This window comes from Malania oleifera, chromosome 13 (assembly GCF_029873635.1).
Source record: "Malania oleifera isolate guangnan ecotype guangnan chromosome 13, ASM2987363v1, whole genome shotgun sequence".
Taxonomy (NCBI): Eukaryota; Viridiplantae; Streptophyta; class Magnoliopsida; order Santalales; family Ximeniaceae; genus Malania; species Malania oleifera.
In genome coordinates this window covers 63386440-63530618 of record NC_080429.1, presented here as the reverse complement: position 1 = coordinate 63530618, position 144179 = coordinate 63386440, and the positions used below count along the sequence as shown (strand labels likewise).

General features: G+C 35.7%; 1 protein-coding gene across 1 annotated transcript; it reads left to right on the top strand.

The window, feature by feature from the left end:
* The first annotated feature begins 39896 nt into the window (after positions 1–39896).
* Positions 39897–89698, top strand: LOC131146567 (uncharacterized). The gene is made up of 4 exons (XM_058096235.1): positions 39897–40547; positions 49897–50121; positions 79064–79447; positions 88933–89698. Exons 1-4 carry the CDS (start codon positions 40020–40022, stop codon positions 89401–89403), a joined length of 1608 nt encoding a protein of 535 aa, XP_057952218.1. The 5' UTR covers positions 39897–40019; the 3' UTR covers positions 89404–89698.
* The last annotated feature ends 54481 nt before the right edge of the window (positions 89699–144179 follow it).

Here is a 144179-nt window from a genome sequence, read left to right as displayed (position 1 = left end):
CTATTTGCTACATATAAACTGATTGGAAAGGCCGAAAGATGGTGGATGACAGTGAAACTCCTGAAGCAACAGAGGACGGTGCCTATAGAGATGTCATGGGAGCGATTTAAGGAAATATTCTTTGAGAGGCATTTTTCAGCCTCTTCCAGGGAAGCTAAGATAGAGGAGTTTCTAAATCTAAAGTATGGACAACAAACAGTATAGCAGTACACGGTGAGATTCATTGAATTATCTCGCTTCGCCTTGTATATTATCCCAGATGAGACGAAGAAGGTAAGACAGTTTGAAAGAGGTCTGAGGAGAGAGAGATATATAAGCAAGTATCGATACTGAAATTACAAGATTTCGCTGAGCTAGTAGACAAAGCAACTATAGCAGAAGTTGGAGAGTGATTAGAGGCTGAGGAGCAGAGACAGAAAAAAAGATTCATGCCTTCTGGTTCCTAGGTTCGGTCATGGTTCGTGGAAGAGAGGTGGCTACTACAGAGACTGGAGGTAGGAGAAAGGGAATCGTAGTTTTCAAGGTATGCAGCCACTTCCAACTTTCCCGACTTACAGGAAAAGACACCTAGGTGAGTTTCATGCTGGTCATGGTATCTGCTACCGATGTGGGGAGCCAGGGCATCTGATAAGAGATTGTCAGGCTCATATTGGTGTTGCTCCCACTCCTAGACCTGCTCAGGGAGGTTATCAAGCGTCACGTGGAGGCCAAAAGAGGAATATGGCTCCAACCAGGGTTTTTGCGTTGATGCCGGGTGATGCTGAGACAGCCGGTGATGTGGTGACAGGTATGGTTAGTATGCTTTCGTTTAAAGTTATTGCATTATTTGACTCAGGGGCCACACACTCATTTGTATTTATGGGGTGTATTAAATTATGTAGGGCAAAAACGCAGTTATTAAACACTGAATTATTAGTGACTACACCGATCGGATCAGTAGTGAGGTGTAGTAGGGTGCTCCATGGCTGTCCAGTTGATATTCAGGGAAGAATTTTATCTGCTGATTCGATAGTGCTGGACATGCACGGGTTTGATGTCATATTCGGCATGGATTGGCTAGTAGCTAACTTTGCCAACATAGATTGTCGTTCGAGAGAAGAGATATTCAAATTCCCAAGAAAACCAAAATCCATATTTATAGGGTTGCGAGTGCAATCTTTACCTCAGTTAGTTTCAGCTATTCAGGCGAGGAAACTGCTCCTGAGTGGTTGTCAGGGGTTCATGGCCTTTGTGAAGGAAATGTCAAGGAATGAATTGAAACTTACTAATACCCCGGTAGTAAAAGAATTTATAGATGTGTTTCCAAATGAATTACCAAGCTTGCCACCTGATCGTGAGGTAGATTTTTCCATTGATCTATTTCCAGGTACATCACCGGTTTCTAGAGCACCATACCGAATGGCACCAGTAGAGTTGGTAGAATTAAAGAATCAGTTGCAAGATTTGCTTGATAAGGGATTTATACAGCCTAGTGTATCCCCATGGGGATCTGCGATATTATTCGTAAAGAAGAAGGACGGGTCTATGAGGATGTGCATAGATTATAAAGAAATTAATAAGATGACAATTAAGAATAAGTATCCTTTACGCCGTATAAATGATTTATTTGACCAGCTTCAGGGTACACGGGTGTATTCTAAAATTGATCTCAGGTCAGGATATCATCAAGTAAAGGTAAGGGCATAAGATGTATCGAAGGGGGCCTTTAGGACGAGATATAGGCATTATGAGTTTTTTGTTATGCCTTTTCGTCTGGCAAATGCTCCTACAATATTTATGAATTTGATGAATGGGATTTTCTACCAATATTTAGACCAGTTTGTTGTTATTTTTATTGATGATGTACTAGTCTATTCGAGGAGCTATGAAGAGCATGAGACGCATTTGAGGCAGGTTTTACAAACGCTCGGGGAAAAGAAATTGTACACCAAGTTCAGAAAATGTGAGTTCTGGCTTGAGAAGGTTGTTTTTTTGTTGCATGTCATCTCAGGAGATGGAATTTCTATGGATCCTAGTAAGATTGATACGGTAGTGAATTGGGCTAGACCGAGGAACGTCCAAGAGATCAATAGTTTCTTAGGGTTAGCTAGGTATTACAGTTGTCTTGTTGAGGGATTCTCAGCGTTATCAGGGCCTCTGACATAACTAACTAGAAAGAACACCAAATTTGAATAGTACGATAGTTGTGAGCAAAATTTTCAACAATTGAAGCAGAGGCTTGTCACGGCACCAGTGCTAATCATTCCATCAGGAGATGAGGGTTATGTTATCTATAGTGATGCGTCCTTGAAGGGACTTGGCTATGTATTGATGTAGTATGGCAGGGTGGTAGCGTATGATTTTAGGCAGTTGAAAGAATATGAAAAGAACTACCCTACACATGATCTTGAATTGGCTGCGGTAGTACGTGCATTGAAAATTTGGAGGCATTACCTGTATGGTGAGCGATGTGAAATCTTTTCCGACCATAAGAGTCTAAAGTACTTCTTCACTCATAAGGAATTGAATATAAGACTGAGAAGGTGGTTAAAGCTTATTAAAGATTTTGATTGTACTATCAGTTACCACCCAGGAAAAGCAAACGTGGTAATTGATGCATTGAGCAGGAAATCTGTGGGACCAATGCTGACAACTATGGAGATTCAGTGTCCGATTTTAATGGATCTGGAAAGACTTGGTATAGAATTAGTCGAAAGTGATCCCTAGGCACGTAATGCCAGTTTAGTGATGCAGCGTACTCTACAGAAAAGGATTAAGGTTGCTCAGAAAAACGATCTAGAATTAGCGAAGGTAATGATTAGAGTAGAGAATGGTCAGGGAGAGGAATTATGTATTACAGATGACGAAGCTTTGCGATTCCGTTCTAGATTGTGTGTTCCTACTAATGTTGATATCAGGAAGACCATTCTAGAAGAGGCTCACAGATCTTTGTACATAATTTATCATGGTAGCACGAAAATGTATAGGGATCTGCAAGAGTCTTATTGGTGGAGTGGTATGAAGAAGGAGATTATCGAGTATGTAGCGCAGCGTTTGACGTGTCAACAAGTAAAAGCTAAAGACTAGAGGTCTGCAGGTCAATTGCAACCACTTGTTATCTCAGAGTGGAAATGGGATCATATATCTATGGATTTTGTTTTAGAGATGTCGTCAGCATTGCATAGCTAGAATGCCATTTGGGTGGTTGTAGACCATTTGACTAAGCCCACCCATTTCCTTCCTATCAAGATCAACCATTCCATTAACCGACTAGCAAAGATTTATATTCAGAAGATAGTCCGTTCTCACGGAGTTCCAGTGTCTATAGTGTCAGATCGAGACCTGCGTTTAACGTCACGATTTTGGAGGAGCTTGTAGGAAGCTCTAGGGTCTCAATTATCTTTTAGTATGGCATTCCATCCTCAGTCAGATGGGCAGACTGAAAGGGCAATTCAGATACTAAAAGATATGCTTCGAGCATGCGTGCTGGATTTTGGGGGTAGTTGGACTCAGTTCATGCCACTAGTAGAATTTGCATACAATAATAGTCATCAAACCAGCATTAGCATGGCACTGTTTGAGGCGCTCTATGGTAGGAGATGTCGTTCTCCTTCATATTGGGATGAGATAGGTGAGCAGTGAATTGTGGGGCCAAAGTTAGTACAGCAAGCGTATGATAAGGTTCGACTCATCAGGGATAAAATCAGTGCAGCCCAGAGCCAACAAAAGAGTTATGTTGATAACCGCCACAGGGAATTGGAGTTTGATGTTGGTAACCATGTGCTTTTGAAAATAGCTCTGTTAAAAGGGGTTATGAGATTTGGGAAGAAAGGTAAACTTAGCCCTAGGTTTATTGGCCCGTTTGAGATTCTAGAGAAAGTGGGGCCGGTTGCCTATAGGTTAGCTTTATCACCTGTAATGTCCAGGATACATGACATATTCCATGTTTCAATGTTGAAGAAATATGTCTTAGATCCTTCTCATATAATCAGTTATGGTGAATTAGACTTTAGTGAATCACTAGTTTATAAGGAGATACCAATACAGATCTTGGACAAAAAGTAGCAGGAATTATGTAACAAGAAGATTCCTTTAGTGAAAATCCTATGGAGAAATCATGCAATAGAAGAAGTTTCTTGGGAATTCAAGGAACAAATAAGGCAAAAATATGCACAATTGTTCCAAGAAATTCAGTCATAACTAGGTAAGTGTAAGTAATTGTGCCGTATTTCTTTTGCAAGTACATGTAATAGTTTAGTTAGTGAGTAGCCTTTTAGTTTTGGGGGAATTTTATTTTATGTAATCTCTCAAAACTTGCAATGTTACCACGGTATTCCTCCGCCATAAGTGAGGGTAAGTAATAAAATAAGTAGACCGTTTTGCCTTTAAGGGATGATGAATTATATGAACAGCAAATTTCAAGGGCAAAATTTTATAAGGAGGGGAGAATGTAGTGACCCGAAGATTTATGGTATTTAAATAATAAAAGAAGGGGAGAAAGGAAATTGTATTTGGAATATTGAAATAGGGCCTCATCGACAAACATAGGGAATTCGTCGACGAGCACACATAAGGGGCTCGTCGACGGGGACATGTCTCGTCGACGAGAAGATACAGAGATGATATATTGCAGTTCTGAATTTCATTGACGAGGAGTAAGCAATTGTCAACGAATTTCCTTCTTGACCTCGTTAATGAAGTAACGTGGCTTGTCGACAAAGGTTAGTGTATCAATAAGCCTAAAATTAATTTTTGGCCGAAATTCACACACAAATTCCTCTCTCTCTCTCTCTCTCTCTCTCTCTCTCTCTCTCTCTCTCTCTCTCTCTCTCTCTCTCTCTCTCTCCTGTTTGACCCATTCTTCTTCTCTCTAAGTTTTCAAGCCGGATTCTCGTTGGTTCGATGATTCGAGGCCACCACAACACTCCTGGGAACGTTCTCTTCAAATCTACTAAAGTGGATTGTTGGTGGGGCTGCCTTGGATTTCATCTTTAGTTCAGGGTAAGGCTTTTAAATGTAGAAATTGTAGTAGTCAAGAAAATATTGAAGTTTTGTTTTGAGAGATGTTGATTTCAGGGTGTTGAACGGGGAACCCTATAGGTGTAAGAGTAAACTTTATAGGGGCTTTTCAATTGTCAGGTAAGGGAGTAAACTAAAGCAGTTATTTTCCATGAAAACTATTATTACTTATTAGAAAATTAATTTTCAGAAAGCATGTATTAAATGTATGAGTATATTGGTAGAAAATGCATATTTGGGAAATACTGTTGTTATACAAGAAATATGATTTTAGAATGGAAGTTATGGTTTTATTGAACATTATGTGGCATGAATACTATTTTACTCAAATTGTATTATGATAATCAATTTTACAGGAAAAGCATATTTGCAGTTATTTTAGTATAATATAGTACATTATGATTTCAGAATACATGATAAATAATACATTTATTCATATCAATATGTATGTTATCTTTGGCGCAAGGCCATAATTGATAGCAGTTGCAAGGCCATGGATTATGTATGTTTTTGGCACAAGGCCGTAATTATGAATGTTTCGACACAAGGTCGCAAATATAAATGTAATCGGCGCAAGGCCGCATTTATTTATGTTATTATAGAAATCAGAACATGCTATCAATCTATTTACGTTAAACACGATATTATCATGTATTATATGTTATCAAAACCCATATGATAGTTCAGATTAGTTATAGGAGCACGATACCGTAACTATATATGAAAGTTCAGCTCAGTTCAAACTTATGCTAACTCTCCCTGCTAGTAGAGGGAGTGGGAGATGGACAGTCGATGTGACTTTTAGTGTAGAGTTGTAAACGTCCACCTGGAAGTCCAGACCAAGGTGTGGCGGGCCCATCGTACTTACAGACATTTTTGACTCGGCAGTGGTCGGCCAGCCATTGTCGGGTCCCACTTTCGAGCTGCACAACCCGTCATAGGGAGTAATAGATGACATCAGCTAGCTATTCATCTTGGGTAAATTTTAGAACTACCAATTATATCAAATGATTTATGAACAGTCTGATCCAATAGACTTATGAAATTATATGTTTACTCAATTATATTTTTACATTGTTTTCAAGTATGTGACATGCACTGCATATCTATTAAAGCACTAAATATTCATGTTGTCACACATCTGTATTTAGTTTATTTCTCTAACTGAGAAGCGTCTCACCCCCTTCTTAAACTATTTCAAGGAACCCAGAAAGATAGGCGGATCGAGGCCACCGTTGAGACCATTGTACTACCCCACTAGGAGGGTAAGTTTTGAGCTAGGATCAGTAGGTTTTGTTGGAAGATCCTTGATGTATCTTTTGATGTTAGAGGATGGACATATACGGTATTATGGTCCATTGTAGATAACTCTGGTATTACGTACTCTATGGTTTGGAGATTTTTATGTAATTTATTTTACTGCTGCTTAGGTTTCCGCTATGTATGACAAGTGTATCCCCGCTACCCATGGGTTCGGGTTAATTTTTTATTTATTATATAACTAATTAGTGGTATCAGGATGGTTAATGTGATTAACTATATAACTAATTAAGCAGGTCGTTACTATTTGGTATCAAAGCCTAGGATACTAGGCTCTGTAGACTCTAAAATGAAGCAGTAATGATACCAGAGTATAGGATAAGAGAATTTAAGGTCTGGTTTTGTAGTCTAGATACAGGACTTTCATGATGGTTTGTGTGTCTTTCCTGTGGTGACAATTTTAGGAAAGCCACGGTAAACTATTGTCGGGTTGGGTATCTAGGTTGCAGGATTGAGCCTTGAATTAAGCTCAGGGGGGGATGAATTAGTTAAAGATATAATATACCAATTAGATGATATGTTACAATGATAGTGTCCTAAGTCAACTTTAATTGTCTTTTTAGGATGGACCTTGGAAGTAGTAGCACTCATGCCAGTGGTAATGAGGGTTTTGGGCTCTCAAGCACTACGAGTGGTGATTCAGATGCAGTACTGCACAATGTGGCACAGCAAGTCATGGTTGAAATTGCTAGGCATTCTAAAGAGCTGGATGGTTCATCTGCAGGCCACGGCAGCTCGATTGAGAAGTTCATTAAGATGAATCCTCGGACTTTCTCAGGAGGAACTAATCCTGCTATAGCTGAAAAATGGGTGCAGGAGATTGAGAAGGGTTTTGCAGTGCTACAATGTACTAATGAGCAAAGGGTGTTGTTCGCTACATATAAACTGACTGGAGGGGCCGAAAGATGGTGGACGGCAGTGAAACTCCTGGAGCAACAGAGGACAATACCTAAAGAGATGTCAGTTGCAAGATTTGTTTGATAGGATTTTTATACAGCCCAACGTATCTCCGTGAGGAGCTCTAGTGTTATTTGTGAAGAAGAAAGAAGGGGCCATGAGGATGTGTATAAACTATAGGGAATTAATAAGGTGACAATCAAGATCAAGTATCCTCCACCCCGTATAGAAGATTTATTTGATCAGCTCCAGGGTACATAGGTATATTCTAAGATTGACCTCAGATCAGGCTACCATCAGGTAAAAGTAAAAGCAGAAGATGTCTCGAAGACAGCTTTTAGGACCAGATATAGGCATTATGAATTCTTCGTTATGCCTTTTGGTTTGAAAAATGCTTCTGCGATATTCATCGATTTGATGAATAGGATCTTCCACCAATATTTAGACCAGTTTATTGTTATTTTTATTGATGATGTACTGGTCTATTCGATGAGTTATGAGGAGCATGATATGCATTTGAGGCAGGTTTTGCAGATGCTCAGAGAAAAGAAGTTATACACCAAGTTCAATAAATGTGAATTCTGGCTCAAGAAGATTATGTTTTTGGGGCATGACATCTCAGGGGATGGAATTTATGTGGATCCTAGTAAAATTGATATGGTATTGAATTGGGCTAGACCATGGAACGTCCAAGAGATTAGGAGTTTCTTGGGGTTAGTTGTGTATTACCGTCGTTTTGTTGAGGGATTCTCTGCGTTATCAGGGCCTTTGACACGACTAACAAGGAAGAATACCAGATTTTAATGGGATGACAATTGTGAGCATAGTTTTTAGGAATTGAAGCGAAGGCTTGTCACGGCACCAATGTTGATCATCTCATCATGGAGTGAGGGTTATGTTATCTACTGTGATGCGTCCTTGAAGGGATTTGGCTGTGTATTGATGCAGCATGGCAGAGTTGTAGCATATGCTTCTAGGCAATTGAAATAATATGAAAAGAACTACCCTACCCATGATCCTGAATTGGCTACAATAGTACATGCATTAAAATTTTGGAGGCATTATTTGTATGGCAAACGGTGCGAAATCTTCTCCGACCATTAGATTCTGAAGTACTTTTTCACTCATAAGGAATTGAATATGAGGCATAGAAGGTGGTTGGAGCTTATTAAATATTTTGATTATATTATCAGTTATCACCTAAGAAAAGCAAACGTAGTAGCTGATGCACTAAGCAGGAAGTCTGTAGGACCAACGCTGATAGCTATGGAAATTTAGTATCCGATTATAATGGATCTAGAGAGACTCGGTATAGAGTTGGTTGAGAGTAGTCCTCGGGCATGTATTGCCAGTTTTGTGGTGCAGCCTACTATGTAAGGAAGGATTAAAGTTGCTCAGAAAGATGATTAAGAATTAACAGAGGTAATGGTCAAAGTACAGAGTGGTTAGGGAGAGGAGTTTAGTATCACAGTGACGGGGCTTTGCGGTTCCATTCTCGATTATGTGTTCCTACTGATGCTGATATCAGGAAGACTATCTTAAAGAAGGCTCACAAATCTTTGTACACTGTTCATCCCGGCAGCACAAAAATGTATCAGGGATCTGCGAGACTCTTATTGGTGGAGTGGTATGAAGAAGGAGAATGCCAAGTATGTAGCACAGTGTTTGACGTGCTAGCAGGTAAAAGCTGAGCACCAAAGGCCGGCAAGTTAGTTGCAACCACTTTTTATCCCAGAGTGGAAATGGGATCACATATCTATGGATTTTGTTTCAAGGCTGCCATTGGCATTGCATGGCTAGAATGTGAATTGGGTTATTGTTAATCATTTAACTAAGACTGCCCATTTTCTTCCCATCAAGATCAATTACTCCCTTAATCGACAGGTAGAGATTTATATTTTGGAGATAGTCCGTTCTCATGGAGTGCCAGTGTCTATAATGTCAGATCGAGACCCGCGTTTCACATCACGATTTTAGAAGAGCTTGCAAGAAGCTCTAAGGTCTCAGTTATCTTTTAGTACGACATTCCATCCTCAGTCAGATGGGCATATTGAGAGGACGATTCAGATATTAGAAGATAAGCTTCAAGCATGCGTGCTAGACCGTGGGGGTAGTTGGACCCAATTTATGCCGTTGGGGGAGTTCGCGTACAATAACAGCTATTAGGCCAGCATTGGCATGGCACCGTTTGAGACGCTCTATGGTAGAAGATGTCGTTCTCCTTTATATTGGGATGAAATGGGTGAGCAGCGTTTTGTGGGGCCAAAGTTAGTATAGCAAGCGTATGATAAGGTTCGACTCATCAGAGATAGAATCAGTGCAACTCAGAGCCGATAGAAGAGTTATGCCGATAACCGCCATAGGAAGTTGGAATTTGATATGGGTGATCATGTGTTTTTGAAAATAGCTCTGTTAAAAGGGGTTATGAGATTTGGAAGGAAAGGTAAGCTTAGCTCTAGGTTCATTGGCCTATTTGAGATTCTTGAAAAAGTGGGGCCAGTTGCCTACAGGTTAGCTTTATCACCTATGTTGTCAAAGATACATGATGTATTCCACATTTCCATGTTGAGGAAATACATCTCAGGCCCTTCTCGCGTAATCAGTTGTGGTGAATTAGAGCTCGGTGATTCATTAGTTTATGAGGAGGTACTAGTACAAATTCTGAACAAGAAAGAACAAGAATTACATAATAATAAGATTCCTTTAGTGAAAGTCTTGTGGAGAAATCATGTAATAGAATAAGCTTTTTGGGAACTCGAGGAACAGATAAGACAAAAACACCCACAATTGTTTCGTGGGGTTAAGTCATAACCAGGGAAAGTGTAAACGATTGTGTAATATTTCTTTTGCAGGTATATTTAGTTATTTAGTTAGTAAGTAGTCTTTTGGCTTTAGGAGAATTTTTATTTTATACATGTTTCTCCCAAAATTCTGAATGTAACCACGGTATTCCTCTACCATAAGTGAGGGTCAGTAATAAAATAAGTAGACTATTTTCTTTAAGGGATGATGAATCGTAGGGATAGCAAATTTCGAGCATGAAATTTTTATAAGAAAGGGAAAATGTAGTAACCCGAAGAATTATAATATTTAAATAATAATAGAAAGAGAGAAAGGAAGGTGAATATGGAATTTTAAACAAGGATCTTGTCGACGAACACAGGATGTTCGTCAACGAACATGCTTGAGGGGATCTTCGACGGGGACGTGTCTCGTTGACGAGAAGATACCAAGAGGATATGTATTTAGTTTTGAATTTCGTTGACGAGAAACAGGTGTTCGTCGATGAACTTCCTTCGTGGCCTTGTCGACGAAGTAACGTGTCTTGTCGACAAAGACCAACGTATAAATAGCCTAAACTCGATTTTTCTATAGAATTTTCATGCAAAATCCCTTCTTTCTCTCTCCTATTTGATCCTTCCTCCTTCTCTCTAGGATTTTGGGCTGAATTCTCACCAGTTCAACGATCCGAGGCCACCACGACACTCCTGGGAAAGTTCTTTGTAAGTCTGTCGGAGTGCATTGTTGGTGGGGCTATCTTGAACTTCATCCCAAATTCAAGGTACGACTTTTTATTCAATATTTGGCTTTACTACAATTGTAAGAAATGTAGTACTCGAAGAAATATTGAAGTTTTGTTCAGGGGGATATTGTTTTCAGGGTGCTGAATGGGGAACCCTGCGGGTGCAGGATTGGTTAGTTTAGGGGCTTTTCAAAAGTCAAGTAAGGGATAAACTAAGTCAGGATTTTTATGAAAATGTAATTATTATTATTCAGCATTTAATTTCAGATAAATACGTATGTTATAGAATTATGTTGGAAATACTGTTGTTGATTAGAAATATGTTTAATATCTAAATTTGTGTGGCATAAGTAAATTTACTATGAAAATGTTATAATGATATGAAATTTTTATATGATATTTCGTCGTATGGGTCGAGATTTTTTATTTGATATATCAGCGTATGGGCCGAAGTTTTTATATGATACTTCAGCATACGAGCCGAGAGTTTTTATTTTATATATATCAGCGTATGGGCCGAGAGTTTAATATGAAATACCGGCATGCGGGCTGAAGGATTTATGTTATGCAGTACCGGCGTATGGGCTGCGATCTATAAAATATGAAATGTCGGAGTAAGGGTCGTAGATTTTACGATATGTTATGCAAAATTATATGATGATATTAACTTGACAGTTATTATTACGAATAGTCATGTATCACTATTTGGAAAATATGTTATATGTTATCAGAACCTGGTTGGTTTGGTTTAGGCTTTCACGATGCATGGTATTGTTGCTATATGATCAAGATCATGATATGTTAGTGCTACCGCTAGCCGTACGGGGCAGTGGGAGATTGGCAGTTGATGTGGTTTATGGTGGTGTTGACGCCCCTGGTGTACAGACCAGTAGAGGTAGACCCATCGTACTTACAGACTTTTGCTTTTGATTCGGCAGTGGTCAGCTAGCCATTGTCGGGTCTCACCTTCGGGCCGCACAACCCAGTTATGTGGGGGTAAGACATGACACCAGTTAGCTAACCATCTAGGAGATTTTCTATGTATTATTATATAAGATGAATTATGTTTATGAGAATCCAGCGTGTTATATCATGTGATGATTATATATGTTTTTCTCAAATATGATATAGACAGTCTTTATCAAGTATGTTATGTATTGTTATATGTATAAACACGAAAGTACTCATGTTGCCATACATTGATATTAGCTTATTTCCCTTACTGAGAGGTGTCTCACCCCAAATTATATAAACATTTCAGGAGCCCTAGATAGAAGAGTGGATAAAGCTCCGCAGCGCTAGAGTTTGATAGTCCTACCTTACTTGAAGGGTAAGTCAATTTGCTAGGGTCAGGCAGATTTTTGGGTGGCGACCCTAGAATTCTTTTTGGTTATTTTGGGTTGTGTGTAGTCATATGATGGATGTAGTAAACTCTGGTATTGTGTTGGTTGGACAATTTGATGTGTATATGATTTTACGTTTCTGGTTGCCTAGGAATCTGTGTTGTGGTTCAGATATTTCCCTGGTACTAATGGTTACTCAAGCAGGTCGTTACAATTTAACTGACATTTTAAAAAACTATACTGAACTGTATATATGAAAATACATGCTGTTGGCTCAATACAACCATTTCTTTAGTAAATATGTCCATATATGCCTAGAAGATACAACATGTGCTACTGAATTAGCGTTGTCATGCTAAACATAACATACGACATGCTTCCCCCCATAACGCGTTGTGCGGCCTGGAGGCTAGACCTAGCATATAGCCGGCCGACTATAGCTAAGTCAAACATAAAGTAGTACGATGGTGCCTACCCTATGCCCGAAGGCAGAGTCACCCAGAATTACTGCATCAGATGGAGCCCCGGAATTTCTGCATCAGGGAGTACTTTACCCAGGCCACTAGTCGCCTTTCCCATATCCACACTCTATTGAAGACGTGTGGTTGCACCCCTACAACGTATAGCTGTGGTACCATGCTCATAACATAACATCATATCAACAGGGCTCTACAGCCATATATGACAATTTACATCATATAAAACTGAAATCATAACTCATTTTCATGAAACTACATAAAAACATAAACTATTCATAGTTCGGTAAAAATATATGTGGTATACTGTCTCAGTAAAAATCGGCATATCATAAACTCGGCATCTAGTCGTCATATCATATATCAGCATATAGTTGCCGTATCATATCTCGGCATAAACCGTCGTATCATATCAGTATTACACAAAACCTGCTCACTTATGCCAATTATAATTGTACTCTTGCCACACAACTTTTCATCAGGTAATTCGTAAATACATACTGCTTGAGAAAATAAATACTGTACTAAAAATAGGGGTATGAGTAACTCCAAGTTGTTATTTTACTAAAAATATAGATATATAACTAAATACAAGAAAAACAGAGATAATCAACCCTATCGTCTTTGGTTCGTTGTAAAATACCCCTATAATTTCAAATCCCAAATTCCCAACCGGTGAAAACATTCAGAAAGTCGAGTACTTTAATCTAAAAAATATCATATTTGAATTTAATTGGTTGGTTTTGAAAATAAAGTCCGTTAATCAAACCCTAGGCTTGAAAACCCTAGAAAACCTGTCATTTTACACATATAAACATTTTCAACATTTTAAATCGGTAAAATCCATAAGATTAGCTGACATAATATAATCCCCTTACCTGTTTTCCTGAAAAATGCCCCAAAAGACTGAAACCCTAACTTTTTGGAGTGGGGCCCGGAATGCCTAGATAAAAAATTCACTCTACTAGACTTATAGAAAAATACTCCTAGATCTTAGTGATAGCTTTCAATCGTTGAATTTGGAGAGGATCGGTGAGAAAATCAAGGAGAGAGAGAATATGGTTCAAGTTAGAGAGGGACAGAGAGGGAGAAGAAAAAAATTGATTTCTTAATCACTAAGCAACCAAAAATCCTATTTATAAGTCGTTAACCTGGTCACATTCGTCGACGAACTACTGTAGAACTTTTGTTGATGAAATAAGACCTTTGTCGATGAACTCTAAACCTGAAATTTCAGTCGTTTGGGATTTCTTCGTCGACGACACCCTAAACTTCATCGACGAATAACAAAAGGGCCTTCATCGATGAAAACAGAGGATTCATCGACGAAGCCAACTAAAATTTTATTTTTAACTTTCATTTTCTTCATTTCTTATTTATTTCTTTATTTTCCAGGTTCGGGTTTCTACATGATCAAATCTAGCTTTTAGAAAAAAGAAAATATATTTTCTTGGGCAGTCTATTATATTACAAATTAGCATTCAAATCGTGTGGCATAAGATTTATTTATCTTACTGCATAATTGAATCTGAGTATTGTTATGGTATCATATAGTGAAAATATGATTTATATTGATTGATGAAAATATTGGAAATATGAAATGATGGTTTTATACTGGGATGACAAATGACGGTTGTATGACGGGTTATGAGAAATGACGATTTTATGCCGAGATACGATATAACAGATTTTATATGGAAATGTGAACCTGACATGTGTTATACTAATTTATGAAAATGGGATTATAAACTGTTTGTAATATTTAAATTGCATTATATGGTTTAAGAACCTTGAGGACCAGATGTATTGAGAGCATGCTACCATAACTAGTGAGTGAGTTAGTGCAGCCACGCTGTGTAACAACCCCAATTTCTTACTATATTATTATTTTTTTTTAGAACTCTGATGATACTCTGATACCATTGTTGACTTTGGTGTGATCCTAAGAGGGGGGTGAATTGAGTTTTAAAACATTTTTCTTTAATTTAAAAAATTACGCCGATTCACCGTAGTTCATATCCCATTCAATATTGAACACATGTACATACAACGATTAAGTTATCAGTGTGTGCATACATACATGTGTGCTGCATATCTCATTTAAATTAGTTATGTGTGCATGCAATATGGTTATAACAAAATATGTACAAGCACACACATACAGAAATTTAAGTGCAGGAATTTAAATAAGATAGAGAAAGAATGACACACGGATTTGTTAACGAGGTTCGGCCAATACTGCCTACGTCCCCGCCTTGGGCATACCCCCCAAGGATTCCACTAAACTTGCTCACTTAATCGGGCAGAGTAAAAGCCGTTTACATCCTCTTCTTACGAAGCAAGGAAAATCCCAGCTCAATTACTAGGTTTAGCCAAACTAGTCTCACTTACGGGGTTGAGACTCCCCAGTTTAATTTTCGGGCTAAACCGAACCGGTCTCACTTACGCGGCTGAGACTCCCCAGTTCAATTCCCGGTTGAACCCAACCGTTACAATAAAAATATTTTTGTACATATTAAAAAGCTTCTAAATACAAGCATGGATGTACACATTAAACTCATAAAAATACACACTCCAATAATATAAAATAATGCTCACGGAGTAAGGATGCCTATCTAAATAATTTGCACAAATAAAATACGTGGATATAAAAATGATTATTATGTTCTCCAACAAAGGTTTTTTCAAATAAAAGTATTTGGAGAATCTGGAGTTTATGTTCAAGGAAATATCTGTGCAATAAATAATTTTCTCCCAAAAAATATTTATCAAAGAAATGATCTAGGAGAAAACTAAACTATATTCTCAAAAATGATTTTCAAAAATAAATAGCATGTGAATACAAAAATAATTTGCCCAAAATAAATATATTCTCTTACAAAATGATTTTGAAATGAATAGATGGAAAAAGAGTTGGAGAGTTTAAAACAAGATAAGTATTCTCTTTCAAAAATTAATTTTCAAACATAGAAAGCGAAAGAGAGTCTAAGAGATTAAAAATATTTTACCCCAAAGAAAGATTTTTTCAATGAAAAAATAGTTTGGGGGAACTTTGATAAAAATTAGCCCAAAAGATTAGAGAGAGAAATTTAGCTAATCAAAGTTGCTAATCAAAACAAATAAAGGGGTATTTATAGACTTTCTAAAAATTATGATCATTGGGGACACGCTCGGTATTTTGGAAAAGTTTAATTAAAAGCTAATTATGTTTTAGCTCTTTAAAAAAATTTCCAACCCAAGAGCACTGGTCAACCGAACATGAGGTTTGGTTGACCAAGTGACAAAGTTCGATCAACCGGGAGAAATTTGAATTGAGAGGTCGGTCGACCAGACTAAGGGTCCCAAGGGCGATTTTTCCATTTTTGTGTAATTCGGTCAACCAGGTGATTTTGAACTGTGAAGTTCGGTCAATCAAGAACTTGAATTTTCCCACGTGGGGGTTTGGTCGACCAGGGCATTGCCCATATAAATTTGGTCGGTCAAACGAGGAGTCAAAGGTTAACCTGGTGGGAGTTCGGTTGACCAAGTTGTGTGAACTTGGCAAGGTATGGTTGACCGAGCTATGGTCAAAATGTTGACTACTAATCGGTTCGGTCGACCGAGTGATTTACACTGTGAAAGTTCGGTCAACCGAACATGCATTTTTAATGCATTTTGGTTCTAATATGTTTGTATATAAACCCTATTCATATGATGATTAAATTTAAGAAGATATGACATATTTTTATGAAGTATAGGGAATTCTAAGGATAGTCTAGGTCTTCTTTAGGACACCGAAAAAATTCGGCATTGGTCGACCGAACCAAGGGGACCCCTAAGGTCATTCGGTTCCCTATGGTCAAACTACGGTCATCTGAGCATATAATCCATATCATGCAGATGCATGCATTATTAAAAACCAGAGATATGAAAATAAATGCAATTCAAATAAAACACAAATGACTTCTTCTTTCTTCTTTGCTCTTTAACTCTATGGAATACGCCGGATATGAGCTTTGAGTCGTGTCATGGCCTCCATGTCCTCTTGATCTTATGTGTGACTTGAAATATACATGTTCACGCATTTAAAAGCACACATAAGAACCGTTTGTATTTGTCAGCATCAAAACAAAGATCGGATTCAAAAAGCCAACAACCATAATCTATAGTCAAAGTCAATGTCAAAGTCAACCCCGACCCTTAGGTACCAGAGATTTACCTTTTTATACATACATATCACCTAAGCAGTGGAACAATAACATACTTAACATGTATACAATATCAGAGTTTCACTGTTTTTACATACAAACATATATACCCCAAAAATCCATCATGTCCTCGACTCAAATACTTACCCTACAACTGGGTAAAACCAATGAATTCCTCAATCACGGAGCTCACTACACTCGTCTGTCGAGATTTCCTGAAATATTTGTAATAATAGGGTAAGACACCTCTCAGTAAGGGAAATAGACTAATATCAGTGTGTGGCAACGTGAGTTTGTCATATTATAAACATATATTGCAAATAATATAATTGTAGTATAACTTAAGCTGTAACTGATAATGCATGAAAATCTGTACTTATAAACATAATCTTACTATATCATAATGAATTTTCAAAACATTTAAATCATCTGTTAAAATCTGTATATTACTAAAATTATACCCTGGATGTAAATCTGTATAGCATGACTCCACCCCTCATGATCTGGGTTATGCGGTCCGAAGGCTAGACTTAACGTTGGCTGGCCTACTAGGCTAAGTCAAACATAACATAACTATGCACAATTGCCCACCCAATCTGGCCTGCCTAGCCTACTACACCGGAAACCTCTAGGGTTCAGTAACACAGTGGGTATCCTACTACACCGCCTACACTTTCGGGCTAATCGGTCACCGACCCACACTTCCTGAATAGTGTAGTTGCACTGCTGGCTATACCCAATATGGTCCATCCAGCCTACTCACTAACAACCTCTAAGGGTCGGCACTCAGTGGGTATCCTACTACACCAATCTGATTAGTTAGCTACAGTACAGTGCTCTTAACATTCATAACCATCCGGGTTCTTTTACTAGATAATATATTTCACATACTATATTTCTGTTTGTAAATAACATTTCCATATGTTTGTAATAAAATCTGGTTTTTACATATTTTTAAATAAAAACTGTCATTTCATATTTTATGAATAAATAATCATAATAAAACTGATCTCAACATTTGCGCCGGCTGTCATATCTTGGCATCTGTGCCTGTTGTCATATCTCAACATCTGCGCTGGCTAACATACCTCGGCATCTGCGCCGGCTATCATATCATAATATACTAGAAATATCTTTAACATTTGTGCTACTTATGATCTTCTATAAATTTATGTAACATCATATATATTCTATGAAATACTAACATTTCTAAGTTATTACATTTAATTTATACTCATGCCACATGAGGGAGTTCTATTCTATATGATACTATAACATGCTATAAAATCTATTTTCTCTATTAAACATCAGTATTCCCAAAAATACATTAATTCATAAATAAATTCATGGAACATATACTATATAATAAATGTTAAATTTTCTGAAAAATACCTGACTTAATCTATTCCCTCACTTGATTCCTAAGAAGCCCGCTGAAACTCTAAATCTACACCCCATGGCATTTGAAGTTTAAAACCCTGAATTCAACAACCCTAATTTAATCAAATCAACCCTAAATAAAATACTATTTTAACATTTCATACACCCATAAATTCCAAATAAATAATTAAACTCCGAAACTAATCAATTTTCTTAATTCCCTAAATCTCACTCTCGCTTTGGAGTGGTACCTAGGACCCCCAAATTGAAATTTTGCTCTGACCAAAATAACGACGATCAAAACTAGGACCCCGTGGTGGTATCCGATCGTCGATTTAGTTGAAGATTTAAGGAGAAATTAAGGAAATAAATGAAGTATACCTTTCCCCAGGAGTGGTGCCTACGTCGCTCCTACGATAAATCTACTTCTGTAGGAATGTAGGTGGAGAAGAATGGAATCCAGTGGTATTTTCTGTTTTTCGATCGGCCGAATATTTGTTGAGAAATTGAGAAGAGAGGGAAAGAGGTGGTGGAGGAGGGACGTGAGGAGAGAGAGCACGCAGAGAAGCTCTCTCTCTGCAAATCCAATTTGAAGTTTCGTGAATCATCAGGAAACTTTTCTTTACTTATGTTATTATATAACTTTATTTATTTACATTTAATATATTATATTAATATTATACACACACACACACACACACACACACACACACACACATATATATATATCATAATAATGTATTGTATTATATTAATATATTCATATATTATATTATAATTTAATTAATTATTATTATTTAATTATTTAATTTAATTTTTTTAAATTAAATTTTTTTTTTAAATCACTACATCCTCATGTAATAATTATTTTTGGGGCATTACACACTGTACTGAGAAGTGTTGGTTATGGAAAGTCGATTTGGCCGCAAACAGTTGTTATACCCCCCTAAAGTTCGGATCAGGCTGGGTAGGCAAATCGGACTAACAGACGAGATTTCATTGACTTAGCTTGGTGGTAGGCCAGCCAGAACTAAGTCTAGTTTTCGGACCGCACAACCCGATCATGTGGGGTTATTACATGATGATGTTGTTTGTCCAAAATGGGGTTTCTTCTACACATATATGTGAATTTATGTAAATGGTGTTATTTACTAAGTCGAATTATATTATGAAAGAAAATGTGCATTTTCAACTGTATATGTGTGACTATAAAAATGTCATATTTGTTAGATAAAGTAATTGAAAACAAAGGTGTAGTCCCAAAAGGGGGTGAATTGGGTTTTAAAAATTTCCTTTTACTTCCTTAAATGAATTCTTAACCTCTTTTAATTTTTTAAAGACTTCAATCCACAACCACACAATTCAAGTAAACAATCAAACAAAACTCAATCAAACAAAATATATTCAATCAATCAAGATGCAACACTTTTGATAGATTTAGCTTTGTTGTATGTAGCCTTGAGTGTATGATTTATATTCAAGCCCTATAGTGAATATAAATTTGAACCAAGCCCTTTATATATGAAATCGTTCCTTCAATGCAAACCACAACTCAATTCCAAAACAACTCAAGATTTAAATAAACTCTTAGTTAATTTATCTTTGGGATGTTAACCAATTAACGTACTCCCTTATGGTTTCTGCAAAATATAGTTTAACCAACGTACTCCCTTTTGGTTTCCACAGCCCAAATCAAAATTAGACTTTAAGTTTACTTAATTTCCAAATTTATGTAGTTTGTATAATTAAGAAAATTAAATCATCCACGCAATTTATATGTGCTGAAAATAAAGAGTAAGGGAAAGAGAGAGTGAGACCATGACTTTTACGAGGTTCGGCTTATACCCAGCCTACGTCGTCGCCTTTGGCAAACCACCAAAGGATTCACTAAAACCAGTTCCTTTGCCGGGTGAAACAACATCATTTACATACTCCTTCAGTAGGCTAGAGCCCGCCTCTCCAAGTGATATCCCCTCACTCGGTCACTCCTTCAATTAGGCTAGAGCCCGCCTTTCTAAGCGATATACCCACTCTTAGCCAATGATCCAAACACCTTGGAACATCAAAGAACTACAAGAAACACAAGATACAATCTGCGTACAAGTATACTCTCACAAAGAGCAAGCTAGTACAATTTCAGCACTATATGCTTCAATGTAAAAATATCAATATGAAATAAAATGAAGCTCAAGTGTAGAATTCACCAAATTCCTTTCTTAAATGAATATCAGCAGTAGGAATAGATTAGGAAGATCAACTCTTTCAGAATTTCAGCAATATCATTTTGCAAGAGATGTGAGCAAAAGAGAACAACCGGTTTTCAAAATAGCTTACAACAGATTTTTCAATTCTTTGGCTCTTGGTTGTGATTTGATTTGCAAAACCATGTATTTATAAGCTTTAAAAAGTGTTTTTGTGTTGCCCAAGTTTACTTGGAGTATTTCCCAAATTTTTAGAAATTTTGGGGCACTAGCAACTGATATTTAAATTTTAAAACATTTAAAAAATTTGCCCGTTAACAGTGTTCAAACTTTGAAATATAGGGGTCAGACGACTAAAGTTCCTTAATGCTTTGAAAATATTGAACTGGACACAGGGTCAGACGTTTGATCTTGGGGTTCAGACTTCTAAAGTCCTAGGTTTAGACGTTTGAAGTCAGGGTTCAATCTTTTGATGTGCTTCTGCCTGTTTTTGTGTTTTACTAATAAATCTTCAGATGACTGAGCTAAAACTTCAGTCTTCTGAAGTTGACTCTTATGTCTTTTGGGCAGTGACTTTGGTCTTCTAAACAATTCATTTTTTGATTTTTTATTCTTAGTTTCCAAAATCTATTTTTCTCTCTTTCTTTGTTTTTTTATAAAACATTTCCGGGGTTTTAAAATAGGTCTCTAAGTCCATGTATTACCCCTAAAAAGCTTCAAAATATTTCAAATGATATTTAAACATTAAAGTACTTACATAAAGACTTCTAAAACTTTTCACACTCTAGGTACTTGAGTCCTCATGCTTTGTCTTTCTTTGAGCTCTCTTGTTTTACTTTTCTTTGGCTCTTTTGCTTTGCTTTTCTTTGGCTCTCTTTTGCTTTGCTTTTTCTTTGGCTCTTTTGACTTCTAACTTCTCTTTGGCTTTCAACAAATCATCAATGTCCTCATTTTCTTCAAGCTTTAAAATATCATCATTAAAACCATGCTTTTGATTCTTTAAGTTTCATTTGATCCTTGTGATTACTTTGACCTTGCTTTCATATATGTGAGTTCTGAAATAACATTACTTAACCAAGTATATTAAGTTCCACTTGTTTGGTAGCATCAAAACAAGATTTTAAGCCTTGTAAGGCCAATAGTAATTAAAACTGTGTTTGATTTCACTGAAACTCATGTTAGTTACACACTAATAATAATTTATTCCGTCTTACTAAGAAGTGTCTCACCCCAATAAATATATCAACCTTTTAAGGCCTACAAGAAATTGAGTCTTGGAGCTCCATAGCAAGACCTAGACAAGCTAACTGAGAGTGAGTATTGGTGGGACACTATTTTGTTCTTATCTAGTTGTTTTTAGTCATTCTTGGTTGTAATATGTTTTGGGAGTTATTGATACAAAGGTTGAGAGTTAGTACTCTAGTATGTATGGTGGTAAAATAATATTTTGCCTACTTTTCTTGTTCGTTTAAATTAATTATGGGATGGTATTACCTTGGAAGCCACTAGGTCCATGGATGTTGCATTTGTGGTATCAGAGGTATCATACGTTGGTCTCATTTTTGTGTTTATTATGGAATATTTTTGGGGGCATTACACACGTGACATTAGCTCCCGGATCTAAGTAGACATTTTCATCCAAATATGTGAGCTACTTATGTGGTGCAAGGCATGGTTTCCAAACTCGTGATAATAATCTTTTCCATCAATTAGGATACTTCATACCTTAGTAAGTCTGTGAGTTTACCTACGATTCCATACATCTTTGTAAATCCATATATTTTATTTTATAGGGTTTTTTTTTTTGTTATATAAGACTAAGTTCAAAATTAGCGTCATTTGTTTTTATAGACTTGTTACAAAAAAACAATAAGAGACATGTCTTTTATCATTTTAGTAACAAAACTTATAAAGAGGGGCAGTTGTAAACACCCAAATTTGTTTGGGGGTCTTACATTACAAAAATAAAATAAAAATTCATTATTTCTTAATACAAAAAAAAATACAAATACAAAAAAAATATAATTAAAATGCAATAAAAAAAAAAAAGACAAATGAAGTTCTTCATGGTGGCACTTGCACACACACACACACACACAAATTCAAATTCAAATTAGAAAAATTAGAATTTAAAACTAATTTAGCTACTTAACTTTGATTGAATAAATTTAAATTTGGTTAATCAAATTTAGGTTAGCAAATTAGGTTTAATTTTGATTTGTTGATTTGAATTAAATTAGCTAATTAGATTACTCCTAGAGTCCTATAAATAGGAGCCTAGGACATGGGAAAAAGGGGAGAGAAAAAAGAAGAAGAAGAAGAAGAAGAAGAAGAAGAAGAAGAAGGAGAGGAAAAATAATTCAAGGAAAGAGGGAAAAGAATAGGGGAAGAGAGGAGAAAAAAATAATTTCATGTTAAGAAAGAGAGAGGGAGAAAAAAAATGTGCTTTTCCTGAAAATTAAGGATTTGGGGGTGCCAGCGCAATCAGTTTTCTTTAGACTATTAGAGGGTGATTTCTCGTCCGATTGAGATGATATTTTACTAGGTGGTGTCTGAATCATCCTTCTTCACTTTGAACGATCCGATTGGAATTTGGATCTTGGAAAACTTCGGTTTTGTGACTTCAACATCAGCTTTATTGCAGCAACCATGTGTCTGCGCAGTCAGCTTGATCTAGACAATCGGGTGGTAAATTCTAATATGATTGAGCTGAATTATTTACAAGTTGTATATGACTTACCCTTATTAATTTTTATCATTAGATTATTATTTAGATTTTTAAATTGTGATTTTGCGCCTTGGATATCAGCCTCATGGCAACAGTAGTTTTAGGATTAGAGATGCCTGCGCAATCAGCTTGATGCAGACATTCGAATGGTTATTTCTCCTTTGATTAAGCTGCAATTTTTACATATTGTGCATGACTAATCCCTCTTAATTTAACTGGTTAGATTGTTATTTAGAGTTTTGAAACTTTTATTTCGTGACTCGGACAACAGTCTCATTGCAGCAGCAGTTTAAAGATTGGATGCTTGCGCAGTCAGCTTGATCTGAACGATCAGATGGTGATTCCTCATCCGATTGAGTTAATTTTTTTATAGTTTGTTCATGATTCATCCTTCCTAATTTTTATTATCATCTTGTTATTTGAAGTTCAATAATTTTGATTTTATGACTCGGACAGTAAGCCCAACGTCCTTTCTCTAGGATGTTGTGACAATAAATTTCATGATAATTTCTATGAAAATAATATTTTGAAAATTAATATATTGGTTAGAATTTAAATAATTTTAGAATAATTAGAATAATAAAATTAATGGTTTTACTAAAATAAATTTATTTTTTAATTAATTCTACTATATCAAATAGATTCAAATCATGCAATAAACCTAAATAATATATTAATATTTTTTAATATTTAATATACAAGTTAACATCATACTCTCTTTTAACTTAAAAAAAATTAAATCAAATTTTAGATATAAATTTATTTATTTATTTATTTTAAATGTTAATGATTAGGTGGGAGTTGCAACAGTTATTGATACAGTTATTGATAATTTTTTTATAGTTATTGCTCAAGCTTAAGCAAACTTGCTTTACACACAAGGTTCACATTTGGTGTACTTTGTTTAAGTGCAGAAGTGGACCACTTCCTACAATAATTATTTAAAAATCCTCTCTATTCATATCTATAATATGCTAAGCTTAACAGATTGTAAAATGCTAAAATATTGGAATTGCTATTTCACTAAATGGCAGTTCAAGCTATGAGCACCTTGATTATGAATAGTATTTAAAATTATACCTATATGTTATTTTGTTCAAATAATTAGGAGACTACTTTATTTTACCTGAATAAAAATTGTCAAGGAAATAACAAGATTTCCATATGAAGATCATACGTACAAGGCAACCCAAGGCAATAAAGATCGTATTCCTCTATTGAGATTGGTCAAACCACCAGACACAGATACTTAATTGGTGTAATCAACATGATATACTTTAATTGTCTGGTAAAGAAATTGTATAAATAGGAGCACTGTACAATGTAAGTACACACCGAAAAATATAAAAAATCTTTCTCTCAATTCTATTCTTCCTCTCCAAGTTCTAGACTCTGAATTTCTTCATGGTATCAGAGCCAAGTCAGGATTTCAACGTTAATCACTGATCGCTGATTGTCAATCGCAAAGCCGCCTACGCCTCTCTCTCTCTCTCTCTCTCTCTCTCCCCTCTCTCTCTCTCTCTCTCTTTTCTCCCTCTCTCCACCATCACCGATTCCTTTTTGCTTGCTACCGTTGCTTTTGTTCCATTGCTGGTCGTCGCTGTTGATTCCATTCCACGCTTCATTGCCGATCTCTCTGACACCAACTTCTTTAGGCTCTAACCAACGACTCTCTACCTCCTTCGACGCAATGCAGATCAGATCATCATCGTCGGACTACGTGCAGATCTTCTTTTCAATTTGTATGACTCCTGATGGCTACTACGACCCTCGGCTCTCCGTCGTCATTTGTTCTCACCACCACCGACAATATCCCTGCTGATTAATCTCAGATTTACACCCTACCTTTCTCAAATCTCCTTATATGCTGCTTTATATTCTTAATTTGTAATTGTACAAATACTATGGTCACTTGTGGGTGCACCAATTTCCACGCAACATTGAAGCCCGGATAGCCATATACCCATATTGTTTTTTATTTTTTATTAGAAAAAACCCTCTTTTATTTGTCTCCATGGCTACTAATACTGCAAGCACCAACAATTTTGATGATCCAACTCAAGTTTTTTATCTCAGTAATTCCGACAATCCTAACATTGTCTTGGTTTCCAATCTCTTGACTGAAACCAACTACAACACATGGAGTCAATCCATGGTCATTGCCCTCAACACCAAGAACAAGGTCGGCTTCATTGATGGTACCATATCCCAGCCCTCCAAGACCTCTTTTGTTGAGTATTGACAATGGAATCGTTGCAATAATATGGTAAAATCATGGCTTCTCAACTCTCTTTCAAAAGAAATTTCAGCTAGTGTTCTCTATTGTGATCTTGCTCGAGATATTTGGATAGATTTGAAGGAGCATTTTTCTCAAGTTAATGGTCCTAGGATGTATCATCTTGAACAAGAAATCGATAATCTTGTTTAAGGTAATACGTCTGTGGCCACCTATTTTACAAGGCTGAAATTGCTATGGGATAAGTTGTCGTCTCTTCAGTCTAATCTCTTTAAGGGAGATGTTGCTCCATACCAATAGTACCAGCGCACCATGAAGTTCCTTATAGGACTTAATGACTCCTATGGTGCGATTCACAGTCAGATTCTCTTGATGGATCCCTTGCCCACGATCAATCGCATTTACAATTTAGTTCTTCAAGAAGATTGTCAACGAAACATCCAAGCTCTCTCACCTGTTGATGGGGTTGCATTAGCCGCAAAACGAATTCTCCCCACCCCAAAAGATGGCAAGTCGTTCCGCAAGCCCAAACCAAAGTATACTCACTGTCACAAAGAAGGTTATACTATGGATCGCTGCTACTTCATCCATGGGTTCCCATCTGGACCCCATAAAACTAGCTCGGGTTCCAAACCAAGTGCACACCAGGTCTCTTCTATTGACAACAATCTTTCCACTAGCAATCTTCCTTTTACTCTGGATCAATGCCAACAGCTTTTAGCCTTGCTCCACTCCCAGTCATCGCCTATGGCAAACCATATAGGTACTACTAAGTCTTTATCAGGTATATTCTCCCATCTTTCTTTCGAAAGTCTTTGGATTCTTGACAGTGGAGCCACCGATCACATGGTGCGCTCTCCCACTGACTTAACCTATTCTATTCCTGTTTTTGGTCGCACAGTATGACTACCTGTAATGCCCCGAACCCATAAACCTGGGTCCGGTGTGTTATACCTGATAATATCCTAATAAATCATAATCCTTACATACATACGCAGCGGAAAACATAATCATAATCTCCATAAACATAGTTCTACAATACCAACATTCCATAATACCAAAGTTTGCTATATCCTAACTAGAATCCATAAAATTTATCCATCACCTGCATTTCCATAGATACATAATTCCCAAAGCATTTCAGTATTTTCACAATCATTCATCCCTCAACATCTTTAAAACAAAATGACATAAAACATAAATCATAAATATTTACATCCAAATGTCATCAACATATACCCTGTTTCTTTATATTCCTCAAAAAGACTAAATACCCTCGAGCTCCCTAAGCCTGACCTCGAGGATGTCCTGAAAAAGAAATAATCATATTCGAGTGAAACACATCTCAGTAAGGGAAGAAAATATACATATTAAAACAGCGTGTGGCCAACATAAGGTAAATAGATATCATTTTAATTACATTTGCAAATCATTTATGTAACACTGAAATCATTTTATGAATCTAAACAATCACATGTAAATATTTAACCCACGAGATTACCCAAGGATAGGGGTGATTACCCGCCCATACAAGTAGCACCCCTCTGCTCTGATACTTAGGTAACCCTAAGGTCACAACTAAAGCATACTAAAGCACTCACCTTACTCAGTAAGCTCTCAAGTGATAAATTGATCTCGTACTCACGTTCAACAATATTTTACCAGCAAAGGCCCTAAGGATAGGGAAATCTACCTGCCCATACAAATAAGTTCCCTCTACCCTAGTACGTTATGCAGATACTGCCACATCTGAAACTACTAGTGCACTTGCCTTTCTTTTCAAGCCCTTAGGCGAAGAGTTCGGCTCGCCCAATCATAACATGTTCTACATACATAAATACTTCTAATATCATAATACTTTATTCCTTTCTGTCATTATTCATTCATACACATTTGTTTATGTTCACAGCTTTAAACATCATATTTCATTTCACTTTAAGTGACTATTTCTCATTTATATCGTTCACATTTATCATTTCATTGCATAACATTTTCATTTCATTCTTTTGTACTACAGCTGGTCTTTAGCCATCATTTGTTAGTCCACATAGAAATGCGCTAGAATCTACTACAGTTAGTCCACATAGAAATGTGCTAGAATATGCTAATATGGTTGTCTTTCAGCTGTCTTACATTTACATGGTTGCATTTAACATACACAAGTAACATTGTCCATATCATATTTTATTCTCAATACTTTACTTACTTAACTTGCATCTTACACATTTAATATATATTTGCACAGAATCTCATGCCACACAATTTAATGGTAAAATTCATATACATTCCTTACAAAATAAGTCAACCCTCATTTAATATTTATATGCTGAAAATACATTTCATTCCTTACTTACTTCCTTAGAAGATACCTTTCACTTTCATTCGTTTACTTTCACATATACATAGCTATATAAACAACCTTAGGCTCAGAAATCCATATATATATATATATAAACAACACATAATCCATTTTAATTCATGAAAACCTGATTTAATATATAAATTTCCCCCTTACCTGATTTTCAAACTACGCTGGCAGGATCCCCGAACCGATACTCGCAGCGTTCACTTGGACCCTGAATCAAAAATCCTAACTTAATTAAAATAAATTCTAACTAACTCTAATCTTAAGAAAAACACTTATTTACTACTTCTTAGGCTCCAAATAACAACATTCATTAAGGAATTCCAAAAATAACCCACTGACCCTGATTTTGGGATGTTTCCCAAACCTCACAACCCAACGATCAGCTCCTATAGCTTTGCAGAGAACGATCCCACGAACCTCGTGGCGATTTCGAATCATCAAACTGGGTCAAAACTGACCTGAAATCGAAGAGAGAAGGTGGGAAAACCGTTTTAGAGATAGAGAGAGAGAGAGAGAGAGAGAGAGAGAGAGAGAGAGAGAGAGAGAGAGAGAGAGAGATAGAGAGAAGAGGATTCACGATTTTTATCTTGAAAATTAAGAAAACCTCTATTTATAGGCATGACTTCGTCGACGAGACACATTGATTCGTCGATGAGGCACTATAGAGACTTCGTCGACGAGAAGTTACCTTCATCGACGAAATTCAGAGTTCCAAAATATACTCTCTCGGGATTCCTTCATCAACGAGAAACTGGAGTTCGTCGACGAGCTTTAGAAGGACACTCGTCGACGAGGACAGGACATTCGTCAACGAGGCCTACTTTTTCTTCTTAAATCCTTCTTTTCCCTTATTACCCATTAATCCATTTTATTCGTTATATTTCCTAATTATTTAATTTTCCAGGTCATTACACTACCTAATGGTTCTCATGCTATGGTAACACATATCGGATCCATCATTTTCTTTCATTCCCTTATTTTGAAAAATATTCTTTGTGTCCCTTCCTTTCATTTTAACCTTATTTATGTTTGCTTGTTATATCAAAATCTCAACTGCTTAATCATTTTTTTTACACACCTGTGTTTTATTTAGGACTCACACTCGATGAGGATGATGAGACAGGGCACTAAGAAGGATTGGTTGTACTACTTCCACAAGGCATCTCCTGCACGTCGTCAGGTGGCTACATCAAATTCCCAACTATGGCATCGCCGACTCAGTCATTTATCCAATAAAGTCTCGTCTTTTCTTTCATAATATATTGATGGCATTTGTTCCAATTTGGATCCATGTTCCATTTGCTCATTGGCTAAACAAACACGTGTTGAATTTCCTTCAAGTTGTATTTTTTTTATTGTACCTTTTCAATTAATACATATTGTCATTTGGGGGGGTGGGGTTACAGTGTTCCATCACTCACCGTGGCACAATTTTTCTTAACCATTGTTGCTGATTACACTCGCTGTACTTGGGTCTATTTAATGCATCATAAGTCGAAGACTCGTTCTCTTCTCCAAACATTTATTCGACTCATCGAAAATCAATTTAACCGTACAATCAAAATTGTGCGTAATGATAATGGTTCTGAATTCAATATTCCCTCATTCTACTCTGAAAAGGGCATTGTGCATCAAACTAGTTGCATTTCCACTCCTTAACAAAATGGGGTTGCGGAACGTAAACATCGCCATCTTTTAAATGTTGCCTGAGCTTTTTTATTTTAGGCCAACATGCCCAAAGAATTTTGGGGTCATGCTCTTCTTACTGCCACTTATTTGATCAACAGAACTGCTACTCCTCTTTTGGGCGGGAAAACTCCCTATAAAAAACTCTACAACACCCCGCCCAAATATCAACACCTTCGAGCATTTGGGTGTCTCTGTTATGCCTCCACTCACTTCCGCCACCCTTCTAAATTTGACCCTCGTGCCATTCGTTGTGCCTTCATTGGATATCCCTATGGACCAAAGGGTTATGCGTTATATGATCTTGTCACTCACAAAATCTTTGTCTCCTGTGATGTGGTCTTTCATGAGGATCAATTTCCTTTTAGCCACACCCCTTTTGAACCATCCTCTTCTATCTTACCGCATCCTCTTAACTCTCCAGATCTTCTCTCTGCCAACCCTACCCAGACACCTCCTATCTCACCTCCTATTCATTCCCCTTCTTCTGCTCCAATGGTCCCTATCCAGCGATCCACATGTGTAGTTCAGCCACCTGCCTACCTACGAGATTTCCATGTTGAACAAGCACTCCGTTCTCGTCCTATCCCATCATCTGACTCGGCAGTGATCCGTTCTTCAGGTACTTCTTATGTAATGCCCCGACCTGCCACGTGGGACGCAGGGTGCTACTTTAGTGACGCTTGTGTTCCTGATACCATATTCATTATATAAAAGCAGTGGAAATAAATAATGCATTCTCCAAAATGCATTACTAGAGTTCTAAACTATCTTTATACACAAAGGTCTCCAAATATCCATATTACAGACCATAATACAATGCCAAAAACCAACTCAGTCCATACAACCATATTACATATCCAGGGACTTCAAACATAATTTAAATACATTAGAGTTCTTACAGACATTCACAAAAACTAAACTAGCTATCACCTTGCCTCAGAGTTCACTAAGCATGATCTTGAGATGGTCCTGAAAAATGATTTGTATATTGGGGTGAGACACTTCTCAGTAAGGTAGATTAAGTTAATATCAGTGTGTGGCCAACATGAGTTTTTAATGTATATAAAGTATCATCAGTTGTTAATAAACCACGGTTATAAAATCATTCTAAGACCATACTCACACACACACACACACAATTATTTATAAGCGAAAGTTCCTGAGGATAGGGGAGATTAGATTGCACGCCTATACGTGTAGCTTCCCTCTGCTCTAATACGTTATGCAACTTGGTATGCCTACAACTGATACATATCAGGGTATTTGCCTTTCTCAGCAAGCCCTCGGGCAGAGAGTTTACTTTACCATAAACATTTATGCATTTAAAATTGCATACATGTACTCACACCTTTACAGTTGAAAAATATGCATTTGTTTCCTTAATATAAACCAGTTCAATAAATAATAACACCATTTACATAAATCAATAGATATGTGTAAAAGATACTCCCTGAGACTAACACACCATTTACTTCCCCATGGTACGAGTTGTGCGGCCTAAAGGCTGGACTTATGCCCTAGGGGATCAACCCAGACACAATCAAAGTAACTATTTGCAAGTGCATCTACAGGCATCCACAACCCAGTTGCAGGTCTGATAGCCTTACCACTTCCTGGTCTGGTCCCCAAGAAAGGTACTTCATCCTTACGCAGGCTAATCGACTGAAACCACCCTACACCTCTCAGTATAGTGTGGGCATGCATGGTCTCGTAATAATTCCCTATTAACTGTACCATGTTCACAATACAACTAGTCCTCAGGGTTCTTAAACCATATCATACAATTTCGGTAATAAAAACTGTAGCATAAATCTAATTTCATATAGAACCTACCATTTAATAAAACTTGGCCCCTGGCCGTTAAATAAAACTCGACTCACAGTCGTTAAATAAAACCTGGCCCCTGGCTGTCATATCAAATCCTAGTATTTAGCAAAGGCTGTTCCAGTATGTTTCACAAATAGTTTAGTATTTTCACAACCATACCCAAATTCGGTTATACAATAAACCCTACCAATTATTCACTTGCTACACAATTTCAGTATTTGAATATAATCCATTAAACAACTGAGGAGAAACATAATATATTTAGTTCGTATGATAAAACCAAGCTTTCCACCGTTCATTTCATTCAAAATACCATAAGATATAATCGTAGTTTATAAACCCCCTTTTTGAACGGTCGGTTTTCAAAATAACTTTAAAACTATAAGTAAACGTACATATAACACCTTTAAATCAGTTCAAATTCGATAAAAACTTGGATTAACTTAATCCCCTTACCTATTCCTGAAAATTGACCGCTAACTTCTGAAACAAAAAACCCTAGCTTTTTGATCCGCCGTCGAAAACAAACCAGCAAGCCGAGAAAGAAGAGGAGAGTGATAGGAGACCGAGCATGGGCTCCAGGTGAGCCTATTGGAAAGAGAGAGTCACTAAAGAGTGAGAGTAGAGAGAGAGTCCAAAAAGTCACTTTAGAGAGAGAGAAAGAGAGATGAAATTTTGAGTTTATGAAAAATATACCTTACTTACTACTTAAGTAAACTTACCCATAGGAAAACCGTCAATGGTTTTCCCTGCCCTCACAAAACCGTCGACGATTTGGCAGTTGACTCACCCCTGCTGACTGAAACTGGCAATGGTTTTCTCAAACTCTATAAAACCGTCGATGGTTTGGGTCCTGCCAAACCAGTTTCCTTATTTTTCTTTTGTTTTCATTTATTTCTCTCGTTTATATTTATTTTCTTTTATTTTTTGGGTTCAGATTTCTATACCTTATCCTCTTTCTGTTTTTCTTTCTTATGATTCCTTTTTTTCTACACACCGTGCTTTCACCACTACTATCTCCATTGCACAAGAACCCCAGTCTTTTTTGCAAGCCAGGCAGGATCCTCAGTGGCGTTCTGCCATGCGTGCTAAGATTGATGCCCTGGAAGCCAATCAAACTTGGGCTTTGATTCCTTTTCCACCCCACAAGCGACCCATTGGCTACAAATGGGTGTACAAAATCAAACACAATCTTGATGGATATGTAGAACGTTACAATGCTCGCCTTGTTGACAAAGGCTACAACCAAAAGGAAAGGATTGATTACACTGAAATTTTTGCCCCTGTTGCCAAGATGGTCACTGTTCGCATTGTTCTCGCTCTTGCTGCTATCCACAATTGGCACCTTTTTCAGCTTGATGATAATAATGCCTTTCTACATGGTGATCTCCATGAAGACATCTACATGCATCTTCCTCCTAGTTTCAGATGAAAGGGTAGACTAGGATTTGCAAGCTTAACAAGTCTCTATACGGCCTCAAACAAGCATCCAAGCAGTGGTATGATAAATTTTCTTTCACATTTATCAATGTCGATTATAAGCAATCTAAAACAGATTACTCTATGTTCATCTGATCCCATGAAACAAGTTTCACCTTCATCTTGGTCTATGTAGACGATATTATTTTGGTAGGAAATAACTTGGAATAGATCATTGGGCTTAAGAAATACTTGAAAGAATGCTTCAAACTAAAGGATCTTGGTCTTTTGAAATACTTTCTAGGGATAGAGGTGGCTTGCTCCAAAATTGGAATTTTCCTATCATAGAGGAAATATGCATTTGAGATACTTGAGGAGACTGGTTTCCTTGGGGCAAAACTGTGTAATCTACCAATGGAACCTAACTTGGCATTTAGTGAGACGGAAGGAGAACTTATCTCAGATCCATTTCATATCGAAGACTGGTTGGGAAATTGATATATTTGACTATCATTAGACCAGATTTGGCATATGCGGTGCACACATTGAGCCAATTCATGGATAAGCCTAAAACTTCCCACTTGGATGCAGCACATCGAGTTTTGCGCTATCTCAAACAGTCATCTGGGCAAGGAATTCTTTTGTCTACTTCCAATGGTATTCAGTTACATGCATTTTGTGATGCCGATTGGGCTCGATGTAGAGACACTTGGCGATCTATTACTGGGTATTGTATTTTACTTGGAAAACCACCAATCTCTTGGAAAACCAAGAAACAAACAACAATCTCATGATCCTCAGTTGAAATAAAATACTGCTTTATGGCATCAACCTATTGTGAAATTACCTAATTAAAGCAACTTTTGACAGATCTCCAGATAGCTGACCCACAACCAATCAAGCTGTATTGTGATAATAAAGTAGCTATTCACATCGCATCTAATCCATCTTTCCACGAGCGAACAAAATATATAGAAATCGATTGCTATCTTGTACGGGAGAAGATCCAAAATCAAGTTTTTCAAGCTATTCACATACCTACAAGTCAGAAGCCTGCGGATTTATTCACAAAAGCACTCGGACCCACACAATTCAACCATTTACTGAGCAAGTTGAGTATGATCAATATCTACTCCAACTTGAGGGGGAGTGTTAAGGAAATAACAAGATTTCCATATGAAGATCATACACACAAGGCAACCCAAGATTCACCGTGTGACAATAAAGACTGAAATCCTCTTTTGAGATTTGTAATGACCTAAAAATTACACCATTTTTTTTTTCATATAAAATATAAATTATGCTGATACCCCTATAATGCCTACTATAACATCTCAGGCCCCAGATGGGCACTGAGGTATCCCTGTACACAAATTGACACACCTATGCAGTGGTAAACATAAAGTCATACACCCACATTTACAATACTAGAATTCAGTGCTTCCAAACCATATATATACATATTCACACATCACCCTAGTATCATCTGCTCAAAAATATAATCCTCTGAACACACTTACCATATAATTAGGGCAAAACACAAGATCTCCCTATATGCGAGCCTTATCTGCTCACTTAATTGGGTCAACTGAAAAGTGTTAAACCACTAGGATGAGACAGCGCTCAGTAAGAGGAAATATGCTATTACTAGTGTGTGACGACTGAGTTTCATAAATATTATATTGATAATATCTGAAACTATAAAAGCTGGTGAATCAATATGCAGTGTAACTCGCATTTATCATGGTTTAAAGTATAACTATAATATCTAAGTTTTCTACTTTTCATACTTCTAGTATCATACTATATTACTGATATTCTGTAAATCTATATACATATACATAATTGAGATTTTACCCTGGAAAACTATACGTCATGATTTAACCCCTTATGGTAGGGTTGTGCGGCTCGTAGGCGGGACTTAATCCTGGTTGGCCCACCAAGTAAGTCAATTGTAACTCTACCAATCCTCAGCCTGGCCAAACTGCATCCTCTTTTAGGCTCGAAACTGGTAACTATCTCGTCAAACCAACCTCCTCAATGCAGAGTACTGGGGGGATTGTAATCTCTTCATAGGCACGGCTGACAGAATCCATATATTATCTGAGATATGTGGTTGCACTCTGATATGAAAATAGCAACGGTATCGTGCTCTGCTAACTGAACATAACTTGATTCATCAGGGTCTGATACTGTATATACTATTTTTATAGATATCCTACTGTTTTCATCATGATTGAAAAATAACCATAACACTATAAATCTTATATGAAAAATACTATAATATCTTACTGTAATATCTAACTGTTATATCTGACTGAATAATCTGTAATGTCTGAGTGTTATGGTTTTGGAAAGCATGACATTCTGTATTTATTGTAAAATACTGGTTTGTATAATATTTGTAAAATATCTGTCTGGTAAATATATTTGTCTATAGATATACACTGTAAATCATTATATTCTGAAAAACTATACAAATTATGTACTAATCAAATATCTACTCAGGTCACATAATTATTAAAACTCATGTTCTGAAATTTGTAAAACTGTATAATTTGTACCCCATATATTAATAAACAAGTACTTTAATTTACTAATAATATTTCTGAATTTCATAGCATAGCATATTTCCTTTACCTAACTAGCTGGGAGGCTCGCCTCCCACTTAATCCTCACGCTCACGGCATATTATCCCCAAAATCCTGAAATAATACACATGCATATTTCCAATAAATCAACTATATTTCCCCAAACCTACATTCTTATAAATTTTCTAAATTATAATTTACATGGGCTCCTAAAAATATTCACTAAGGTCTGCAACCCATGTCTGCAGGGTCCCAAACACCCTATTCCTGAAAATATAATACTCAAATTTTACTTCACAAAACTCCAGTATATTAGCATATAATACTAAATCTGACCTCAAATGAATTGGGTAATACTGAAAATGCTCAAATAATACACTCACCCTGATTTTGTGATGGTTCCCAAACATCTTAAATTGACATTTCACTCTTGCTATGTTGTAGAGAATCTCCCTGATCACCATGGTAGCTTCTGATCGTCAAACTGGGGAGAGACGGAGCCGAAAACTTAGAGAGAAGTGAGAGAATCCTATCTTTAGAGAGAGAAAATGAGAGAGAGAGAGAGAGAATTTCCTTCACTAAAAACCCGTTTCCTGCATATTTATAAATGTCTTGACACATGGCCTTGTCGACGAACCACGTCACCTCGTCGACGAGTCCAAGAGGAGTTTTTTCGATGAACCCTTATTCCTTGTCGATGAAATTCAGGTCTTGAAAATCGCCCTCTCGGTATCTTCTTATCGACGAGACACATATCCCCGTCGACGATCCCAAGAGACCCTGCTGACCTTCTTAAAATTTTCCTTTACTTCCTCTTTTCTTTTATTATTTAATTACCATAATTCTATGGGTCTTTACAAGATTGGTCAAACCATGATTTACTTTAATTGTCTACAGAAGAAATTGTATAAATAGGAGCACTGTACAATGTAAATACACACCGAAAAATGTTGACTCTATGAGTCTGATCCCGTTTTGATTATGACAAAACCAATGTTTCTCACCTATGCACTGAACTTCTTGAACAAGTTCATCCTAAGCATGCACTGTTGGTAGGAACTCAAGTAAGTCATACGGACTATGAAGATCAAGCTTTATTTATGGCGTCTAAAGAATCTAAAAAATGAAGACCTTTTTGCTATTGTATTTGCATTCATTTTTAATTGGTCTATAATAATATGGTTTGTAATAATGCATCTGCATGCATGATAGGTTTTAATGCTCAAACAAGACCATAGATTGACCATAAGGATCCGAATGGTCTTAGGGCACCCTTTAAGGTCGACCGACACCAGATTTTTTCGGTAGACCTCAATAGACCTTAGTGAGACCTTAGGTCCCAACACATATGCACAAATAAGTCCCCATTATCACTTGCACAATCAAGGGATCAACATGAAATAAATTGGACAAAATAAGCATGTTCGGTCGACCGACCCAACCAAGCTTATTAGCTTGGTTGACCGAACTGGCTAGTGGTCAACTGTTTGACCATAGTATGAACGGCCAAACCTAGCCAAGTTTATTTATCTTGGTCGACCAAACCTCCCTAGGTCAACATATTAACCGCTCGGTCGACCGACCAAAATTATATGGGCAACGCCTTGGTCGACGGAACCCCCACGTGAGAATTTTCAACCGCTCGATTGACCGAACCTTGTAGTTCAAATTGACTCGGTTGACCGAACCGCATGGATTTAGAAAATTGCCTTTGAACCACTCATGTACGGTCAACCATCCTTCTAGTTTAAAATGATCCTGGTCGACTGAACCCAGCCACTTGGTCAACTGAACCTTAAGTACGGTCAACCAGTGCTCATGGGTTGGCAAAAATTACCGAGGTTAAAATGCTGTTATTTTTTATTAACCCCATTTAAACTTTTCCAAAAATGACAAATAGGTCCTCAACGGTCAAAATTAAAAGGGTCCCTATATATATATATATATCACTTCATTTGACTTAATTAGCAACAAATTAGCAAAAGTTATTATGAAATTTTCCTCTCAAAATTTTCGTACTCTTTTGCTACATTCTTTTGATTCCAAGCCCATATCTTTGAAAACTCTCACTCATACTTTCTTGCAAACATTCTTTTTGATTGAGTGTTGGTTTCACTAGTTCCCATCTCTTGCAAATCAATTGCAAGGTTGAAAAGAAGTTATTGTGGTTATTGAATACACTTTTACAAATCATTCCTTTGGCAAATACTCTCACATACACATACATTTTGAAAAATTCATTTTGAGAGTTCTTGCTCATTTGATCTATCCCATAGTATTTTATTTCATAAATATTTGATTGGGAAGATCTTGATTTTAGCTTGCTAGTCTTGGCATTTATATTGCAAAACTTGAAAGCTTGCATACTTCATTTGATAAATCTTTTGCAAGCTTAAACCCTAAGTATCTACTGTGATTGTATTTGATCAAATATTTGCTTGATACTTGATTAGGGTTTTGAAGTATCCTTGACTATTCACTGATTGAATATACTATCTTGAATTAAGTTTCAAGATCTCACTCAAGCATTAAATCCATATTATCTGTGAGTGCATATTTATCTGGATCGTAGTTAGTACATATATGCTTGTTTAGAAATGCTTAAATTATACGCAAAATGTCATATTCATTGATTGTATTTCAGGCGTGGCCTGAGGGGGCGATAATTCAGCCAGAAAGGATTGTTTGTAAAGGTTGAGGTCAGCTCTGTGCTAATTAACCTGGTTGTATTAGGTGCCGCTCCACCCGTTAAGTGAGCCTTAGTATAATCCTTGTGTTTGTAAGCCAAGACGGGGATATAGGTAGGATTGACTGAACTCGATATCATATTCGGTGTCACTTTTACATTTCCTGCATTATATTCTGCTTTGTATTTGATTTAAAATTTGCCTACTGAATATACCGCATATCTGATTGACACGTCATTGTATTTGGTTGAGAAATACTGAAATTGTGGTGCATGTATTGAAAATTATTTAATATATCATATATGCATTTTCATATATGCTTAGACTACTCTTAGGTTGCATTATATTGTTGCTAGATTAGTTCAACATAGGAGGACATATTTAAATCTCCAATTTACCCACCTCTTGGGATTGCACTAAAGTTAACAAAAAATATAGAAAATCTTTCTCTCAATTCTATTATTCCTCTCCAAATTTTAGACTTTGAATTTCTTCAAAAATACCATATAAATTTGTCTCATATTGAAAAAAATAAAAATAAAATTGAGGGCATACCTTACCTTGAGATCTTTTATAAAAGTGAGCTGAGAGTCCCACCACATGCGCCATAGGGGACGAAGGTGGGGATCTATGAATATATATATATATATATATATATATATATATATATATGTATGTATGTATATGGCATGCACCTAAATTTTTTGTATCGTAATTTAAAAATTGGTAAATGTATTTATTTCTATTATTGTATGTAATTTTTTTATATGAAAAAATAGATTATAACAATAAATTATCAATAATATCAAGTTAAAAGTAAATACACAATTTGATAATTCTTAAAAGAAAAAATTTGGAGAATAAAGAGTGAGAAAAATATTTATCATAAATATATATTAATTTTATTTCAAGGAAAAGAGAAGCTTTGAGATATTAATTACAATTAATAGCTTAATATTTGTTAGTGTCTTGAGTTTTTAAAAAGTGTCAATTATTTTAAATTATATCGAGAATTGGTGAAAACAATAGAATTAGTAATATTTAATCTCCTTACTAGATTGACTCAATTTATTTTAATTATTCTTATTTCTAAAATTGTAATTGGGCATACTTATTTTTTTTTTAAGTTATGAATTTTATTAAAAGCAAACTCATAATAAGATAAAAGATGACTATCTTGTGAATTACTTTATTAGATATAGTAAAAAAGAAACTGTACAAAAGTTCCATATTGGTTCAATGTTGATGACTTTTATATTACGAAAGAAGCGGTAAGTACAATTATAGGATCATTACTTAAGTTAAATTATTTGTTTATATTTGATCTTTTGAATTTTTTTTTTGTATATATCATGCACATAGTGACATATATACTTTTTATTTATTTATCTTTTTATAGTTATTGAGGTGTATTTACTCACAATTCTAATTAATAATTTTTAAATTCTTATATCTGTAGATAATTTGGTTTAAAATTAATAAAGTCATTATAATTACAAGCATATTAAAATAAATTCTTTAACTATATATATATATATATATATATATATATATATATATTGCCCTCTCCCCTTAAATATATTTTCTGGATCCTGCACAGCATGGTGGGTAGCTAATAAGTGTAAATGAATTCATATTCGAAACAGAATATGAATTTTTGAGTTTAAATTTGAATTTGTATAGACTTGAAAAAAGTCGATGCAATTTTATATTGTATTATATACATAACCGAGATTGTTATCCTATATTTCTAAATGAAAAATAAACATATTTTATGTATTTCATTTAATTTTTAATATATTTGAGAGCTACTATAAAATAAAATGGAGACACCATTCATACTTTATATATATATATATATATATAAAATAAGGTTTAATAATATATTTTTTCATAGTACTAATAATACCTATGAGCAACGTTACTCTCTCATCCCATCCATTTTTTTTTTTTCAAATAACTTTCAAACATAAAATAATTTTTGGATTTTTAAAAATATGGTTACCCCACGAATATTTATGCAAGGGCCCTGCCCCGGTTAAGGGGAGAATCTAAAGCGCGGTACTTTCTTTTCAATTCTTTGCTTGAGCGCTGCCTTGGTGGTCGGCGCCTCACTCTCCCGTCTAGACTGTTTTTCTTCTTTGCTAAGATGTCGTCGACGGCAGACATCGTGAAGAACCGATTTCTAGGGTTGTTGATATGGCAATCAATTCACTCAACTGTCATCTTCGTCCTCGTCCGAACCTTGTTGCTGGCGCCGTTCGTCTCCAGAAGCTCTTTCTTTCCCTCTCTCGAAGCCTGTCTCTCTTTCATCGTTTTTCACCTATCCCTCCTCCTGTTCTCAGTCTCCGTCTTCCTCTCCGCGTCTCCGCAGGCCTGTCGCCCTGCCTCGCTCTTTGACCTTGCTCTCGCCCTACTTCGATTCCTCTTTGTACCTTCTGCCGCTGCCCCTGCGGCCGATTTTTGCCGCCGCGCCAAAATTTCTCTCAGCTTGTTGCTTTTGGTAGCCGTGTCAGCTATGTCAGGATTCCTATCACTGGTTTCGTTGTGTGGCTGGCTCAACTCGGACTATGTTTTTGGTGGAGCGGTAGGGTTGAGAGGACTTGCTCATGGAATCATGTACGGATTATATTACGTTTTTAAGCACCGATGGGTTTTAAATTATCCCATAATTCAGGTGAATGAATCAACGGCCTTCTTTTTTCTTTTTTCATTGTCACATTATATATCCTTTGGATTATAAACGCTTCGTTGTTGTCTCACTAGCATTTTGTAGCCTTTTTTTTTTTCTCGGTTGTAGTGAGCATCATCTAGAACTAAATAAGGTTTTAGATTGATAGAAATTATTTTTTCCCTTCATGCTTCACAGTTGGATTAGAGTGAATCTTTATAATGTGTGCATTTTCAAATACCTAGTGTATGGAAAAGTTCGGACAAGGTGGCTCTTTTATCGCTTGGTTAAGGGACGAGGATAAACTGGTCCCTCTATTTCTCTCGTGTATTCAGGCTTTTTAATGCTAAATTTGGTCTTATTCTTGACTAGTAGCGTCTATTTTCAATGGTGTAAAGCAAGGGAATTAGATTTTGGTAAAAAAGAAGGGAGATGTACATTGAAGAGGGAAGTAGGGCTATTGATTGAGGGGTTGGATTGGTGCCCAATTCCTGTGGAGAAGCTATGTAGAGATGGAGAGGCCCTTTGAGGAGGATGAAATTAGAAGCTTTGGGGCCAGATGGATTTCATGGCTTTCTACCTAGTGCCTAAAAGGATTTCGCTACTAGACTCAAGGATTTTAGGCTAGTTAATCTCATCAACTGTGTATATTAAGATCCTCATTAAAGTGCTATGTAAAAGATTGTCTAGTATCTAGATGGATGCTATTTTCCAAATGTAGTGTCTATTAATTGGTGGTAGATAGATTTTAGATGCAACTCTAGTAGTTAATTAGGTTGTTGAAGATGTTGTTAGAAGAAATACAGGGGCCTGGTTTTGACATAGGATTTTGAAAATGCTTATGATCATGTTAGTTGGGATTTCTTGGATAGATGAAATATGCATTTAGGAGAGAAGTTCCGGCAGGCCTTTTGTAGTGGATGAAGATTCGGGGAAAATTGTTATTTTGGGGGAAAATCTAGTGGTTAAGGAAGCTATATTTGATAAGTTTTGGCCTAAAAGGTCTATGCTTGTCAGAAGGTAGTGTAGATGGGTTTTGAAATGAGGAAAAAGTTTGAAGGAGAGATACTGGAGGGAATTTATGTATAGTGGAAGAGCAAATTGTTTAGAAGGATGATACAAGTGAGTGGATAAGTTTGTGATGTCCTTAGTGATTGTGATTGTGATGGTGGTTTGCTTTTGGATGAGATTCGAGGGCTATATGGATATGTTTCTGAATCTGATGTACTTGAGGATTTATTGTATGTGCTGCCACCTCAAATGGAAGGATTGGAGCTAGGAAACATTGACACTTTTGGAAGCTTGATGTGTTTGAAACTGTCAGATACTGACATATCACTCCTCACACGCATAAGAAACTAATTAATTAATTAATTTTTAGATTGAGACACTACTTGACACGTCAAGAACATATTTGGGACATTTTTTGCAGCAAAATGCTGTTTTTTTTGCCCCTTTTAACAATGTTATAGAAATCCACAAAAAAGGTGAGAAGCGAAAAGGTTCTTTTTGACATTGAAGTGATTGGACTTTGGAGCCCTACTACACTGCGCCAGCCTTGCAAAGCACTGTCGATCCTCCTAACTCTTAGAATTTAGGGTAAAAGACATTGACTTCCCATGAAGTTTAGCAAAAAGACAATGACTTCCCTAAGGTTTCAAAAATCCTATAGACCTGCCATGAGACTTCAAAAATCCCATAAACGTCCCTTGACATTTGTTTTTTGAGACACTTATACCTTTCAAAAAGTTGTCTTTTTGCTAAATATAAAGAGGGGTTGTGGAATTTTTGAAATCTAAGTGGAGGTTCTTGAACTTTTTGGAACCTTAGTGGATGTTCAAGTCTTTTTGTTAAACCTCAGGGGAGTTCAGTCTCTTTTACCTAGAATTTATCCTCTCTCTAAAACCATCACTCTCTCGCCAAAATTGAACTTTAATTCTCTGTCACCTCTCACTGCCATAGTAGGCCACTATCCTACCATCAAAAGTTGATAGGGGCAATACTTTTACTGATGCATTGCCGCATCAGGGTCGTGTGATCCATCGAGTCATCATGAATCATTAGAGCAACATGCAAAGCTTGTGTTGACCTTTTATATATTAAATGCATCCCTTCCAAGCTTTGTTGCATGTGTGAGTTCTAGAATTACTGCAATTATTTGAGTAGCAAATACCATCAAACAAAATATCATTGACTTATGTGTCGTTTGTAGTTTCAGAGTCTAAATTAGTTCATACTTACACATGCATGGCTTAATATTTGAGGATCATATGAGTGCTAATAGGAACTAGGTAGCATTCCTTATTGAAGTTGACATTGCATGAGCTCAAAAGGAAATCGACACAAATGTCGTTGTTGTCTGCATTGAGTGATAAACACTTGGTTAAGGTTTTGCATCCAAGTGTAATTCTCACATAACGTTTTGCATCCGAGAGCACAAGTAGCAAACCCCACAAACCATGATCATAAGTCACACAAGTGAGGCATGCACATGGATTACAAGGATTGCTTCAATGTTCACCCCACACCCCTCAAAGTAGTCACCGCTCTAGATTTATCATTTTTTTTTTCATTTCTTTTCTTTTTAAATTTCTTGATGAGCTATGCCCATTGTGCACCATCAACCATGCCCTTGAGTTGTTTCTTTGTATTTGGGCCAATATGTTATAATATGAATGTAGTTGATGATTGTATAACCGTAGTTTGTAAAATGTGCAACTGATAGTTGCGTATGAATGATGCTTATACTGTGCTTTAAATTAAAATTACCTAAATGTTTGTCATCTAAAAGGAAAAACATGCCTAAGCATGCATGTTTTAAATTAATAAATTAATATACCCCAGCCATGTTGTGTCCTCATTTTTTAAAAATTATTGTATCGTTGTGCCAATATCAGTATCTGTGTCTCTTGTCAATATCCGTGCTTCATAGGTCTGGAGGGGATTAGTATTGTTGAAAATGATGGCATGGATGAGAAGCAAATGTGTAAGGTTGGAATATTTATCCATGTGGAGGAGATTTTGGGAAGGATCTAGAAGCTCAACATTTGATGGATAGATGTCTGATTGTGGAGGAAACAATATTTGGCTTGATGGCGGTGAGAGTAAGGTGAACAAGGTTAGAGCAAACTAGTAAATCTTTGAAGTGTTCAGTCAATTATGTAGGAAAGGGTTTAAAGAGGGGTTTTCTTGGTTAATTATTGTTAGTTTTGTTTTCGATTTATATTTTGTATTCTTTCATTATTATTTCTTATATTTCATTTTTACTTTTGTTTGAGGATATCCTATCATTGCCTACGATGTGCTTTCTATTTCCTCTCTTATCTTTTTTTACTAAAAAAATATATAATAATGCAGGAAAATAGCTAAACATGGTTAATAAGATACATCATTGTTAGGTATGTTGTGTATAAGGTGCCATAGTTGTAGTACAACAATAATAATCGTATTGACTATATTTAGTTAATAGAAATGATATTCAAAAATTAATTGAACATTAGTTACACACCTAATTTAGACATTAATAGTTGAAGAAAATGTTGTAGCTAATATGTAATATCCAAGTTCAGTTTTGCATAAAATTTCAAAGCTTGAAAGTTCACATTCTTATCCTTCTCGTTATTATGAGTTTTGATGTTGAATCTCAAAATTTAATTTCAAGGAAATTTTGTTCCATGGCCAAAATTTTGAAAAATTTTCTAAAATTTCAAGATTTCGATATTTGTTTGGATAATTTATGAAAAATTTGATGGAAATTTCACAAGGTAGACGTGGTTGCAAGCAGAAATTTGGTGGGAAATTTTAAAAATTTATTTTTCCCTATGTTTGGAGAAACCTTGGATTTGGAGTTGTATTGGATTTGAATAAGATGTAACACAAAATTGTATTGAAATTTGTCCAAATCCACTCAAATGCAAATCCAAGGTCCGAAATCCATGCTCCCAAACACAACCTTTGTGGAAACCTAAGTCCAAGCCCTCATCAATTAGGATGAGAAAGTTTATTGATTTATTTTTTGTTTTGAGTGAAATCGTAAGTTAGTCCATGTACTTTTAAGGGAGTTTTATTTTTTGTCTATATGCTTATTATTAGTATGATTAAAGACCTATACTCACTAATTTCGAATATTATAATGGAGGAAAAACTCTTTAATACCTATATACAAAATAAAGGAGATATTCAAAATTGTGATAACTATCGTGGAATTAAACTTATGAGTCATACGATGAAACTATGGGAAAGGGTAGTTGAACAAAGATTAAGGTTAGAAACGAAGATCTCAGAAAATCAATTTGGTTTTATGCTTGGGAGATCTACCACCGAAGCTATTTATGTTTTAAGAAGAAAAATGGAAAAGTTTAGGGAAAAGAAGAGGGACTTGCATATGATATTTATTGACCTTGAGAAAGCATATGATAGGATACCTAGGGAAATTTTATGGTGGGTTTTAGAAAAAAAAAGGTGTATGTTGTAGGTATACCGATGTCATTAAGGATATGTACGATGGAGTAATGACTAGTGTAAAGACTATAGATGGAGAAACTAGAGAATTTCCAATTATCATAGATGTACATCAATGATCTGCTTTGAGTTATCTTTTTGCTTTAGTGATGGACCAATTGACTAAAAGTATTCAAAAGGAGGTTCCATGGTGTATGTTGTTTGCAGATGATATTGTATTAATTGACGAAACTAGGGACGAAGTAGAGGTAGAGTTAGAATTATGGGGGGAAGCCTTGGAATCATGGTTTTAAATCGCGGTAGCGGGTAGCGTAACGTAACGGTAATGGGTGTAACAGGAAGCAGGAGTAGCGGATGTTACATAACGGGAAGCGGGTGTAACGGCCATGAATTTTTTTGAAGCACGCACAACCTTGTGCATATTAGCGTACTTACATGTTTTAAACTTTTTGCCATTCTTAGAAAGGGTTTTAGTGTATTTTGGACCCTTTAGTTCGAGTAACTAAGTTATTTGGTAAGGGCAACAAGTTTACATTTGTTTTAAACCATCATTGATAGAAAATTACATGTGTGCACGTATTTATACTTCTCATTGTTCTTATCTGTGATAAATTCTTATGTGTGCTAAATGAATTAATAAAATAAAATACATTATACACTCCATTAATCTATTAGACACATAAGACATACGAATAATGTAAATATAAAATAGCTAGAAAAGAAAGAAGGTTGAAGTTGAAAAATAAAGAACATAAATATCACATTACTAATATTATTAAAAAAAAAAAAATTTCCTAACAAGTTAGTGTTTTGAAATTGTTAATTAATGCATCTATTGTGAGTATTTAAAGAAATAGTAAATTTTGCATCATTGTCATCCTCATTATAATCTTTGCCCCCTCTTGCGACTTGATTTATTGAGAATGATATATGAAAAAGAGAGAAAAAGTGAGAAAAAAAAGTAAAAAATAAAATATTTTTTTGGTGTAACAGTCCTGTAGCAGTTACGTAATGGCCGTAGCGGTCTTTACGTAACGGTCACGGTCCGTAACGGCCACTACGGCCGCGATTTTTCTTCCCACCGATTTCGCGGTGTGTAACGGTATCGGTAGCCCAAAAATCCTTTACGTAACAGCGTTACGGAACGGTTGCGGCCTTTATTTAAAACCATGCTTGGAATCTAGAGGCTTTAGGATAAGTAGAAATAAAACAGAATATATGAAATGTAATTTTAGTAATGATAGGAGGAATATTGGAGACAAAGTTAAACTTGATGATGATGAAATAAATAACACTTGTAGATTTCGATACCTTGGATCTATTATGCAAGCTGAAGGAGAAATTGACGATGATGTAATGCATAGAGTTAAAGCAGGTTGGGTAAAATGGAGAAGTGCTTCAAGTGTGCTTTGTGATTGTAAAATACCCTTAAAATTGAAAGGGAAGTTTTATAGGACAGCTATAAGACCAACTATGCTATATGGATCGGAATGTTGGGCGAAGAAAAAACATAATATCCAAAAAGTAAAAGTTGCCTAGATGAGAATGCTTAGATGGATGAGTGGTATAACATTGAAAGATAAATTAAGAAATGAACATATTCGTAGTAAGTTAGGTGTAGCTCCTATAGAAGATAAGATAAGGGAGGGACGACTCAGATGGTATGGACACTTGCAACGTAGGCCTTGTAGTGCACCTGTGAAGAAGAGTGACTTAGTTACTGTGGGGGACAGTAGAAGGGGTAGGGGTGGACCTAAAATAATTTAGGACGAGATAGTGAGTAAGGATTTAATATCTTTGAATCTATTAAAAGAAATGATCCATGATCGCATAAATTAGCGGAAAAGGATTCATATAACCGGCCCCACTTAGTGAGATTAAGGCTTGGTTTTGTTGTTGTTGTTGTTTTAGGTGCAGTCCGACGGTGTTAGTGAAACTTGCTAAGATGTAACACCAAATGCAGCCCTAGCATTACATTTTGTTGTTTTGCTGTTAGGTGCTATGTGCCTAGCCTTTGGAAAAAAGAAAAGAACAGAAGTAGTGATTTGGCAACTTTAATTGCATCAATTTAATGTGTTTAATTTTACCCAATTAAAATGATAGTGAAGTGGCTAACTTATGAGTTCACTCTTTTTATTTTCGGTGCTGGGGTTGGGTTGGAGGGGATTAAGGTTTGCTTTTAAAATCAACACCACCTCCCCCAAAATAAACAAGGGAAAAAAAAAGGCAAAAACCCTGTGTTGGGTCCTCCTTACTCTGAATTCATGCCCAATGCTTGGTTGTCCAATGCAAGTTGGTAAAGCCTATTTTTGGTGGCCCAAAGAGGAGTTCTGCAATGAACTCTTCTGATTAGTTCATTTTTCCTACTATATTAGTTACATATATTTTATTTTCAAAAATTATAAAATAAATATGTGTGGCTCAACCTTCTTAATGCTTTTGCCAAAGCCCAAACCCTACCAGTTGGGCCAAGTTGGGCTAGGTCTGAACATATTTGAGGATTATTCTTGGTGTCCAAGCCCATCCAATCATGGTCTGCAGTCTTTAATAGGATTAACACTGTGGATTTGCTACAGGTAAGAAGATCAAATAAAGCTTTGTTTCTAATGTGTTATCTTTCCTAAGTTGTGAGATTAATGCCTATTTATTTTGCATTGTTCTTTCTTGTGGCACATTCAGAACATGTTTTTTTGGAGTTTTTGGAGAGCATTGTGTGTGTCCTTAGGAGAGCTGGTGGTTGTGGCAAGGAGGGTAAGATTATTTGGACATGCTACTTTTGCTTTAGTTTAGTGTATTTGGTTGGGGAGTAGCTCTAGAATTTTCAATTGGTAAATAATGTCTTATGATGTGATCTTTAGCAGATTTTCCTTTTTAGCTCGACTCTGCTTCTCTGCCTTTGGCATATTTAGAGGAGTGTGGTTGGTTGATGTGCAAAGAGATTGGAGGGCTTTGTTACATTAGTATTTGTTTTAGTTGTCTTTTTGTTTTGTTTGTTGTTGGATATCTTGTCTTGTTAACAAATTTTATTTGTTAGGCTGGTGGATTCTGAGGGTTTGTCTTGGTAACTGCTGTCAAAATTTCATTTTTCTTCACCCTTATCATTTCTTGCAGTTCCGCATTGTATGAAATTCATAATGGCCCATTTGAAGTTTTGAACTGCATACCATACAGACACCTAAGGCATTGCAAAAATCGGTTGAAGCCAGTTAAAACAGCCGAACTGAATTAATTTCAAAATTTCAAACCGAATCAATTTAGTGAAACAGTTCGGTTAATAAAATGGTTCGGTTCGATGCTAAAAATTATGACCAAATTTTATTCAGTTCAGACTCAGTTTTATTACTACTGAAGAAATTGAACTTTCCCCATTCTTCAGAATAGTCTCAGTTTGCCAGTTCCTATTTGATCTTGCCTCACTGCAGCACTGTTTGTCTGCATCAGCAGTATTGCCACACCCATTCTGTGACAGAGCAGCCTCTAATATCCCACTGTGAACTGCCACCACTGCCTTCATTCAGATTGGCTATCGCTCACTCATCCTAGCCTCATAGGGGATGCTGGCTGGCTGATCTGAATTCTGACACCATCAAGCATCAACCCCATCTCTGCCACTGTTCATCCTCAATCCATCACGATGAGCAGATCAATTTGACGAAGTGATGAAGAAGACGAGATAGAAATAAATTATAAAGCGGGGAAAAAAACCAAAATGGCAAGGGAAATGGTTGAGGAGAGCTGATTGGCTCATCTTTGTACCTCCTTCATCACCATCAGGTAAGATGTGAGAGAGGCGTTCATAGAAATGCGGAGAGAACATCAGATTTTTTCACCCGAGAAACCTTTGGTTTATAACTTAGGTTGGTTCGGTTTCTTAAAAGTTTTGGACCGGCTATTTCTATTGGTTTGGTTTGGTTATGTATGAAAAGTTCGGTTGGTTCAGTTCATGTTTTGAACAAAAAAAATTTGGTTCTGTTAGTTGTTTTGGCTGAGCCATCCGAACCGAATGATTCTACACCACTACAGACAACCACCCCAGACGCTAATATTGCTTCCCTTATGTCTCAGCTATACTAATGCTTTGAGCGTTTTGTTGGTCATGGGGGAAGAGGTAGTGGTAAACTATTTTTCTTAGTGCTACCTCTGTTATTGATTGGTGATGGTGGAGCTGTGGCAGTAGTCGGTGTTTTACTTTTGCTGTTGACAGTATAGGCATGTTTTGTTTTGTTTTCCTTTTTTCCTATCACATTCTTTTAGTTCATGAGCCTTTTTTTTTTTTGGTGGCAAAAGGCGAGATATCACTAACATAAATTGAGTCTTAACTCTGCTTATTTGCTCGTCTACCACAAAGGCTGTCTTTCATTAGCATGGAGTTAAGTTAGCTTACATGCATGAACATCTCTATAGGCACATTGTTTTGTTTTGGCATATCCGAATAAAACAACTTCTTGTTGCTCGTCCACTAAAAAAGGAAAAACATGATTTATGTGCTTAGCAGTTTCATTGAGCAATGTAATGAAATGAAAATTTTTACACATTGATAAATAATAGGATAGTGAGTCTAACTGCAACACAATCTGCTATATATAATGAGAACCAGAGTCTTTGCATGTTCCTTGATTTCTAGCCTCATTTAGTGGTCACATTTGCACTGTCCCTTGAATCACATTCTTTTGTGAACAGAAAAGTGAAATTAATAAATACTACTTCGTGGGTTACACAATGTTTTGTTTGGTTATATTTTGCATAGCTTGAGCTTATCCCTTTATTTATACTTCACAAAGAACATATAGTTCTTACATTGTCATTCAGTTCTATTATTCTATAGATTTTTGGCATGCATTTGGTGCCTTATCTTTCTTGGCATGATCACCAATTTTAATGCTCATATCAACAGCGTCCCATTTTCTTCAGCTTCAAGGTGGGCTTCCCTGGAGCTGTTCGACAAGCATTAAAGCTATCGAGTGCATCTTACCTGATTTCTGCATTTCTGGTGGTATTCCTCACTGATCGACATAAGGGTTATTCCACAATTGGAAAATTTATTGGGGAGCAGATCATCTTCTACATTGGAAGTTTTGTAGTATTCCTTTGTTTCGAACTGAGTCACCATCTACATCAGGTTAGTTCAATGAACTTATCATGTAAATAGTGTAGAAAAGCAAAAGATAGTGCAGTATACAGCTCTCTGTAGTTCTCATCAGAACTAATGTGATTAATCCTTGTTCCAATTCTGTTTATATATTCTGCTTATACCCTGTAACAAGGGCACATTTCCTGCTTTGTTATTTGGATTTGTAATGAATGTGGACAGCACCATGTCTGACATATTGAATTTGATCTTCTTATGTAGTTTGGGTGATATCCATTTACATAAGTGATTGGTGAACTCTGTCCAACAATCCACAATTTCTCAAGTGGCATATTGGTGCAAGATAAACATCCAACACAATAAAATTTAATTTCAATTCTACTATTTGTCACCTTCCTCATAGATTGATCATTCGACTGCAATGTGGCCGATTCTCAGTTCCAGCTTTTTGATCAGGTGTCGTTGGTTGAGCCCCCTGGCTCAGGGGGGACCAGAAAACAAAAGGTGTTTTCCCCACTTCGTTGGCCCGTGCCGTTCTTGGTTTGGGGGCTTTCGGGTCCCTCACGCAATTTTGGGGTTAAGCAAATGGGTTAGCCGACATTGCGCAGGAGTTGCAAGTGTCAACCACCCTATTGGTCACATGGCTTAGATTTCCTATGAATTTTCCCCCACTGTGATGTCACCAAGTCTTACTGGTTTCAGCCAATTTCTCACAATCAAGTTCGTTGATTTATTATCGAGCAAGTGATGAAACGGAACAAAGCATGCACTCAGACACAATTTACAAGAACACTTCCTCCCAACCTTTCAATATTTTATTAAGGCAAAGGAAACACTCTCTGCATATGTGCAGAAACACAGACACACACAAATTCTATGGTATTTCAGGGCATTCATTAACTCTATTTACACAGTTGACACTCCCAGTTGTCAAAAGGTTTGCCGTTGACGAACCCAACTGCCTATTTTGTGTTGGATGCAACCATCATGCATCAACAAGGCACTAACCAACTCTAATTGTTGTTGCGTGACTGGAATGCTGCTGGGTGTTGGAAACCTACGAAAACTCCTCAAACCAACCCATGTCTGTGGGTGGTCAGAGCACATGGCCAACGAGTTAAATCAATGTGTCATTGTGCATAGACTTCCTTCAGTCATGTCCCTCTCCATGCATGCGCATGTCACCACATAACATATGCATTTGACATGCAACCAGGTTAGGTTAACCACCCATACATCCTGCGAGCATAACCAAAAGTAGCCACAAGACTGAGTGTGTTAGAAACCATGTCCCCAACCATGTCCATCTTTGACCATGCCAAGTGTCCACAAAAAAGACCCTAAAAACCATAGAATGAGAATGCATATGACTTGGTTATACACATGCCTCGGCCATGGCATATGACCTGATTATCCCCATGCCTTGGCAGGGTCAAGTGATCAAGGGGTTGACATAATTTTATGGGTTGATAATGCTTATAGAGAGAAAATAATAATTGAGTCCCAGTTAAAAAAATCACTATTTTCTTGAATAATAATATTGCAGAATTAAAATTTACAACCACAATAAGCTACCGCAAATCAAGAACAAAAAATATAATTAATTCCCTAGGGTGCTAGTTTCCAAATTAAAAGATACCCTAAATCAGGGGGATGCACTTTTCAGATGTTCAGCATGATTGGCTTTTCTTGCTGAAATGATAGGGCCCCATTGATTTTTTCGGGTTATTTCTAGTGTCTTTTTGAAAGGTGATGTTCATTTTTCATTTTTCTAGGGTAACCCAAAGTTTTGTGTTGGAACTGGTGTATTCCCAAGAGGGGGAGGGGGTGAATTGGATATTAAAAAATTTCTTCCTAGGTATAACTAATTCAACAGTAGTATACCGCAACCTAGGGTCTTTCTAAATATATGCCAATTACCCAACACAATAAATTGAGGAGATAAATAAAACAATTATATTAGACTCAGTATTTCTCAATCATTCAAAGCATGTATGTAAAATAATCAAGACAATAAATAATAACACACGTGTACGAAAATTTAAAGTGCGGAAAATAAAGGAACACACGATATGATATTGGGGTTCGACCAATACTGCCTATATCTCCGCCTCATGCTCACAAACAAGAGGATTCTACTAGTTGCTCACTTCACAGGTGGAGTGACACTGTTTACAACACCTTACAGGTTGGTACACCTAGTTCTCCTAATCGGGTCTAAACCAATCTAGTGCTCTCCTAATTGGGTCTGAGCTAATCTGGGACTATTCACAGGGTTAGTCTCCCTCTTCCGACAATCCTTTGGGAATACAACAGATAATCAAATAATTTTGTGTACAAGGAAATGCTTCTACTACAAGCAGGTGTGTACAACAATAAGCACAATACCCTCACGTATGATGGGAAATTAAGCTCAATGTGAGAATGTGATTTTGTTAAAATGATTTTATAAACTTTGAAAACTGATATGCAAGATAATGCACTTCCAAGATTAAACCCCAATAAAATCTTTCTCCAAATATATTTTTCAAATAAAGTATAGAAGAACTTAGGGTTGTGCTTTCACAAAGAGAATAATATGATCTTTGATTTTAAAAAAAATATGCAATGAGTGTTTTTCAAAGATCTTGAAGACCCAAAAGCTTTCTTCTAAAAATAATATTCCGAACTATTGTTAATGAAAGCTAGGGTTAAAAGCTCAAAAATATTTTGCAATCAAGAATGTGAGCTATTGAAGTCTTGCAATAAATGTGCAAGATTCACAAGCTATAATCTGTTCACCCCAAAAATATTTATCAAGTAAAATATATGGGGGAGCCTCTAGCTAACACTCTCAAAAAGATTTTCAACAAATTAATATGAGTGAGAGTATTAAACCTAACAAAGAAAGAATGCCCCAAAGATATATGCTCTCCAAAAGAAATTTTCCAAATAAAAAGTGTAGGAGAGTATTAAAATGAACAAGAATAAAAAATATATTAGGAGGATTTTCTCTATAATTCTCTTGTTTAAAAATTGTAATGGAGGGGTATATATAGAGTCTGAGGGAATTTTGACCGTTAGGGACATATTAGGGATTTTAGAATTTGTTTAATGAAAAATTAACCCTAATTACCGCGGTAAAAATATGTGAACCCGAGAGGTTTGGTCGCCTGGTTCATAGGGCCAGTCGCCCGAACAGACTTAGAGACAAAATTGGTTTGGTTGGCTGAGCAAGGCACTGGTCAGCCGAGCCAAGGTGATTTTCCAAACCTTCGTAGGTTCGATCGCTCGGCCTAGGATTCGGTTTGCTGGCTCTTGACCTTCGGTTGCCCGATGTGATTTTGAACTATAGGTTCGGGCGGCCGAGGAAGATAAGGAAGCTCACCTTTAAGGTTCGGTCGATCGTGGGCGCTTTAGTTCAAACAATGTCGATCGCCCGAGTCTAAGTCAACTTGTTGACTTTTGGCCCATAGAGTGTTCGGTCGACTGAGCTGAGTATAACTAGAATGGTTCTATCGAACGAGGCTTTCTAATCAAGCCTAAAAACCCGACGTCGATCGACCCTTTGCTTTTGCCCTGATTTTGACCCTAACCAATTTAACCCTTTTGTATGAATTTAATTGTTAAGAAAAAGGTTTTCTGTGAAGTGTGTTGGTCTCTAGGGTCTGTCTACGGTCATTCTGAGCTATCTATTCACATCATGCATGCCATGCATTATTACAGAACAAATTATAAAATAGAATGCAATACAATTTAAAATATATGTCTTCTACTGTCTTGCTTTTCAAACTTCATGGAATACGCCAGGATGTATGATCTTGAGGTCCTTCTGGTTGCCATTTTCCCTTTACCTCATGTGTATGTTAAGATATAGACCTGTTCACACTCTAAATGCACACATGAGATACAGACGCTTTGTTAGCATCAAAATAGGGATCAGACTCAAAAAGTCAACATTTTGAAAGGAGATGTCTTAGTCTCCTCCTTGTACACTCCTATTCTATCAGTGAAATTCTTTTGTTATAAAAAAAAACTAATTCTCTTAATTAATGTTGAAACTCCCAATTAAATGCAGGAAAAAGTTCATGAAAAATAAAATTTAGGGTCTCTTTAGCTGTGGAAGTCAATTTCCCTTTTCCATTCCAGCTTTCTAAAAAATTACATAGTGTCACCTTCTTTCCCAGTTTTCCAAAATTTATTTGGAGAACTTGGAAAACAATAAAAATATGTTTTCAACTTTCCTATGTTAAAGTTGGAAAACAAGAAAATAAGATGTCAGTCTCATGATTATTTGGAAACTTAAAAATGGGAAATGAGAATGTTTTTCCAAACTGAATATGCCATTACTGTTCCTATTATTATTCAAATTTCTAGTGCAGTTACAGTTCAAAAGAATGTAGCATCCTAGGTTCTTTTGGTTATTTAAGGGGATTAGAGTATTTTTTAAAATTTATTTTATTCTGTGCAACTGGGGTTAGTTTGAATTGAGGGTTGTGATTTATTATTGCTAGCATCTCCGGGGTTTGGTCTTTTTATAAATCATTGTATGTAATTTGAGTTTCATTAATAATGAAGTCCAGGCTTTTAAGTTCTCTGAAGAACTTTAGGTTTGTAAAAACCCAAGAAAAGTGCTTGGATCAAGTGTTTGATGAAAGTTCTCATTCAATTGACGGCTATCAATGTTTTTGCTTCTTTATATATATATATATATATATATATTATAAATAAAATATGCCTGCACTTGATCAATAGAAGTCCACACAGAAAAGATTTGGATTGTATCAAACTAAATCCTTGAATCTCTTTTCAGAAAGTCTTCAAAGTTTGCCAAACTCCCCTTCTTCACTGTGATGTGAACTAACAACTCCTTGATTAAATACTCCTCTAATGAAAGGAACAATGGAGAACTTATGTTTTTTTGGGAAAGAATCGGCCATGACTAAACTTGATCTATGTGAACATTCATCAAACCCTTGCTTATTGTTTGTATGTTTGCTAGTTATTTCAACTTATTTGATCCGGCAATAAAAACTTCCCGGCCATTATATCTTTATCTTTATCGTAGCCTTCATAAATACGTGGACACACACCCCATATTGGTGGGAATTGCATTATGTAGAACTATTTTATTCAAGAAGTTCCTCTCAAAGATTATCCTTTGGGATACCTAAAGGATTGTGTTTCCTTTTGGTTATCTCCATTCAAGAATCCACATGATCTCCGCCCAAGATTTTGCATCTCATGCATGAGTTGCTCCATAATTATCCGCATCTCTAACCTCTCTTGGGCTTTATTCAAATGAGCAACTCTCCCTCTTCTTGCCACCACGGTGATTTGCTAGATCGTTCTTTGCCTTTTATACCAATTGATGTGGGAAACCTAGGAAAACCCTTTCTTGTGTTTTTAACACGAAAAATTAGGTTCTTAATTTAAAAACCAGAGGACAGAGTTACACTAATAACAAAAATCAAGCTGCATACAATTATTTATAAGCTTCTATTTTTGATATGAACAAATCACAAAAATGATAGCAATAACATATGACAAAAATGCTTCCAATCCTGTCCATTTTGTACACACAATAAAATAAGCCAAGAGGCTTGCGCTTGTTAAACGAAAGAACATATGATGCTAAATTGTCTTTTTTTTCCCCTTCTTTTTAATTAGTAAAAAAAAATCTTATTAAAGGGCATCAAGGGCATGCCACCCAAGTCCCAAGTACAACATTCATGAAAAGATTGTCCACATGTAGGGTGTCACAAAGCCCTTTTGGGGAAATGGCTTTGGAAATTCGTCACAGAAGAAGCTTTGGTAGAGAGATTGAGCACAATGACGATGACTAACGCTAGGTAGGATCCTGAGTTAGATTGGGGGTAGTGCGCCTTTGTTTTGGGCTTAGGAGTTAGTGAGAGGGGCTTTAGAGACCCAAATGAGCTCAATGACATGGGTTTGAAATTAATGAGTCTTGTTGGAGTTGAGGTAAGGTTGGGGATGAGTCCTGAGAATTACGAGCACAAAAAGAAGAAGGGGCAAAAAGAATTAAATAATTTGGCTTTTTCCATCGATTATGGGGGCGAAAAAGATATTGGGATGGGAGGTAAATGTGTAAGATTATGAAGATTATCAATTGGAACATCAGGGGTCTAGGGGATGTTAGGAATAGGAATTTGATTAGGGAGGTTTTACTTAGGAGTTTTCCTAATATTGTATTGATCTAGGAGACTAAGCTTGACCTAGTTGATTGGGAGGTTGTTACAAGGATTTAGGATGGCATTGTAAGGATTGGATTTTTATACCCTCTCGGGGTTTGGTGCGGGGCATTCTTGTGTTGTTGGATTCTTGTTCTTTATTACTAGAGTGGATATCCTAGTAGGTTTTTCTCTCTCCCTATTTTGTTAGAAGTTAAAGATCGGGGTCAATGGTGGGTTTCCTCAGTGTATGGCCCTTCTAGGCTTGTTCCTAGGGGCTCCTTCTAGGATGGGCTTTATTTTGTTTTTGGCTTTCGCTCCACTAGATGGATTATGGGTGGTGATTTTAATGTAATGAGGTTCCCTTAGGAGAAGAAGTGGGGAGATAGGGTCATTGCAACTATGCAGAAGTTTTATTTGGTTATTAGGGAGTGTGGATTGAGGGATCTTCCTTTGGGCAATGCTAAATTTTAGTGTTTGGTGGGTGGGGCTAGAGCGGTGGGTAGTAGAATTGTGACAGGTTCTTGTTTTCCAACGGGTGGGAGGTGGAGTTCCCTAATCTCTCCCATGTTGTTTACCTAGACCCACATCCCTAGACCCATATTCGATCACTTTCCTACTCCCTAGAATCAAGAAAGGTTTCTTGGTTCCTACTTCCTTCGGGTTTGAAAATGTGTGGTTGGATCAGGATCTTTCTAGACTTTGGTAAGAAATTCTTGGATTGAGGATGTGGTAAGGGGTTGGGAAGGGTTTAGATTTATGAAGAAATTGAAGGAGTGGAAAGAAAAACTAAAAGAGTTGAATAAGGTGGTGTTTGGAGATATTAGGTTTAAAAAGACTAGTATTTTAGGAGAATTGGATGAGTCAGACAGAAAGGAAGAAGTTGTTACTCTTTCAAGGGTGGAAGAGTCGATAAGGGCTTCGTTGAAGAATGAATTAGAAGAGGTGATCTTTTAAGAAAATAAGTAGTTGTAGGCAGAAGACGAAGTTTAAATGGATAAGAGATGGTGATTGTAATTCTAATATATATATATTATAGAATAACAACAGCTAGTGGGAAAATGAGGAAGAATTTGATTGGGGAGTTGAATGTGGACAGGGGGTTATTATCTCGAATACTTGTAGGATTGCCTTTGAGATCATTGATTTTTATTATAATGTGTTTTTTGAGAAGGATGAGAGCAGATCGAGGGTGGAAGGTTCAGAGTGGGATCCTTTGTTTGTTGATAAGACAACTTGGTTGGAGAGACCTTTCAAGGATTCTAATTTTATTTATTTATTTATTTATTTTTTATAGAATAGCAATAGCTAGTGGGAAAATGAGGAAGAATTTGATTGGGGAGTTGAATGTGGATAGGGGGTTTTTATCTCAAATACTTGTAGGATTGCCTTTGAGATCATTGATTTTTATTATATTTGTTTTCTAAGAAGGATGAGAGCAGATCGAGGGTGGAAGGTTCAGAGTGGGATCCTTTGTTTGTTGATAAGACAACTTGGTTGGAGAGACCTTTCGTGGAAGTAGAAGTTAGGTCTATGGTCTTTGGGATGGAGAGGGATAAAGCTCTTAGGTCGGATGGTTTCAATTTTGATTTCTTTCAAGATTGTTGGGCAGTAGTTAAGGATGACTTGTTGAAGGTTTTTTTTTTTTAGTGAATTTTGTTGGATGGGATTTTAAGTAACAGTGTTACTTTTATCTTTATGACTTTGGTGTGGAAGAAAAGTAGGTCTATCAAGATTTCTGATGGTAGACCTATTAGTCTAGTATCATATGTTCATAAAATAATCATTAAAGTGCCAGCTAAAAGGTTGAGTGTGGTGCTTGGTAAGACTATTACTATGGCACAAAGTGCGTTTGTGTGGAGAGGGGGGTTGGAGATAGATGGTGGATGTCATTTTGATTGTGAATGAAGTTGAGGACATTCAAAGGAGAAAGAAGGGGCTCGTTTTTTAAGTTGGATTTCAAAAAAAGATCATGTGAGTTGGAACTTTTTGGATAAGATTTTTATGAGCAAGGGGTTTGGAGAGAGATGGCGTAGTTGGATGAAAGGCTGCACGTCTAATGTGAATTATTTAGTGTTAGTGAGTGGTGAGCCCAAATCTTGCTTTAGGGCTACAAGGGGGGGTTATACAAGGGATCCTCTTTCCCTGTTTTTGTTTGTTTTAGTGGCTGATGTTAAGAGTAGGATGGTTGATAGGGTTGTGGAGAGAGGTTTAGTGAAAATATTAGGTGTCGTGAGGGAGGAGGTAATGATTTCGTGCCTTCAGTTTGCTGATGACACTATCTCTTTCTTAGAAGATCACAGATCTTCTTTTTTGAATATTTTGGGGCTTCTTTATATTTTTGAAAGGGTTTGAGGCTTAATATTGATATGCGGAAGAGTAGTATCGCCAACAACTAATGTGCATGTGGCCCTATTGAGCATGTTGGGGAGTTATCATCAAAGGTAAGATGTGTTGAGTTGAAGTGGCTGTTGTCCTATTTAGGGGTTCCTTTGGGGTATAACCCTAGATTTGTTATCTTTTGGGATTCGGTTGTTGAGAGAAAATCGGTTTAAATCGGTGGAAGGGAGCTCTTTTTTCTTTGGGAGGTAGGATTACTCTAATTCAAGCTTGTCTTTCTAGTATCTCGTTGCATTTTTGTTCCAGCATTTTTGTTCTATTTTCAAAATTTCTACATGAATTGCTAGCAAGATTGAAAGAATTATGAGAATTTTTTTGTGGTCAAGGGTAGGGGCCTTTACTGCTTTTAGGGATAATTTGGTGTTATAGGAGGTGGTTTGTAGGTATAAGCGGTGGGTGGTTTGGGTCTTCGAAATTTGGTGTCTAAAACAATGGCTCTCTTGGCCAAATGGCTTTGCGGTTCCTGTTTGAGGATTCTTCCTTGTGGCACAAAGTTGTTAAAAGCAACTTTGGACTCGACAAGAATGGGTGGGATACTAATTTAGGTTCTAGATGTTTTCTTGAGAAGTCCATCGAAAGCTATTTCTCAGAGTTATCCTGTTGTTGTTCCCCATACTAAATTTTGGCTCAATATGAGTTGCAATATTTTTTTTGGATAGGCCTTTGATCGGGGAATATTGTTTTGTCCATCTATTTTCGTTGTCTTTTTGTCAGAGTGTAGGGTAGAATGATTCCATTTCTTCTTTTATAGTAGATTGGGTGGTCCCTTTGTCTTCTTAGGATTTTCACTTTAGGGATCCTTGAATGATAGGGGAACGGAAGAATTATCCTCCTTGAAATAGTCTTGTTGAATAATTGTGGGGTGACTTAAGAAATTGATAATTGATCATGGTTTTCGGATCCCTTGGGGTTTTATTCTTGCAAATTTTTTTGTGAGTTCTTGGGTAGCACTGATTTTACTTTCTACGCTACAAAACTTTTTGGAAGGCCAAACTCCCACCCAAAATCAAAACTTTTCTCTGGTTGGTTGTGCTTTATGGGATCAACACTAATAACTTGTTGCAGATTAGGAGGCCTCTAAAGGTTCTCTCTCTAGATATGTTTATGCTTTGTTATAATTGCTCAGAATCTGCTCTGCATCTTTTCTTATTTTTCCTGGAGGGTTTGGAACAGGCTATTCAATTATTTTGGAGAAAGTTGGGTTGTCCAGAGACAGGAGGAGTTTTGGGCAATTTATTTTATTTTATTTTATTTTTTTTTTTTTTGTGCTCAATGGAACTCTGCCTTATTTTCAGTATTTTGGGGTTTGGGGAAGGAACATAATGTGCTATATTCTTAGGGAAGAAGTTATTGCTTCTGTTGGGAGAAGATCCATCATTTTGTTTCTCTTTGATGTGTGGGTGATGGAAATCTCAAGGGAATGTGATTTTTGGATATTCAATTTGATTGGCATTCTTTGCATTATTAGGGCATGCTGATTTTCTTTTTTATGCTTTGGTTTTTCTTTTTTGTTTTCTTTGGCATTTCCTGGAGTTTTTTAAGGAGGCATCTCTTCACCTGATTGTACATTCTTAAATCTATCAATAAATTTATTTTGCTCTAAAAAAAACTTTTTCATAACTAAGATAATCGAAAAAAGGGGAAGGGATCACCAAGCTTCACACGTTTAGAGGAGCTAAAGAAGTTAGATGGGCAGCCATTGATGGCCAGTAAGAAACTTGAGGCATTAATGCATTATGCGATCCTTCTGCACCACAGCTCCCCAAATCCCATTCTCCTGTAAAGAGGAAAATTCTAGTTAACTTGATCAAAAGTTTTCTCCATGTCGAACTTACAAACCCTCGCTCACTTTCTTATCCTTATGATAGGCATCCACAACTTCACTTGCAGTAAGGGCTGCCACAAAAGCATGTTGTTGTTGTCCAATGACTTCTTGGATGGATTTTTTTGAGCCTTGGAGCAAGGATTTCAGCCAGAATCTTGTAGGTACTTCTGAAAAGGCTGACTAGGTGGAAATCCTTGATGTTGCAACCCCAAGCTTCTTTGGAATCTTGGTAAAAAAAGTGGCATGAGTGCAACTCACAAATTTTCTTGTTCTGAAAAGCTCTTTAAAAATGTTGAATATGTCTTGCTTGAGAAGGCCCCAGTTAGCTTGATAGAAAGCTAAGGAGAAACCTTCGTGGCTGGGGCACTTTATCCTTATAACAATCCTTGAGGGCTTGGTAAATTTCCACTTCATTGAAGGTCCTCTCAAGCCACGCCACAGTGGAAGGGTTTAGAAATCTGAAATTGATTCTATCCACTGCTGGTCTCCAGAGGACAATCAATATAAAGGTTCTTGTAAAATAAAAAAATGGCCTTTTGTATATCCTCTTCTTCAGCCAAAGTGTCAATTTAAATACTAGACTAGGTGTTGAATCTTCAGTTAGCATTTACTTTTTAATGAAAGAAATTAGTGTGTCAATCCCCGCCTTGATCTACAAGGCTCTGGATTTTTGCCCCCAAGTGATCTCTTCCAAATTAATGACTCTAGCCGTTTCTTTCTTGAGAAAAAACATTCTAACCTTACTTTCGGCATTGAACCCCTCCCAAGTTCCTCCTCCTTGATGCCATTGGGGATCATGGTCTTGAACATTTATGAAATTATTCCTATACTACAATTTCAGCATTCCGTTCAAACCCCATGAATTTTGAGGCAAACACCAAGCTAGCTTTCCCTTTGAAATGGAGCATAGACCACTGTTGCTTAACCTAGTTCCTGAAACCTTCTTGTGCCAAGAAGTTGGCTCCCACTTAACTCCTCCTGTGTCCAGGATGGTAGGTATGAGACTTTTGAGTAACTTTTGGGAAGTGAATTCCCAATTTGCAGAGTTTGAGAACATATTTGTCTTTGAAAAGTGACCCATGGGTGGAAGCTAAATGAGGGCATCCCCATTGACGAAGTCCAGAGACTTGCTCATGCAAGTGTTCTCTGAGTTAGCCCCAGTTCTTTCATGAGGATAAGCAATCGTATTGAAGTCTCTCTCGATGATCTAAGGGTCATTCCACTGACTTCTAACATCCAAGAGTCAGAAAACTTTATAGGGTCCTCTACCTGTAGAAGCCAGGTGAGGATCCATTGGAAGTTATCCTCCAAGTTCTTAAAGAAGCAGGACATTGAGAAGGAACTAACAGAGTGGTCTAGCAATTCCACTAAATTATGCTTCCACAAAAATAATTCTCCTGCATTATCGGTAGCTCTAAGGAAAATCCATCAGCAAGCCTCCTGTCTCTATAAACTTTTGACCATAAAATTATCCATAGCTTCCACTCAAGTTTTGTGCAAACAAACAACACCACCATAAAATCAGCTTTCTCAACATGGGTTCACCATAAGACCTAGGTTGCTGCTAGCCTTCTCCATGTTGGAGTACCCTCCCACCTTGTCATAATTCTTTTAGCTGTTTCAATTACCTGTTAGTGTTCATCTTCGTACTATTGTCTGTGGGTTTTTGGTGATAATTTTCCCTTTCCTTTATTATTTTTTTTTTTCAATTTCTTCAAACAAACTCAAGGCCCTATTTTTGAAGCCTTCAAAGGATACAGTGATTGTTTTACTAACCAACTTCATCTTCTAGAGAACCTAATTGGAGTTTTGTTCCTTAAAACGTGCAATATCTATGCCTATCCCTTTGGCACTTCAAAATTTCCGTGTGGGGGGGGGGGGGGGCGGTGGTATTGTCCTGTAAAACTTCAACGTAATTGTTGGGGGCTGGAACTAATGCCAAGCATTCATAGAAAATATTTTAGATTTTATAAATGTTGCCACTTTACCTAAAAATTTAAGTTGTTATGTTGTGGGTCAACAATGTATATCAAGATTTAACACTTCCCCGCATGTATAGCCCGACAGCACATGGAGAGATGAACACATGATAACTTACACCCATGATAGAGAACACAATAATTTCTTGAACACCACACAATAAATGCGGCAACCAACAGGATTAGAACCTTGGACCTCCTTGAACCAGCTCTGATACCATATTAGAGTGCACCACTTTACCTAAAAGCTTAAGTTGTTAGGTTGTGGGCCAACATCGTATATCAAACTTTTACAATAAATGTTATAAACAGTCTGGAAATCTAAATTTAAATGTTATTGTTAGAGGTTATTTATGTCTTTTAGTATTATTACTATTAAGTGTGTTAGTATGTTAATTGGTGAGCGTTAGTAAGGTTATTATTGTCATTAGAACGTATTTGATTTGCATTATAAATAGAGGGAGAAACCTATTTTCAAGTTAGGTCATTCATTTTAATCAAAATCTCAACATGGTATCAGAGCGGTATCCAACTTGAACCCTATCATACCCAGCTGTTTCCTGAAAACACTTTCCTGTCGCTGCCCTTCTCAAATCCACCTCCACCCTTCATTATTTCGCAAAACCAACCATATAGCCAAAAACAAATCCCTTGGAAACCTACCTTCATAAATCCCCATTGCTGGAAACAGCCCCACGCACCGGCCCACTGTTGGCATTGCCGACCCCATGCGCAGGTGCGGGAAAGAGTTTCCAGCCACCTTTTTTTTTTGTCATCTGCTATGTTCCTGTTCCTTCTCTAGACAATATTATCAAGCTGTTGGGCATGTTTTTTGATTAAAAATCCAACTTTTTCAACCATGCAATCACGGTAATCAGTTTCTGTTCGGTTTTTGTAAAGGCTTATTTGTGAGTTTCTTAAAGCAGTGGCAGTGTTCGTAAGCTATGTTTTGAGGCTGTGGCAGTATCAAGCGTCTCAACGAGCTTCTCTTCCCATTGTATCTCTTGCCTAAATAGGTAATCCCACAGTATGCCTGTCATCCTATACTTGTCCTAGTCCTTGGGTCATAGACTCCGCTGCCACTAATCATATCACAAGTATGCCTAATTTCTTCTCTACTCTTCAATAGCCTGCAAATTTATCTTGTGTTAGTCTTATTGATGGATCCACGACTGCAGTCAAGAGAATTGGGACTGCAAATACCACTTCTTCTATTTCTCTTTCTTTGCTTGTGCATATTCCCAAGTTTCCTTTCAATCTTATGTCGGTTAGCAAGATTACTAAATCCATGAATTGTTCAGTAACATTCTTCCCTCATTCTGTGGTTATTCAGGATTTGGAAAGGAGGAAGACAATTGGTGGAGGGTGTGAAGGTGGTGGACTTTATCACTTTGAGCTGCTATCTCCTTCTATCACCTACACTGCTGCTGCCACACGTTTCCAAACTCCAAATTCATTGTAATCCTGGTCATCCTTCACTAGACAAGTTGAAACGTCTTATATTAGTTCATTTTGATGTTTGGGGTCTTAGTAGAGTTGTGTCCAAGTTGGGTTTCCGGTACTTTGTAACCTTAGTGGATGACTTTTCAAGAATAACTTGGCTATATTTAATAAAAGATTGTTTCAAGTTATTTCAAATATTTATGTGCCTTTTGTTATGAAATAAAGACTCAATTTGGCTTGCTAGTTCGAATACTTCGAAGTGATAACGTTAAAGGGTATTTCAGTTCACAATTTGCTACTTATATGACTCAATTTGGTATTGTCTGTCAATTATCTTGTGACCATGCTCCTCAACTTAATAGGGTTGCATAGAGGAAAAATAGACAGATCCTTGATATCGCTCGCACCTTACTTTATCAAATGCATGTTCCTAAAGTGTTTTGGAGTGGTGTTGTACTTACTGCTTGCTATCTGATCAATAGGATGCCGTCCTTTGTTCTTCGTGGTGAAATGTCCTACTCCATGCCTTTCCTAAGTCTCCTTTATTCTCTGTCCCTCCTCATATGTTTGGGTGTGTGTCCTTTGTTCATCAACTAACTCCTGGGGTGGATAAGTTGGATCCTTGTGCCATAAAATGTGTCTTTTTGGGCTACTCATATACTTAAAAGGTATCATTGTTATAGTCCTCTGCTGCATCGCATCTTTGTTTTTGCAGATGTTAGTGTCTTTGAGTCTGCACCTTACTACATCCAGTCCCTGAATGCTTTTGAGCTCAACGAGTCTCTCTTCCTCTGCCTAATATTCCAGATTCTACTCTGCTGTCCTTGCCCAACCAACCATTTGAGTCTCCATGTAATTCGAGTCGTTCTCATTATCTCGACCATCCTAATTTGTAGGTGTAGTCACGATGGCAGCTCAAAGGAAGAGAGTCTCCTCTAGCTTCTACTACCATGCCTTTGGTTTCCTTGTCTGATGATCATATTTTCCATGATGTTGATCCTCCCATTGCTGTTCGGAAAGGTAAACACACATGTACCCAACATCCCATTTCTTACTATTTATGTTAATGTTATGACTTCCCCTCACCCTCCTATTATTGTTTTGTTACTGATCTATCATTTACTACCCTTCCTAAATCTGTTCTCGAAGCTCTAGCCTACTCTAGGCAGAGGAATGCTATGGTTGAAGAGATGAATGCTTTATAGGACAATGAAACTTGGAACTTGGAATCTCTTCCTCCTAATAAGTCTATGGTTGGTTGTTACACTGTGAAAGTCAACCCGTGATCATTATGTGGCTCGTCTAAAGGGCTGTCTTGTTGCTAAGGGGTATACTTAGGTGTATGGTTTGGATTATTCTGATACCTTTCATCCAACTGCCTAACTTACATTAGTACATCTATTCATCTCCTTGGCTACTACTTCTCAATGGCCTTTGCATCAGTTAGATGTGAAGAATGCCTTCTTGGATGGTGATCTTGAGGAGGAGGTCTCTATGGAGCAACTACTTGGGTTTGTTGCTCAAGGGGAGTCAGCCTTAGTGTGTTAGCTCAAGAAGACACTATATGGTTTAAAACAGTTTCCCAGACCATGGTTTGGTCGATTCAGTACTGTAGTACTTGAGTTTGGTCTTTGATGGTGTTCAGGGGATCATTATGTGTTTTATCGTCATACTTTATTGAGTAGGATCCTTCTTGTTGTTTATGTGGATGATATTGTTATTACAAGTGATGATAATAAAGGTATTCAGAGTCTTAAACTTTTTATACAAACTAAGTTTCGAACTAGAGATTTGGGATTGTTGAAATATTTCTTGGTTATATCTAGATCTCGTATGAGAACTATTTTGTCATAGAGGAAGTATGTTCTTGATTTGTTGGATGAAATTGGTCTGTTGGGATCCAAATCGGTTGATACTCCCATAGATCCTAACAAGAAGTTAATGTTGGCTATGGGTGATTTGCTGCCTAATCTTGGAAAATACCAAAGACTTGTTGGAAAGTTGATTTATCTCACAGTCACTTGGCTAGATATATCTTTTGCAACAAGTGTTGTGAGTCAATTTCTAGATTATCGAAGGACAAGTCATTGGGATGCAGTTATTCGCATCTTGAGATATCTCAAAGTTGCACCTGGGAGAGGTCTTTTATATTGTGAGCAGGGTCACACTTATATTCATGGATATATGGATGCAGATTGGGTTGGATTGCCTTTTGATCAGAGATCCAAAATCGGGTACTGTATCTTGGTTGGTGGTAATTTGGTTCCTTGAAAGAGTAAGAAACAATCTGTGGTGGCCAGGTCAAGTGCTGAATTAGAGTATAAAGTTGTGGCTCACACTACTTGTAAACTTGTTTGGTCAAAGAACATGTTGGAAGAATTGAATTTTTCGCATTCTCAGTCTATGAAGTTGATGTGTAATAGTCAGGTTGCTCTTCATGTTGCCTCCAATCCGGTCTTTCATGAGCGGACGAAACACATTGAAGTTGATTGCCACTTTTTCCGAGAGAAACTTGTGCAGAAGCTCATTACTACCGCTTATGTGAAGTCTAATGTGTAGCTTGCTGATTTGTTTACCAAAGCTTTTTTTTTTGGGGGGGGGGGGTGCTGGTGTTAAATTTATTTGTAAAAAGCTAGGCGCATATGACATTTATGCTCTAGCTTGAGGAGGAGTGTTAAGAGGTTATTTATGTCTTTTAGTATTATTATTATTAAGTGTGTTAGTATGTTGGTTAGTGAGAGTTAGTAAGGGTATTATTGTCATTAGAATGTATTTGATTTGTATTAGAGAGAGAGGGATAGACCTATCGTCAAGTTAGGTCTTTCATTTTAATCAAAATCTCAACAGTTATAAATGCTGATTACAATAAAAATAATTGCAAAATAGCCGCAAAGCACTTAAATACACAAATAACCCAAAATTAACTAAAATTAAAAAAATACTTAATTTTAAATCTTCAAAGGGATATGATCTCCTAGAGTTGTTGCAAGTGGTCATCCATAAGATTAATTCAACCTTGATGCCCAAAAATGACAAATATATTATGATGAGGGATTTTAGGCCTATTACTACGGTAATGAGTTTATGTAAGATTTTACCTAATGTGTTGGTGAATAGATTAACTGAGGTTTTGGATGATACCATTGCTTGTTACCGTAGTGCCTTTATGGGGGGTTTACTGAATTTTGGATGTAGCTTTGGTTACTAATAAAGTTACAGAGCATAGTCATGGGAAGGAGGTTTTCTTAATGTTAGATTTTGAGAAGGCTCAAAGAGGATGTGTTTAGTTTTTTGGATTTTTGGTTCTAGATGGAGAAAGTGGACTGTGAGTTTCTTACCCATATTTTCAGTGATAGTTACTATGAGCCTAAATTGTGGTTTAATGCTTCCTGTGTCGTGGTGGTCCGTCTTGGAGGATTTTGTTGGGGGGGGGGGGTGTTGGGCTTGTTGAGGTGATCCATTATCTCCTTTTCTATTTTCTAGTGTGGTAGATGTTCATTGAAGGATGATTAATCTTGGTGGGTGGGGAGCGGTGTATTATGGGTTTAGAGGTGCTGATTGACCCACATTTTCAATTTGCTGATGACAGTACTTTCTTTCTCTTTGACCATTAAGGTATCGTTGCACAATAGGAGGCCTTTTAAGGCTTTATCTCTGGATGTATGTTGTTTATGTTTTGACAGTTTAGAATTTGTTTCACTTGTCCCTTCTTTGCTCTTTTTAATGGAGGATGTGGAATAATTGATTTGGTCTTTTTGGAGAGAATTGGGTGTGACAAGTGTTGTTGGAGGATCTTTTGACTCTCTTTTTGTGGTTTAGGAGTAGAGATGGTTTGGCATTGTGGAGCTGCAGGTTTTTTTTTAAATTTTGTGGAGGGTATGGTAAGAGCAGAACAACAAACAAAAACAAAACCAAGCCTTAGTCCCACTAAGTGGGGTCGGCTATATGAATCCTTTTCCGCCAATTTATGCGATCATGGACCATTTCTTTTAATAGATTCAAAGACATTAAATCCTTACTCACTATCTCCTCCCAAGTTATTTTAGGTCTACCCCTACCCCTTCTACTGCCCCCCACAGTAACTAAATCACTCTTCCTCACAGGTACATTATAAGGCCTACGTTGCAATTATCCATACCATCTGAGTCGTCATTCCCTTATCTTATCTTCTATAGGAGCTACACCTAACTTACCACGAATATGTTCATTCCTTAATTTATCTTTTAATGTTATACCACTCATCCATCTAAGCATCCTCATCTCGGCAACTTTTACTTTTTGGATATTATGTTTCTTCGTCGCCCAACATTCTGATCCATATAGCATAGCTGGTCTTATAGATGTCCTATAAAACTTCCCTTTCAATTTTAAGGGTATTCTACGATCACATAGAATACTTGAAGAACTTCTCCATTTTACCCAACCTGCTTTAACTCTATGCATTACATCATCTTCAATTTCTCCTTCAGCTTGCATAATAGATCCAAGGTATCGAAATCTACAAGTACTATTTATTTCTTCATCATCAAGTTTAACTTTGTCTCCAATATTCCTCCTATCATTACTAAAATTACATTTCATATATTCTGTTTTATTTCTACTTATTTTAAAGCCTCTGGATTCCAAAGCTTCTCTCCATAATTCTAACTCAGCCTCTACTCCATCCCTAGTTTCGTCAATTAATACAATATCATCTGCAAACAACATACACCATGGAACCTCCTTTTGAATACTCTTAGTTAATTGGTCCATCACTAAAGCAAAAGGATAAGGACTCAACGCAGATCCTTGATGTACACCTATGGTAATTGGAAATTCTCTAGTTTCTCCATCTATAGTCTTTACACTAGTCATTACTCCATCGTATATATCCTTAATGACATCGGTATACCTACAACATACACCCTTTTTTTCTAAAACCCACCATAAAACTTCCCTAGGTATCCTATCATATACTTTCTCAAGGTCAATAAATATCATATGCAAGTCCCTCTTCTTTTCCCTAAACTTTTCCATTAATCTTCTTAAAAGATAAATAGCTTTTGTGGTAGATCTCCCAGGCATAAAACCAAATTGATTTTCTGAGATCTTCGTTTCTAACCTTAATCTTTGTTCAACTACTCTTTCCCATAGTTTCATCGTATGACTCATAAGTTTAATTCCACGATAGTTATTACAATTTTGAATATCTCCTTTATTTTTGTATATAGGTATTAAAGTGCTTTTCCTCCATTCATCTGGCATTTTCTTAGTTTTTACAATTGTATTAAATAAATTAGTTAACCATATAATTCCGTTATCACCCAAGTATTTCCAAACTTCAATTAGGATGTTATCTGGTCCCATAGCTTTCCCATTTTTCATCTTTTTTAGTGCAAACTTAACTTCGTTAACTCTAATTTTTCGAATAAATCTTATATTTTTAGTCTTTTCCTCATTTGACAATTCTAAATTTAAGCCTTCTATTTGGTTTTCATTAAACAACTTACTAAAGTAACTTCGCCATCTTTCTTTAATATCTTCGTCCTTAACCAAGACAATATCATCCTCACTTTTTATACATTTTACATTTCCTAAGTCCTTGTTCTTCCTTTCTCTAGCTTTAGCAAGTTTAAATATATCTCTTTCCCCTTCTTTTGTACCTAATCTATCATACAAACTATTAAATGATCTATATTTAGCTTCACTAACGGCCCTTTTTGCATCTTTTCTTGCCTCCTTATATTTTTCAAAGTTATCGTTGTTTCTACATTTTTGCCACGTTTTATACCAAATTCTTTTTGTCTTTATGATTTTTTGTACATCTTTATCCCACCACCAACTTTCTTTGCTATTTGAGAATCTTCCCCTTGATTCGCCTAAAATCTCTTTTGCTATCTTTTTAATAGAGTTAGCTAATCTATTCCAAAGAGTATTTGAATCTATCCCATCCTCTAAGGTCCAATCCCCATCTTTGATCATTTTATCTTTAAATTTTATTATATTTTCTCCTTTTAGGTTCCACCATCTAGTTCTCCTACACTGGTTTATTTTATCATTTTTCTTCCATTTTTTAATGCATATATCTAACACTAAGACTCTATGTTGTGTGGTTAGACTTTCACCTGGAATAACTTTACAATCCTTGCATGATACACGATCTACCCTCCTAGTTAAAAAAAAATCTATTTGACTTCTATTTTGTCCACTTTTAAAGGTTATTAAGTATTCTTCTCTCTTCTTAAAGCAAGTATTCATTATACTAAAATCATATGACATAGCAAAGTCTAAGATCGTCTCACCAGACTCATTTTTGTCTCCATATCCATATCCTCTATGTATCTTTTCATAATTTTTATTATCTCTTCCAACATGTCCATTCAGATCTCCTCCTATAAATATTTTCTCAGTCCCTGGTATGCCTTGTATAATACTATCCATATCTTCCCAAAATTGTCTCTTAAGATTTTCTGCTAAGCCAACTTGAGGAGCATAAGCACTAATCATATTTATTATCTCTTGTCCTAATACCATTTTGATTTTTATAATTCTATCCCTTACTCTAATTACATCCACAACGCTATCTTTTAAGTTTTTGTCTATAATAATGCCTACTCCATTCTTATGTTTTTCTTTTTCAGTGTATCAAAGTTTAAAACCTGATTTATCGATTTCTCTAGCTTTCTCCCCCACCCACTTAGTTTTTTGAAGGCAAATTATATTAATTCTTCTTCTAATCATTGTATCCACAATTTCCATGCTTTTACCCGTAAGTGTCCCTATATTCCAAGTTGCTAATCTAATCCTAGTTTCCTGAACTAACGTCTTTACTTGCCCACATCCATAATGATGCAGGACCCTCGCATATTTGACACTGTACCCGGGCGCCGACACGGCGATGTCTTTATCTGTGCTTTGGGTTAGGATAAAGCATTTGCTCTTGTTGGTTTTTTGGCTTTTGTTTGCTTCAGAGGATTATCTTTTTCAGGCTTACAGTGTGACTGGTGGGCCGTGCTGTTTTGAACTTTTGATATTTATTTTCTTTAATTGTTTTATTTTTGAAGAGGATTTCTTATGTTACTTTTTCTACTCCCTCTTCTTTTCCATAAAAAAAGCTATTTTTCCATAAAAAAAATTTTGCTTACTCTTTTGCAAGTTTTTGAAGTGTGTTAGGGTACAGATCAATCTTTATAAGAGTGATCTGGTGGGTATTATTTTCAACCAAGGGTTTTTATTCAAGTTTGCTAAGTTGTTATTCATAGCTGCCCATTTCCTATTTATGTGTTTTATTTTATTTTATTTTATTTTTTTAATTTTGGAGTTGTTATCTCTTGGATTTTAGTAGTCTACAAGGTAGCCAGGAAAGAGGATACATGGAGAGGGGCATTTTCTACTTTGAGAGGGCGTATAACTTTGATCTATGAAGCATTGATACTGACATGTGGCATGATATGGAACTATACTGACACTGCAATGTGGAAATTTAAAATTAGGATATGACATGGCAGGGATAAATTATTAATTAATTTTTTGAAAATACAAATTTATGCAAGTTTTCCCTCTTACAATGAAATATATTGATATAAAATAAATTTAAGGTGAGTTATAAGAATAATTTATGCACATTCTACAAATAAATTCTAGCTAAGGAAAAAGGCAAATGCATTTGGTGGCCTTGAAAGACAGTTACACAGCACTGACAGTAATGAGAAACAAAGCAGTAAAGAAAGAAGTTTTGAAAAGAAAGGCAGAGCAATGGTCACGCAGAGAGCCGCTGTTAGAACTCATCGAGGAGTCACAAATCACAATTAGCAATCTAAAAAGGGTGGGGGTGGGTTAACTGCTGGCACTGAGAAAGATAAGTGAGTGGGTGAATGACTCTGCAATCAGGAATCAGGATAAAAAAAGGCTGTCAGAACTTTCCGGAGAAGACCAAGCTGCTTCTCAGGTCTGGACTTTGTTTCTAAGGCTTCAAGGGCTTCCTTCATTCAACCAAGGGTAATTGAAAGACTCAAACCAAAAACAGCAATATTTGACTAATAATAATAATAATTGACCAAGTGACTTGGTTCTTAGCTTATTCTGAACATGTATGTGAATACTGAATACAGCAAAAAATAAATGTTCAAAAGAAAAACCCTTGATGTAGGACAGCAAGAGACAGAAACAGAGAGAAGATTGAGGGAAGGAATAGAGAGAAGGGAGAAGAAGATAGAAACAGCCGCTGAGTTAGAAACAGGACAGAATGGAACATAACAGAGAGAAACGAGAGAGAGGAAAAAGGAAGGAGAAGATATGAGAGGGGGAGAGAGAATAGATGTAAGGGCAATGGGAAGAGAGAGGGATTATTGTGAAACTTAACCAATCATCAAAAGATTCTTAACCTTACATCATAAGCCTATATATATAGGAAACTAAGAAACTGTATAAGATAATCTCAAAATAATAAAAAATTACAAAATAACCACAAAGTAATTAAGCATTACTGAAAAAAAATATCACTAAACTACTGTAATACTTAATCTCTTAAATCTACGCCTTCTAGAAAACTATTTAAAAGGAGGCAAAAGTGGTCCTCTATCATCCTACATTGTTCTATATACTAAAATTTTTTAAACTGCACAATTGAGGCTTGCTTCAAGATAAGGCATGCCTACAATGCCTTCTGGCTTAGTCTGACATACCAAAATCTTGAAAGGGTAACACATAATTCCTCAATGCTCATGTATTTGACAAATTGCTTACTTTTTATGCCTTTCAGATAGAGGCTTACAGATTTTGGGATTTTGAATTTAAGTTAGATTTGGTTTGTAAATTAGAGTCATCAAAATTTAATCAAATGCTTATTTGAAAAGATGAAGGAATGTTCTAATAGGAGTGAATGTCTACTCTCTTGAGACTAAACCTTTCCGAAACATCTAAGAGTTACATGTTTTATCATGGATAAAATTTGAACTTTGTAATGTTAAGTCACGGTCTAGGAGCCTTGCAACCGTGACACATGGTTTTGGTGTATGATTTTGACTTGGGGGGAAGGTTGGTTAACCTAGATTCAACTATGTGGTTGTCATGGGCATGGTTTTGCTATGTCATTTTGACATTGGGGCTGGTTTGGATGGTATTGATGATGGCGTTCTTGAACTGAAGATGTATGATCATTACATCTCTAGTGATTACTCATATATGAATGGGAATACTTCAGAGACATAACTTTTAGGGGAACACTGGATGAGAGGCCTACCTTCCTTGATAGTAAGCACCTTGAGGAGCACTCAGGGGTAGGCTCTTGACATCTTCGAGGCGTGTCTTTGGTTTTTGTGTGGGATTGGGAGCTCCATAGACAATTCGTTTGAGAATGAGATTGTGTGGTGCTCTTAGACCGGAGGTTTGGGTGTTTGCTCTTCTTGGTCATTGACTATAGGGTTGGGTGGTGTCATCCAAGACCTTGATTGGGTTGTGAGGATGAGAGTTACCCTTAGTGCTAGTGGAATGAGTTTAACTCCCTTATTGTTCAAGTCTGGGTTCCTTAGTGATGACCTTAGTTGGATCAAGGGCTTTTGAGCCATGAGATTTGATCCATTGGGTTAGACACTTGAGTGTTTCTTTAGATGAGGATAAGTATGGATGGGTTGGACTTGGTGTTGTCTTGCCGCCGCTTGGGTGTGACTCCTTGAAACTTAGGTAGATCTTGGTGAGGGTGATTTGTTTTGGCCTTTGAGATCTCTACATTCATGACACTATGCTTAATGCTTCACGTGGCTTACTTGAGTGAATTTAATATTGTTTTCGTAGAATGACCAACATGTACTTTAAAAAATCGTATTTGAATTTATTTATTTTAATATTTTTTTGGTCATTTTCCAAAATTTATTCTTACTTTCCCAAAATTTGTTCGTTTGTTTTTTTCCTGTCTATTTGTACTTTATTTATATATTTTATACAAAAGAAAAAAAATTCTTATAAGGCTTATGATTCAGCACCTTGAGGTTTATACCTTATTTCTATTAGGATTCCCAAATTAATTGGTTTTCTATTTAATGATAGGATTCCCAAATCAATTGGGATTTCTATTAATCTATTATGATTCCCAATGAATTCTATTTAATGTTAGGATTATTTATTATTGGGATTTTTATTTAATGTGATAGGATTCCCAAATCAATTGGGATTGAGTCCATTAAGGACTTGGATTTGGATATTTTACATTCCTAATAGGAGTAAGTTTCCCTACCCCATATATATGTAACCCTAGGGGCTTTTCCGTCCAAGCCATAACATAATTCATTGCCTTTGGGCTATTTGGAGGCAGATTCCCTCGAAGTGATCAAACCCCATTTTCTCTTACAATTTTACCTTTTTAAAATTTCCCCTACTTCTCCCTTATAAAACCTTAGGATCTTATCATTTGGTACCAGAGTCGGGGTTCTTGTGGATGTCGTTAATCCGCCAACAAAAGTAAGATATTGGAATTCTTGATCTTCACTCATACGCAATGGCCTAAAAAAACATAGAGTCCTAGATGGAAGTTAGGCTAAAGGCTGAACTTAGCAATATGTTTAAGTCTCAATTTGAAGAGATTCTAGCATCGCTCTCTGAACTACTCATTACATCTTCCCACAAAGAGAGAGAAGATGATGCCTTTACATTAGGTAATTGTAGGGAGCAAATGTATGGGCACGAAGGAGGTTATAAAGGAGAGCGTGATTGTGGTCCTTCTCATATGAAGGTGGAATTTCCTTGGTGGGACAATGATGACTCTATCATTTGGGTTTCTAGGAGTGAAAAATACTTTTGCTTTTTCTGCACTCTTGAATAGAGGGCACAGTTGCAAAAAGGGACAATTGTTGATGATTGAACTAGGGGAGGAGCGAAAATAGGTTAAGGATGACCTCCCTTATTCAAATTAGGAAGGTATGGAATTTGATGATAATGATGAATCTATCACTTGTTTAGTTCATGCTTTAGTTGGTTATGCTAATCCTCAAACCATGAAAATTAGTGGCTTCCTAAAACACCAGCTGGTTTCTATCTTAATTGATATAGGTAGCACTAATAATTTCGTGGACACTAAAATTGCTAAACGACTAGCCTATCTGGTGGAGCATTGTGAAAAGTTTGATGTGAAGGTTGTAGATGGAAAGACCTTGACATGTTAGAGCAAGTGACCGAAGGTTAAACTGACTATGCAAAACCATGGCTTGTATGTTGATTTGTTTTTGCTAGTAGAAGTTTATGAAGTAGTTTTGGGTATTGAATGGTTAAGGACTTTAGGTGATGTAGCTTGGAATTTCTCTAAACTGGTTATGAAGTTTGTCGTGAATGGCTAGAGAGTGACTCTTAAAGGCAAATGTTGTGGTAATGTCACCACAATTTCAAGCCTTCGTATGGAGAAGCTCCTTAAGAAGGAGCGACATGGTTGCTTGGTACATCTTCGAGCACTATAGTTACAACATCAATCTGGCCAGAATGAAAGGCTCTTTTATTTTTGAATTTTTGACCTATTTGCAGAGCCATAGGGATTGCCACCTCAGTGAACACATGATCACCATTTTCCTTCATTGCCAGGTAGTGTCCCAACTGATGTCAATCCTTATCACTATCCTTATTTTCAGAAAGCATAAATAGAAAAGGTAGTGAAAGAAATGTTAGATGTGGGCATAATTCAGCCAAGTGTCAATCCATATTCTTCTCCTGTCTTATTGGTGAAGAAGATGGATGGCTTTTGGTAGATGTGTGTTGATTATTAAGAACTAAACAAGAACATTGTGAGGGATACATACCCCATCCCTGTTGTGGATGAATTGTTAGATGAGTTGGGAGGTGCCCAGTAGTTCACCAAACTCGATTTGAGGTCAGGCTATCACCAGATTCGGGTACACAAGGATGACATTCAAAAGATTGTGTTCAGAACTCACAATGGCCATTATGAATTCTTGGTTATACCTTTTGGTTGAACCAATGTGTCTTTGACCTTCCAAAGTCTAATGAATGACATTTTTCAATCTTATGTAAGTTTGTTCTTATATTTTTTGATCATATCCTGATATGTAGCTCATCTCTTGAAGATCATTTAGGTCATTTGTGAATTGTACTCACCACTCCTCGTGAGCATCATCTGTTTGTCAAGAAATCCAAATGTAGTTTTGCTTGATCATGTGGTATACCTTGGGTATATTGTTTCCTAAGAAGGTGTTTCAATTGACCTTCTAAAATACAAGTGATGTAAGACTGACCTATTCCTCAAACAATCAAAATGCTTCGAGGATTTTTAGGGTTAACTGGTTACTATTGCAAGTTTGTCAAGGATTTATGGAAATATTAGCGCTCCACTGATTGCTGTACTGAAAAAGGATGCATTCAAATGGAGTGAGGAAGCTGAAAGAGCCTTTGTCAAGCTTAAGCACGCAATATCCACCACACCAATTCTTGCCCTGCCAGATTTCAACAAGGTGTTCATCATTAAGTCTGATGCATCAAGAGCTGGCATTGGTGTAGTTTTAATGTAAGACAAATGCCCCATTGCTTTTATCAGTGAGACTTTTTCTCCATCTCACATTGACATGTCCGTTTATGGCAAAGAGATGCTAGTCATAGTGCGTGCAGTTAAAAAGTGGAGACTGCGTTTAATTAGTTGGCATTTCCAAATCCAAACTGATCACAAGAGTTTGAAGTATTTTTTGGAGCAATGAATCTCTTCCATGGAACAACAAAAGTGGGTCACTAAGTTGTTGGGCTCTGACTGAGATTATTTCCAAGAAGGGGACAAAGAATGTGGTGGTAGATGCGCTTTCATGACTTCTTGAACAAGTTGAACTTATAGCTATTTGTGTACCTGCATGTACTATTGAGCAAATTATGAAGGAATATCTGGGGACTAGAGGTATTATCCAAAAGCTACAAAAGAGCCAACTTCAGTTCCTTCTTACCATTGGGACTCTTTACTTACTATATAAAGGGAGGATTTTATTAGTGCCATTCAGCCCACAAGCAAACCGTACTGCAAGATTTACACACATCACCGACTGTAGGTCACTCGGGTTTTCTTAGAACCTACAAGCGTATTTGCTCAGGAATTTTACTGGAAGGGAATGAATGGTGAAATCAAAAAAAGATTGTGGCAGAATGTGATGTTTGTCAACGACAGAAAGGGGAAACCGTGGCGAGTCTAGGCTTAGCTTCTTCCTATTCCAGAAGAAGCTTGGACTGATATCTCCATGAATTTCATTGAGGGACTACCATCTTCTCATGGTAAGTCTATTGTTTTTGTTATTGTGTACTCTCCCACAAAATATGATCATTTTTGTGCCATAATTCGCCCTTATATTGCTATAAGTGTTGCTCGTACTTTTGTTGAGAATATTGAGAATTTGCATGAAATTTTTCAGTATGTTGTCAGTGATTGTGACAAAGTCTTTACCAGCAACTTTTGGAAGGAGCTTTTCCGTTTGTAAGGAACACAATTGAAAATGAGCACATCATATCATCCACGATCAGATGGGCAAATTGAAGTTGTTAACAAGTGCTTGGAGACTTATCTTCGTTGCTTTGCTAGTGACAAATTGAAGGATTGGGGTGTGATGGCTCCTATTGGTAGAAAGGTGGTATAATACCACTTATCATTCCTCCATCAAGTTGACTCCGTTTGAGGCTGTTTATGGTCGAGCTCCTCCTGTTCTTGCTAAGTATTCAGCTGGATCATCTAGAGTTGATTAACTTGACAAGTTACATGATTGAGATGCAGTGCTTCAGCTCCTGAAGGAAAATCTTGTTGTAGCTCAGGCTTGTGTGAAATAGCAAGTTGATAAGCACCATAGTGAAAGGGAATTTGTAGTGGGAGATTGGGTATTTCTCAAGCTACAGCCCGGTCTGTGACTGTTTGTTCTTCAATGAAGTCGTCTCATCAATTCTACAAGCCTTATAAGATCCTAAAACATAAAGGCCCTGTTGCTTATCGTCTTGACTTACCAATAGGTTCTAAGGTACATCCAGTTTTTCATTTGTCTTGCCTAAAAATGAAGTTGGGGGAGCAAGTTACTGTGTAGCGCCACTTGCCTAATGTTGCACCTAAAGGTGAGGTTCAAGTGCAGCCACAAGCAATTTTGGATCGCTGGGTGGTCAAATGTAGAAGTCGAGACATTATAGAAGTTTTAGTTCACTAGTCTCGCTTACCATTTGAAGATGCAACTTATGAAACTTATCAATCCTTGGAGGAGAGATTCCTAGAGTTTATTGTTGCTTAGCCTTGAGGACAAGGCTGATTTGAAGGAGGCAAGAATGTTAGGATTCCCAAATCAATTGGGATTTTCTATTTAATGATAGGATTCCCAAACCAATTGGGATTTCTAATTAATGTATTATGATTCCCAATGGATTTTATATAACGTTAGGATTATTTAATGTTGGGATTTTTATTTAATGTGTTAGGATCCCCAAATCAATTGGGATTGAGTCCATTAAGGACTTGGATTGGGATATTTTACATTCCTAAAGGATTCTTAAATTAGTTGGGATTTCTATTAATCTAGTATGATTCTCAATGACTTCTATTTAATGTTAGGATTATTTAACGTCGGGATTTTTATTAATCAATTGAGATTGAGCCTATTAAGGACTTGGATTGGGATATTTTACATTCCTAATAGGAGTAAGTTTCCCTACTCTATGTATGTAACTCTATGGGGCTTTTCTATCCAAGCAATAACATAATTCATACCCTTTGGCTAATTTGGTGGCAGATTACCTTAAAGTGATTGAACCCTATTTTCTCTTACTATTTTCCTTTTTTAAAATTTCCCCAATTTCTCCACAATAAAATCCTAGGGTCTTATCAACTTCATTATGGTTAAAACACTTGGCATTATGCCTTTGCCTTTTGAAACACTTATATTGTGGCATCTTTCTTTTCCCTTATCATGTTTTACATTAGCTTATTGTTATTGATAGACATGACAGTTCTATTGAGTACATAATTCTATATATTTAACTCCCTTGTCTTGCAGCTCTAGTATATGAGCTCCATTTAAGTCTATGTGGTTAGGTTTCTTATCGCAATGCTTTGATTGGTTTGAATCATTTTACTCTAGAACTCATCATATATATATATACTTTAAATATCAGCCATTTGACTTCTGATTTGTTTCCCAATTCCCATATAATTTGATGCTTTGGCCATATAGGTGTTGCTGACAAAGAGGTTCATATTTGCACCACCTAAAGGATCGGCTGCTGCAGAAACAAATCCTAGTGAACATCTCCTTGCAGCTTTAGAGGAGAGCACCCCGAGATCTCTTTTACATTATCTTGCATATCTTGATTTGTGTATGGTTTGTGAGAGAAATGTTGATACCTGGCGCCGAGCTGCTTTTTTTGAAGAAACAGCTGAAACTTACAAGAGAGTCGTGGCTGCATGTGTTAGGCCTCTGGAACAGTTCGTGTTGAAGCTGGGTGAGGGTTTGGAAAGTTGTTCTGTTGACAATACATGGCAGTTGTCCAATCAGTTAGGACCACCGACTGATTCATGTATTGAATCAAAATTTTATGAGCTCTTTAATGACTCTCAGGTACCAAAAGCATTGCTGATTTAAATCATTATATGCAACTTGTTCATTAATTTATTTATTTTGCTGATGTTATATTTTTGCAAATCTTTTGAAAAAACAAAATTAATGCTTAAATCTCTCTTTACTTTTTAATCTTTTGATATAGTTGTAACTTTATGTCTAGGGAATTTATGCAATACTGATTCATGTGTGAAATTTTTCTAGTGCTTTAATATGGCTGTTAAGTATTATTTATTTATTTATTTATACTTGTCATTTTTATATTATTTGTCGTGAGAGTCTTAGATGATATTAGTAGTTATAGGCTTATAGATTTTTTTTTTGGATAAAAAGAAGATTTATCACAATAGGATATCAACAGTTATATTCTCTTTGTTTTTGTGTTTGGTAATTATAATGCGTGATTATGAACTACGGGGTATATGATCCCACATGTGAGACAAGGATGAGTAGATAGCTTGGGGTTTCGTCGTAGCCCAAATACACGATTGAAATGATTGTGTGTTTTCAAGATAATCTTCATGTCATTATTTAGATTTTAGTTCTTTATATAGTTTATGATTAGGTGTTGAATTAAGATTTAATGCTAATTTAGGTATGAGTATAATATTTCTTTTGATTACATGTATGATTATTTGATTTTATGCTATTTGAGTTCTTTTGTTTCTTTCACTACTTATTTAGTTTATTTGTGTTTTAAATTAGATGATTCCATAGTTGTAAAATTGACATTTGAATCATGATGGTAATCTCAATTTCTTGAGTCAAGAATCGATAATCAAATTGAATAATAAGATTCGGTAAAAAAATTGAAAAATCAATTCTAAATGACATGCACCAATATACAACAAATAAAATAGTAAAATACATTGAATGAATGAAATTTATTAGATGTGGATCAATCATGTTGCTAATTGGAATGAGGCTTGCTTTGAAGCAAGTTTTGTTGGCTTGAATCCTACCATGATCTAACTCAAACATATGCTCATATAAAATAAACAACAAACCATTCTAAGATTATATTCTATTGATGCTTGACAGTTGAATGTTGAATAGCTGATACAATGTAATAATAGAACACAAAGTCTAAAAGTTTAAGATACACTTAAAAAAATAAGTTAAGAGCCCAGAAAAATTTAAGAAAATTTAAATTTATGTTTATGAAGTGTAAGCGTGTAACATATTCAATAATAAGGAATCATATGTATGCTTTCTTCAACAATGAGAGCAATTAAGAAAAAAATTGAACTTATGGCTTTTATGATAATGAGTTGACAATTTTTTTTTGAACTTTATGGTGTTCAATACAAAAAAAAAAAAAAAAGAAAAAAAAAAAAGAAAAAAAAAAAAAGGAAATCATTTTTAATGCATGGGCTATCTCTAACAACTAAAACATGAAGAAATGAACCAAAAACAAAAACAAAATTGATTAAAAATGAAATGCTAAATGTGGAGAAGACAACCAAGTAACACACCTACACACAAGGAGTTGGCTCAGGTTTTCTGCTAATCTTCTTGATAGAAGAATGCATAAAACAGAGAGGTGCAAAATGACAAGGCTAGGAGTCTTGTTTTCTTCTCTCTTATGGGACAGAACTCATGTAAATAGAATTTAGAATGTAATTGTGCCTAAAAAAAAAAGGAAGTTAGAAAGGCTTTTAATCGGAGTGTAAGAGGAGTTGGATCTGCCTGGAGCAGAATGTGACATGATAAAGATGAATTGCAAGAACCCTGCAATTTGATAGGATTTTGCAACTCACCTGGGTGAATCATGATTCCTATAGATTCAGTCACCTCTCAGATTCTATCCTGCAATTCGACTTGAAATGTGTCTTGCTTGACATGAATCATATAATTGAATAAAAAATTGTATGATTCTAACTATGGCTGAGTCCATGCTTATTCTTTGAGTAGCTTTAATTAAATGATTCTGTGTGATTGTGCTTGATTTATGGTTTGATTTGACTATTTGAGTTATTTGAGGGGGATTAAATGCACCCGTGGTCACTTGACTATGGACTAAAATCATTGAGGCTAGCAAACACTTTATTATTTATTTTTTGTGCGATGAGGTCACTGATCTACCTAATCATTGCAGTCTCCCTTTCTCTCTGATTTAAATGTGTCTCCACTATATTTGCTTACATAGAAGGCACTTTTTGCGTGCGTGGCAGCATGGGTCCTACCTTGGGAGATGCCTCTTCGTTTCCCTCCAAAAAGAGTCATGTGACTCCTTCATGAATTCATCATTTTAACTCTTTCTATTCTAGGGTTTTGAAAGGTGGAGAAGAAGTCGAAATTGCTGAATTGAAGCTCCGACCAACTTTCCTGATCACCTTCTTTGTCTTGGGTTCTCTGTTTCTCACTCCAATCAAAACCATTCATCCACTTCCCAAGACAAGATGGGTAACGTATCCATTTTGGCCATCTGTGGGAGCGCCATGAAATGCATCAGAATGTCTTGTTTTGCAGAGGCATTGTCGTGGCTGTTCACTCCATTTTCAAACACACATCCTGCCCCAAATCCATATTTTTCCACTTTCGTTGTGGTTCACATTCTCAAGTATATTCCCTTCAATTTGAATTTGAAGTTCAAAGTTTACATGTTCAATGAGAAGTGTGCGGGAAGCGGTAACTTCACATCGGCACCAGTGAAATGCGCCGTGATAATGGGAGTATCGATGTTTGAGTGCTGTAGCAAGGGGGGCACTCTAAATTGATTACTTCTGTCACCAGCAATTCCAACTGGTTGTAAGTAAGCCGTCAGAAAAATCGTCAAAGTGATGTTGGAATCTGTGATGGTGTTCCCTTTTGCCACGACTTTGTTGGGATTGCCGGTGCTAGGGGAAGAATAAGAAGAAGTGAAATCCAGCTTTTGATTTGCCACGCTGATGGATTCCAACATAAGGCATAGAAAGTGCCCGGGGTTTTCAAAACCATGGGAGTAGAAACCATGGTTATCAAAATCCCGATCCAAATTGTGCTATTTACGATCGTACGATCCATACTTGCCTAAACAATCCAGATCTTAAGTAGAATCTTAATAAAGTAGGATCCCAGTAGGATCTTATTTGGAACCTTAGGATCTTAGGATCTCGATCCTATTTGCGATCCTACCAATCCTACTTTTTCAATGGAATATGGATTTTTCCTGTTTAGGATTTCGATGAAAAAGTCTCAGTATTTATTTTTATTGGCCAAAACACTTCACTTTTGCAATAAGCACAAAATTTGGTTTAGTTGGATAAATGCATCAAATTAGGCAACATAATGAGCATGTTTTAGGATTTGTTCAATCCAAGTCAACAGAGCAGTTGAGCATCTTTGAAAGCTCTCTTCCTTCAAAATTGAAAGCTCTATGAGAGCTTAGATTTCTTGATAGACAGATCCTAGGTTGTCTATCAGTAGGCTTGGACTGTTCCTTCTTCCAACAATAGAAGAGGTCAGCTGACAGCTTGGAGATCAATAGAGAGCTTCAACAAATAGGAAGTTGCACAGTTAGGCTGAGAGCTTAAAATTGCAGGCCTGTTGCAGTTATGCGGTATCTTTGTGGTTCTTTTTACTTTTATTTTTTTATTTTTTTTTCTCCTCTTATTATTGACAAGCCAGATACCTATCTTTTTTCCCAAAACAAAGCGCATATAGTTTTATGCTTCCTTTTCTTTTCTTTGCGACTAACAAAATGTTCTTTCTCTTCCTTCTTTTTTTCCTTCTCCTTGTTCTTATGGTCTGATGACAAAACTATGGAAACTGAGAAATTTACATCAGTTCATTGTATTAAGATTAGCAATTTCTTCTTCCTTCTTATCTTCATTCTTTTTGATTTTCTTTTTAATTATAATTATTAAATAAATAAGCTAGCAATAGTCTGCCCTTTGCAGAGCACTTTGCAGTTCAGGCTATTTAGATTTTTTTTTAATCTTTTTTGAATGTTCAAAATTGTTGAAATGAAAAACCTGCTAGGTGCTAGCTTGCAAGCTAGCTACATTCTTGAAATTTGCTTTAATTTCTTAAACTTACTACCAAGTTTTTAGGACTATTTTATTGAGAGTTGTCATAAATCACCAAATATATAAAATTTTAATTTATTTTACATTGTAAGTGGAATTTTACGATACGCGATCTGATCCTACAATCTGATCCTGTGGACCCTCCAACAATCTAATGTAGGATCCCGATTCTAACAACCTTGGTAGAAACCATCTTGGTGCTGGTAATGTCAGCCTCAGCACCAAAGTTCATTTTGCTAGATCCCATGTGCCAGTAGGCAAAAGGCTGGATCCCATTGCTGTAGCCTTGTTGACAATCTGATTTCCTCTGTTCGTCAAGCTTTGGAAAATCCCTTGAACTACGTGAGGAGTTATTTGGGTGAAATTCTTGAACCCTGCATTGACCATGATTCTGATGACGTTGTTGTCGATGATATCTGGAATCTATGGAGTGTGTCCCTAACTGGGTCAAAGGTAATTGGAGTGCTAGAGTACCTGCAGCGTGAGCTTTAGAAAGCACTTCTCTGGCAAGTTTTGGTTGGACCGGAGTTATGGTGAACTTCACAACCTTTTACTATGTGCTGTAATTGATTGAGTTCATCTTCTTCTTCTTCTTCTTCTCTTTTTTTTTTTGGTGTGTGTGTGTAAATGAACACAGATTAATTACAGAAAATGAAGAAGATTTTAATTTTATGTTTTGTTTTATTTAATTTGTGTCATAACAATTCTAGGACTCTGCTTGCTACACACACTAAAATGGCTTTCCATGTAAGCATTTCCAGAGAGATTGCTTTTGGTAGATGAGTGACCTTTGTGTACAAATAAAGTTTAGTGACCTCAATTGCTTTTAGTCAATAGTTGGGTGACCATGGGTGCATTTAACTCTAATTTAGGGTTTGTTTCGTATCATTTCTATTTTGTGTTTTCTGTTTTGGTTGTTGGATAGGGAAAGAAACTGGTTATGACGATGCATTTGTTTATATTGCTAGTTGAGTTAATTTAGGGTCTGTTTGATATCATTTATATTTTTTATTTTATGTTTTTGTTGTTGTGCAGGGAAGAAATTGTTCATCATAGTGCATTTGTTTATGTTGCTAATTTGTTTGTTAGTTTTTGCCCAAAAACTGAAAACCATTGGTTTTCAGTTGTGCAACCTGTTGTCACGATGCTTTAATATCCATAATTGGCTTTGTAGATCAAATCATTCATTGTATACAAAATCTTAATTAAAATTAAAATAAAATGACCATACGAATTTAAAATAAAATTAAAATAAAAATGCACATTTTTTTTTTAAAATTTGAGAAAACAATAAAAGTCAGTCAAAGAATCATTTTGACCTCTTTTCTGTTGTCATGTACAATAGGATTGTTCTTTTGGGTTCCTTTATGCGTTGATCTTGTTAAGAGATTAGGGGTTTTGGGGAGTAATGGTGGTTTATGTTAGTCTACAGTCTCATGTAGTTTTGTTTGTGTGGCCTTCTTGTCTTTTGTAGTTTTTTTTTTTTAATTTATTATTTATTATTTATTATTTATTTTTTTACCAGTAAAATAATTTTATTTAAAGAGCATCATGGGATGCCAACCCAGAGTACAGAGTCAACCGTCTTGCAGGGTGTCTCATAAACCTGAAATTACATTGTGTTCATTCACTACAACAGCTAGAAACCACGGTGATCCGCTGCTCTTTACTTATCTGAAGCAGTGTAATTGAATTTTTGAACACTCTTTTGTTCCTTTCCTTCCAAACACGTCGGAAAATTGCAAGAGGGATGAGAGACAATGCCTTTCTCTTTTCTTTGGTTGCCTAAATTTCTTTCCAAGCCCAGAGCTCCCCTACCACAGAGCTGGCAGTAGCCCACCATTGTCTGATCAAAGTCAGAGCCATATTCCAAAGGTTCCTGGTGCAGGGGTAATGAAAGAGGATTTGCTCAACTGGTTCTGCATCAGCCATGCAATGAAAACACTTGTTGGCAATGGTCAACCCCCTTTTCTGCAGGTTGAACAGTGTTAAGATCTTTCCAGGTGTTGCCTTTCAGGAAGAAAAGCAATCTTTGTTGTGGTAGCTGTCTTCAAAATTCATGTCCATGGGGTACTGCTGTGGTTTGATTCCATTGATGAGAGTTTCGTGTAGAAGGATCTGACTGAAGACCCTGTTTTTATATAAGGCCCACTCTGGTAGATTGGGAATGTTTTGGCGTCGGAAATTGTAGAGATTGCTGTAAAAGTCAATGAGATGATGGAGATTCCAACCTGCCATGTTCTGAAAAGGAAATGTTCTAGATCCTCTGATCTGATGTTTGAAGGTGATGACTGATGAGTGCTTCCTTATCACAGGCCAAGTTGTAGATGGCAGGAAATAATAACATAGAGCCTGTCGCTACTTCCACACATCGTGCCAAATGTAAATGTTGTCCCCATTCTCTACTTAAAATCTGATAAAGGGATGAAGTCATACCATGGTTTCCTGATGAATTTCCACACCCCTACACTTTATGGTTCTTTACCAGCTTGAGTGGTCCATTCATTATGCTTAACCCAAATTAGTAAGCAATGATTCCCTGCCGAAGGTGGTGACTATGGCACAGTTTTGCTTTTGTTGAGACATAAATATTAGATGCTGTTTTGATGTCTAACAAGGTGGTTGATGATGTCGAAAAGGTGGCGTAAGAAGGGAGTGGTTTTTGTAATTGGATTTTGAGAAGGCTTATGACTTGGTGAATTAGAGCTTTCTAGACAATGTGATGGATAAGAAAGGTTTCAGGCTCGTGTGGAGGAATTGGATAAAAGGATGCCTAAGCTCTACAAATATGTCGGTGATTGTAAATGGACAGCCTAGGGAGTGGTTTAGGGGCTTCTCAGGGCCTAAGGCAAGGGGATCCCTTATTATTATTCATCCTGGTGGTTGGTGGGTCAAGTAGGTTGATTTTGCATGCTTAGGGTTTAGTGATGATAAATGATTATTGGTTGGGAAGGAGGAGTTTGATTGGGCTGGATTTTCATGGGGTTTCAATCATGTAATGAGACTGATATTTTTTTGGGGGATAGAAAAAAGAAAAATCATTATGGGAGTGGAAATGAAATATAAAGGATCCTAATTGTTAAGAAAAATAAAGAAATAAATAAAAGATGAGAGAGAACATAATATCAGCTGATCTATTTGAAAAATCTTGGAAGCAAATTGGAAATGAAATATAAAGGATCCTAATTGTTAAGAAAAATAAAGAAATAAATAAAAGATGAGAGAGAACATAATATCAGCTGATCTATTTGAAAAATCTTGGAAGCAAATTGGAAATGAAATATAAAGGATCCTAATTGTTAAGAAAAATAAAGAAATAAATAAAAGATGAGAGAGAACATAATATCAGCTGATCTATTTGAAAAATCTTGGAAGCAAATTGATGTAGGACCTAAAGAAATAGAATTGAGAGAGAAACAGTGAGGAGGGAAGTAGAGAGAAGGGAGAAGAAAGAGGCTGATGTGCAGGACTGAACACAGGACAGAGACAACTGTGAACAGAACATAGAATTTAAGCAGAACAGAGAGACCAGAAGAAGGGAGGAGGAAGGAGGAGATGAGAAGAGGGAACTGTACGAAAGATAGAGGCTGCAGTTTTGACTAAAAAATGAGGGCTGCCCCATGCAACTTACAAACGAGGTATTGATATCTACAACTGAGAGAGAGAGATGGTAACCGTCTATGCCACTTACAAAGTATTGATGCCTACAACTAACTGAAAGATGAAAATACATAAAACCCAACATAACATGAAATTACACAACAGGAAAAAATCTAATACAATCAGTTTCCTAATTCCATGCCTAAAGTATGCCAAGTAGGCAGCGTAAAATGTAGGTGACTAGGTGGTCCTGCATCTTAAATTCCTTTGAAACAATCAGAGGTAAAAGCCCAAAATGACCGGAAAAACCAATTCTATAAGCCATTGTTGCCCTACCCTTGGAACATACTACAGCCCCAGGTGGCGAAGAGCCGACATCAAGGTGCCAAACCTTCCCTCTCGGGGAAGATCAGCCTGTTATCCCTAGAGTAACTTTTATCCGTTGAGCGACGACCCTTCCACTTGGCTCCGTTGGATCATGAAGACCGACTTTCATCCTCGCTTGATGGGTAAGTAAACATAAAAGATATCCTATTGATTACCATATTTAATTTACAATATATTAACTTCTATAAAAGTATAAAATTCAAATAAAACCCACAAATTCTTAATTTTAGCTTCCCACTTGGGTACATATTCTCCAACAACTAGCTATGAGTTAGATGCTTGTCAAATGCTATATCATGTCCAGGATGCTGTCCCTTGATCAGTGGAGTACCTAGGGCAAAAAACTTGGCACCGCATGCTAGTGCACCTGCTGTTTCTCCATCTTCAGTTTGAATCAACGAGCATCAACCCAACATTTTTGAATGTTGTTTTTGTTGATTTTTTGTCTGAGAAATCAATGATTAATGTTGACGAATCACCAGTTCTTTGGAACTGTTCAAATGCTTATTATTATTGTTCATTGGTATTGTTCACCATCACTGTTCATGTACAATGATCACTACTGGTGTTGATTGATCATTGTCTGTCCACAGGTACTGTTCAATTCTATTGTCGATTGCAGCCCAAATTTTATTGTTTTTAAAAAACTGATGGCATTCTGGGGAAAAATTGTACTTATTCCTTAATTGGTCTTGGATGGTAGCAAGTTGAAGTACCTTCCTCCAGTAATTGTCTTCGTATTCCAGGTTGTATTTATTGCATTCATTGAGTTCATGGGATTGTCATGTACTATTGATGTTCCATAGCCTTGTCTTTATAAAGGCTTTCATTTGCATTTTAAAGCCTCTTAATAGATTACTTGTTAACTTTTGCTTGAATAAGTGAACCGAACCTGTTTTGTACAATCGCTTAATGGCTCATATCAGCCTCACTGAATCAAACTAGGCAACGATCTGATTTGGAAGAAGGCCTTTGAAGAGGCTTTGATGCTTCTCTCTCTCTTTGGTCCTTGCAAATTCAAGTAGAAGTTTCCTCTTTTATTCAAAGGGATCTTGTCAGGGTGATGTTTGTTGATTCCTTATGTTTGGAATTAATAATTGGTGTCTAGCTTCTTTATTTTTTCAGTTTTCAAATTATTTTTTGAACTATGAAAATTAAAATTAAAATTTGTGTTATTTGTAACTGGGCTTTTTTTTTTTTTTTTAAAAATGTTATTTTTGTCATGTGCATTTAAATTTGTATCAATTTTGTAAAATTTAAGTATTTTTTAGTAGTTTTTTTTAGTTTTTAGTTTTTGTATTTGTGTGTGTTTTTTTAAAACTTATGAATGTGCATGCTTTTGCCATTTTAACCCTTAAAACCTAAAGAGTTTTAGATATATCTACTAGTTTAGGGTTCTCCATGGATCAAAGTGGTTTGTTTCTCTGACCAAGGAAGAGCATTATCCCATGTTCTGTGAGGTAATAATACTCGCTAATTATTTTGCAGCTATTCGCATGGTGTGCACGGGCTGTTGCATCGTTGACTGCTCATTCACACAGGGAGGACAGGTGTGGGGTCGCTCAACTTTCCGGCAGCAATGCTGTAGTTATCTCAACCCTTCTGTCCTGCCTGCTGGCTGTCGAAACATTAATGGGGAAGAAGACAAACTTGCAATCCCATCAGCTAACAGGACCAGCTGGTATTCGGTGGGCAACGCTGAACACAGGAAGGAAAGACGCGACGACTGCCATTATGGGTAAAAAGAGAGGTGGTCCGTTGCACGTGAAGGCTTATGCCCTGGCAGATGTTATGAGGACGACAGTCTATTGCATTGTCTCTGCTTTCCATGGCGAGATGCTAAGAAATGACAAAGCTAGACTTCTGGAGGATTGGATCGTTTCCAGCAAGCCTCTATATGGGACTCGTGAACTCCTCTTACATAAATTACGTCTGTTCCTTGATTTCCAAGCTTGCTAGCAGCACGTGAGCTTCTTTCGCCAGCCTCATTCACTCTCTCCATTGCTCTTAAGCAGTTACCAGCCTTACAAGAGATCCTTGTTATGGAATGTTGGGCGCCTAGGAGTTGTGTGGAACGTGGTGAACGTCTTCCAGTTTTGTACGTTGGGAACATTTGAGCAGAGAGAATCCCACATGATACGTTGTTGCGTGATGTTTTATAGAAACTGGCTAGGCTGTTGCATGTCATCTTTCACAGCTTTCTGTAAATTTGGATAAAATAAGTGCATTTTTGTTTAATCAACGATTTTGTTCATTTCCCTTTCTCCAGTGTTCTGAGCCGAGGGGGTGCCTACAACTCTGAGGGCCGTTTCTTGTGGAAAATATTTTTTGTTTTTTGTTTTATTTTTATTTTATATTTTCTAGATTTACATTAAAAAAAAGAAATAATTTTTTTTTAAAATGTCAAATGATTTTTCATTTTTCATTTTGAGATTTAAAATAATTGAAAAAATAACTTATTTTTTGAGTTTTTAAAAATTATACAAGGGATCCATACGATTAAAGTCTGATTCAAATTTCATGTTCCTATGTGCAAATAAAATTAGAAATTTAGAAAAATAATAAAAAGATATTTTCTAACCTTTATATAATTTTGGAAAATTAGAAAACAATGTGCCATTTAGATAGTTATTTAAAATATTATAAATAAAAATTAAAATCATTTCCGCCAACAAAGAGTGTCAGAATTGTTCATTTATTACATGCAAATGTGGTTAAAATGAAAAATTGGCTATACTTTTTATAATATTTTGGAAAACTCAATACAACAACGAAAAATCAAACTGTAAGTTCCTATAGGTGGTGTTGGTTACATGAATGATTTTTTTTTTCTTTTTATCAATTTACATGATCATGAACAATTTCCTTTGACAAATTTAGGACTATTAAATTGTTATTCACTTTATTTTAGGTCTACTTCTATCCTTTCTATTGCCCCTCATAATAACTAATTCATCATTCCTTAGGAGAGTTTTATTTGGTCTACATTGTAGGTGCCCAAACCATCTAAGTTGTTCCTCTCATATCATAACTTGTACAAAAGCTACGCATAACTTTATGTGAATATGTTCATTCTTAACTTGTACAAAAGCTTTTTTATCTCGATAATTTTTGCATTTTGGATACGTTTTTTAGTTGCGCACCATATTTTGATGCATTTAGCATAATTGGTCTTACAATCATCTCGTAGAGTTTCCTTCTTAATATTAAGGGTATTTTTTGATCACAAAGCACATTGAAACACTTCTACATTTTGTCCAACCTACTTTGCATTACATCTTATCAATTTCTCAACTTACATAATAGATATAAGGTACCAAAATCTAGTAGTGCTATTGATTTCTTGACTATTAAGTTTAACCTTTTCTTTAATATTTCTCCTACTATGACTATAATTACATTTCATATATTTTGTCTTATTTTTACTGATCCTAAAATCTGTAGATTCTAAAGCTTCTTTTTATAATTCTAATTTAGATTCTACTCCACCCCTAATTTCATCAATCACGACAATTTTTGCATTTTGGATATATTTTTTAGTCGCGGGCAACATTCTGATGCATTTAGCATTAGGATTGTACATGGTTCAGTTTTGCCAGAACCGAAAACCGAACCAAAATTTTTGATTTTGGGATTTTCGAACTGAAACCGAAATCGAAACAGAACCAAAATTATGCTTTAATTGAAAACCAAAAATGTGGCGGTTCGGTTTTAAACCAATTTTTTTTACAAAAAAAAACCTTTATTTTTCATAAAGTTGTTGAAAATTTATTGAGCATTTTAATTTTTTATAGGGACGCAAAATAAAATCTGTTGGACACTTTTAACAAAAATAACCTTTATTTTTCATAAAGTTCTTAAAAATTTATTGAGCATTTTTATTTTCTATAGTGGCTATATGGCTATATTGCATGCTATATTTTTACTATATATATCTTATATAATTCGGTTTTTCAGTTTTTTTTTTTTCGGTTTGGTTTCAACATAAAACCGAAACTGAACATTTTTATTTTTAGAAACCGCAACAAAAATCGAAAACCGAACCATTTATGGTTTTGGTCTGGTTTTCAATTTTTCGGTAATATTTGTACACCCTTATTTAGCATAATTGGTCTTACAATCATCCCATAGAACTTCCTTCTTAATTTTAACGGTGTTTTATGATCACAAAGCACACTGAAATACTTCTACATTTTATCTAACCTACTTTAATTCTATATATTATATTCTATCAATTTCTCCTTTAACTTACATAATAGATCCAAGATACTAAAATCTACTAGTGCTATCAATTTCTTGACTATCAAGTTTTAACCTTTTCTTAAATATTTCTCTTGCTATGACTATAATTACATTTCATATATTCTGTCTTATTTCTACTTATCCTAAAACCTCTAGATTCTAAAACTTTTCTCTATAATTCTAATTTAGATTCTACTCCACCCTTAATTTCATCAATCACAACAATATCATTTGCAAAGAACATAGATCACAAAACCTCATTTTGGATGCTCCATCACTAGAGCAGAAAGATAAAGGCGCAAAGCAAATCCTTGATATACACCAATTGTGATTGGAAATTCCTTAATCTCTCAACCACTAGCCTTAATGTGAGTCATTATTCCATCGTACATATCCTTAATGACACGAATATATTGACTAAATGCACTTTTTTATCCCCCTAAAACTAGTCATAAAACTTCCTTACGTACGTTATCATATGCTTTCTTAAGTCAATAAATACCATATGCATGTCCCTCTTCTTTTTTCCTAAATGCTTACGTTAATCTTCTTAAAAAATATATAACTTTTGTAATAGATCTTTCAAGCATAAAACCAAATTGATTTTCTGAAACCTTCGTTTTTAACCTTAAGTCTTTGCTCATCTACCCTTTCCTACAGTTTCATTGTATGATTGATAAGTTTAATTTTACGACAATTATTACAATTTTGAATATCCCCTTATTCTTGTATATATGTATTAAAGTACTTTTTCTCCATACGTCATACATTTTCTTAGTTTTTATAATTGTGTTAAATAAATTAGTTAAGCATATAAATTAGCTATTACCTAGGCATTTCCAAACTCCAATTAGGATGTTATCTTGTACTATAGTTTTGCTATATTTCATCTTTTTTAATGCAAACTTAACTTCATTAACTCTAATTTTGCAAATAAATTTAATATTTTTAATCTTTTCCTTATTCGTTAATTTTAGGTGTTATTTGTTGCTTTTATACTTTGGTTTTTGTAAGCAAAGAAGGAAGAGGGAAAAACATGAAGGGGTAGCACAAGAGAGATCGTCGACGAATGCCCTGTGTTTGTCGATGAGGGGACAACAACGGTTCGTCGACGAAGGCTCTGAAATTCGTTGACGAGAAAATATTGAGAGCAGGAAATCTTAGACTTATGAATTCATCGACGAAAGCCTGTTATCATCGATGAAGTGTCTTCTGTAGATCGTCAACGAAGCTCTGTACTCGTCGATGAAAGACGCTTAGGCTGCGAGCAGGTTTTCTGAATTTTGAATTTTTGAACATTGGGTGGTTGGGCAAATGGAGGGAAACCATCGAGAAACTTCTATATATGTAATTCTGGGCATACATTGAAGAGAAAGTGATAATTTGTGAAGTGTATTATGTACATTGTGAATTTCTTAGTGAAATTTGTGTGTCATTGCTTTTGTGGATGCAGGCTTTTCCGAACCATGTAAAATCGTGTTGTTCTTGTTTTGGTTGTTTATATTTACATCTTGTTTATTTCACTATGCGTTTTATTTGTTCGATCCATATCACAAAAAATTGGTATCAGAGAGATTGTTGTTATGACATTGGGATCATCTTCAAAAAAATTTGACATTGTCAAATTCGATGGAATCGGGAATTTTGGTTTATGACAGAGGAGAGAGGACATTGTTGTGCAATAAGGAATGGCTAAGGCTCTGCTTGATACTCAACTAGAAGGAATGGATGAGACAAAATGGGTAGATTTGAAAGCAAAGGTAGCGTCTATAATACGCTTGTGTTTGGCCAACGAAGTTCTTTATTGGGTGATGGAGGAGGATTCTCCAGCGACGATCTGGTGAAAGTTAAAAAGCCGATACATGTCTAAATCCCTAAATAACAAAATTTTTCTTAAGCAACATTTGTATTTGCTTAAGATGGTTGAAGGATCAAGTCTGAATCAACACATTAATGCCTTTAATCAAATTATAAGTGATTTGGTGAGGGTTGATATGAAGTTTGATGAGGATGATAAGACTTTGATGCTGTTAAATTGTTTGCCCTAGACTCATACCTACGAAAATCTTGTGACCACTCTAACATAGGGAAAAGAAACTCTCGATTTGGAAGAGGCAACAAGTTTCTTGTTAAATTTTCATCAAAGGTTGAAGATATGTGATGAAGGAGAAGGACTTGTGATAAATGGTAGTAATGATCGAGGCAAAGGAAAGTTTAAGAATGGGTCTAATCAGAAATCTCGAAACCAATCCAAAAAGAAGAAGGAAATCCAATGTTATAAATGTGGTAAAAAGGGGCATCTGAAATCGGAGTGTCTAGATTGGAAGAAGGGAAATGCTGAAAAGTGTAAGGAGATTTCAAGATCTATGAATGTTGTTCAAGATGAAGATTTGGTGGATGATGATATTCTATCAGTTTCAGTGGAGTCAGATAATCTAAAGGACTCTTGGATACTTGACTAGATATGTTCTTATCACATGACTCCGAACAAGGGGTGGTTCAACATTTATAGGTTAGTGAATTCTAGATCAGGTCTTATGGGTAATGATGCTTCTTGCAAGATCGTTGGCATAGGAAATGAAAAAATAAAAATGTTTGATGATGTTGTAAGAACATTGTATAATGTAAGACATATACCTGAGTTGAGAAAGAGTTTGATATCTCTTAGTACTTTGGATTGTAATGACTTCAATTACAAGTCCAAAGATGGAGTCTTAACTATATGGAAAGGTAATATAACTGTAATGAAAGGGTAGAAACAGGATGAGAATATTTACATGTTGCAGGGAACTACCATTGTAGGTGGAGTTGTAACCATGGATGCTGAATCAGATGAGACCGTCTTGTGGCATATGCGCCTTGAGCATATGGGGGAACATGACATGAAAGAACTACACAAGAGAAAATTGTTAAAAGGTTTGAAATCATGTCAGTTGGAATTTTGTAGGATTTGTGTTCTTGGAAAACAGAACATGACAAAGTTTAGAACAACTACTCACAAGACGAAAGGAATTCTTGACTATGTGCATTCATATGTTTGGGGCTTGGTAAGAGTTGCATCAAAGGGTGGACATGTGTATTATGTGAGTTTCATTGATGATTACTCATGGAAGGTTTGGGTTTACTTCATGCATCACAAATCTAGTACGTTTTCCAGGTTTAAGATTTGGAAGATTGAAGTGGAAAACCTGATAGGGAGGAGAATCAAATACTTAAGGTTGGATAATGGTACCGAGTACGCTGATTCTAAGTTTATGAAGTTTTGTGCAGAGATGGGCATTAAGAGACATTTTATAGTTTTCCGGACACCTTAACACAATGGTGTGGTAGAATGGATGAACCAGAATCTTTCTAAAAGGGCTTGGTGTCTTAGATTGAATGTAGGGCTATTGAAAAACTTTTGGGGTAAGGCAGTTAGTATGACTTGTTTTCTAATAAACCGATCACCAAGGGCATCACTAGCGAGTAAAGTGGCGGAAGAGGTTTGGACGGGAAATGCAGTAGACTACTCCGAATTGAAGGTATTTAGGTGTCTAGCCTATGTCCACCTGTCTAGTGAGGAGAGGTCTAAGCTTGATTTGAAGTCTCGTTGTTACATCTTTTTGGGATATCTAGAAGGTGTAAAGGGGTATAAGCTGTGGGATCTAGTGGCAAACAAGGTGGTGATCAGTAGGGATGTAATCATTGATGAGAAAGCTATGATGAAACGTACTCAAGAGTTTGATGAACGGAAACATAAGCCAAAAAGTTGGGGCAGTGATGAACATGTTGTGCAAGTGGAGTTAGAAGCTCAGGTCAACAAAAATGATCATGGTCCTACAGTTATAGGGAGCTCTAGCTCAGGAAACCAGCAAGTCGACGATATTCCTATACAGATATTCGGTCGCACTATCAGGCCTCCATCAAGGTATGGTTTTGAAGGGTTAGTATCTTATGCTTTCCTTACTTGTTGCAATGATCCAACTATATTTCAAGAGGTAGTGCACGATCAGGAGAAAGATAGGTGGATGGGAGCAATGATTGAGGAGATGGAATCATTACATAAGAACTAAACTTGGGATTTGGTGGAGCTTCCAAATGGGAAGATACCGATAGGTTGCAAATGGGTATATAGGAAGAAGGAGATAATTTCAGAAAAGGAAGGAGAGAAATTCAGGGCATGGTTGGTGGCAAAATGATACTCACAGAAGAAGGGGATAAATTATGATGAGATCTTTTCTCCAGTGGTTTGACATAACTTTTATTAGAATTGTGCTGGGGTTGGTAGCTCATTACGATCTTCATTTGGAACAAATGGATGTGAAGACGTCGTTTCTTCACGGTAACTTGGAGGAACAAATCTACATGGTACAATTGGAGGGATTCATTGAACCAGTAAAAGAAAATTTTGTTTGCAGGTTAAAGAAATCTTTTTATGGGCTGAAACAGTCTCCAAGGCAATGGTATAAACAGTTTTATTCTTATATGATCAAGATTGCCAACAAAAGGTGTGAGTATGATTACTGCATATATGTGAACAAGCTTGAGGATGGTTTTCTTAATTTCTTATTATTGTACGTCGATGACATGTTGATAGCTGCAAAGGATTTAATTAAGGTGAATAAGTTAAAGGGTCTATTGTATAAGGAATTTGACATGAAGGATCTTGGTTCAGCTAAGAAAATACTTGGGATGGAGATTTGTCGAGATAGGACTGCAGGGAGATTATGGCTATCTTAGGGCGGTTATGTGCAGAAGGTGTTGGAGAGGTTTAGCATGGCTGATGCAAGACCAGTGTGTACACCTCTAGCTAATCATTTCAAGTTGTCTATTGCAGATTTCCTAAGTTTGGTTGAGGAAATACGGGATATGTCAAAGGTCCCCTATGCTAGTGCTGTGGGGAGTTTAATGTATGCCATGGTGTGTACGAGACTAGATTTGGCTCATGCAGTGAGCGTGGTGAGCAAATTCCTCTCTAATCCAGGAAGGCAGCATTGGGAAGCTGTAAAATGGATACTCAGATACTTGTGAGGTACATCAGGATATGACATCATGTTTGGCAAGCAATAGGGTTGTCCTTCAGTTATGGGGTTTGTTGATGCAGATTATGCTGGAGATATGGATGATAGAAGGTCTACAATGGGATATGTGTTTAATCTTGTAGGAGGATCGGTATGTTGGAGATCCATGGTATAGTCTCTAGTAGCATTATCCACGACTGAGGTGGAATATATGGCAGTTGCCGAAGCTGCAAAGGAAGCCTTATGGCTTACTAGTAAAGTCAGAGAGATGGGGTTATGACAAGATGGTGTGGTGCTGCATTGTCATAGTCAGAATGCCATTTATTTGGTGAAGAATTAGATATACCATGCTAGAACCAAGCACATTGATGTCAGGTTCCACAGGGTTCAGGAATTGATTGCTTTGGGTGAACTTGTGTTGGAGAAAGTTCACACATATGAAAATGTAGTGGATATTCTGACGAAATCAGTTACTTCTGAAAAGTTCAAGCATTGCTTGGACTTACTCCATGTCTCCAAGTAATAGAAGGGAGATATACCCAACCTAGCGTTTTCAAGTTAAAGATGGAGCAGTTCATGTTTTTTGGGAGTCTCCTAAGGGGCGTATAATTGCCAAGGTGGAGGTTGTTATTTTTGGCTTTTATACTTTGGTTTTTGTAAGCAAAGAAGGAAAAGGGAAAAACATGAAGGGGCAGCACAACAGAGATTGTCAACAAATGCCCTGTGTTCGTCGACGAGGGGACAACAACGGTTCGTCGACGAGGGGACAGCAACGGTTCGTTGACGAACGCTCTGAAATTCATCAACAAGAAAATACTGAGAGCAGGGAATCTCAGACTTCTGGGTTTGTCAAAAAAAGCATGTTCTCATCGATGAAGTGTCTTCTATGGATCGTTGACGAAGCCTTGTACTTGTTGATCAAAGATGCCTGGGCTGCAAGCAGTTTTTCTAAATTTTGAATTTTTGAACGTTGGGTGGTTGGGCAAACGGGGGTAAACCTCTGAGGAACTTCTATATATGTTATTTTGGGTATATATTGAAGAGAGAGTGATCATTTGTGAGGTGTATTGTGTACATTGTGAATTTCTTAGTGAAATTTGTGTGTCATTGCTTCTGTGGATGTAAGCTTTGTCGATCCACGTAAAATCCTTTTGTTTTTGTTCTGGTTGTTAATATTTACTTGTTGTTTATTCTGTTGTGCGTTTTATTTGTTCAATCCATATCACAACATTAGGTTTAAGTATTTTGCTTGGTTTCATTAAATAACTTATTAAATTAATTTCATCTTCTTTTGCCTTCTTTCTTAGCTAAGACAATACCATTCTCCCTTTTTATATGTTTTACATTATCTAAGTCTTTATTGTTTCTTTCTCTAACTCTAACAAGTTTAAACATATGTTTTTTTTTCATTTTTTAGTATCTAATCTAACATATAAATTATTAAATAATCTATGTTTAGCCTCACTAATGATGTTTTTTTGCATATTTTTTCGCCTCCTTATACTCTTCAAATTTTTTTCATGTTTCTACATTTTTACAATATTCTATACCTAATTTTTTTTTTTTTTTTACTTTATAACTTTCTGGACATCTTGCTTCCATCACAAACTTTCTAGACTATCTGAAAATCTTCCTCTTAATTCACTTAAAATCACTTTTATTATCTTTTTAATAGAGTTGACTATCTTAGTCCAAAGAGTTTTGTATCAACACCATCCTCTATTGTCCAATCACAATCTTTGATAATTTTATCTTTAAATTTTATTATATTTCTCCTTTTAGATTTCACTAGATCATTCCCTCGCACTGATGTTGATTTAGGTGTAATCCCAAGAGGGGGAGGGAGGTGAATTGGGTATTTTAAAATTCTTTGAACCTATTTACCACTTAATCCCTATTTGTATATTTAACAAATCAATTTCAAGAATTTATGAAAAAATTAAAATTATTTTATCAATGAGTTCTTTTTACCCAATTAATTGTGTGTAACGTTAATCACCATACACATGCAATATGAATAAATAAAATTTAGTGCGGAAAGTAAAGAGCTAAGAGGAGAGAGAAGACAAATGCAATTTTTACGAGGTTCAGCCAACTCGGTCTACGTCCTCGCCTTGAGCAACCCACTCAAGGATTTCACTATAATCCCTGCTCCTTCAATTGGGGCGGAGCTTCCCTTACAATCTGCTGCTTACAAGAGGTACAACTCCCTCCTACTCCGCTGCTTACAAGAGATACAACTCTCTCCTCACACCCGGTTCACAGCCCAAACCGTGATTACAATCGAATCTATAAAACAATCAAAGTTGCTTCCAAACAAAGCTAGTGAGTACAATTCAATTTCCTAATACATTACCATATGATGAATTTTGAAGCTCAGAATGTATAAAACGATACAATCATTTATGAATGATTTGCTTCAACACACAAATCCCTTTTTATAAAATCTCCCAAAAATATTTATATAACTCAATACGTTGGAGAACTTAGGTTAAATCTTTGAATACAAAAACAACTTTGAAGATTGCAAAGATTTGAAACACACTTTGTCAACAACAATATTTCTCTCAAGATTTCAATCTCAATGTGATCTTGGTAGTATTTGACGTAATGTGTGTGTCTATATATATATATATATATATATATCTATATGATGAGAATACCAAAGATAAAAAATTTAATATATGATTTTCAGAAAATATCCTTCAATATATATAGATATAGTTATGCACTTCTTAGGATATCTAATCAACTAGTTTAGAAGTATCCAAAATATCAAGTCTTTAACTAAGAACACACTTGAATAATAACTCTTTAATCAATAGCCAATGAAAAACTTTCTCAAGGATTGAACTTGTCAAAGACAATCTTTATATGAATATGAAAACTCAATATCAAACTTCTCTAAAGATATTAAAAAACAAGTGATGAGATGAGAAACTCTTGAAAATAATAATTTGAATCACCAAACCTTAATACCGAGATGAGATCAAAATGTATACGTGAGATCCCTTTTAGTTTTTTGAGTAGATTTGCTTAAGGAAGATGAATATAGGATGGAGTGAAGGCAATCGTGTAACAATCAACTCTAGTTTCTCAATTCTCTTTCAATAATATGTTCTCTTCTCTTCTTGTTTGTATTCACTATCCCACTAGGATTTAGCTATTCAGTATATATAGTTATCTTGCCCTTAGAATAGATCTTGACCATTGGATCAAAAGATAGCTCGTGTGTTCGCACATTAAAAAATTAGATTTTTAAGTTTTCCTGCAGGTTCAGGCAACCGAAGTGGAGTTTTGGCTCCTAAAGTGGCGAGTTTAGGCGCCTGAAGTCACAAGTTTAGGCGACCGAAGTGCCTCAGCCAGATTCTATTTTTCACCTTAATTCTTCAGGCGACAAAGGTTGAGTTCAGGCTACCGAAGTTTCCATTTTCTGATTTTTTTTTCTAATTAAAAAATCCGCTTTGCTCTCTTTCTTGGCTCTTTTATAAAAATACTTTTCAGGGTTTTAAAAGTATTTCAAAGTCCATGAATGTCCCTTAATGATGTTCATGAGATGCATGAGTCCTAAAGTCATTCTAGGTTATATGTTGAGCCTTAAATTAAATCATATGAAAATGTAAATACATGAGTTCTAAGTACCCATTCCCATGACATTCTTGAACTTTGTACGTGTATCTACATTCTTGTACTCTTTGAGTTCCATGGATCTGTCCAGTTATGTATACTTTATTCTTTATGGTTTCCATGACTCGTCATCCTTTTGTGCATGCTTAATATAGTTCCTGTTCACAAACTCAATACATAGATCAAATACCAAGTGATTTGTCATTATCAAAACAGGATTGGACTCATAGAGTCAACAACTGATTTATATTTTTTTTTATTTTCTATTTTTTAATATATATATCTAACACTAAAATTCTATTTGTGTGGTTAAACTTTCACATGAGATAACTTTACAATACTTCCATGACAAATGATCTACCTTCATAGTTAAGAAAAAAAAAAATCTATTTAACTTTTATTTTTTCCACTCTTGAAGGTCATTAAGTGTTCTTCTCTCTTTGTAAAGCAAGTATTCATTGTAATAAAATCATATCCTTGGACTCATTTTTATCTCCATGTGCATATCCTCTCATAACCTTTATTATCCCTAATATCCTTTGTATAAACTATCCATATCTTCACAAATTATCCCTTAAAATTTTCTGCTAAGCCTATTTAAAGAGCATAAGCACTAATGACATTTATTATCTCTTGACCTAGGATCATCTTGATTTTTATTATTCTAACCCCTACTCCTTTGACATCTATAGCACTATCTTTTAAGTCTTTGTCTATAATAACTCCTACCCTTTCTTATATTTTTCCTTTCGAGTGTACCAAAGGTTTGAATCATGATTTTCCAATTTCTCTAGTTTTGTCTTCTACCCACGAAGTTTCTTGAAAGCCATATTTGTAAAGACCAGAAAAATTGAATTAATGAGAAAGTAAAAGAAAAGAAGGTTTTTGGTTTGGTGCAGACCAAACCGTCGACGGTTTGGTGGGAGACTAGAAAAATCGTCAACTATTTTGTATTTACTGTGGCCCGATTACAGGTAAAATGGTAGAAAGGGCGAGTTAAAGACCCAAACCGTCGACGTTTTTGTGAGGGGTGTAGAAAACCGTCGACGGTTTTGTCTGTAGTGCTGATTTTAAAGGGGGTTGCGAGCTTCATTTATTTTAAACAAATAAAAATCTCTCTCTCCCTCTCGGAACCCTACGACACCCTCTCCCTTCTCTTTACGATTTCACTCCGATTATAGCCCAAATTGATGAATAGAAGCTATCACGGAATCTTAGGAGCGATCCTTAGCGGTTTAATCAGAGCAGATTTTCAATTTAGGCATTCCAAGCACCACTCCAAAGTCGAGGTAAGAATGTTAAATGTTGATATTTAATTGATTTAATGGAGTGTTTGGACCTAGAGATGTTTTAATGATAATAATTCGAGGGTTGATGTTGTTTGAATTGGGGAAATGTGAATTTCAGGGTTTTGAGCTTCGAATGCCATGGGGCGTGGATTTAGAGTTGTTAGCAGACCTTTCAGTAAGTTAGGTAAGGGGATAGATTAAGTCAGGTATTTTTAGAAAATTAATCATTGAATATACAATATTTGATTCAGAAAGGTATATTTATGAATTAGTATAGTTTTTGGGAATACTGATGTTGAATTGAGGAAACTTTGAAAACATATTTAATATTATTTTGTCAGCAAAATATGTTTTCCTAGGCTAGATAATATATTACAGAATAGTACTCACTAGTGTGTGGCATGGGTATAAATTTTACTGTAAATAATGGTATGTCATAATATTTTATATTTTCATAGAACAAGCATAATTTGATGACAGTTTTTAGAAAAACTATAAATAGTATAAAAATTATATTTTCAGTATATTATGATATTCAGCCGGTGCAGATGCTGTGATGTTCAGCCGGTGCAGATGCCGTGATATTCAGCTGGCGTAGAAACCATGATATTCAGCCAGCGCAGATGCCATGACTAGATATATTTATAACAGATATTCAGAAATATTATTATTACTACAAATTTTACACAAAATCATGAAATAGCATTATTACAGTTATTAATAAAATATACTATATTGTAGCAGAACCCTGATGGACTAAGTATGTTATGAGCACGGTATTGTAGCTAACTAGCCAGATCAAACAGTGTAACCCCCTGTGTGCCGACCCAAGAAGTGTTTCGGAGAGTAGGATGGACAAAGTAGGTTGGTGATAGTTGACAGTGCAACCACACTATTTAGAAAGTGTTGGGTCAGAGGCTGATTAGCCCGAAGTGTTGCAGAGAGCAGGATACCTACTGTGTGCCAACCTGAGAAGTGTTGCGAAGAGTAGGATGGTCGGACCAAGTTGGGTGGGCAATCGTGCATAGTTATGTCATGTTTGACTTAAGGTAGGCCAACCATGGTTAAGTCTAGCCCTCGGGCCGCACAAGCCGATCATGTGGGGTTAATTCATGACTTAGCCTTCCATCTAGGGTATGATTTCAGTAATATATAGATATAGTAGATGATTTATATGTATACAAAAATTTAGTATGATATAGTGTGTTATGTTGATTTACGATTTATTCAGATTAATACAAAACAATTTTACCTGATTTTTCAAATGCAGTTAAACTATGTACAAATTTTCCTTACTTATCAGATACATTTTTTCACGAACAATATATGTTTATAACACAATAATACTCATGTTGCTACACACTAATATTAGTTTATCTCCTTTACTGAGAGGTGTCTCACCCTAGAAATACAAACATTTTAGGAAACCTAGGTAGGCAAGCGGACCGAACTCCGAGATAGAGGAGGCTGATAATGCTACCTTGGCTGAAGGGTAAGTAATTGGGTTGAAATCAGGATGGGTTTTTGGGGGTATGACCCTAGGATAATTATAGTCCTTTTTGAGATGTATAAGTGTATATATGGCCATGGTAGAACTCTGGTATTGTATATAAAGTTAAGTACATCATGGTTTCCACTGTATAGTTGGTATGTATGTATGGACAGGTTTATCCCCGGTACCCCTTTGGGTCCGGGTTGACTTTGATTATGTTTTATGGTATCAGAGTAGAATTATTATTAAAATATATATAGTAGAATTTTTGGGGTGTAACAATATTAAATTAATTTTTATTCTAATCATTGTGTCAACTATCTCTATGCTTTTACCTGTAAGTGACCCTATATTCCAAATTGCTAATCTAATCCCCATATCCTAAACTAATTTCTTTACTTGCCTACGTTTAGAATGATTTAGGAACCCTCACATTGGCATCGAGATGACTTGCGCTTTAGGGTGATGACCTAGCCCACTTTTCCCCCCTTTTTGCTACACTGAGGTGGATGAGTGCAACCCATCGCTTGTCAAGAATGTCCTAGTGAATAATCAATAAGGATTCATATCACAATGACCTAACAAGTTTTATACTTGGGTCAGCTAAATGAAAAGTAAATGAAAACTGAAATTTTTTTCCACAACTAAACAAACTCTTTAACTTTTATGTTTGTCGATAAAAAGGGAGGGAGAAAAAAAGTTGAAAGAAAAAATGAACAAAAAATGTTCTTATTTTTAGTTACTAAGGGAGGGAATAAAAAGTTATTTTCTTTTCTTTTCTTTTCTTTGTTTAATTCCCTCTTCTCCAAGCTAGTATAAGGCTTTGACATTACAAGAAGAAAATGTATTAATATTATGAGGTGACAATGTAAGGATATTACAAGGGTAGATAATGATCCTACATGTGCTCTCCAAGGATTTGCATTTTAAGCAATAACTTTTTTGAGTTTTAAACAAGAACTCTTGGAGTAAAGAGTGTATAAATTTTCTTGCTTATCAAAAAATGCAACTAAACTCTTTCATACATGTACTTTGATGCGTGTTTGTTGTCCTACCATTGTGTGATGGTTATTCCTTATGATTACAACCCTTTCCCTTACATGCTAATGGATACTGTGTTGACCTCTTGCTCTAATTGCAGCCAATGTAACTTATGGGATACTTGTGCACACGTGGTTTATTGTTTAAACATTAGATGACTTGGTCGTGAAGAGTTTTTGACAAAAGCCCTATGAACCACACAAGTAGAAGGAAACTTAGGGTTAGTGACAACTGGTATCAGAACACAATCAAGCACCATGAGTGGTCATGAAAGAGCCGCTAAGTGGTAAAGATAGAGCTTATCTAGACACTCAAGGAAAAATTGGTAAAGTTATAAAAAAATGAATGTTTGTAGGACTTCAGGCAATATTCATTAAGTTTTCAAACTCTAAGGGTGTGACAATAAATTTTTGAGGCCATAAATGAGGACTTTAGGAATTCTGGTGGTGCTAATGCATTTGAGGAAAAGGTTGTTGAACTAAAGAATATTGTTTCTAGAGTTAAATCCAATAGACCAATGGGGCTTGAGGCCCTTTAAGAGGAATGTCGAACAAATGGAATCCTATGATATTAGGCTAAAATAACTTGATCCTTTGTATGTGAGTTTTGTAAAAAAAGAAAAAAATTTGCTTATAGATCATGTCAAGGAGTCTATAGATACCATTAATGTGAGACTAAAAGGAGTTAGCAGAACCTTAATAGAAGCTAGAAAGATTAAGGACACCATAAACCAATTGCAAAGACAAATACAACACTAAAACACCAAACTAAATGTGTTCATGCAAAGGGTTTACTAATTAGGGATGTATTTAGTTGATAGTGGTCAAATGAAACTATTAGAGTCTAAGTCTTATAGTGATGCTCGAGATGCCAAATCATTAGAAAAATTTCTTGTTGATTTGGATCTATACTTAATTTAAAGCCTCTCAAATTGAATCGTACGAGACAAAAGTCACCGTAATGACTATATATCTCACCAATTATGCAAAGTTATGATAAGGAGCAGAATATAAAGATATCCAAAATGAAGGTTGCATCATAGACAAATGGGAGGACTTGAAGTGGGCAATGAAGTCCTAGTTTAATCTAGAGAATAAGGAATATATAGCTCATCATAAATTGTATAACCTACAACAAAATGGATCAATTCAATATTTTCTACGATAATTTGATTATGATGTTTGATATTAAGGATATTGCAGCTATTGATAGACTATTCCATTTCCTTAGAGGACTAAAGACATGTAAAAAATGAATTAAGAAGCAAGGGCTCCAAAATATCTTCTTTACCCTTGCCACTGTAGAACAACTAGATGCTTACTTATGATCCTTTAAAGAGGAGAAATTTACCTCCACCAACAGTAAGTCAAGGGTTAATAAAATGAATAAGCCTATGGATAGAGAAGGAGAGAGTAAACCTTTTAATCTTGGGAAAGAAAGAGTCCCTTCCATTCTAGTGATTCAAAGGGAAGGCAAGAAGAACCTCATAAAGCTAACCTTTCATTGTCTATTTTTTTTGAACGAGACCTCATCCATTAGAAAAATTCTATCACAAGAAAGCATTAAGTGCTCTAAAGGCACCAACTGAGGAGAAGGAAGCTTTGGTGGAATATTCGCAATAGAACATCTTGGGAATTTTGAGATTTCTTGGTGCACTCAAACACCAAATGAATCAGAACAAGACCCAAGGAAAGGGTCTCATGTATGTTGACTTAAGTTAAATGGTAAAATCATAAAATTTGTGATTGAAATTGGTTCCACCTATAACTTCATTATCAATTTTGAAGCAAACAAATTAAAATTACAAGTTCACAAGAATATAGGGAAATCAAAAGTAATAAATATTGAAGCCTTGTCTACGATCGGAGTCACTTCTTTGATACCTTGTCAACCTTGGGGTGGGATAATAGATTTATAGTAGTACCCTTAAACGACTTTGATGTGGTAATAGGAATGTATTTTCTTAAGATTACGTCGAGTATCTTAGTGTTTACAACCAATTGCTCTTGATACTTGGGAAAAAGAATGTGTAATGTTGGTGGTTGTGAGTAGTATAAACGAAAAGAAGATCCTCTCAACCTTTCAATTCAGACGAGGATCGAAGAAGAAAGAACCATCCTTGCTTGTATTGCTAGTGACTCCAGAAGGCGGTGGAACTTAATCAGGGGCAATAATTTTTGAAGAATTTTAAAAGTGAAGCCAGATCAATTATTAAAGGTAATTTTGCTTCAATGGTAAGTGGATTATGAAATTGAGCTCCTTATTGGTATGAAACTATCAACTCAAGCCCTTTATTTAATGGTACACCTATAGTTGGTAAAGCTACAGAGGCAACTAAAGAGGTACTTCAGGTGGGGTCTATTCAAACCTTTGGGGCCCTTGTTTTGTTAAAGAAGAAGCATGATAAAAGGTTGCAGTAGTGCATCCAGACTCTTAATATGCTGATTATTTTAAAAAAGTACCTCATCCTCATGATTGCAGATTTATTTGATTAGTTGAACATTGTTAAGTATTTATGAAGTCAGATCTAGGATTAGATAACCACCAAGTTTGTATTGTTGAAGGAGATGAATAAAAAATCAGTTGTGTCACTCAATATAGAGCATTTGAATTTTTTGTTACTTCTTTTGGTCTAAACAATATACTAACGACGTTTTTGTACTTGATGAATTAGATTTTCTAAATTCACAGTCGTGTACCTTGATAACATTGTAGTTTTTAGTTCAAATTTAGCAGATTATAATAAACGTTTGTGGCAAGCCCACACTAAAACTCAAATTAAAAAAAAGGAGAAATGTGCGCTAGCTTAAAAACACATCTAGTTCTTAGGCCATATTTTTACGGTGGGACAGATATGAATGGTTCTAGTAAAGTTCAAATAATTTGTGAGTGGAAGTCATTGATCTATATAAGTGAACTAGAATCCTTCCTTAGACTTGTCAAAATCTATAGAGTATTCATCAAGGGGTATTCTAGGAGAATTATGCAATGCCAACTCAGTTTGATTTAGAGCTCGAGTAGTTGGATGCTAAAACAACATTTCTTCATGGCAGCTTCCTGGCTATAGATGATATTGATGCTGCAAAGAAGATCCTTGCATAGATACAAAGATATAGGAAATATTGGAAACTTTGGGTCTCTCAAAAGACTTAAATAGAGAAGGTGTTGGAAAGGTTTATCATAAGCAATGCTAAGCCAATGTTTACCCCATTGGAAATTCATTTCAAGATAACTTTAGCACAATTTCCATAATCAGAGGAGGATGGGGAGGAGATGTCAAGGGTACCATACACCAATGTAGTGGGTTGCTTGATGTATGCTATGATTTGTACTCATCTAGATCTCACATATGTATTTCTTGTGGTGAGGACGTTTATAGAAAATCCAAGAAACGAGCATTAGAGTGCTTTAAGTGGGTCCTCCATTACTTGAAATGCATTACAAATTTTGGCATTGATTTGGTACTAGATAGGATTCAATTTTAGTATAGGTATTTGTTGATGTAGATTCTGTAAAGGATTTGGATGACAAGAGGTCCAAGCCAAGTTATGTATACATTATGGTTGGTAAGCCTATTAGTTGGAGATCCATGTTATAGTCAGTTGTTGCATTATATACCATTGAGGTAGAGTATATGGCAGTGACAGAGGTTGCAAAGGAGGCTATGTGGTTAAAGAGATTGGCAACTGAACCTGACATAGAGCAACAACTATTCATTTGCATTGCCATTCACACAACAATAAATCAAGTCTATTATACTAGAACAAAGCACATTGCAGTCAAATATTGCAAATTACGAAAGTTTATTGGTACTAATGGGATTCAGTTGGTTAAGGAGGTTACAAAAGAAAATAAAGTTGACATGTTGATAAATGTTGTCATTAAGGAGAAATTCTTACATTACTTGAAAGAATTAGTAATGTGCAATTTCAAGTGGAGATATAGGTTTGAAAGTTCCAAAAAGGTGAATATTAACCAAGGTAAAGATACTTAAGTTATGACTCATATATAGAGGGATTATCTACTTGAAGTCTATTACAAGTGGGAGGTTTCATATGGAGGATGAGGGGGGGGGGGGGGGGGGCATGGGGCCCTAAGCCCGCCATGCAAGAAACTCTACGCCCTCCCCCGCGGTATTGTAGAATATGTTTAAGTTAGAGCATAGTATAATTATATCATCATATAAGGGAATTTGGGGTTGTCACATGAGGCTACAATGCCAGCTCAACTTTTTGAGTCTTGATCACATGTTTTGAGTGCCCATCAACCTCAACTTTATGTCATTTGTCATGTATTGACAGCTTTAACTTTGGAAAAGTAGCTTTAGTCATTTGTCTTGTACTTTCAACTTTAATAAAGTAGCTTTAGAAAAGTAGCTTGAGATTAAAAGTGTATTCCCGAGAGACCGGGGGGGGGGGGATGAATTGGGTAATTAAAATTTTATTAGAGAAAATTTAGATTACTTTATTCCCTTTTTTAATTTAAACTTACACAATCACACAATTTCAATGTCTAAGTAGCGACTGTACTATATCAATCGGGAATCCTAGATATGAATATGAATTCTAAAATTATAACCCAAACTTAATACTTCAATTAACTTAGTAGAACAATTATTAAAATTAGATTTTCAACAATACTTCAATAATATTTTCAAGATGCAAATTCAGTATTACAACTATGATTATCTTAGCATATATGTTTCAATTAAATGGTCAATAACAAACCACTTACCTTAGCTATTTCATTCAACAACTCAGTAATTTATACTTATTTGAATTTTCAATCTAACAACTTAAACATACAACCAATCTCCCAGATACAACTTAGTTCAATCACAGCCAAAATAAAATATTCAGCAAATTCCCAATAATCAGAAAGTACTCAAAAAATATATAAAAATACATGCAGGTTATAATCTTGCAATAATGTAAAGAGTTAAGGGAAGAAGAGCTGAACATCGGATTTCTTATAAGGTTCGGCTAGCAGCCTATGTCCTTGCTTCAAGCAACCTGCTATGAGGATTTTCCTTTCCACTTCGTTACCAGGTGAAGTAAGCCTCTCTCCATTCAAGGTGGAGTTTGCCTCTCTAACGAGAACAATCCTCTCACTAGGCAATGATTCAAAATCCTTGAATCGTCAATAACAAAAACAAGAAACAATTTTGTTCGTACAATAGAATACTCTCAGCTAGAGCAAATTTGTACAAGTTAGTATCACAATATACTTCAAAGAAATCAATATAGAAGTTGAAGCTCCAGATTATATCACCAATATTCTGATTAAAGAATGTGAGTTTTAGAAGATTGAATCAGAATTGTGTGAGAAATTTTAGTAAGAACACAACAGCTCTTTCAGGAAAATTTTTAGCAGTATAACTCAAAAATATGATTCGTATGTGTGTTGTGAGTTAAGTACATAGTACAAAAAAGTTTCCTATTGTTTTCCTTTAGTTTTCTCTGAGTTTGGAAACCAAGAAATCAAATTTGAAAACAATATCAACGCTGTTAAAAGTTTAAAACATAAACATCAGTCGACTAAGCCCGAGGGTCAATCACCTGAGCTCTTTTAAAAATAATGCATTTATAAATTTAGTAATGAATTTGGAAACAATATCAACGTTGTTAAAAGTTTAAAACATAAACATCAGTCGACTAAGCCCGAGGGTCAGTTGCCTAAGCTCTTTTAAAAATAACACATTTATAAAGTTAGTAATGGGTCAGTTGACTGGACATGATAGGTCAGTCGCCTATTCCTATTTTATTTTCTCATTTACAAAGTCAGTAGCACATCAGTCGCTTGACCACCTGGCCACTAATGTTTTTCAAAGTTTGGCTCCAAAACTTAACTTGTAACTTGGAAAACTTAATTGAAACTTTATGAAACTATTTTCCATGATTAAAAATAGGTCTCTAAGTCCATGATATATCCTAAGAGCTTCAATCAACAATATTGAAATTCGAAGTACTTACATAAGACTTTAACAAGATAAAAACTATACATAAGACTTTAACAAGATAAAAACTATCTAAGAGCCCAAGTCTTCATGTCTTATAGCTTCCATACTTTGTCCAAGCTTTAACCAAAATATGCTTCATTCATCATGTCTCATAGTCTTAAGTGTAGACGTCATTCAAGTTTTTCAAGTATACTTTCATAAAAATACTTGAGCCCTGAAACTTAACTTAAACAAACGTGTTAAGTAACCTTGATTTGTTATCATCAAAATGAGATTACGCCTTGTTAGACCAACAATATCTCCCTTTTTGATGATGAAAAATGAGGAGCGAAAATGAGTAAGCCTTAATAAATACTCCCCCTTACAATAAGCATATCCTTAACAAGTTATTTAGAATTGTCAAAACTTATATCAAAATATGTATCAAACTTTCAACACTTTCAACATATATCATGGTATATCAAGTATAACTACCCCTAAATGAACTATTTCTTCTAAATATATTCAATAAGGTATATTTCTCAAAATTTAGAATATTTATATAAGTCCATGTATATGTGTGAATATGTAAACAATGTCAAGCTTATATCATGCTATACAATGTCAACACGCTCAATTTTGCCATGCTTCTCCCCCTTTTGCCATCAACAAAAAGGATTAACAAAGAAAAGTAACGTACAAATCAACTAAGGACCATAAATCAGCATTCATTTTTCAAGAACAAGGTCCATATTTAGCGTGCAATTCTCAAGTGAAGCATCAATCAAAATGTCCATTCCAGATACCCATCATTTAACATGTAAAATAGATGCAATATAATCCAAATTCAACATGAAAAATAACATATCCAGAACAACTAGTACAACGAAAAGTAGCAAAAAAGAAAAAGAAAAAGAGAGTGTTGACTCTATGAGTCCAATCCTGTTTTGATAATGACAAATCACTTGGTATTTGATATGTGCATTGAGTTTGTGAACATGAACTATATTAAGCATGCACGGAAGGATAACGAGTCATGGAAGCCATAAAGAATAAAGTATACACAACTGGCCAGATCCATGGAACTCAAAGAGTACAAGAATGAAGATGCACGTACAAAGTTCAAGAACGTCATGGGAATGGGTACTTAGAACTTATGTATTTACATTTTCATATGATTTATATTTGAGGCTCAACATATAACCTAGAATGACTTTATGACTCATGCATCTCATGAACATCATTAAGAGACATTCATGGACTTAGAAATACTTTTAAAACCCTGGAAAGTATTTTTATAAAAGAGCCAAGAAAGAGAGCAAAGGATATTTTTTAATTAGAAAGAAAAAATTCAGAAAATGGGAACTTCGGTAGCCTGAACTCAACCTTAGTCGCCTGGAGAATTTCTTCAGGAGCCTAAAGATTAAGCTCAGTTGCTTGAAGAATTAGGGTGAAAAAAAAATCTGGATGGGGCACTTCAGTCACCTGAACTGGTGACTTCAGGCACCTGAACTCACCACTTCAGGAGCCTGAACCCCACTTTAGTCGCCTGAACCTGCAGGAAAACTTAAAAATCTAATTTTTTAATGTGCGAACACGTGAGCTATCTTTTGATCCAATGGTCAAGATCTATTCTAAGGGCAAGATAACTATATATAATGAATATCTAAGCCCTAGTTGGAGAGTGAAGACAAACAAGAAGAGAAGAGAACATATAATTGAAAGAGAATTGAAAAACTTGAGCTGATTGTTACACGATTTCCTGCACTCCATCCTATATTCATCTTCCTTGGGCAAATCTACTCTGAAACCTAAAAGGGATCTCATGTATACATTTTGATCTCATCTCGGTATTGAGGTTTGGTGATTCAAGTATTATTTTCAAGAGCTTCTCATCTCATTACTTGTTTTTTAATATCTTTAGAGAAGTTTGATATTGAGTTTTCATATTCATATAAAGATTGTCTTTGACAAGTTCAATACTTGAGAAAGTTTTTCATTGGCTATTGATTAAAGAGTTATCATTCAAGTGTGTTCTTAGTTAAAGACTTGATATTTTGGATACTTCTAAACTAGTTAATTAGATATCCTAAGAAGTGCATAACTATATCTATATATATTCAAGAATATTTTCTGAAAATCATATATTAAGTTTTTGATCTTTGGTATTCTCATCATATATATATATATATATATATATATATATATATATGTACACATTAAGTCAAATACCACCAAGATCACATTGAGATTGAAATCTTGAGAGAAATATTGTTTTTGACAAAGTGTGTTTCAAATCTTTGCAATCTTCAAAGCTATTTTTGTATACAAAGATTTAACCTTAGTTCTCCTAAGTATTGAGTTATATAAATATTTTTGGGAGATTTTATAAAAAGGGATTTGTGTATTGAAGCAAATCATTCATAAACGATTGTATTATTTCATACATTATGAGCTTCAAATTTCATCATATCGTAATGTATTAGGAATTTGAATTGTACTCACTAGCTTTGTTTGGAAGCAACTTTGAGTGTTTTATAGGTTCAATTGTAATAACGGTTCGGGCTGTGAACCGAGTGTGAGGAGAGAGATGTATCTCTTGTAAGTAGTGGAGTAGGAGGGAGCTATGCCTCTTGTAAGTAGCGGATTGTAAGGGAAGCTCCGTCCCAATTTAAGGAGTAGGGATTATAGTGAAATCCTTGACTGGGTTGCTCAAGGTGAGGACATAGGCCGAGTTGGTTGAATCTCGTAAAAATTGCGTTTGTATTCTCTCTTTCCTTAACTCTTTACTTTCTGCACTATATTTTATTTATTCGTATTGCATGTGTATGGTAATTAACGTTACACACAATTAATTGGGTAAAAAGAACTCATTGATAAAATAATTTTAATTCTGTCATAAATCCCTAAAATTGATTTGTTAAATATACAAATGGGGATTAAGTGGTAAATAGGTTCAAAGAATTTTAAAATACCCAATTCACCCCCTTCTTGGGATTACACTTAAATCAACATTTGGTATCAGAGTGGGTTTACATAGACTTAATAGTTTATTTGTAAAAAATCACATGACACATATCGGTGTAACTCCATTCGGTGAGGGACACTCATCCACTAGACCACCAATTTTCTGTGGTGTAAATTATACCTATTGGAAATGTAGGATGAGCATATATCTATTGAATGTAGATTGGAAGATATGGAAAATAGTCACTAAGGGTAATCATATTCCCATGGAAGTAATTGACAAGATTAGTATACCTAAAACTGAAGATGAATATACAGAGGAAGACTGGAAATTAGTGCAAATAAATGCTACTACAATGAACTTACTGTTCTGTGCATTAGTTGTAAATGAATTTAATAGGGTAATGACATGTAACTTGACTAAAGAAATTTGGAAAAAATTAGAAGTTACATATAAAGGCACTAAGGAAGTAAAAAATAGTAGGATAGACTACTTACTAGTGAATTTGAAGCATTTAAAATGACTGTTGATGAATCTATTCAATCCATGTATACTAGATTCACACATATCATAAATTCTTTAAATGCACTTGGAAAGACTTACCCTACTTATGAGTTGATTAGGAAAATACTCAGGGGACTACCTCCAGTGTAGGAAGTGAAAGCTATGGCTATAACAGAAGGGAGAAATCTCAAGGAGATGTCGGTGGACAAACTCATTAGATCGCTTATCACCTATGAGCTTGCAATAAATGAGAGGAAAAATGAGCAGAATAAGACAAAGAAAACCACAACGCTTAAGGCAACATCTCACAGCTCTAGTGAGGGAAGTGACTTAGAATCAGATGACGACATGGCCTTGCTTACAAAGAACTTCATGAAGTCCTTGAAAAAGAATAAGAAGTTCAACAAAAAATTTCAGAACTCAAAATCAGAAATAGGAGAGTCAAGCATGAAGAAAAAGAAGTAAGATCCTCCAACATGCTACAACTGGCGAGAGGTTGGACATATCAAGCCTGAGTGTCCCAAACTAGTGAAAGCCTCAAATAAAAAGAAGAAGGCGCTGTGTTGACCTTATAGGTCGTACCAGGAAAAAAAAGGGAGAATGTTGACATTAGAGGTCGCACCCAGTTTTGATAATGACAAATATTGATATTTGATGTTTGTTAAGTGTTTGTGCACGTTCAAATCAAACTTCCTTGATGGCACTTGAAGAAACAAGAAGACCGTGAAGCTTTGTAATTTACTTTGTAATATATTAGTCATTTATGTAATAAGGTCTGTAATAGTAATCTAGGATATGGTTTGTATGCTTATCACCTACACATCATGCACATAAGATATAGTGTGAGCTCAACTTGACCATAGTAAGACCCTAGGCTCCCACACACACACACACATTGCATAAAATATGAGTGTGAAAGAATTGTGCTTAAAATTGAATATATCTAAGCAAACCAAGAGGAGTCGGGTGACCGAACCCTGGCAGTTTAAACTTCCTCGGGCGACCGAACCTTGGAGGTCAACATGTTGACCTGTATTCGGGCTACCAAACTGAAAGTGTGCACATAGTCCTTAGCCGCCTGAAAGCCTCGAAAGGGACAACTTACCAACTCGGGCGACCGAGCATTTCAGTTCAAAAATAGACCCAGGCGACCGAACACAAGAGTTCGAGCACCTGAACTATGTACCAGGCACCCAAAGTCACGTAGCTTTGCTACTGACTTTGATTCGGGTTGCCAAAATAAGATAAGGGCAACCGAATCATATAGAGGACCTTTTATTGCTGTGTCTTCTCAGGCGACCGAACCTCGGTTCAGCCACCCAAACTTTAGCTGGTTAAAATTAAATTAACTGCGGTAAAAAAGGGTTAAGACGGGCTAATTGGGTTTTAATTGTTTGGAACTTTCTTAATAATACCCATCATATCCCGAACGGTTATAATTTTTCACCTAGCTATAAATATACCTTCATTTGTAAAATTAGCCAAGGATTAGAAAATTGATTAGCAAAGAAATTCTCTCTATCTTTAAAATCCTCTCTTTGCCCATATACTCTCAAACTTGCCCCCTTTGATAAGATCTGAGATTGTGAGAGTCCTTCGTGTGTTATTGTGATTGCTATACTGTGCTTAAATCTCCCATTTGTATGGTTGTTTAATATATTTCTCTGGGGGAGTTTTAGCTTAGGTTTAACCCACAGATTTCTTCATTATAAATCTAGCATGGGATTAAACCAAGGAAGCTTAGGATATTTGCATTTCATCATTGCAAGGGTTCGATAGCTTGATTTTCGGTGTGCAAATATTTTTCAAACTAACAAGTATTTCTTCAAACTAGTATTATGCATCTTTCATTGAGGAAAATCTATTTGAAGCTAATTTGATTATCTGCTTAGTTTACTTGGAATATTGATGTGCTATTGAGATATCCTATTTAGAATTCCAAGTTGTTGCTTGTGTTGAAATACTCTTGAGCATCATACTGATTATTTTGTGATGAGCATTGATTAAGCAAAACATACATCACTGAGCTTACACTATATTCACACCATTGATGTGTTTGTGATTGAGCGCACTACTTGGGTACAAATTTGCTTTACGTGAAAGCACTATTTCATTGTACCATTTTCTTGTAATATCTGAGTGTTTCCAAGCGTGGCCTGAGGGGGCGGTAATCCAGCCCAATAAGGATTGTTGTAAAGGTTGAGGTCAGCCTTGTGCTAATTGGCTTGGTTTGTATAGGTGCCGCTCTACCTGGTTAAGTGAGTAAGTGAGTGGTAATCCTTGTGCTTGTTAGCCAAGGCGGGGACGTGGGCAATTGGCTGAACCTCAATAACATTTCTATGTGTCACTCTTACTTTATTGTTTTTCTGGTGCATGTGTTGTTAATTAAATTGCTTCATTTAGTTTCTGATATATTTATATTACTTGCACTAGATTGACCATAGGGTTATGAACATACTACTATTAGGAGGAATACCTAGGGGTTAAATTTTAAAATACCAATTCACCCCCCCTCTTGGGATCACGGTAAAGCTAACACGTTGAAAGTCGGTTGGGATACATACAACACTAGCTGTTCAGAATCTGAATCTAGTGACGACGAGATTGCCAATCTGTGTCTAATGGCACATGATGACCTTGAGGTGCAATCATCATTTTCATCATCTTCGTATTATTCTAGTGATTCTGAAAATGAAGATGACATGATTTCATATGATGAACTGAAACAAGAATACCTGTACTCTATTAAAATGCTTGAGAAGAAAACAAAGAAAATTTCTGAGTTGAAAAGTAAAGTCAAAGAACTTTCAAGCTTAATTGAACGACAAAATGAATCTCATGCATCTTTCATAAAAGACAAAGAATGGAAAATTGAGGAATTAGAAAAGAAGTTGAAAGATAAATATGAGATTATTTGCAAATTTCTGAGGGACAAAACAATTTTGAAAAGCTCCTAGGATCTCAAAGAAATTCCCTGGAAAAGGAAGGGCTTGGTTTTAATGGGAATGAAAATTTAAAGAAGAGACATCTTTACATGGGTTATTTTATAAGAGAGTCATAGTGATATGTTCCAACTTAGAATTATCATAGAAATATTACATGCTTTAAATGTAAAAGATTGGGTCACCTAAAATTCGACTGTCCTTTCAAAAATAAAGATGTCAAAATTAAGAAAGTATGGAAGATCAAAAGAGAATCTAGCACTAACCCCCCTGGACCCAAGAAAATATGGGTACCAAAGCTAGTTGTCTGATTGTGTCTTGCAGATATGCTTAAAATCAGCATCCTCAAAAGGCAGATGGTACCAAAGCTAGTTGTCTGATTGTGTCTTGCAGATATGCTTAAAATCAGCATCCTCAAAAGGTAGATGGTATATGGATAGCAGATGCTCACGTCACATGACCGGGGATAAAGCGAAGTTCACATCCATCACACCCAAGAATGAAGGATTTGTCACCTTTGAAGATAATGCTAAGGGAAGGATCACAGGTGTAGGTAAAGTTGGCAATAATTTGTCACTTATTATTGATGATATTTTACTGGTTGAGGGTTTAAAGCACAACTTGTTGAGTATAAGACAACTATGTGATAAAGGTTACAAAGTATCGTTTGGACATGATAAGTGCATAGTTGAACACAAAACTGATAATAAGATACTATTCACAACTGAACGTCATGAAAACGTATATACCACAAGTTTTGATAACTTAACCTCACAGAGTGTGACATGCTTCTTTGCTATGAATGAAATTAGCTGGATTTGGCATAGGAGACTAGGACACATAAACATGGATTTAATCTCTAAACTTGTTAAGCAAGAACTAGTTAAGGGACCGCATAAAACTAGATTTGTGAAATATAAAATTTGTGATGCATGCCAACTAGGAAAACAAGCAAGAACAAGCTTTAAGAAGAAGAAAGAGATCTCCACTACTAGGCCACTCCAAATGCTACACTTAGACTTATTAGGAGGAAAATCATATGCCTTTGTCATAGTTGATGATTTTTCAAGATATACATGGGTACTGTTCTTAGGTCACAGAGATGAAGCATGTGAACAATTCATAAACCTGTGCAAGAAAATCCAAAATGAAAAAGGATATACAATTACTAAAATTCGAAGTGATAGGGGTAGAGAATTTAAAAATCAAGGCATGGAAGACTACTGTAATTCATTAGGAATTGCCCATAATTTTTCAGCTCCTAGAACACCACAACAGAATGGTGTAGTTGAAAGGAAGAATATGTATGTACAAGAAATGGCCAGAACTATGCTTAACGAACATAAACTATCTAAGCACTTCTGGGCTGAGGCAGTAAATACCGCCTGTTATGTTCTAAATAGAGTTCTAATTAGACCATCACTTAATAAGACTCCTTACGAATTATGGAATGACCATAGACCAAACATATCATATTTTCATGTCTTTGACTATAAAGAAAATCTTTGACTGTAAATGCTTTGTTCTTAGAGACAATGAGCATCTAGGAAAGTTTGATGTGAAATTAGATGAAGGTATCTTCATAGGGTATGCCTTAGATAGTAAAGCCTATAGAGTATATAACAAACAAACATTGACGGTTATAGAATCTATTCATGTTGTGTTCAATGAGTCAAATCCATTCTCCAAAAGAACTGATGAAGATGAAATTAAATTAAACAAGGAATTTGAAGAACTATCCATTGAGAATGATTTAGAAAAGAAAAATGAACTTTAAGGAACCATCCATTGAAATTGATCAAATTGAAAATGAGGTTAATGAATCACCTAGAGAATGGAAGTACATTAAGAATCATTCCATTGATCAAATAATAGGCGAACCATTACGTGGAGTAGCCACTCGATCCTCACTTAGGAATATGATCAGTCATTTTCCCTTTCTATCTCAAGAAGAACCTAAGAATGTGAGTGAAGCTATAGAGTATGAATCATGGGTATTGTCCATGCAAGAAGAGTTAAACCAGTTTGAGAGAAACAAAGCATGGACATTAGTTCCTAGACTGGACGATAGGTCAATCATTGGAACAAAATGGATATATAAGAATAAAAAGGATGAACATAGGGTAGTTGTGAGAAATAAGGCAAGACTAGTAGCTCAAGGATATAACTAAGAAGAAGGTATAGATTTTGAAGAAACCTTTGCACCTGTAGCTAGAATGGAAGCCATTCGAATGCTTCTAGCATATGTAGCTTTTAAGGATTTCAAGCTATATCAAATGGGCATCAAGAGCACATTTTTAAATGGTTACATAAATGAAGAAGTGTATGTAGAACAACCTCCAAGATTTGAAAATCATATGAATCCAAATCACGTTTATAGACTAACAAAAACATTGTACGGTTTAAAGCAAGCTCCTAGAGCTTGGTATGAAAGGCTAAGCAATTTTCTACTAGAAAATTGATTTATAAGAGGAAAGATAGATACAACTTTGTTCATAAAGTATAAAAGCAATTTTCTACTAGAAAATGGATTTATAAGAGGAAAGATAGATACAACTTTGTTCATAAAGTATAAGAAAGATGACTTGCTCCTAGTTCAAGTATATGTAGATGACATCATATTTGGAGCTACAAATCAAGATCTGTGTAATGAATTTGCCAATACTATGCAAAACGAAATTGAGATGAGCATGATAGGTGAACTAAATTTCTTCCTAGGACTTCAGATCAAACAAGAAAAACATGGAATATTCATAAATCAATCAAAGTATATTAGAGATCTACTTAAAAAGTTTAATATAGATGATGGAAAAATGTTAGGTACACCTATGAGCGCTTCATTGAAATTAGACAAGGATGAACAAGGTATACCAGTAGATGTCAAACTTTATCGTGGAATGATTGGTAGCTTATTATATCTAACTGCCAGCAGACCTGATATAATGTTTAGCGTATGTTTGTGCGCAAGATTTCAATCTGCACCAAAAGAGTCACATTTGCTAGCTGTTAAACGAATACTTAGATACTTAATAGGAACCATGGAAATTGGATTATGGTATCCTAGGTACACATCTTTTGAGATTATCAGCTATTCAGATGTTGATTTTGTTGGTAGCAAAGTGGATAGGAAGAGAACAAGTGGTACTTGTCATTTCTTAGGACATTCCTTGGTCTCTTGGTTTTCCAGGAAGCAAAATTCAGTCGCTCTTTCCACAGCTGAGGCTAAATACATAGCGGCCGGTAGTTATTGTGCTCAAACGTTATACATGAAGCAATAATTGAAGGATTTTGGATTAAACTATGAAACAATCCCCATAAGATGCAATAATACGAGTGCAATAAACATCTCAAAGAATCCTATATTACACTCATGAACTAAGCATATAGAAATACGACATCATTTTCTTTGTGATCATGTGCAAAAAGGGGATGTAACACTAAAGTTTGTATGCACGGATGAACAATGGGCATATATATTCACGAAACCACTTGTGAAGGAAAGGTTTATCCAAATTAGGCATGAGTTAGGCCTGATGCATAGTCGATAGGTTGCATAGAATTATATTAGACGACAATTCAGGGGGAGCAATGTCACCTAAGATGTAATCATTTGGTATCAAATCAATCAACATTTGTTCTCATTTGATATAATATTAGTCAACATTTGGTATCACATCAATACTTATTTGATAACCTCACATAATCTTTGAAATTTATGCATTAGCATGAAGGATGATTGATGTAAAAAGGGGAGAAGTTTTTTTTGGTCAAATCTGCTAGTTGGACAAGTTTAAAACTTTAAGATGTAAAATGGACGAAGAACATATGGTTATGTACACTCATGCACTAATTCTTATACACCTTTTTGTTGATGTCAAAAGGGGGAGAAAATTAAGGAGCAAAAATTAAAAGGAGCAAAAATGTTGTTGGCATCACTAGATAAATATTAGGAGCAAATATGGTTGGAAGCAAAGGGGGGGATGGATAATAGCAAAAATTGTTGAAAAATCAGAAGCAAAAATTGTTTGGCAAAACTAATTGTGTAAATAGGAGAAGAGTTAGGCTAAACAACTTGTGTATGGACATGAGCATATTTCATTTGGAATCAGACTAAACCACTTGTGTATGAACATGAGCATATTTTATTTATTGAATATTTAATGCATTATTTGAGGGGGAACCTTGTTAGGTGTAACCGATTATCTATCTTTTTTCTCATGTATTTGTCATCATAAAAAAAGGGGAGATTGTTGACTTTATGAGTCCAATCCTGTTTTGATAATGACAAAATTGGTATTTGATCTGTACATTGAGTTCAAGAACTATATTAAGCATGCACGGCAGGATATTGAGTCATGGAAGCCATAAAGAATAAAGTATACACAACTAGGCAGATCCATGGAACTCAAAGAGTACAAGAATGAAGATGCATGCACAAAGTTCAAGAACGTCATGGGAATGGGTACTTAGAACTCATGTATTTACATTTTCATATGATTTAATTTGAGGCTCAATATATAACCTAGAAGGACTTTAGGACTCATGCATCTTATGAACATCATTGAGAGACATTCATAGACTTAGAAATACTTTTAAAACCTTGGAAAGTTCTTTTATAAAAGAGCCAAGAAAGAGAGCAAAACAAATTTTTTAATTAGAAAGAAAAAATTCGGAAAATAGGAACTTCGGTAGTCTAAACTCAACCTCAGTCACCTAAAGAATTTCTTTAGGAGCCTGAAGATTAAGCTTAGTCACCTGAAGAATTAGGGTGAAAATAGAATCTGGACGAGGCACTTCATTCGCCTGAACTGGTGACTTCAGGCGCCTGAACTCACCATTTCAGGAGCCTGAACTCCACTTCAGTTGCCGAAACTTGCAGGAAAACTTAAAAATCTATTTTTTTTAATGTGCGAACATGTGAGCTATCTTTTGATCCAACGGTCAAGATCTATTCTAAGGGCAAGATAACTATATATACTGAATATCTAAGCCCTAGTTGGAGAGTGAAGACAAACAAGAAGATAAGAGAACATATTATTGAAAGAGAATTGAGAAACCTGAGCTGATTGTTACACGATTGCCTGCACTCCATCCTATATTCATCTTCCTTAGGCAAATCAACTCTGAAAACTAAAAGGGATCTCACGTATACATTTTGATCTCATCTCGGTATTGAGGTTTGGTGATTCAAGTTATTATTTTCAAGAGCTTCTCATCTCATCACTTGTTTTTTAATATCTTTAGAGAAGTTTGATATTGAGTTTTCATATTCATATAAAGATTGTCTTTGACAAGTTCAATACTTGAGAAAGTTTTTCATTGGCTATTGATTAAAGAGTTATCATTCAAGTGTGCTCTTAGTTAAAGACTTGATATTTTGAATACTTCTAAACTAGTTGATTAGATATCCTAAGAAGTGCATAACTATATCTATATATATTAAAGGATATTTTCTGAAAATCATATATTAAGTTTTTGATCTTGAGAGAAATATTATTTTTGACAAAGTGTGTTTCAAATCTTTGCAATCTTCAAAACTATTTTTGTATTCAAATATTTAGCCTAACTTCTCCAAAGTATTGAGTTATATAAATATTTTTGGGAGATTTGATAAAAAGGGATTTGTGCATTGAAGCAAATCATTCATAAATGATTTATCGTTTCATACATTCTGTACTTCAAATTTCATCATATGGTAATGTATTAGGAATTTGAATTGTACTCACTAGCTTTGTTTGGAAGCAACTTTGAGTGTTTTACAAATTCGATTGTAATCATGGTTCGGGCTGTGAACTGGGTGTGAGGAGAGAGCTGTATCTCTTGTAAGTAGCAGAGTAGGAGGGAGTTGTACCTCTTGTAAGCAGTGGATTGTAAAAGAAGCCCCGTCCCAATTTAAGGAGCAGGGATTATAGTGAAATCCTTGAGTGGGTTGTTCAAGGTGAGGACGTAGGCTGAGTTGGCTGAACCTTGTAAAAATTGTGTTTGTCTTCTCTCTTCCCTTAACTTTTTACTTTCTGCACTACATTTTATTTATTCGTATTGCATGTGTATGGTAATTAACGTTACACACAATTAATTGGGTAAAAAGAACTCATTGATAAAATAATTTTAATTCTTTCATAAATCCCTGAAATTGATTTGTTAAATATACAAATAGGGATTAAGTGGTAAATAGGTTCAAAGAAATTTAAAACACCCAATTCACCCCCCTCTTGGGATTACACCTAAATCAACAGAGAGCAGTGTCAAAAGCTGTTGTAATGCAAATATTACATTCCAAGTTTGTTTAGTAAAGAGTGTAGCTAATCATCATCTCCACCATCTGTTTCTATACCCTATTGATCATCATCTTCATGTTCATCATCTCTTGAGCTCGTCTCCATGGGAGCCTTTCCTCTTGAAGAAGAGGAGCAGCCTATATAACTCTCTATGCGACCGAGCCTCTAATCAAAAGCAGTGAAGTGAGAAGTGAAACTGCATTGAAGTGCATTGAAGGATGTGTTCATATCTCCATAAAATGTATTGAGATGTGAGTCCATATGCTGCTGATAATGTGTATACCATGAGGGAGTATCATCTGCTGCTTGTTGGGGTTCTTGTGCTTATTGATGTGTTGTAGCTTGCTGTGGTTCTCTACATGCCCTTGTACCCTTTGGCAACCATCCATATCTTTCACATTTAACGTAACCCATTTTCTTAATTGTTGTGGAATAGAAAATATAATAGTGGGTTCATTTTATGAATAATGTGGATGGTGTGTTAATGCCTAGATGTTCAAAAATAAGGTTTAAATTCTTCCATATGGAAGAATGACCTTTCTAGCCTCTTCTCATGAAAGTATCCATTTTAACATCAGGCTGGTCAAATCAAGTTTATTACCATTTAACAGACTCCACATCACAAAACAATCAAGGTAGGAGATATGGTCATGTGACCCTACCCTAGGCAATATGTTATAAGTGATGAGTTTCTGTAAAATTTGGGCTTGTAGATTTAGCTAACGATACAAGGGAGGATGGCCAAAATATACAGGTTCCTCTATTATAATCATAGGTAGGAAACTCCTCGGGGGTAAAATCTTGGGCCATTATCCAGGATTGTCCAATGGGTGCATAGTCAAATTCTCCTTCTTGGATTCTTAACCTAATAGCTAAGGTTTAAGGAGTGATGGCAAATGATTTGTTCATGACCTGAGTGGTGCACACAATTTCTCCTTTCACCATATTTGCATAAAATAGCATAACAAGATTTGGATAAATGCCTTTTGCTTGATAAGTAGTAAATCATTCCCAACCTAAGGTATTGAACATAGGCAAAATGTCGGGAAAATCTTCTCTAAAGAATTGAACGTCTAGAAACTTACCGAATATGGGTTCAATAGCTCAAATATGTTCTTGATAAATTTTTTTGGCATGAGGCATTATCAACCATCTCTCAATGTCATGGCTATTGTCTTTCCTAGAGGTGGAGTCTCAGTTCACGGTTTGCCTTGTTCTTGGTGTGATTTTGAAGAAAATAAACGGTGAAATCCTTTAAAATGAAAGATGGAGCGTTATTTCAAAGATTAAAAGGAGGAATCTTCGTGGGGGAACTCTTCGAAACTAAGGAGAAGAGCTTCAGTTCGAAACTAAGGAGAAGAGCTTCAGGAGAGTGGAGAAACAGGGTTAGGAGATTGAAGTGTGAAAAGTTAGGGTTCTACAAATAGTAAATATATATATATTGCCGCGGGTCAATCAACTGCCCTCGAAGAGTCAGTTGCATGACCTGTGTATTTCTTGAAATTCCACAAGTCAATAGTGAGTCAATCGTCTGCCCTCAAAATTCAGTTGCCTAAGGAGCTTGAACATGATATAATCGTAAGTCAGTGTAAGTTTAGTCGACTGATGGTAAGTAGTCAGTCGTCCGAACTTTAGGATTTTTGACTTACTCATTCTTTTAACTCAATCACTCATTCTCATTAATTTCTCCTTCTTAATTTAACTCTCGACTGTGCAATAGAGCTAATTCTCGTCAAATAGTGATGAACCTATCCTTTGAATGAGGTTTTGTGAAAATATCTGCCCATTGCTCATCTATATTTACAAATTCAAGAATGATGTCTTCCTTTTGCACATGAACTTTAAGGAAATGATGTATAATATTAATGTGCTTAATCCTAGAGTGAGAAATGGGATTTTTGGCGCTAGTATTATCACATTTAATTGGTACAACCAAATATTCCAAACTAAAATCTTTGAGTTGTTGCTTCATGTATAGAGTTTGTGCACAACAACTACCTGCTACTGCAGATTCAGCCTCAGCAATAGACAATGCCATGAAATTCTATTTCTTGGAAAACTAAGATACCAGAGATCATCCTAAGAAGTGGCAAGTACCACTTGTACTTTTTTGGTCTATCTTACATCCTGCATAATCCGCATTTGAATAGCTTATCATTTCAAAGGCGGTATATTTAGGATACCACAAACGTAAGTCTATAGTACCTATCAAATACCTCAATATTCTCTTGACCGCTATTTGGTGAGATTCTTTAGGAGCCGCTTGAAAATGAGCGCACATGCAGACGCTCAACATGATATCAGGTCTACTAGCCGTCAAATAGAGCAAGCTGCCTATTATGCTTTGGTAGTATTTCACATCTACCGGCTTTCCTTACTCATCTTTATCAAGATTGATAGAAGTGCTCATTGGAGTCTCCAATGGCTTGCCACCTTCTATATCAAATTTCTTATGCAAGTCTCTTAGATACTTTTGATTGATTTATGAATGTGCCATTCTTAGCCTGCTTGATTTGAAGACCAAGGAAATATGTCAAATCGCCCATCATGCTCATCTCAAAATCGTCTTGCATGCATTTAGCGAAGTCTTTGCATAAATCCTAATTTGTAACACCAAAGATAATGTCATCAACATAGATTTGTATGATGAGCGTATCATTACTTTTAGACTATATAAATAGGGTACTATCCATTTTTCCTTTAGAAAAGCCATTTTCTAACAAGAAGGCACTTAACCATTCATACTAGACTTCAAAAGCTTGTTTTAATCCATATAGGGCCTTTGTTAGTCTAAACACATGATCAGGGAAATGAAAGTCCTCAAATCTGGGGGGTTGTGCAACTCATACCTCTTCGTTTATGAATCCATTCAAAAATGCACTCTCCACATCCATATGATATAGTTTGAAGTTCTTGTGAGATGCATATGCTAGTAGCATTCTAATTGCTTCCATTCTAGCTATGGGAGCAAAGGTCTCATCATAGTCTATACCTTCTTCTTGATTATGATCTTGAGCAACTAGTCTAGCCTTGTTACAGACTATAATGTCGTTCTCATCCTTCTTATTTCTAAAAACCCATTTGGTGTCGATTATTAAGTGATCAATGGGTTTAAGAACTAATGTACAAACTTTATTTCTCTCAAATTGGTTTAACTCCTCTTGCATGGCTACTATCCATGAATCATCATTTAATGTTTCGATTATGTTCTTGGGTTCCTCCTGAGATAGGAACACACAATTATTGCACAGATTATTAAATAAAGATCTAGTAGACACCCCTCGTGAAGGTTCACCTATAATTTGTTCCTTAGGGTGATTCCTTATGAACTTCCATTCCTTAGGCAATTCAGATTGATCAACAAAGTTATCATTTGAAGGTGAGCTGGTTTCATTACTCTCATATTTTACTTCTTGAATTGCTAGGCCTTCTAAACTTTTCTTAATTTCTATTTCATCAACTTCAATGGGTTTAGAAGAAAATGGATTAGCCTCATCAAATGCTACATGAACTGATTCTACAACTGAAAGGGGTTTTTTTTTTTTTTTTTTTGTTGTAGATTCTAAAGGCTTTTCTATTTATAGCATATCCTAGGAAGATTCCTTCATCTGATTTAGCATCAAATTTTCCTAGGTTCTCTTTATCATTTAAAACAAAGCATATACATCCAAATACATGGAAGTAAGATATGTTTGGTCTTCTACCCTTCCAAAGTTCTTAAGGGGTCTTCTTTATGCTGGTCCTAAGGGAGACCCTATTCATCACATAACATGCGGTGTTCACCGCTTCGGCTAAAAAATACTTAGGTAGGTTATGCTCTATTGACTCTATGAGTCATATCTAATTTTGAAAATGACAAATCTATTTGTATCTTACTTGTGCCTTGAGCTTTTGTACAAGATTAACCTTAGCACATATGGATGGTAAAGATATAGTTGTTGTCGTAAGGAACCAAATGCTCACACCACAAGATGGCACTTGAAGAGCAAAAGGGTATGAAGACAAATTTTCTTTATTGTAATTGCAATTTAATTTTTGGGTCTGTAATAATTATTATGATATGTAATAATTGCATCTCATGCATAATAGGACTTTAATGCTCAAAAGCCATGGACTAACCATAGGGACCAAACCTTTCACCTAAATTCTTTTTCAAAATTGCTTAAAACTTACAAAAGGTTTTGGAGGAAGGTTGATCAACGTTGGATTTTTGGATCAAATTAAGAGAAAAATTGTAAATTGAAATATCCTCCGTTGACCGACCACCCTTGAGTTATAATCTAATGGTCGACCGAACCACCGTTTGTCCGGAGTCAGAATGTTGACCACGACTCTATTGATTGACCCAACTTTGAACTGAGCGTCCACGATCAACTGACCTCCACTCTACCTTCCTCGGAAAACCAATCCTTTAGTTCAAAAAAGTTCCAGGTGACCGAATGTCAATAACTGGCTAACCGAAACATTCATCGGGTGACCAAACCTACAAAGGCTCGAGAAATCACTTGGCTCAGCCGACCGACCTTTGCCCACGGTTAACAAAACCCAAAAAGTAAGAGATTAGTAATTTGATTAAGCAAAAATTCTCTCCAAATTTTTTGAGCTTTTATTGCCTATATACTTAGATTCTTCAAGCGCAATATACATACTCTCTTTGATTCTTATTTGCAAAATCATCTTTGATAAGAGAGCATTTATTTCGTCCTCTTCATTTGCATTATTGTTACAACTTGAAGAGTGAGTATATTTGTGAGCTTCGTACATATATTTCAAAGCTAGTATACTCTCTCATTCATTATTGTTGAAATTATTTTTAGAGAGTTAGCTTGAGTTGATCCTAGATTATTTCATTGATAAATATTATCTTGGGATAACTCTTTTCAGCTTGAGAATCTTTGCATCTTTGTGTAAGATTCAAAGGCTAGGTTTTTTGCTTATTGCAAAAATATTTTTTGAGAAGCTAATCTTTACTATCTCCTGATTTTATTGTTGAAAAATATTTTGTGGAGATAAAGTAATTTGAAGTATAGATCTTTGCTCTTTTTAAGAGATTAAGTACATAATATCCATTGAGTATAAATCTCTATTATACAGGAGTGCATTGGTTATATTGTGGAACATATCTGCTTAGTATAGAAGCACTTGTTTTGTACATAAAAATTATTTGATTATCTGTTATATACCCGACGTGTGGTCGGAAGAGGATTGCACTGGCCTGTAACGTGCATCGAATGACTTAGACCCAGTTAAGAAAACCAAGTGCACCTTTCTAAGGTACTATTGTAAAGGTTGGGGTCAGCCCTGTGAATTTGACCTGGGATATTCCCTTGCCCAGTAAGGAGAGGGTAGTGTATTCGGTGATGCTCCACCCATAAGTGAGCAACTAGTGGAATCCTCTTGCTTGTGAGCTTAAGGTGGTGACATAGGCAGTATTGGCCGAACCCCGATATCATACCGTGTGTTGTTCTTTTCCTTGCGCACTTTATTACCTGCTCTTTAAATTCAGTTCATGTATATTTAATTATTTATTGTCTTGATTGTTTTCACATACATGCTTTGAATACTGTGGGTATTGGAATCATTTTAGAAAGACCCTAGGTTGCGATTTACTGTTTGTGGATTTGAGCTTAACCTAGGAAAAAATTTAAAATTCCAATTCACCCCCTTCTTGGGAATACACCAATTCCAACATGTTCATTTAGCATGGTCTTAGCCATTTACTAAAGAGACCTATTCTTCCTTTCAACAACTCCATTTTGTTGAGGTGTATAAGGTGCTGAGAAGTTGTGAGCTATTCATGAAGCAAAGGTTTGCTATGTCCTGATCACTTGATTCATTTTCTGAGTCATTTGAGCTGGAGTTGTCCCAAGTTGTTGCTTTCATTGCTTTCTTTTTCTTCTTTGTGTATCTTTCTTGAGCCATGGACAATCAGACTTTATACGCCCGTTGACTTTTTGAGTCCGATCCCTATTTTGATAATGAAAAAGTGCAAGTATCTTATGTGTGTATTTAGTATGTGAACATGTTTATAATTCAACACAAACATAAGGGAATGAAAATGGAAGCCAATGAGGGACTTAAAACTTATACAGCTTGACGTATTCCATGAAGAATCAAAAAAGTAAAGAAGAAGAAGACATATGTTATTTGAATTGTAATGCATTTAGAATATTTGTATTGCATGTCTTATATGATATGATGCTAAGCTCAAACATGACCATAGACAGACCTTAGGGGACCTAACCTTTCATTAAAAACCTTTTTCATAAAAACTAAAATCATACAAAGGTTTTGGAATATTTTTAATGTCAAAAGTGGGCTAAAGTCATGTTTTTCAAAAGGGCCCAGTTGACCAGCCTTGTAGCCCCAATTGATCCGCCAGGCCATCCCAATCTACTGACCTTCCATGCCTTATTGGAACCAATCGACCGACTTACTCCTTTTTAGGCCAGAATTATAAAGCCCAGCTAACCAACCCTATTTTTCCTTCTGAACCCCAATCGACCTACCTTCAAGACCCAACCGACCGAATCATCAGGCCGACATGCCGTTTCTCGGGGATTTGAAAATCGCCTACGGGCTAGCCAACTGGAGCCTCTGCCAGTCGATCGAACCTCTAGGGTTGAATTATTTTTAAGCCAAACCATAGTTAAAAATTCAAATTTAATATTATTTTAATCCCCTAATGGCTAGTGAACGGTCAAAAATTTGAAAAGTCTATAAATACATGCCCAAAGCTCTTAAATTGGTTGTTGAAAATATTGATATATATTATCTCATATTTTGGGCATTTATTTTCAAAAATCAAAGCTCTCTCTCATCCATAAGTTGATCAACATCTTACACACTTCATCCTTGGAGGATAAGGAAACTACCTAGGTAAAGTTGGAGTAGTCATCAACTATGACAAATGCGTATTGCTTTCCTCCTAGACTTTGTGTTCTGGTAGGGCCAAACAGGTCTAGATGAATAAGTTCTAGTGGCCTACCTATAGAGATGTGCTTCTTCTTCATAAAGCTTGTCTTGGTTTGCTTCCTAAGTTGACAGGCATCACACACCTTGTCCTTTACAAACTTGGTTCTAGGTAGACCCTTGACTAAGTTCTTTTTAGCTAATTTGGACAATAGCTCCATACTAGCATATTCTCGTTTCCTATGCCACAGCCAACTAGCTTCATTCAAGGCTATGAAGCATTTGACTTCTTGAGATATCAAATTTTCAAAATTTTTGCAATATACGTTATCAACCCGATTAGCGATAAACAAGGTGTCATGCTTTTCTCTTTGTTTAGCTATGCATTTGTCTTGTTTGAATGTTACATCAAAACCTTAATCAATTGACTAATGCTAAGAAGATTATGCTTCAACTCTTTTACCAATAACACATCATCAATTACCAAGGAGGGTTCCTTACCGACTTTACCGATGCCGATAATTTTGCCTTTAGCATTGTCTCCGAAGGTAATATGCCTGCCATTCTTTAGCGTCAGTGAGGTAAACTTGGACTTGTCTCCGGTCATATGCCTTGAGCATCCACTATCCAAGTACCATTTGTATTTTGATGAAGTGAACCTAAAATATACCTACAAGAAGGGTTCAAGATGTTACTTTTGGCACCCAAACCTTCTAAGGTATTTTGAATTTTTTTTAGTTTCAATTTTCACTCTCCATACCTTTTTGATTTTAACATTCTTTCTCTTGTATGGACATTCAAACTTTATGTGTCCCTTCTCCTTATAGAGGAAACACGTAGTGTGTTCATATGCATTAGTGGAAGATGTGCTTGCATAGTATTTTGAGGCTTTTACAAAGTACCCCATGTAGAGGTTCTTTTTATTTGTGTTCTCAACTTCATTGAATCCTAGTGCTTCTTTATCCAAGAACATTCTTTGTGATCCAACAAGTTTATCAAACTTCTCTTTTCCTTTAGTGAAATTGTAGATGATTTTAGCTTGATCCTCAATTTTTCTTTCAAGACTACATAATTCTGAGTCTTTTATACTTTTACCATTCACTTGCAACTTTACTAGTTCTTGAGACATTTGGTTGATTTTACTCATGAGTTCATCAATAATTGAGTCTTTTTCTTTTTCAACTGATTTTGATTACTCTAGTTGGTCCATTAACTTCTCATTTTGTTCTTTTAGTGTGATGTTTCTCTTGGATACTTTTATGAACCTTTTACGTAATGAGAATAGTTCAACTTGAATTTTTCTATATGAAGGCATACTCTCGCAGGAGTCACTACACAATTCATCACTAAATTCTTAAAGTATTTATTATGCTTTCATTTTTAAATCTCCCACTCTTCCATTTTGAAAACTCTTCCTGGGAGAAAATCTTTTTGGGTTATTTGTAAAAGTCTTGAGCATATATAAACTCATATATATTGCTTGAAAGACTTTATACTACACATCAAATTTCTCCGCTCCATCTTTCATTTTAAAAATCATTTTTGGAGAAATTTTGTGTTATTCAAAAGGGGTTGAGCACATATTTACACTCATATATATTGTTCTTGAAAAGCCTCTTTGCATTTGTGCTTTCATAGATAAATCTTATTTTTCAAAAATCATTTGAAAGCAAAACCCTAGGTTCTCCTACATTTTTACTGAAAAATATTTTTGGAGAAATATTTATTGGGTTTAAATCTTTGAAGTATATATCATATACATCTTATTCAAAGATTGCAAACATATTATTGAGAAAAGTACCCAAACTCTATTGAGCTTTAAATCCTATAATTTGAGAGTGCATATAAAACTTTTATATTGTACACATCAGCATATTTGAGAAGCATTTGATTGTACCCAAAAATTTAATTTTCATATCTTTGTATTCTAGGCATGGGGTATATCACCTAAAGAGGAGGACACCATCTTGTAAAGTGTGTACCAGTTTAGCTCCGCCCAGTTAAGTGAGCTAGGGGGGGCACCATTCTGTAAGGTGTGTACGGTTTAGCTCTGCCTAGTTAAGGGAGCTAGGGGGACTCCACCTTGTAAGGAGATTTGTAAAGGTTTGGCTCCATCCGGTAAGTGAGTTTGGGGGACTCCACCTTGTAAGGAGCATTGTAAACGGCATCGCTCCACTCGGTTAAGTGAGCAAGGTAGTGAAATCCTTGGGGGATTTACCCAAGGCGAGGACATAGGCAGGATATGCCGAACCTTGTAAAATATTGAGTCTGCATCTCTCTTCCCTATACTCTTTACTTTCCAACACTTGTAGATTTATATTTTATTTATTGTGATTGCTGTGAATGATTTAAATATTTGCATACCTGAATATTAGTGAGACTAGTGACTGCTTAGAAATACCCTAAGTTGTGTAATGGTTCTTAAAAATAGGACATACTTGACCTAGGAATTTTTAAATACCTAATTCACCTCCCCTCTTGGGAATACATCATTCCTCACAATTGCTATGAGAGCCTCGTTGGAAAAAGCTTAACAATTTGTGTTAAAGATTGCAATAGCTTAAACTGGTGTATCGTCATTTTGTGAGGGACAACCCTTTTCCAGAACTCCATTGTTTTGTGGTGTCAATTACACCGCCTAGAAACAACAAATGAACATATTTATAAAATCAATGGATTGGAGAGCCTGGCAAATAATTGTTAAAGGAAATTGTATGTAAATAAATGAAAATGATTTTAGTTTGATTAATTCTACTGCTATGAACATGCTATGTAGTGCTTTAGATTCTAATATTGTTCATGAAATCATGACATATAAATGTGCGAAAAAAAATGTGGGAAGGGTTGGAAAGGAAATATGGGGGAACCAAAGGGGAGGAGTCTACTACTCCGAACGTTTCAGCCTTAAATGATCAAGAAGAGGTAAATCATGGGCAAATGGCTCTAATTGATGAAGAGGTATATGCTTCCCAATCTACCTCAATTATTGATGCATTTGATGATTCTTATGTTGAATACTGCTATGCGATGAATCATTTGATTGCTCTAGTGATAATTCTGTTAATAATTCATGCAATGATTCATGTAATGATTATTGCGATAAAATTTATGATGAATCATGCGTTGAAGTTAATGATGAAAGCATGCCATTTAACAAAGAACTAGAAAAAGCTTTATTTAAACTACATAAGTTTTTAGTTTGGATGTCTTAGTAGAAAATGATCTTGAAGAAAGAAAATAAAAGATTGGCAACATAATTAGACAATCTAAAAGAATATCATGCCACCTTAGAAAAGAAAAAGATTGTGAAGGTTTTGAAAATCACTTGCTTAGAAAGAAAAATTAAGGTTATTCTGAAATGATTTTCAAATCCATAAGTGAAAAAGATAATTCAAATAAACCCTTAGGAGTTAAATGAAATAATCTTTTCAAAAGGATTCAAGATCATCCCATAAATCCCATAGTCATTTGTCTGCCTCATTTAGTAAAAATAGGACATAAGCAAAAACTTTCAAACGCATATAAATCCTGCTTATATTGTGAAAGAAAAGGGCACATTCGATATACCTACCAATTTAGAGGTGCCTGGGGCAATGATAAGAAAATGATATGGATGATCAAGAAAGCAAACCCTGTAGGACCAAAGGAAGAATGGGCTCCTATAGGAATTACATGATCGATCAATTCTTCCTTAGATCTTAGGCTTAGGGCTTAGGCGTAGTGATGACTAGAAGACTTGGGAAGTAATGTGCGCTTAATTTGTTAAACCTTAGTATATAGTAAGAATATTAAAGAATCAAGCCAATATGAAAATTCAAGTAATATCCAATCTAATCGCTTAAATGTTTATATATCATAATGATTGGATAAAATATGAAAATATTGGCTATAACATGCTAACTTTGAACTGAAAAGGAATAAGTAAATATCTACTTAAATGAGACATTAGTTTCCACATTACTCATATCATTCCTTTGAAATGTTCAAAGTAAAGGTTCAGGACTTAATTGGCTAAAATATCTGGAACCTTATTTTTTCTGAGATGAAAAACATAAATCATATTCTCTTAAATAAAATCTCAGAAGCATGCTGGAATAAATCCACTTACAAATGGACAAAAGCATCTTTGCTTGGTACATAATTCTTAATGCTTAACTTATGCCTAAATATGAATATCTTAAGTTGAGCATCTTTCATCCATTGCACATAATTGAGTCCTAGGGATCCATCTCATGCTATCCATATTGTATTAAATGATTAAATATTTTTTATGGATGGGTATTATCTCTTGATCGTGATTATGACATGAACTGCTTTGAGCCATTCAAAACTATTGATTCCATCTTCTCTTATGGTTAAGTACTTATTAGATGACACTCATGGTGAACATTGAAAGAAAGCTATTTTGTGAAGCAGCGGCACCGGGAAGAACTGGCATGTAAAGATGAACAACCTGCATTTGGAAGATGGTTGGCCAGAGTTTACCAGAGACCATGGCTTGCACGTGGGCAATTTCTTGGTGTTCAGGCATGAAGAAAACTTGGTGTTTCATATTATGGTCTTTTACCAAACTGCCTGCGAGAAGAAATACCCACGGTCCGATTATCATAATGTGAAACTAGGAGATGATTATCAAAGCCAATATAAGGATCAAAGTTTCAAACCAGGTCCTGTGAAGAATTTCAAAGAGTCTAAAGATGTCTTCAAGAAGAAACTAGTGCATCATTGTTGTTGGAGCACTGTGCCATTTTTTTTGGGGGATCCTACAATGCGTATACCATCATCCTTTGTGAAGAGCTAATAGTTCGAGTGATAGATGCTGTAAGATGATCCTATTTGCATTAATCATGGTTGGCTTGCTTTCCGAGTTGCAAACTACCAAAATAGGTGAGACATAATCTTTAGCATGCCTATCCTGAATAATGTATTGCCTCTCCTTTCATAAGTTCTCAAGTAAAATTCAAATCCATTAGAGCTTTATATCCTTAGAGAATGTTGAATGGCTAAGATGATTGCACTAGGTTTCAATTTAGATGACAGTTCAAAGTTCAAAGAAACCTATACATAAGCAGTTAAACATGGAAGCCATTCGAACTTGAGCCTCTCACGCATTAAGATTCATAAGAAAAGAGGCAAAATAGGCTTAGTACACCAAAAGGAATATTATTCGTGACTTTTTGGTCCTCTAAGCCTAAGCACTAAAAGCCAAGTTTAAATCATTGAAAATCCGAGGGACTTGGCTAAAAATTTGAACGAAAAATGAAAAAGCCGTAAGATGATGATAGTGCATAACTGAGGGGGAACATTGTTCTTTCATAGCTATACTAATTAAATGCTCTCATGATCATACTCTATTTGTACTTGTATGCCCTTATGAGTACAGCACTGTGGCTTACTATCCATAATGTACTGAATGCGTAGATTTCTTTGATGGATAGTGACTAATTTTTAATCTGGTATCATGAACTATTATTGATTATACTTAATTGGATATACTGGATTGCATGCTTAATCTGGAACGCCAACTGCATGGCTGATGCAATATTGTGAATTGCATGCTAGTAGTGGATCTAGGTTGTTGCATGCTTGATCTGAATGACATCTGTATGATGCAGAATATTGTAAATTGCTTGCTGTAAACAACCAAGTTTTTGGTGCATGTCTTTATGGAAAACGATCTATTTACAAACGACATGCTGCCTAAATTTCATTAAAACTAAATTTTTCTAGAACACTCTAAATTGTTTACATATTCTATGATTTTAGGAAAATCTTGTTCATGGACACCATTTGGTCTAAATCATATTTTCTGAACTTCATTGTGGACCTAAATGGTTAATTAGGCTATTTTAAAATTCAATATCATATGCCTTGATTATAGTCCATGACTTTGGGGAAGTTTTTATGTCTCACACACTCATTGAGTCCTTTGAGTTGTGTTATCTTCATCTAAACCCCAACTACATAATTATTGCATGATTATTTGAGTATAGCCTTACTAGCTATCAAGTGGTGAATTGAATGCAATATGTAGTAACCATGTGCAAACGGTTGTAATATGTTGCATGCTGAACTTTATTTTAAAGGATGACTATGTAGTGCATGGATATCTAATCTTTATCCTTGATTGAAAATGCCTGCATGAGAACATACAGGGAGCTAAGCTCTACCCTTGAAGAATAGGGTCTAATTTAAAAACTTGAGTACTCATATGCATCACACATGTTTAACCTTTTGAATATTGAGGTTCTTCTGAAAACCCTGAACATCATATCCTCCTCTTAAAACTCTATAAGTAAATATGGATTGTTCTTAGGTTTATGGGCATTATATCATGCCTAAATATCTATTTTCTGATACATTTGTGCTCCATAGGATGTGAAAAGTAAGGTGTATGCCCAAGAGGGGGGGGGGGTGAATTGGGATTTTAAAAGTTTCTTTTTAATATTTTTACAAATTAAAAACCTTTTCTAAATTTAGAAAACACACAAGAATGCTTTGTTTTTAAAACTTTAATTAAACCAACCACAATCCACACTTACAAGCCAATTACTTTTAACAATAACAATCAATCAATCAATTAATTAATCAATCCCAAAATACTTAGCCAATATATGAGCTGTAGCACTTCCTTGATTCAGCCTTTGTGTAACTCAGATTAGAGTTTGTTAAAAGCCCCGTATTTATGAATTTTATGCGTTTCCTTTTAACCAAGGTTTCTGAAAACGATTAATCAACGTACTCCCTTTAAGGTTTCCGAAAAAGATCAATCAACGTACTTAAATTAAAAGTGTTCTCAATCTCAAACTTTTAGCTTCCTACACTTAGATATACAATCAAGCAATTTATATATGTAAAAATTTAAAGAGAAAGGGTAGAGAATGAGACTGAATTTTTTATGAGGTTTGGCTTACACCAGCCTACGTCCTCGCCTTAGGAAAGACCACCTAAGGATTCCATTATAGCACTCCTTTCTGAGCGGAGCAAACCGTTAAAATCCCTCCTTCAATAGGCTAGAGTGTGCCTCTCCAAACGATACCTGACGCTTGGTCTAATAATGATTCAAGAACCTGAACCATCTACACAAAAAAACAAGAACAAGATTTTGTATACAAAGACACTCTCAAAGAAAGCTAATTAGTATAACAATTCAACACTAATAATATACTTCAATTCAAAACAATAATTGAAAGAATTTGAAGCCTTTAGAAGTATATCACTGTGAGCTTTCTTTCTACGTTGAAATAATTTAGAGTAGACTCAAAATTTGCAAGAGATTCACAGTAACCTCAGTAGAAAAACTCAAAAAGTATTAGCACAAAAGAGCTTTTGAGAGTATTGGGAGTTTTGAGAGCAAGAGAGCTATATTGCTGTAATTGCTTGGTGTGTTTGAATCCTTAGCATTGGGGAGTTATTTATAGATGAGAAATCAAGAGTTTTTCATGTTCCCCAAGTGACTTAGAGTGTTTCCCAAGTTTTCATAATGGCTAGAATTTAAAAAATCAAATTTGGAAAGTGCCCGTTATGTTTAAAATTTAAAATCTCGAAGAGTCAGTCGACTGGGAATTTAGAGTCAGTCGCTTGGATCCATTTAAAATAGAGATTTTCAAAGGTAAAACTGAATCAATTGACTGGAAAGACAGGAGTTAGTCGCCTGGGTCCTCTCAGGTTAGTTCAAAATTAGTTTAAATACGAGTTAGTCGCCTGGGAAATCCTTCTCAGACGCTTGGAAAGACCAGAAAACTGATTTTTAAATTTTTGTTTCCAAATTCTTTTTACTCTTTGCTTTCCCCAAAATAAGTTAAGGCTTTTGAAAGTATTTTTTGGGATTTTACAAAACATGGTCTCTAAGTCAATTGAGTTCCTAATAAGCTTCAAATTCAAAAAAATTATCATTTGAATGAAGTACTTACATACAGACTCTCTTAAGACATTAAAACATTCTAAGCTTTGGAGTCTTCAAGCTTGTTAATTGTTGAGTCATTTTTGTCTTTGAGTTTCAACTCTCTAAGCTTTCATCAATTCCTCTTTGGTATTCATGCTTTCATATTCTTTTCACATGAAGTCTTGCAATGAGCTTTGCTTTAACCTTGAGCTTTAAACACCTGTTACCTGAAGATTATTACTCACAACAAAAATATGTTAAATAACCTTTTATTTGTTATCATCAAAATAGGATTAGTAAGCCATGTTAGGCCAACAATCTCTCCCTTTTTGATGCTGACAAATAAGGAACAAAATATGAGTGAACCTTGAAAAGACTCCCCCTTAACTAAGCATGTTTTTAACATGGTTTTGAAAGTACGATAATCATGCAATAAAATCAACTTCTGCAGTTTTATGTGAGTTCATATTGTAAGAGCTTATATTCATTATATTTCATATATTCACCATATTACAACATATACATTCACTTTCAATCATCTCAATGTCATATTGTAACTTTATGCTTAATTTTTTCTTAATCTTTCTCCCCCTTTTGACATCAATCAAAAAGAGAAAATAAATAGCCATCAAGGTCTAAGATTGACACAAAGTCATATACACTAGATGATATATATTTAAGAGCATAAGTGTACATAATGTAATTGGAGATACACATAAAAAACAAACTAAAATACAATCCGAAACATAGATAAACTAAATACATATAGAAAGAAAATACCACAAAACAACTAAAGGAACAATGAAATACATAGCATGATAAAAAGAACACTCAAGCATCAGCAACAGCTGCATCATCATCATCAGAGCCTTCATTATCTCCTTCATCTTTCTCTTCCTCAGATTCCTCATCAGAAGCATCATCACTAGGATAATGTGACAAACTAGCCTGATATTGCTCTAAACGGCTAAGTCATTGATCAATGGAGGAAATACTAGATTGAAGGGAGGAATGGCTTTCCTTAAGAGATTGAAAACCTGAATGTACATTATTACTAAAAGTGGTGAACTAATGATGGAATGGTATGAACCATGTAGGAGCATCAAGTTGTGGTTCGGGCTGCTGTTCAGGAGCTTGTTCAGGAGCTGGTCTTGGTGACCTTCTTCTTCTTAGAAACCAACCCTATTTAGACTTTGCATAGCCCATCTGTTTGAGTGTTGTAGAATTAAACAAGTCATATTGAGTTCTTTTGATGAACAACTCAGTTTGACTGATGATTCTTATATGAGAAAACAAAGCATTGATGAAGCCGCCATATGGAAGAGTAACCCTTCATGCTTCCAATCTTGTCCACATCCATTTCAAAATCAAACTGGACAATTCAAGACACCATATGATGAAACAGTCCACATATGATAAATAATCATGTGATCCGACCTGAGGTGTGATGTTATATGTAATGATTTTCTGAAGGATTTGTGCTTGAAGGGTCAACTGAGTATACTTAGGAGGGATCCTAAATTCTTCCGGTGCTTCTTCCATAATTAAAGATAAAAATTATTATGGGGTGAATCCTTGATCCATGATCCAAGTGCATGAAAATGCAGGACACTCAAATTCACCACGATCAATATAAAGAATAGGGGCCAAGGTTTGAGGAGTTAGGACAATTTTATGACCTCTGACTTCGGTGGAAAGAACCGATTGATTTTGGTTCATATTAGCATAGAATATCTTAACAAGATTAGGGTATAGACCCTTTGCTTGAAAGACTACAAGGTTTTTCCATCCAATTGCCCTAAACAAAGGTAGAATATTTGGAAAATCATCCTCAAAGAAGGTTGTGTCAATAATCTTACCAAGTATAGGATCAGCTACACGAAGATGAACACGATACCATTGTTTTTCTTGAGGATTAACCAGCCATTGATCAAGATTATCATCTTCTTATTGACTAGAGGTAGAACCTCGATTTGTAGCTCGTTTGGTTCGTGGCGTATTGATGACTCTTCGCAGAAACCATAGAATTTCGAAGGAGAGAATGTGGGAAGATGATTTTTAAGGGTTTTATGGAAGAATTTCAGGTTTAGAAGTAAGGGGAATGGAAGAAGGAGGTTTCAAGTGAGTGGAGGTACAGAGTCTAGTTGACTGGATAGAATGAAATTATTTTTTTCATGCTAAAAATTTATAAACCCCGATAATCCAGTCGATTGAGTCACTCGAAGTCAATTGCCTGACTTACAGAAAAATGAATTTTTGCAACTCAGAGGCTTGTCAGTCGACTAGGAATTCTGACTTAGTCGCCCGACTCATAGACAGGATGGAATTTAGCAGCACAGGGGCTTGTCAATCGATTGGGAAATCTGACTCAGTCGCCTAACTCCTCAGAATTTTCAATTTTTCTCCTTTTCTCTTCTTGTATTCTTTTTAAACCACTTCCCTATTGTGTAATAGTCCTAGTTCTATTCTAATTGATATAAATCTTTGTTCTGGAAGAGATTTCGTGAAAATGTCAGCCCATTGGTCGTTTGTATTAATGAATTCAAGCATTATATCCTATTTTTGTACATGATCTCTTAGGAAATGATGTCTTATGTCAATGTGTTTTGTTCTTGAATGTGAAATTGGATTTTTAGAAATGTTTATAGCACTTGTGTTATCACATTTAATTGGAATAGTTGAATATTCTAAGTTTAAGTCTTTTAATTGTTGTTTCATGTATAATGTTTGTGCACAATAACTCCAGGTGGCTACATTCTCAACTTCAGCAGTGGATAAAGCTACGAAGTTTTGTTTCTTTGAAAACCAAGATACTAGAGATCTTCCTAGAAAATGACAGGTACCACTTATACTGTTTCTATGAATCTTACAGCCTGCGTAATCAGCATCCGAATAACTAATCATTTCGAATTCGGTGTCCTTAGGATACCAAAGTCCTAAATCAATTGTTCCTATCAAGTATCTTAGAATTCTTTTAACATCTATTTGATGAGATTCTTTAGAGGCTGATTGAAACTGTGCACGCATACATACACTAAACATTATGTCCGACCTACTAGCTGTTAGGTATAACAAACTTCCTATCATATCTCTATAATATTTCATATCTACCAGCTTTCCTTTTTCATCCTTGTCAAGACTTATGGAGGTACTCATGGGAGTTACTATGGGCTTACTACTTTCCATGTCAAATTTCTTAAGCATGTATTTTATATATTTAGATTGATTTATAAAAGTTCCATTCTTGGCTTGTTTAAATTTGTTTTCTAGGTTGGCAAGCATCATAAATTTTATCTTTTATGAATTTCGTATTTGGTAAACCTTTGACTAACTTTTTTCTAGATAAGTTTGATAATATATCCATACTTGCATGTCCTAGTCTTCTATGGCAAAGCCAACTGGCTTCATTTATGACAGCCAAACATGTTATATCTTGAGAGATTAGGATTTCAAGGTTTATACAATATACGCTATTGACTCTATAAGTAGTAAATAGGATTTCATGTTTTTTTGGATTTTGAACTATGTACTTGTCATGCTCAAAGACTATGTCAAACCCTTTGTCACTAAGTTGACTTATGCTTAAGAGGTTATGCTTTAATCCATCCACTAACAAAACATCATCAATTGTAAGTGAGGGTTCTTTACCTATTTTACCAATCCCGACGATTTTACCTTTAGCGTTGTCACCAAACGTTGCATACCCTCCATCGTTGTGAACTAGGGTGGTGAACTTTGTTTTATCCCTGGTCATATGTCTTGAACATCCGCTGTCCAAGTACCATTTCTCCTTTGATGGAGTGGTCCTAAAGCATACCTACAAGGAAGGATTCACAGTGTTACTTTTGGAACCCAAACCTTCTTCATTCTCTTTAAGTTGTATCTATTTTTAGTGTTTACTTTCCATTCATTTTTTATTTTGACATACTTCTTTTTAAGTGGACAATTAAATTTTATGTGTCCTTAATCCTACACAAAAAGCAAGTAGTGTGTTCATGAATATTTGTAGATGATGTACTAGCATAGTATTTTGCTTCTTTTACAAAATAACCCATGAATAAGTTCTTCTTCTTTTTTGTTTTCAATTCCATTGTAACCAATTCCTTCTTTATTACTAATCATCCTTTGTTGTCCAACCATCTTTTCAAAATTCTCTTTTCCTTTAGTAAAATTGTAAATGTTCTTATCTTTATCTTCAATTTTACTTTTAAGTTCACTTACTTCTAAGTCTTTCTTGCTTTCACCATTTACTTGTAGTTTTACTAACTTTTGAGACATGTTGTTAATTTTCTTCATTAGACCATCAATATGAGATTCTTTTTCTTTTTCAGTTGTTTTAGAACTTTCTAGTTGATTCTTAAGATTTTTATTTTGTTCTTTCAATGCTATATTCCTTTTAGATACTTTAATGAACCTATTGTGTAAGGTGAATAATTTAGCTTGGATTTCCTTGTATGAAGGCATACTATCACATGAATCATTACAAGACTCTCCACTAGATTCTTCCGATGAACTATAGTAAGAGTTTACCTCAGCATTGTGTTCCATAAAGCACATGTTAGCAACTTCCTGTTTTAAATTTTCTGATATCTTTGGGATCTATGTGGTTGATTTTTCTGATCATTATAATTTGAAATGTTCTTAAATGCTGACCAGAAAAATATTGCTTGCTTGAGCCTTGTATTAAAGTTTCTTTTTCAGCAAGCATCGTCCCCAGTACTTTTTGAAAATATCAAAGGTGGAAATTTTTTTTTACCAAAATGAAATGTTTTATGGCAAGATTTTTTTTTAAAACTAGGATATGTCTTATCTCTTGCCTATATGATTAAATGAATTCATGGCATGTGGAATTAGAATTTAAAATGTATGCCATGAAGTTTGAAAAACTTTAGGACTTTATTGTTTATATTTTTTTTGGGCATTGCATGACTGGTTCATTGATCATATATAGAAATGCATGCTAACAATCTTTTGTGGGTCTAATGTAATATGTGAATTGAAAAAAATTGTGGATTTTTCTAGTCTAACCTTGTTTAATATGTCATCTTAATCTTTAATGGTCAATTATACTGTTGTTGTGTGCTTAATTCCATTTTTTTTTTTTTTCAAAACAACAATAAGAATGATTTTATATGCCCAAATTTTTATGTCAAATAGGGGAGTTCTCTTGTTAAGCTACGTTTTTGTTCAAATTGTTTTACACTTAGTTTAGTCCTTTTGTTGATGCCAAAAGGGGGAGATATTAGTTTTATGATCAAAATGAAAAATATTAGGAAAAATATTTCTTCACTCCTTGCTTATTTTTAATATGGCAAATAAGTTTAAATGGGGTAAATATATGAGCTGCAAGCATCGAGTATCTGTGCTTCATTGCCAAAACTAAATGCATAATTTAATTAAAATGTCTTCATTCTTAAATATGCTTGCGTTTCATTTTTTATCTTTAATTTATGCATATTGAAAGGGAGGCCTTTTTAGGCTAAACCCATGTTGCTCTCGTGTGTTTGTCATCATCAAAAAAGGGAAGATTGTTGACTTTTTGAGTCCAATCCCTATTTTGATAATAACAAAGCACAAGTATCTTATGTGTGTATTTAGTATGTGAATAGGTTTATAATTCAACACACACATTAAAGCTACTTTTCTAAAGCTACTTTATTAAATTTGACAATATCAGACAAATGACTAAAGCTACTTTTCCAAACTTAAAGTCGGCAATACAAGACAAACAACATAAAGTTGAGCTTGACGGGCACTCAGAACATTTGATCAAGACTCAAAAAGCTAAATTTGCGCTGTTGTGGCAACTTATAGGTCATATTTTGCCTCGTATTCCTCTTCGTCCTCTGCAAGATTGAGAGTCACAACTTCAAGATCGTCAAAAGTTCCATTATTACTGGTTTATTCTACATAGTATAGTGCCAACCTATTTGTTATATAGATTTTATAGAAGAGCAGGAATAGGACTGAGTAATGGTTGGTCTGGGCTCTTCCATCATATTGGTAATGTATTGGTTTAAACAAATCTTGTGGAAGCTTCTTTAGATCAACATTATTAAAGTAACACATATTCTTTCTTGTTTTAACCCACAGGCAAGCTGATAGGTGAGGATCTTTGAATGGATTTCCTTTGAAACTTCTTGTCCTTTCATATATAGGGAAGACGTTGACACACCTCTCCCTTCTCTGAGTTTGGACTTCTGAAATATTATCATAAAATAAAGCCAATTGACCCACTTATCTTTAGTTTTAAAAAACAGGAACCAATCTTTCAGATAGCTGTACTGTTGGGGCCTTTGCCTTCTGTTTGTGAGGAAAGCTATGTCCGTGGTTTGTGTAGGACCATAGAAATACGGTATGATCTGGAAAGATGCCAAAGGAGAAGTAAGACCTCTTTAGGGAAATTAATATATTACAAGGTGGGTACCTAGAGACCATAGAGGTAGGGACAGAGTGGGTGCCAATCAAAATATTTAAATGGGGCGTCAACCAAACCATAGTTGGAAATAAGAATGGACTGAAGCCCTTGTATCATCTTGGTATTTCCCTTTTCAATGGTATGGAAAATAATACTGTCCTGGATATCACTAGGTATACTTTGGATCCTTTCTGTGAAG

Excerpts from the sequence above, each read along its gene's own strand:
- LOC131146567 (XM_058096235.1), top strand. The coding sequence starts at position 40,020 with ATGTCGTCGACGGCAGACATCGTGAAGAACCGATTTCTAGGGTTGTTG. Across the intron at positions 50,122-79,063 it reads TGAGTCACCATCTACATCAG|GTGTTGCTGACAAAGAGGTT; the intron begins GTTAGTTCAATG and ends TTGGCCATATAG. Across the intron at positions 79,448-88,932 it reads AGCTCTTTAATGACTCTCAG|CTATTCGCATGGTGTGCACG; the intron begins GTACCAAAAGCA and ends ATTATTTTGCAG.